This window comes from Strigops habroptila, chromosome 8, assembly GCF_004027225.2.
Source record: "Strigops habroptila isolate Jane chromosome 8, bStrHab1.2.pri, whole genome shotgun sequence".
Classification (NCBI taxonomy): Eukaryota; Metazoa; Chordata; class Aves; order Psittaciformes; family Psittacidae; genus Strigops; species Strigops habroptila.
The window spans coordinates 37,196,670-37,307,327 of record NC_044284.2 but is presented as its reverse complement, the minus strand read 5'-3'; the positions used below and the strand labels follow the sequence as shown (position 1 = coordinate 37,307,327).

At 45.4% G+C, this 110,658-nt stretch overlaps 1 protein-coding gene across 2 annotated transcripts; it reads right to left on the bottom strand.

Annotated features, from left to right (window-relative positions):
- Positions 1-12,759: 12,759 nt before the first annotated feature.
- TP63 (tumor protein p63) lies at positions 12,760-99,766 on the bottom strand. 2 transcript variants are annotated; one of them, XM_030495820.1, is made up of 13 exons: positions 99,645-99,766; positions 98,789-98,921; positions 64,519-64,773; positions 35,494-35,680; positions 33,660-33,775; positions 33,230-33,339; positions 32,823-32,959; positions 31,691-31,773; positions 30,611-30,747; positions 19,166-19,323; positions 18,095-18,239; positions 17,134-17,227; positions 12,760-15,868 (listed from the first exon to the last, which is right to left on the bottom strand). In XM_030495820.1, exons 1-13 carry the CDS (start codon positions 99,716-99,718, stop codon positions 15,572-15,574), a joined length of 1,926 nt encoding a protein of 641 aa, XP_030351680.1. In that variant the 5' UTR covers positions 99,719-99,766; the 3' UTR covers positions 12,760-15,571. The 2 variants fall into 2 exon arrangements, with proteins under 2 accessions (XP_030351680.1, XP_030351681.1); XM_030495821.1 differs by having other exon boundaries at positions 32,835-32,959.
- Between the last annotated feature and the right edge of the window lie 10,892 nt (positions 99,767-110,658).

The following is a 110,658-nucleotide window of genomic DNA, read 5'->3' as shown; positions in this document are numbered from 1 at the left end:
ATCTGTGCCATAAACATGCATAAATGCAAGTGGCTGCTGAAAGTTTCTCTCCAGCCAGAAGCTCACCCCTGAAACCTCAATTTAAAATAAGACTTGCGGGTATTTACAAATTCCTGACTCCATAGTCAAGTCTGAAATATCTAATGCTCTATGTTATGTCCAGTGGCTACAGAGTCTAATAAAACCTGGGAATGTTCATAGCCTGTGAGACCTTTTGAGGTGTTAATTGTAAGCAACTGAACTCACCAAAATTGCTGTGGAGGCTTAAAGCCATGTGGACAAGTCAGTCTCCATCAACTCCACTGGATGATGACTAATCCCCATTGATTCCAAGCTGGGGCATGACAAGCTTATAAAATATGGTGTACTTGAATTTTTTGACCCCTTTATCTCCAGGATCTAGACTGACAGGCTAAAATACAGCAGCTTTGATCACCTTTGGAGACCCAGCGACAAACCCTGCAACCCACCAGCCTGGCTGAAGACCTTCTTCTGCTGCCACTCCATCTCACCCTGCAGCTGTGTCCCTCCTGCTGTCTCCCTACCCTGCTGCTCGCTGTCTGCCCCAGTGATGGACAATTTGGGTGGCACCATCCCTGCTGGCTGCTGCACGTTAAGATTAGCCAGTCTCTCTGCAAGGGTCTCCCCACCTCGAAGGCACTGTGCTCATGGGTGGGAGCAGAGCCTGGACAGATTTGTCATCTTTGCATTAAAACTGTGGGCTGCCTGTGAGCTGCAGCAACTCAGACAGGAAAAAGCTGTGGGTGAAAGGAGACGGAGGTTGCAGTGAGCACTGCTCATCCCTTCTGATTAAACCTGGGCAGAGCCAGCCTGAGCACTCACAGACAGCTGAACATCTTCCCATGAAAAACTGTCATTAAAAAGAAAGGTTGTTTCCTCCTGTCCACACCCTTGCCCAGCCTCGGGGAAAAAGAACAAAACAGCTGGCAGGGAGATAAAAATGGGCTAGTCCTGCTTTGGGGAAGAACTATATTAAAAAAGGAAAGAGGCATGCATGTGTGTTGTTTCCACAACTGCTCCTATGCCCACACCCCACCAGAAGAGCCACCTTTTCCTGAGGGAAATGTTGCTGCTTGTCTGTGCACCCGGGTATGACCCTGGCCAGGTCCCATGATGCTCTGCTCTTCCCCAGTTGTGGTGGGCATATATATATATACACATACACACACGCGCATATATATATATCTGTGTGTGTGTGTATGTGTTTGTGCGTATATGTGCTTCTCCTCCCACCACACCCTTTCAACAGCATTTCAACTCCGTTTCAACACTACATTTCAACAGCAGGCACTCAGGCTCCATGCATAAGATGCCTTAGTGCATCTTATACCTGACAGCCCTGGCACTCCAGAACCAACAGAGTATAGCTGCATACAAGGCCAGATACTGCACCTTTGCTCACCCCAGGCACAGCCCTGCCTTCACTTTGTTCCTGAGGGGCCCACATGAACAGGTAGAACGGGTGCCACTGAGGACAACAGGGCCCCCCATATCCTCCTGGAGCACAGTGTAGGGTGTGTGTGTCACTCTGTCTCCAGAGCACACACTGCACCAGCAAACTTCTGTCTCCACCGGTCTAGTGGATGGCATGGCCAGCCCAGCATTACATTTATCTTGTTTTAAACACATGGTGAAAGCTGGCACTGAGTTTGTTTCCTTCTCATTTGTCAAAACTTTGTTATGCAAAAGAAAAAAAAAAAAAAATCATAAATGTCAACATGTCCCAACCCCCTGGCCACCACCCAACCCTGCCAAAAATCAGTCCAGCACACTACAGGAACTTAAGAAATCAAAACAAGCAACTCAGGGAGCTGCCTAGCCACCCTCACCTTGTTTCTGGGTGAAAGCACTGGTGAGCTTCAGGGCAGCGGGGCTCAGCCTGGGTCTGGACGGTGGCAGCGGGCAGCATGCGAGGCCATGGAAGGAGAGCTCGGGTGCAGACAACCACAGTGCATGCCGTCGCAGGAGCAGGGAACGCGAGGGCCCTGTGGGCAAACGGAGCCAGGCTGGCGAGTGGACATGCTTGGCAAAGGAGCAAATCGGCTAATGATCATTTCCAGGGGTGGTTTGGATAATAAGAATGGCAGTTTTAGTAGGTATTTCCTGATGTTGAGCAGGGCAGGGCAGGGGGAATTAATATTAGCTCAGTTTAGCTCCTACCCCTCCTTTATTTGTAATGAGATTAACAGCAGAGTTGGTAGCGGCACCATCAGCCTGCTGCCGTGATGGGGTGAGCTGATAGGCAGCTCCCGCAATGCCTTGCATGAAAGCCCTATTGCTCCAACACACAGGGAAAAACACCGGAAAAACCACCCCTTTTATCACACATGGCTTTTTTGCAATGGCCTTAGGATGGCTTAGCTCCCAGGTTCAGGGGAAACACGATGTATTGGACTGGCCTGGCTGCTCCCAGCAGTGTCAGGAACGTGGCTGACCTCCCGGCACAGCTCAGCATCACCAGCCTCTCCTTGCAGTGCTTCTGTACCCAATGCCAGCTGACAGAACCAGGCTAAAAGCTGGTCCTTGCTCTGTCGGTGGGAAATGAAGCCACCGCTTGCCACCAATATGCTTTGGGCAGCTTCAGTGCAATAAATGAAACCAGTTGATTTGACTGCAATGAGGCAGAAGCTGGAAAGAAGTGTGAATGCCCTGCAAGACACCTCCCAACTGCTCATGCTTTAACTGGACTGTAGCAAAGGTGGAGGAGAAACTCTCTTACAATCCCCCTTAAAGAGGAGAGAATGTGGGCCCCTTGGCTAACTTTGCAAAGATCTGTCAGACCTGTGATAAGGTCTGTTCGTGGCAAACCTAGAGCCACCTCTGAGTGTATGTAGCTCTCGTAGGGGAGTTTTGGCTGGAAAATCACCGAAACAAAAGCCTCATATTAGTTGCAGTAACTGGACACACATGGGCCAAGTGCTGTGGGGCACCTTGGCACCAGGCCCTACAGGGGTCTCTGTAGTGGCTGAGCACAGCCAAGATGATGCCTGAGCCTGACGTCCCCTTCATCACATTGTTAGTCACTGGCCACATTGCCCCACGTCAGGATGCCCACGAAACCCAGCTGTGGTGACATGCATTTCTGCACAAAGGCATTCTTGTGGAGCCCCATCAACATGCGCTTATGGCCCAGGGGTGGCCAAATGCTGTGAGGGGCAGCTGCCCAGTGCCAGGGGGATTGCGGGAGGCGGCTCCTACCACCACACAGGAAACAAACAACCCACCAGCATCTTAAAACCAGTTTGCTGCCCCTGGGCACCTGTGGGTTGTTTGTTCATCTCTTTTCGTTTCGACACCTCATGTGAGAGGCTGGGAGCTGGCATTCGCTGCTCCTGTGGTGCCAGCTCGAGATTGTTTTATTTGATTTGCCGTCCAATTTGGGTGGATGGGTGGATGGGTGGAGGCTGAATTTTCCCCTTTATTTTTGTTTTCAAAAAAACCCTTCTGGCCCTGGGTGAGGCAGAAGGAGCTAAGTAGTTTCACGTCTATCTTCTCTGTGACAGTTACCTGCTTACAGCAGTGGGGCCACAGCCTGGCTCCTCTGAGCAAAGGAACTGTTTTTCACTGGGGAAAGCCCTCAGCCTCACCTTGCACAGCAGGTTTTATGTCCCCCACCAAGGACACTGGAAAAAGCTCTAGTGTGAGTCCATCCTTCCTTGCTCTGCCCAACGGGTCAAAGGGAAAACAAAGCCTTTAACATGGGCAGTCCATGGCTCTGGGAGAGGATAGGGCAGGCTGTGAGCTCCTCATCAGCAGTGGGGTGACTGCTAAAAGTCCTGGCCTTGTAGCCTAGACTTATTTTGTACAGCTGCAGGGAAGGGGTTTGTCGCCAAAGGTCCCCAGGGAAAGCCCTGAGCCATGTGCAGTTGACACCCTGAGGCGCTCTGATCAAACACTTTCAGAATAACTGTCCCCACATCAAAACATGGCCCTGACAGCGACTTAGGGATGGGACAAAGTACACATGGACTTTCTCCCCAGCCTGGCTGTGCCCTGTGCTTCCCCAGGTGACTCACCCGGCCCTCGTAGCAAGCAAGGCAGCCCAGGAGGGTTTTCCCCATCTCGCTTGTGGTTGGGACTGATGACGCTGACTGGAGCTGCTAGCATCGCTACCTGGGGCCAAATCTACAAACTGTGTTTGCTCTGGGAGCAAAACGAATCTTTAACAGTTCTCCTTGAGGTGGAAGATGCCACATCCTTTCTCTCCTTTCAGACTAACTACACTGAAACAAAAGGTGAGATGCACCATACCAGGAATGTTACCAAGCCTGTGAGTCCTCCACCCAGCAGGATTAGGTAGGAGCTCCAGATGGCACGAATAAGATGCCGGCAGCTGGCCTCCTGCTCCGCTTGCTCAACCGCTGGCGCCACCAGACAAAAGATAACAAACATCTCTCCTGCTCTCATGATGGGCCTAGCAGCAAAAGAAAATTTCCAGGTCAGAAGCTGCTGCTGGGTAGCCCATGCTCCAGGCCATGCAGAAGGGTTTCCATCCCTCAGCACCTCTTTGCCTTAGCTGTGAACACTGTATACTACTGGCAAGGAGGTGAAACCCAAATGGTGCATACCCCAGGCACTGACTTGGATTCTCCCCTGCTGCCTTCAAACTGCATCTCATTTCCAGCACTTACAATCTTCCCAAGGGATGACATGGCTGCTGCTGATTCCTCCTAAATACCTTGAAGTTTTCAGAGAAACCGCAACAGAACTGTTTGCTTTACCCTCCCTTGGCAGCTCTGCAATTGTTAGTCGCCTTGCTGCCAGGCCATGGAAATCTGAAGGCTTGCAGACACACTCGATATAAACAGAGATAAATGCACCAGAGGGATCATCCTGTTTTAATTTAGAAGGAGGAAAAGGGCAGATTGATGCCTGGAAACCCAGGCCAGCTCTGGAAGCATCACTTAGAACTTCTTTCTCCCTACCATGCCTGGACACCTCAGTAAGCATTGCTCTTCTTCCACTTGCAATAGGGATGCTCACGACCAGCTAAAGCAGCATGAATAGGAAGAAAATCAGGCTTAAGAAATTTACCTGTATTAGTATAGATGTCTCTATTGGGCACACTTTTCTGCAGCCTCACTGGGTTTGATTTGGCTGCCCAATAGCTGAGAGCCTTCTCAAAGGTATTCCAGATGCCCTGGCCTAACCACGCATGCAAGGGTTAACCAAGGTGCTGTTTGGGCCCAGCTTCACCTCAGTTCAAATGGAGCAGAAGGAAGGCTCTACTCATTTGCCTTGAAGATGTGTAAAAGATTCAAGTGCTGCAGTTTGTGGTCCATATCTTCCCAAGTCAGACTCTCTTGCTAGGCTTCACCTCCTGTGAAATGCTGCAGTAACTCTGTGCTGCTTCCTGGCCATTGGGGCACCACTGAAAAAAACAACAGGAAAAAAGTAAAACTGATGAAATTTCAGTCAGTGCTCTCTGCTCCTGAGACCTCTCCAGGCAGCAGCTGGTCACAGTGGGCATGGGATGCAGAGTGCCTTTGCCTTCACCTCCTCTCCTGCCCTGCATCTAGCTGCTGGCATCTCTGGCAGAGCTTTCCATCTTGTCCAATTTCCTCACCTTCCAGGCAAGGCTGAAACAACCTGCGGGAGCTGCTGCCCATGGCCTGACTATAATGCACTTACCTTAATGGTTACTTGCTAATATTCTACTCTTGGGTGAAATTATAAGGTTCAGGGCCAGGTGGAACATGTTCAGCCATCGCTTTTTTGGGGCGGGCTGAGTCACTACTGTTAAAGATGTGCAAATCGAGTTTGTGTGTGGTTTTGATACATGTGTTTTTACCGTAAGCCCTTAACCTCCAATGCACAGCACAATCCCGCCTGCTGTTAGCTCCTAAACACTGATTCCTTCTGTTCAAGTCACTAGTTAAGTGGCAGTAAAGGCCAGAATATAAACTTTAATAGAAGTAACTGTCTTGCTACCCACAGCACTTCAAGATGGAAGAAAACTTTTCTATAGGGAGAGCTAACAGTGAGGTCTGTGTCCTCCAGCTCTCAACCTCAGTGGCAGGCAGGTGCTGCCACGGGCTGCTCCTCTGGAGAATTGAAGCCCTGCTCAGGCCTTTCAGTGGGTGTTGTGGGTTTGAGGCTCCAGCCACAGCCTAAATACCTTAAGAGAGGGACCAGCTCACACATGCCAATGCTCAGGGCTGGGTATTTGCTCAGCATGCAGGAGCTCTGCATCAGCCTTTCAGAGGGCCAAATCCTGCCCTGGAGGAGGGGTGCTGGACACTGCTCTAGGGCCAGGCTTTGTACACATAGGCGTTGCAGCACCTTCTAGGCACATCGTGCTGGAGGTGACCCCTTACCTCTTGTTTCTGTGAAAAACATCTCCATGAAAACACTCATGTTCACCTTCAGGTTGGCAACTGTGTCCATGTTCAACAAGGGCTGCTTGATAGTGTCCTTGGAGTAAGAAATCAATACATTTATCTCACATTTCGCCATGGCGTGTGGATAATTTGATGCAGTTGTTCAGCCACCCACGCCCTTAATTAGTCAAAGAGTTTTTCATGCAGCACTGTGCAGTATTTTATTTCCTAATATCCCTGCCACAGAGCACTAGGATCTGTTGTAACATTTATTACCCAATTCCAGCACTTCTTGTAGCCAGGAAGAAGATGGATCACATGTGCAGAGATGTTCAGCATTGCCTCCAGAGGCGATTTCCAATGAATCAAAAGCTGAATTAATCAGAGGCTCACAGAAGGATTTGGGAAAACAAAACTAAACTGAAAAAGAACCATCCAAAACCCAAAAACAACCTCAGGAAGACAACTGGAAAAAGTCAGCAGATTCCCTGTGGTGCTATTTAGGAAACTTAGAAATAACTGAAGGAAATCAAAGGCTCTCCTAGAAAACATCTTGCCAAAGTTTACTTCTCTAGGACAGAGCAGAAAATCCCTTCCAAGGGACCAAGGGGCCACCCCAACATAGCCCCCTTCAGACTTGCTCCCGCTCAGCTTCATGTTGCATTTGCTGATGAAGGAAAGGGAAGTGCAGGTAAAGACTGGGTATGGTCAAGTTGGAGAGTGCTTGGAAATGTTTGGGCTGAATGCTAAATAGCTGAAAAGAAATGCCTGGCAAACACTTGTCCACCCCTGAGAACCAAACACCCAGCTCACTTTGTTGTGTGCAAATGAGTGGTGTGGGCACTTTTCCCTCTCGGCTCCTTGAAGACCAGGGCGACCCAAGCCAGGAAAGCTAGGTTGGGACCTAGAGGCCAGGGCAGGGGTGGGCAGAGCACAGCCGTGGAGCCCAAATCCCACACAAGCACTGCCCATGGCTGCCAGCACTGCACCAGTGGTGTGCCATCCTCTCCGGTTCCCCAGCTTCTCCTTGAGAGCTGCAAACTGTCTCCACAGCACAGCCCGGAACTGCAGTGGGTGCCTGCCCAGTGTTGGGGCCGCTCTCATGTTTGGCCTCCCATGGGGCAGAACCGCTAAAAGAGCAGGGTGACCTTTTAAAGCATGCACCACCAAACTGAGCTGGAGCCAGCCCACGGCCTCCGAGCCAGCAGCCCCTGGGGAGCACATCCCTCTGCGTGCAGCACCCGTGCAGGTGCAAGTGGGGAGCTGGGTGCCGCAGGCGGGTTGGCGCTGGCAGGGTGCTGGGCTCCCCACCCAGACTGGCTGAGCTGGCTGCTGCGGCGGCGGCGTGGGAGCCTGGACCCCCTGCCAGCGCTCCAGCCAGGTGCTGCTGTGGGAGTTCCTGGCTGCACTGTGTGCTCCCTGCAACATACCTGGTGGTATTTTCTCAGCTGGAAGAAGAGATGTGTATCGCTTTGGCAGGGAGGACTTCTGCAGCCAAGGCTCTGCGTGTGTGTGTGGAGGGAAGGTGGAGCACCTCTCTTGCCCTTGGGCAGGGCATGCACGGTGCTGGGAGCCTGGGGTGCTGCTGCATGGTGGCTGTGGCTGCAGGGTGTTGCAGCGCCAGGTAACCATGCAGGGCTGCTTGCCCCAGTGCACCTCCAACCAGCCTCCTGGCTCTGGAGACATCTCTGGGCAGAGGTTCACCAACCGAGGGCACAGCTTCAGGCTTTTTGCAGCCAAGAGCTGCCTGGGATGAGAGCAGCAGTCTGCTGGTTTGGCAGGTGATGGTTTTTGGTCTTCCTCTTCTGAATTTCTCATTTGTGCTGGTGTTGGTTGGCATGGGCACAACACTGGGGATTCCCTGGATGCACAGCAAAGAGCAAGAGAGCAGCAGCGTTCCTCGAGAAGCAGCTACAGTAAAACTTGTTCTGAAACACCAAAAGGTCACTTGCTTACCCTACCCATGTAAAATAAACAAACAAGAGTTGCTGCTGCAGCTCTTGCATGTGGGATGAGAGGGGAAAGGTGTTGAAAAAGGCAGCTTTATAAAACTGATGCCCAGGGGCTGTCTGAGGGGCTGAGAGGGGGCACAGGCTCGGTGATTCGGGTTGCACCCACACGGGACCACGACGGCGGCAGGAGGAGGAGGGCTGGCATCATGAGCCGCCAACCACAGCCACCCCCAAGCTGCGGTGAGTGCCTGCACCCCTCTTCGAGACTGCGGGCGGCAGAGCAGGAGCGGTGCTCGGAGCCGGTGCCGGAGCGGGTCCCACTAGAGGGCAGTGGCTCCCCGGGCAGCGCGGCCACCGCCCGCCCGGCTTCGCTCCGCTGGTCCCAGGCTGCGCATCACCGCGGCCCTCCGAGCTGCTGTGCTCTTGTCTGTATGATGAAGATAGCATTACAAATCCCCTTCACAGAGGAACCAGCGCGGGTTGGAGATGATGTACTCGGAAGCGCAGCCAGATCTCCCGTTGTCTCAATTTTTATTTTTTTTTAATGCCTGCTTTGATTCTTTCCTGCTTCTCTTCCTTCTCTCCTCCTTTCTTTTCCTACCTTCATCCCTTTCCTCACCATCCTCTCCCTCTTTTTCCTTGCTACTAGGAAGGAAAATGCTACTACTCATTTTGAGGGTGCTGTCAATTAAAACACAGGAGGAAAAGGACTATCTCTTCCCCAGTCTGCCTGGGGAAGAGATGTTTCAGTGTTTCTCTATTTCTCTTCAGACCCTGCACCAGTTTCTTTGCTTCATACAGAGCCCTGCATCCAGTTACTCGCTGCTGGATTGTACATGGCTGTGCCATGAGAGTGTCTCTCACAGTGCAGCCACAAGCCTTAGGAACTTGGCAAAACTGATTGCACGGACAGAGCCATCCCACTTAATATCAACAAACAGGGTTAGTCTTCCCTTGGCCTCGATACAGGCAATAATGAGACCACATCTTCCAGGGCATGATTCAGAGTGGGAAGCTAATATGCTCTGAATGGCTCCCCAGGGACTTTCTTGCCACTGATGATGCAGGGAACCTAATCTCCTACCCTAGGCAGTTGGGAGAGACAATGTAAGCATCTCCCTTGCATGCTGTAATGGTTGATATCAGCCAATCTGCCTGTGAGTAATTGCTGAGCATGCCAGAAGGCACTCACCTCCTGTTGGAGCATGTTTCCTCATCGTCTGGGGAAGTGGCTCAGCCAAAAAAGCCTCTGGCTGCCGTGCTCACGTTATCACTGCATGCAAGGAGAGTGCACTGCAGGAGCAGTGAGAAAATCAGCTGAATGATGCATGGAGACCCTCACCAAACATTGAATCTTAGAGCTATCAAGTTGAAATCCAGTTGCCCATGGGCCTGTGTCGGATGTTGCTGTGGGAACAGAGCAAGGTGTGGTACTGCTGTGACTGCAGCCACCAAGGCAGAAACACAGTGGGGACAAGCAACATACTCAGGTGCAATCAGGACCCTTCAGCCCCTGGCTTCGATGCTATAGGCACACAGTTAGTGTGCACCAGCCCCAGAGATACCCCTTGGTGCTTGCCCATATGCTGAAGCTGCAGCTGTGGCTCCCCTGTCCCACCCCAAATCCTGCATCTTCTGCCCCCCAATCTCACATAGCTTTTCCTTTACCCACCAGTGGTCCCAGGCATCTGGCTCACTTCCTGAAGGCAGAGCTGCTATTTCCTAAGAACAAAACTTATGACACGGTAGGAATTTTTACAAGGAAGTCAAGTAATTTTAACAAAAGCGACTGATCACCTCCCCAGAAAAGGACTTTGACCAGTTTGAGCTAAGGAAGAACGCAGCCACACTCACCTAACAGCAGGGCATGACTGCAATGGGCAGCCCTGCAACATCCACAGGCAGACAGAGGGGGTTGCAGAGGGGCTCCAACTCCTCACTGAACGAAAGGCATCTGCTAACAGAAATATACATACACATAAAATAAACCAGCTGGTTCCACAGTGCTGATGTTAAGGCCTTGTGCAAAGGGATGGTAGAAACAGTTGGGAGAGGCTGGGCATAAAGAAAAGGGATCAGCCCATGGGCCAAGATCGGGAGAGCAAAGGTGTAGCAAAGAGTGACTGCCATATATCTCTGTGCTAAATTTTGGCTCCTTGATCTTAGGGAAGCAAGCTGGGAGAAAGCTGCAGCCAGTCCTTTCCAACAGAGCATAAAGATCATTTTCCTCCCAGTTTATTTGATGTTCATGGCCAGTGTATCCAAATATCAACAATAAGGCTCCAGACCTCCAACCTCCGCCCTTTGCTATAGGCTCAGGAAGACAATTTGCTGCTGTCATGGGTCACAGAGAGCCAAAATATCTCAGGACCCAGAAACCACTAGCTTGAGCCTGGCAGTCAGGTGAGACTGTTTGTCAAACCTGCCTGGCGAAGGCTCAGCACGAGCACAGCCCATGCTCAGGTGGCCACACTCCATATCTCAGTAGTGACTGTGCACTGCTGCCCCACAGAGCAGACCACGCAGGAGAGCTCTGCAGGGCCTGGAGTTGCTGCTCACTAACCTTCACACAGCGGCTGATATAAGCTGCACATTTTATACCTCAGTAAATCAGAAGGCCAAGTAGCCCAAGCTTCCACTTGGTGCTAGGGCTGGGCTGCCCACACAGTTTTCCTGCTGAGAAACTACTTGCAAAGAGACAGAGTGGGAGGCCAGGTCCTGTACTCCTCTCTCCATAGCACAGGCAGGCTCTTTGCTGTCAGGAAGGGGTTTCTGTTAAGCCATGCAGGGCAGGAAGAATGTGATGAGCAAGACACCCTTTAGAGGCTCCACTCAGAGGTTTGCCAAGGTTTGTTGTGTCCGGATAAGTTTCATTCCAGGGGACTGCTAGCTTGAGCACGCTTACAACTAGCAGCATAAAGGGGTATGCACGTCTTCAGAGGTCCACCCAGGCCTGCAAAACACAGCTGGAAGCTTGTAATGGATCCCTGTCCCGAAAACTTCATGCCTGTATAGAAAGCATCCCGATATCCAAAGACAAAATTCCAATGAGTATGGGTGGAGGGCAAAAGGGAGAGCACCAGTTTGGGATTCCTCAGCACTGAAACCCTTGCAGTAACATAAGGAATGCAGAAGTTTCCTACTCCGGCAGTGGATCACAGCAGGTAGCAATTACAACTATTGGCAAACATATTTCAAGCTTACCTGGTTAATGGAGTATAAAGTCCTATTTTACCTCATGCAATTTGCTCATCTAGAGGCAGAGTCTATCAGCTGAAACAGCAAGTTCTTGCAGCCATTGTAGTAGCACTTTTCTGTTTGAGGGCAACATATTAGTCTTTAACACCACATTCAAGCAATCCGACTGCCAGAGTGCAAACAGGAGACTCGTGCCTCTGGATATTGATATCCAGAGATAACTGCTTTCACCAGAATCTAAATCTTTTGCCAAAAGGGAAAAGAAACAGTGATCAGAACCAAAGAAATCAGGCAGGCATTCCCTACCCTAATGGTAAATGTGAAACTAACTCCCAAGGGAAGCCATGGACTTTCATTTTTCTGACATCTTTGTGGAGTTTTTTTTGGTTTGTTGGTTTTTTGGGTTTTTTTTGACTCATAATCAAGCAAATCTGTAAGAGACAGACATGGTCCCCCATACAGAAAAAACTGATGAAGCTGGGCTGACAGAGGCCACTCCATCACTTTCAGGACAGCCACCCCACTGGCTCTGAGCTGCTCTTCTTTCAAATCTTTGGAAGAATTATTGAGATGCCAAAGAAAACAAAATGGCTTTGGCAGGAGAGAGGATTCTCAGGGTGATGTACAAAGCCTTTGGTGTAAGTTAGATATGGAGGACAATCCTCCCCAAGCTCCAAGGGGGATGGTGGAGATGGCTGTGCAAGGCTATTTCACAAGCGTGGAAGTAAGAAAGGGCAGCACTGACCCTGCCTGCTCCAAGCACACCTTCCCTCCTCCCAGCCCAGGCACACAGCAGCCACATCTCCATTGTGTTTGAGCAGAACATTGAACACAGGGCACTTCCCAGTACCCTGCTCAAAACCAGAAAGAAACCTGATGAAAAGGTAAAAAACCAAACCAAACCGAACCAAGCAAACAAACAAACAAACAAAAAAAACCCCATCGAAAACAAACAAACGAAAAAAAACGCAACCAAGAAAACAGAGCCACGGCCCCGCAAACAATGCAAAAACCCAGAAGACTTCACAGTTCATCACAAGGCTTACAGGGGCTGACCCACTCAACGTGCCAGAAAGAAGGCAGATGGGTGTGTGATGGCACCTTATGACACACCCTTGCGAAATGGGTGGTGTGGTGATGAGAAAACTATACAGGTGGGCAAAAGCAACACTGAGCCCTGACTGCTCACAGGAGAAAGCAGCAGCAAAGACTCCTGCTCATTTCCAAGGCGGCGCACAGGCAACAAAAGAAATTGTTTGGGAACTCAGTGTCATTTTCAGTTTGGCTTTTATTTTCATTGACTTCAACAACAAGGTGTTCCAAAGCACACACAGGTCTTGGTGCAGGCAACACTGTCATTGCTACAAGCATTGGCAGATTCTCAGCTCAATTAACCCATATGCTTTGATGTATCAAAACAAAACAAAACCAAAAAAAAAAAAAAAAATCACAGCTCTACAGAGGAGGGTAAAAGCTACAGCAGTTCAAACTCACTTGAAGATTCCAGTTATACAGAAGTGGGCTCCATAGTGGTATACAGTAGAAAGGTTTTCACAGCATATACTTTAATCATTAGTGATGCAGCAGAAAAGCAGACCGCTGACCATCTCACTGCTGAGTTGAAAAGCAGATACTGAAGTTCTTGTACCCAAACTCTGGGCACAGCCTTAACTGCATTAACCTTTATAGTCAGAAGCTTCCTAGTTCCTAAAATGATGGTAGTTTTGCATCAATATTGGTACAATACTGAAGCAGCTCAAAAGGATTACACAATGGTGATGCAAAACCTGGGAAGTGAGAAAGGCACAGCCCAATTCACCTCCAGGAATTTGCAAAGTATCCACACTAACACTTTTCCCACACTAACACTGCCCCACTGAATGAACCCTTGCACCAAGTCAAGAGCAGGATGACTCGCTTCTTTTGTAGCATATAGGAAAACAACAACAAAAAAAGACATAGTAAGTTTTCACACTGAGCATGTTAAATACTTTGAAATCTAGGACACTGCTCTTTGAAGTGTTACAAAATAAAAGATAAAACAGGCTTCCAGTACCTGCTCCCCTCCCCCTCAACTGCAAAGTAACAGAGGAATCTCAGTATGAAAAATACAAATATATTTGTCCAGTGACAAGTCATTTGTTACAAGGTATACTGTAAGCGTTCTGCATAAAAATAACAATTAAAAAACAAAAACAGAAAAACAAACAACATTTTATTGTGGTTCTGTCAGACCCGGTAGCCCAAGAAGAAATAAAAAATGGCACGTTATGCTGTAGGAAACAAAAATTACACATACAAAAAATATTTATATACACACTTTACAGAGTAACAATCTTGCATTACCATTTAGAGCTATCCAAAATAGGCTTGCACAGTTACTGAAAGGCAGTCTTTGAATGCAACACAGAGCTGGCACAACAGACAGATGGAGTAGGATGCTAACAATATCAGGCTAAATGAAATACATGGAACACAGCAGGGCCCAGAAAAAAGCCACTGCATTGAAACGAGATGATTTGGTTATAGCAAGGTAGGATGACAAGTCATTTAAGCTGCTTTTTTCATCTTTCCTCAGCGAAAAAACAACCAAACAAAAAGTCAGGCTTACTGTTGAAAAGAGCAGGCCAACTTGAAAGCAGCTGTGCTGTGCTGAGCTGAGCTCCTCCAGTTAGGTTTGTTTTGTATATGCTAGAGTCTCACTATGTTGGCCAATATGAACGTGAAAACACGCACTCTGTTCAGTTACTTGTCCACAGGATCACTGGCAGTCAGAGGAAATGCTTCAGAGCACAGCTGCTGTAGAACCAATAAAGAAAAAACAAAAAACAAATCCAAAAAGAAAAAAAAACAAAAACAAACCAAAACCAACAACCACAGAGAAGAATCAATTTCTCATGTAAACATGACTTTCTGCAGTAGCAACACTCATATTACCAGGAACTCGTCCTTGTTCCAAGGCAGTTGGAAATATCTTTCTTTTTTTACTCTCCACTTCTAGTTGCTCATCACTTAGTCTATAGTCACCAGCAACAAATCACAACAGGCTCCAGCCTATTACAGATATATCTAAAGATGGTTCTACTTTACTTGGCATGAAACCAATCTAGCATGGTCCAAGTAAAAGACTGTCTGGGTTTAGGATAGCTGAAGCCCTACGAATCAGTGTGCAGCTCTCAGTTGGTTCTCTGTTCAACTGGAGGCTAGGCAGGCAAATCCTTATGCTAAACTAACCAGGCTGCATATGTGGCAAAGCCTAATTCTCTAGCTTAAATGTCAGTAGTAGTACAGAATGGCTAAAGGTTGGGTCGAGGGCAGAATTCAAGAGTGACCAATGGCTGTAACTGCATTTATATCCTGAAACAAACCAGGACACAGACATGAATGTAAATTCAAAACAAGAAGAGACAGAAGGTTTGTTTCTTTTCCCAGAGAAGGTGAGGGAAAATGAAAAAGTGGGTTGCAGGTGGCTATAAGCACTGGCCTGCCCAGCAAAGTGCATGTGCTATCTCCGCTGGAGAATATTACACATGAACAGAGCACTCAGCTCTGTGGGAAGAGGCCGGTTAAGTGCAACGTTCAGCAGACTGATTCCCATGTATTTTTCAGATGAACTGCCAGTTCAGAGTTTGGTGGCTTTGGGTTTTCTGCATTTGGTTTTGGGGTTGAGGTGGGGTTTTTTTTGGCTTTTAAGAAAATTATTTTTACCTTCCTGCTTTTCAAAGCGAGATTGCTGGATGAGAGAGACAAGTTTGCAGGTCAGGATGCCCACAAGGTGTGTGAGGATTTAAAAGTCAAGAAAAGAAGCCCTCTCCCCAAAGGAAAACACAAAACAAGAACAACACCTTCTCAAGAAGGTCAACGGCTTTCAAGGAAATACCACCCGCTCTTCCCCTTGCAAGAGCTGGGGTGGAGGTTGTGGTCCAGGAGTATGACCTAGACAGCATCAAGGGCATAACCCAGCATGAGTGAGCAAGAAGGTTCCCTCCGCCCTTCGTCCAGGGGTGCAGTACCAAGCAGAAGGAAGACAAGGGCTGAGCAGTTTGTGGCCGAGGCAGAGTGGTGCAGGGTCCGTGATGCTCACTCCCCTTCCTCCTTGATGCGTTGCTGTTTGTTGCGCCTGGCATCCATGTCAAAGTTGAAGTCATTCCACTCGTCACGGGGAGGGAAGGAAATGGTCTGCCGGAGTGTGAAGCGGACTGCGTCGATGACCCGCTCCCCCCGCGTCTCACTGGAGCCCACGCTGACCGTGGAGGCGCCGCTGGGGGTGCGCAGGAGGTGGGGAGGGGAGGAGAAGTCATGGAGCTGCCGGTGGTCCAGGATGCCCTTCCAGATGGCATGGCGGAACTGCTCCGGGATCTTGAGGCTCACCAGATCCTGAAAGGCAAGGTGGAAGGCTTAATGGGTCAATCCCTGGGCAAGCTGGGCTCTGGGAACAGAAGCAGCCCCTGGGCCACTCTGCAAATGCCTGCTAACCAACAGTGCTGCTAAAATTGGCCTGATGCACTGAGGGAGACAAACCACTGCTCCTGAAGGTGGTGGTCCACTTCTTAACAAGTGTGCGCAGCCAAGAAGCAGCAAGGACTAATGACACAAGGTCTGTTCTGAAGTTACACAAAACACACGTTCATGCACGAGATATCATGACCTAAAGCTAGATGATTAACTGGACTGCAAGGCCTCCAAGACGACCTCTGGGAGATCCACCGGTTGTCTATGGCAGGGGATGCTGGGCTGCAAAAATTCAACGGCTTTGAAAACTGCTGTGTTTATTTCAAAGCCTGCAAAAGGATTTTAGAACTTAAGTCTGAGCTCCAGTATTCAAAACTCTGGGTCTGACTCTATAGCAACTGCCTTACTTACTTGAACATGACTAAAACTTAAGAACAGACATATAACCTTACAAAACTTTGAGGCCTCGTCATCTCTGGTGCAGTACCTGAGGGTAGCATTACCTAGACTCTGGGAAATGTGATATCAGCTTCTGAAAAAATTAGCAACCAGCTTTGGTTAATTTGGGTCAGCTTTTCTAATTATAGCAGCAGTGGAAGGAAGGCAGCCCATGCGAGGAAGCAAAAGCACCACAGCTTTGCAAAATCTTGGGGCAAAAAACCGGGACAGCCAGCTCGGAGGAGAGCAATGGCACAGGAAAGGAAGCAGCAACCCTGCAGCAAGCGCCATGCAAGAGAAAAAAAAAAAAAAAAAAAAAAAAATCAAAACCAAAACAGGGCTGAGATGCCAGTGGCAAGGGAAGATCAAGGTAAGGCCAGAAAACAGAAGCAGGGAGGGAAAAACACAGACCACTTCTGGACAGCCTATTTGTCTGCAGGCGAGTGAGGTGTTTCAGAGCAGTGTAAACTGAAACCAAGCCTTGCAGAATTAACAGGCATGTGGGCTGGGGCCACTTTTGGGGCTAAAACAGAGTGGTGGGGAGGGGGAGACACTCTGTGTGCCAGGCAAGGCAGTCACAATGCTGGCCCTAAGTCCAGCCGCTTTTCACCTCACAATATGTTTTCTCTTTGTGCAGCAGTCTTAAACCAAATTAATCATATAAAATAAAAATATACTGAGTCTGGATTTCTGACCTGTTCCTAAAGCAGGGCCAAGAGTGCAAACAAAGGAAATGGTGAGGAGTTACTTACATCCATGGAGTAATGCTCAATCTGATAGATGGTGGTCAGCCCCTGCGTCGTGAAATAATCCACACAGGATGAGCAGCCCAACCTCGCTAAGAAGCTGCAGAGGAGGAAGGAAGGAAGGAGAGAGAAAAAGGATCACCCTGGCTGCAACAGCCCAAACCACAGAAAAACCAACCACTCAGCCAACCTGCAGCAACAGGAAACAAAGCTTTCACCCTTGGCTTGACCTTCTCCAAGACATCCCAGGCCAGCAAGCCACATTGCTGCCACATCAAACAAATGAGGGAGTCCTTCAGCTCAGCACCTAGCAAACAACCCTTGTGGCAGCACCTTGCCTTATTCAAAAGCCAGTGCTGCACAGCCTGGATCTTGGGGCAGGAAGGCTCACATGGACCATCCTGCCAGGCCACTTCACCCAGAAGGCAGCTGAGCCCATGGCAGCCGGCTGCATGGATAGAGGGCTTCAGCAAGGCAGTGGGTCTGGGGCTCAGGCATACCATGCGCACAAAGTACTTCAAGTCAGCACATTCCTCCCTAAGCTTAAAGGATTCCTCCTTTATGGGCAGCATCTTTCAACCTGTTTGATCTCATGGAGGGCAAAGGAGCTTCTGAACCCAGCCATGGCTTGTCTCAGGTGGCCAAAGGGGGAAAAAAAGATTTAAAAAAAAAAAGAAAAAAGAAAAAAGAAATGTTTGCAAAGACTGCCTGGCACCCTCAGCTCCACCAGTCCAACAGATGCTGCATCCCTTGGCTTCTTGCAGTCCTAACATCCCTGTTTCTCTCAGCTGCTCAGACGTGGGGGTTAGAGGCTTGGTGCCAGCCCCAGGACTGCCAAGACCCACTGGGATCCAGTACTCCAGGAGAACGGGTCAAGGAACCTGGCAGGAACCTTCAAGACCCCTGACATGAGGCCTCCGCTCCCTGTGGGTGGGAAATGTGCGCTGGGCAGCCTGCTCCCTCTCACCTGACGATGCTGCAGTCTGTGGGGTACGGAGGAGGGGGGGTGCAGTGGGACGTTGAAGGCATGGAGAGGGGAGGAGGCAGCGCCTGCGTGGGGCTGAGGCCATTCATGTCACCGGTCATGGCCATGTGGGTGCCCATCATGGGAACTGGAGGAGAGAAGGAGGAGCACATTGTTACCCAGGCATCCCTGGAACCCCGCTTCACCCCCAGCACAGCACCAGAGGACAGCACCCACTGACAAAGCAGCTTTAAATCCCCTGCAAAGCCCTGTGTGGAGCAAGCTCACAGGGAATTTCAGGCAGGGCTGCAATCTGCACAAGGACCAGATGACAGTCAGTCCTTCAGGAGCTTTCCCCTTCGTGGAACAACTGTCGGCGGCAGCAGTGCCGCATCACCTTCCCTTACAAACAGGCTCAGTAGAAACCTAAGCAACTAAGCAAGCCTCATCTCAGCTTTCCCTGCCGCAGGAGGGGAGCAGGACAGAGCCAGCAGAGTAATCCAATACAGAAGCCAAACAGCTTTGTTTTCAGAGACACTGAGAGCAGCCGAAGGGGATCAGCAACAGGTGTGGGCAAGGGTCCAGTGCTTTTGAAAGTAAAAAAAAGGGGCAACAAAACTCAGCCCCCAGAACCATGTCTGTCATCCCGGATTTACAGGGCTGCTGGGCACTCTTCAGCAGCCAGGAGGAAGCGGGTTACAGAGCTGCGAGATGCAGATATTTCCTTTGAAACTAAGACGTATCTTAATTGAACCGAGGGAAAAAAATGTTTGCTAACATTTGCATCTTCTCTGCTGGGAAAGGAAGAAGAAACAAGTCTTGAAAGACAGATGACAGTGAAGGCAGCCAGATGTGCAGCAAGAAGTAGCTCTGTTCACCTCTGTGAGGTTTAGAGCAGGATGCTGAAGCCTTGCCCTGTGGCACAGCAATGAGCAGTATTTGGCTCTGCAGGTTTCCAGCAATTACTCCAGGCTCCCCAGCCTAACACTATCAGCTTGGAGATGCCAAGTCTTCTCACCCAGACTAAGGGGGAGCACACATAGAACAGGAGAAGAAGAAGTGAGGGTTTCTTACTGTTGGTTCCCATGCCGTCAGGGATGGTGGTTGGGGTCAGGGCATTGCGCTGCTGGGGGTTAATTAGCTGGCTGACCGAGGGCAGCTTGTTCATGCTGTTCATTTTGCTCAGTGGTGGAGAGTTGGAGCCATAGGATGGCTGCGACTGCATGGAGGTCCTGCAAACCAAGGAGATGTTAGGACAGGCATCACAGCAATTGGTTATTAAGAGTACGCATCCAATGGTCTACGTTTGCTGTTTGTGGCAGCAGTGACCTGCTAGTGAAATCACTGACATCATAGGAGCATTGCAAATAAAGATCATTGGAGAGAGAGTCAACAGTACATAAGAAGTTTCCCATATATGCTGGACATTTATGAAACAAATAGTGAAACAGTGGCAAAGGGAAGCTTCACTTTCAGTTCAAATTTTTTATTCAAGGAAAGGTTTCTAAGTTTTTCAGTTGAAAACAACGTAAGCAAAGCCAGCAAACAGCTGCCAAAACTCAAAATGAGTATTTTTAAGTTAAGCTTGCTGGTGGTCAAAGACTTTTTTGCAAGAACAAGAACTGAGGAAGCCATCGCAAACCACTGTAACTACCCCTATAACCTGACTGCAGAAACAATTTTCAGATCGAGTCACATTTATTTCCTTGGTTCCTCCAAAATTCCTAGTTATTCATATAATCAGATTGTTATCAGGCATACGTATAACTGCCAGAGGCTCTTTGCTCAAGACAGACTCCATACACCTTAGGGACCACTGCTGAGATGGTCAGAGCTGCCTGAGACACTAACATACAGCTTTTGCTGTATTAAGGAGAACCTGGTAACCAAACCCCACGGGCTGCTTGCAAACAGTATCAGATTCCAACCACTTGACAACAGCACTAGCCTTCCTCAAGTCCAGACAGCCCCAAACTCCATCCAGCATATCTGTGAACCGGGCCAGAGAGGCTTGCTGGTGAGCTCCTCCCTACCCAGCCCCAAGGGTCCCAGCTGCAATCCTTCCTTGCAAGCAATCCAGAGCATGAAGACCAGACCACTTCTGAACGGCAGCCCGGTTCCCAGATCAAGTTACGGCTGCGGTATCCCGTCTGGAGTGGGGTCTTACTTGGGATATGCAGAAAATTATCATTAAAACGGGTCCAATTGGCAGAGAGCCACCATGCCACGAGAGAGCAGGTTTTTCTCTCTCTGACACCAGGGGCATCTGCAAGACTGGGCAGAGGTGCTGGGGAAGCAGGCATGCTTCCCACACACAACATACCCACACAATCTGTGCTTGTCCAGCAGAGCAGAGGTCGCCCAGCTCGCCGCAGAGCCTGACACTTGTTCAGCCGTACTACCGTGACCCCTCAGAGAATGTGCAAGGGTGCATTCCCATCTTATTTCCCATTGGGAAACTTGTTTGTCTGGGTATAACTGGTTAGACCAATTCCTGAGAACTGGCTTTCCTTGTATGCAAAGAGAATAGTTATTACTTCAAATAAGCAAAGTGTAAAAGGAAAGAAAAGGCTTATACCTAGATAATTTACTAAAACCTGCAGCACTCGAGGTCAAGTTTCATACAATTACATTGTCTCCAGCTTCCTGCACTTTTAAGACTTGCAGTGTTGGGTGGAGAAAACGTATGCTAACAGGCTAGAGTATCTAAGGCCCTGAAGAAATGTTACCTAATTACACAATTACAGGAGGTACAGAAGGGTGTGAACTGTCCTTTGGCAGTGAAGATGCAGGACAAGATCCAGCAAACTTCATAGACTCAAGGAAGTGGAAAGCACAAGAAGCTTCACAAATTAATATTAATGATGGCAGCAACTCCCAAGGGGAAGTGAAACTGAGCCATGAAGTTCAGACCCAACTTTTCAGGGTGAAGAGAATGATTCAGATCTGAGGTTTCAATTCACCAATTATGAAAGTTGAGGCCAGCCATGAAATTCAAGTCAGGTTTGACACCACCCTTAACCTAAGAGGCTTCTGGATTTAGGACCAGAACTGACATTTCTACTTTACAGGTTCAGGCACCTATCTTAACTGAGCTTCAGCTGAAATTAATACACACCTAAGCAGTCTCTTACAGCAAAATCTGCATGATATGCAAGTGAGGAGGTCACCATGTACACAGTGAAATTCCAAATCAAAGACTTCCCAAAAAAGATTTAGTTGCATTGTTTAAGCTCAGGGCAGATTTAATTTAGAGAGCTCCTGACTAGAAATATTTGTTTTTTTGCCAAGGATGCCTGTTGCTGAAACAAGATTCTCCAAGGAGGTCAGTAGTGGCCCTAACTCTGCCATCTCCACCAACACTGATCTCAGCAAAGCTAGTTAGGAGACTAGAAAACACTTTGGGGATTTAAAATAAAAATAAAAAGATGGGTGAACACAAGCCAACCCAAAGCAATCTACACTATACAAAACAAATGCATACTCTAACATACAGCTTAAGGACTCCATTCTTATCTCATTTGTACTCATAAGAATCAAGATAAAGACAATCAAGCTCAAGTGAATAAAACGGGAAACAAAAGCATTTCTTTTCATACCCATACTCATTTCAACTCAACTATTCTGTTACATGAGCAGACATGTAAAAGGTCTGGACAAAGCCATCTAGTCAAAGAGAAGTCCCAAGATAAACCAAGATGCAAAATTTTATTGAAAATGAATGTCACACATCAATATAGCAACAGCCTCAGAAACGCAAGAAAATGGTTTGGTATTGAACACACAGACTACATGGTGTTTGAGGATTCATTTAAAATATTTTTTTTTTTTCCTTTTTTTAAAAAAACCCAGGTATTATAAGAATATCATGCACAGTGATTTTCATTAAAGTTATACTTACTATGTCTTCAGAAAGATTAGAAGTAGGAGCATTAACATTTCTTTGATATCATTGCCAATGAAATGCATTTTAATATCAAGGTATAAGGACTTCAATTAAGAGACTATTATACTTCTTGGAACAGTCTGATATGAAAGGCACTGAGTCACATTCTGCAACTGATATTTCTCCCTTCAAGAGGCTATGTAATTATTTAGCCAATAACATTTGTAGTTATGCAAGCTCATATGAGGGTGATCGCCTGTCATGCTTCAAGGCATATAGTGATCATCTCAAGAGGTCAGGAAGGAAATTCCTTTTCCCACATAAGAAGCACAGTTCAGTTCACAAGTTACCTTATATAATTCTGCACTTTCCCAGTTCACTGGATATCAGCTCTTCACCAGAGGTAGGAAACTACTTGGATAGACCAATTACCTGATTCAGTAGACAAGTCCCAGAGTTCTCATTCACATTAGATGAGCACACCATCACGTAAGCAGCCTTAATGCAAATGACATCAAAGGTTCATTTAGAATAGGACAGCTCAGGCTCAGAGCATTTAAGATTTCACCCAAGCCCTTGTGCTTACAGTTTTCTATCCCTGAAGACCTAGAGCTAGTCACAATGCAGAGAGATCCAAGTAGATTCAAAGCTGTCCAGTTCTGGGCCTGCCTTTCCTTACACTAGCCATAGCAAGAACAGCAAGGATTACATGCCAAACTCATACATCATCAATGTGACCATCAGCAAAATTTTTTTGAAGTAAGGTTGCGCACTGGGCTGTCACTGATGTGGCCTAGTAATGGCATACAAGTGACACAGATGATGCTCAGTTGCACTCTCCACTTTGAAGGCCCATGAAGTGAGGCACTAAAGAGCAGAGCAATGCCCTTGCTCTCCACATCTCTAACAGCTGTTATTCTAAAGCAAGCAATAGTGCATCTTTTCAAGCACGCAAGTGGTTTGTAGACTTAGGACAAGCTATTGTGTAAATGGGAGCATGGAAAGGAGGAGCCCTGATGGTCACTAGGAAGACAGAAACTACAGCAGAGGGGCAAGGGTGGTAATAGCGACTCCTCTTAGATTTCGGGTATGGGAATTTCCCATGGCAGGCAGCAGATGCGATCTGCTCTCCAGGAAATGGAGCTATAATGCAGGGAGTGGATATACATCAACAATGTGATATGATATAACCTGACTGACTGATAAGGCCCTATTATTCCACTCTGTTATTCCTTGAAAGGAAAAGGCTTTTCCAAAGCCCCAGAGACAACAAAGAAGCAATCAAAAGGCAGCTGGGGAAAAGTTTTCATCTTTTACCTGTGGAGGACAGACTATGAAGCAACTCCAATCACTTCCAGCTTTAGGTTATTTGATTAAAAAAAAAAACCAAAACACTTTCTAAGATAATGTCCTTGTAAGCTGGAGAGCACATCAAGTCACCATTAAGACCAGCTTCACTATCATCATCCTCTTACAGGTAAGGAGGACAAATTGGAAAGCCCTTTCAGAGAGTAGTAGGATTCAAATAATCTAGATTCTTATTTGGAGGAAGTCTCGGGTGCTCTATTGCCCATCAGGGTACAAAAGATTTCCTAGAGGTCAGATCAGACAATGAACTGGAGCATGAGCTGGAATCTCCCGGTGTGGGCTGTGGATATCTTGTACATTTTGGTGGGCTGCCTCCTCAAACTTGCTGGTGGACAGGCTCTGGAGCAGAGCTCTAGATACAGATTTGTGCATGTTTGTCCCAGTATTTCAGTATTGCCATCCATGCGCAGACAAGACAAAGATCCAGGAACAAGCCTTCATTGGAAGGACGGATTGACAATGCCATAATCCTGCATCTGGGCTGCATTTGCAGTTCAGATTCCCACCTCTCACAGAAGAAGGAATAGACTTTCTTCTCAGAAATAAAAAGGCACAGAGCAATAGTTACCTGCTTTGTAATCTTGAAGTCCTTCCTGGGGTTTCCAGGCAAAGTAGGGAGGTGCTTTATTTGGTTAGCTTTACACAAGGAACAATGGTAGAGCTGCAGCTATGTGAAAAGAATCACTGCTAGTGCTTAATTAGTTATTACTTATACTAAATCACAATTTTGGGGGCTATTCTCCATCAGCCCTCCCCCACACTACTATGGTAGAACAAGTCTTGCTAAGACTACGAAGCAGATATCCAGAGGTGGGGTACGGCTCCCAAAGGAGATGTTAGCACGAGTCATCACCTGCTCAGATCACAGCTCTGCTGCCTGGAAGCAGATGACGTGATGTTCAGAGATAAAAGTCTTCTCCCATTGCATCAGGTTTTTTTCCTTGGTGGGTGTCCAGGAGGCCTGCTCTGCATTTGGGAGGCACCTTCTCTTCAGGCTGTACCTAACCACAAGTGTATCAGAGCTGGGTACGCACCTGCCCCAAATAAATCCATCATCAATTGCACTGCAGGCACACAGGTTCCCATCAGTATCGACCCAGCCCCCTGTATTTCTTAGGGGCTACTGATCACTGATGTTTGTGACCAAGCTCTGCTCCTCAGCCATTGCTGATCTCGGTAGACACGAGCTAGTGGGGGGCATCATTCCTAGTGTACCTTCAGTAAGTTCTTCACATTACTGCTTCCTGCAGCCACAAATGTGAGGGTTCCTCAGGAGAGACGTCACTGTCTGAAAATGTGGGTTGAAAGACACTTCTCTACCAGCATTAAGGGCTATTGTTCATGTAAGGATGTTTGAGCACCTCTCAGTGGGGAAAGCCACGGCAGGCATCATTGCCAGTCTCAAATAGCTCCTCCCCCATCACTAGTATCCACACCTACTGCCACAGTCAGCAATGCCAGGTTAATTCCATGGCATGTTACTTGCCTGTTGATCATTTCTCCTTTGTGCTGGCCTTAGCTGGACACTGAGAACTGAAGTTCCCAAATGATTCAAATCCTCCTTGTTAATCTCCACACAAATGGCTTTCAGAGGTAAAGTTTGATACAAGCAGTACGAGGATTTACAAGTGCTGAAAAAGTCTTCTGTGCAGGAATTGCTAAGCCAGGATGCACTTCATGTACACAATAAGCAAAAGCCACTGGTTGCAGGATTAATGGACAAGGTGGGCATGGCCTGAGGCATATGCTGGACTGCTTTCCCTTTGAACTATGAGGTTTGTAGTGATGGAGTAAAACGCAGTATGGTTGATGAAAACTCTAAGGCAACATCAAATAACTGCTGAACATCTGCAAGGAAAGGGTCAAGCTCAAACTTCTTTTTACAGGTAGGGCAATGAGCAGCGCTGGATACTCCACCCTTTACATCCTCAGCTGCAAAGGGACAGGGACGCATGGATGTCATAACATGGAAAGACTTCAACCTCACATTCAACTTCTGCAGCTCAGCCCACTTGGATTGAGCCCACAGAGTCAGGACGGACCTTCCTAAACTCAGCAAAGCTGGATTAATGCCAGGGGTGCTGGCACAAAGTCGAAGTCACCCAGTCTTCCCTATAATTTTCATGTCAGAGTCAGACCCCTTAAGATTAGAAATAAGGGGAAACGATTCATGAAGCCAAATTAGCAGGCATTTCTACAGAGAATAAAAAAAAAAATTCTTACCAATGCCAATTCATATAATTGTTACCTCCTCTCCAGCAGTACAAATACTTCAGATACTTGTACTATTACTGCATGACCGGCATTAAAACAGGCCAAATTGACTATCACAGACTGTTTAAAACAACACCCCTCTTCTACCCCACCCTCCAGCCCATGAACACATTTTTAAAGTTAAACAAGACAAGAGGCATTTTAAAATTGAGACCTGCTCAGAGAAACCCTGATGAGTTTCACAAATACAGAAGAGGAAAGAGTATCAACACATTACAAAAACAGGAAGAAAACGTTACATCAAGACAGATGACAACACCGTGGTTCCTGACCTCCCAATGCTATGGGCTACAGCTAAGAGGTCTGTACAAATGTCTGTTGTTTTTGCAAAGTTTGAGTCCCTTCAGAATATTACTCTATTTACTCTGTTGCTGTCAGGTTGTGTATTTGCCCCACTGTTCCTAGTCCTGCCAGCTGGGCAAAGTGACCCCACCAGCTCAGTTTATGGATATACTGATGGGTTTGGGGGGCTGGAATGTTTTAGGATGGCATCAGTCTGTTTGGGAGGGTCTCTCCTTGAGTCCATCAGTTCACTCCTGAAGCAGGCCGAAAGGAGACTGTAGAGAAGGAACCAGAGAAAAGAAAAAGATGAATGTACAGGACCTTTCACCAGCCAGCAAGAGAGAAACAGTCAGTTTCGACCTTCATGATCACAGTATGGGCTTTGAAGGAAAGGAAAAGCAGATGCCTTAGCACATGCAGTGAGAATATGTGACAGGGAGATTTAGAAAGCTGGAAAGCCCGAGGTACAAGTGAGTGCTTGGCAAGGAAAAGAACTAGTTGATAGAGAAATCTGATTTCTGTGTCCCAGTCTCATGGTGCCTAATGGTGTCCTGATACAGTTCCCAGCAAAAAATACAAGAGGTAAAAAAGCACTCAGCCGAAGGGGAAAAGGAGAGAAGCAGCTTTCATTGAGCCCACTTCAAACTTCAATTACTTAAAACCCAGAAGCTGGTGCTAGGGAGAGAGGATGGTGCCTTCTGTTAAAGGGCCATATAGATTACATCTCAAATATTCCCTTTTTCAAAGCTGAGGTACCCTCTGCACTAAAGCCAAGGGGTCCCTGAGGCTGCCAGCTGATGCAGAAGGCACTGCACCCTCAGAGCCAGCAAAGCAAATGCAGCATGTCTTCACATATCAAATCCCTCACTTTTTCTTGCTTACTTTCATCTTGGCAACTCCCTAGTGAGAACATTGGGTGCCTGCAGTTCACAACGCAGTTCACAACCATCTCACTGGAGCACTCCAGGCACTGAATAGCTCAGCTATGTCATACCTCATTCACGAGGTTAATTCCTTCTCGTTGGATAATGAACTGTGCTACTCACTAGATTGAAAGGCAGCCGGTGGGCTGATAGCTGCTGATAGAAGAGAAACATTTGCTGGGATATAAGAACCTACTTGGGCATAAGAGCCCTCTTCTTGGTAGCCATTGGAAGACTTTGTAAAAACCCTTCAACCATGGGAGTTGGACTTGATGATCCTTATGCATACCTTACAACATGAAATGTTTTATGATTCTATGCTACGACAAAGAATTAAAATAAAGACTGTTCTGGCAACAGTGCTCAGTAGTATGAAACCCACCAAGGAAATTTTGCTGTATATGAAAAAGTGTTTTCCAGTAAAACCCTTAAAGGCTGTGCAGATACTCCCTGGGAATATTGATGGTAATTGTATTTCACAGCAGACTATCAAAGAAATCTTTCCTGCACAAGCCACCTCTGGTATCTCTGGCAGCAGGGATCTTCTGGCAAATAGGTGTTTAAAACAAATGGAGGTAGACCATGAAAAGGAAGTCTAAATAAATGTGTGTGCTGTTGTTCAAATATGGGCCCCAGGATTTGAAAAACGAAGAATAGAAACTGCAGGGAAAAAAAAAACCAAACCCCACAAACAAACCCAAAACTTCCCACCTATGATCATGAAGGTATTTGGCATAACAGTAAATACAAGAAAACCGTGCACAAAGGAGCAAACAGAGAGAGGAGATGAGACAGAGAAAGATTGTGGTCTGGCACAGCATGGAGCATTGCAATATTTTGGTCATTTTGTGGGACTCAAAGTTTTTTGATTGTTGCTAGGTTTGTCCTTTTTAGTCCAGAATAGTAAGACAGTTGCATCTGCTGGCCTGCTAAATGCAATGCTGGTCTGTATATGCATGAGAGCAATTACACAGTTGTTCTCCAAATGACAGATTTATCCTTTTAAAACTACTTTTCACCATCATAATCTCATCCTTGCTTTTCCTACTTTTCAAAGAAGATATAGCTTTCCATGTTGTAGGAATAAAAGGGAAACTTCTTCCCACACACCTAGATAGCTATTCTATGTTAACCATTGCTCGGAAAAGTAAACTGAAAAATCAAGGAATTCCTTCATCAAGGCTTGACTGTGGAGCTCTGTGCATGCAGCTCCATTTTGAGAAGAAAGAGACAAAGGCAACTCGCAAACATCCCAGCCCCACAGAACCCTACTAGTACCTACAGCTTCCTACACGTCCAAACTTGGACATTGCGTATGCACTTTCCTAGCTCCCAATTTTAACATACACTTTGAATGAAAGCAAACTGAGACTGAGTTTTGAAAGTACATCCCAACTTACAAAGTGAAAGTCATTTTCTTTTAAAGCCAGAACAGATTCGTAAAGGTGTCACTGTGCTGCTGAGCTTTACCAGCCTGACAAGGAAGCCGTGACAGGACATCTCCCAGCAACCTGCTTGCATTCAAGGTTGCTCTTACCCAAACCAGTTGCTACAAAATGTCTTCTTTCCCCACTCTCACATCAAGACCTGAAGCTCCTTTACGATTCATTTCTGGGATGGAATTCTGTCTATGAGTCTTTTCAGCCTAAATGCCCCTTCTCCCTGAACACATTCCTTCAGAATTTAAGTCAAACCATGGATTATGAAGGAAAAAGCACCAGAACCCAACTGCAGCTACGCAGCTATTGCCTGAACATGCATTGATGCTTGATGGCAGGCTGTCGGCAGTAACAACTGCAGCAGCTCTAGACAAACGCTCAAAGTTATTTTTCTCCCCACTTCTGTTATCTTTAAGAGCTCTTAATCTTTCTCCCCAGTATCTGAGCACACTCAGCAGCTGAGAAAAATGAGTATATAACTGGACAAGTGCCAGGAGACATACCAAAAGAAGTTTCATTAAATTAAATGGCTGGACTTACACATGCTGGTCTTAAAGGTAACGCAAATACCAACCTCAGTTGCCAGGAACCCATCCTATTGATATAGGAAGAATGAAAACAGAAATTACGGCAAAGCAACTGTCAGCACCAAGTGAAAGCAGTCATCTGCTGCCATCCATTTCTGCTTATAAAACCATTTCTCAACTGAAATGGCTGTAGTTCAGGTGGAGCTTTGAAGACACACAGCTGAGTGCACAAAGACTGCAATGCCTAGGAGCTAGTAAATACAAGCTATAGTATAAACAAACAGGGCAGATGACTGACAAAAATAATGATAATTTTAAGTGCCCCGAAAAATTGTCCAGAGCCCCTGGATGCTCCAGCCATTTTGGCACAAGGCTGTTTTCACACCTCCACAAGACTCCAGCTGACACTAAATACACACAGGTTGAAATGTGAACACATGCAGAGATCTGGCAGAAAGCCATGGCATTGCAGTAGTCCTGAGACAAGGCCAAGGCACCAAAATAAATCCCTACAGGCTCAAGTGGGACTTACGTGGTGGCTTGGCCTCCTGCTAACCTCTGCAGAGAATGAGTTCTACCCACAGCCTCCTGACGCGTGAGCTTACCAGCAGGAACGTGTGAGATCCTAAGCACTACCACTGGCGGCTACCTACAGCCCGGGTGGCTATTTTCTGTCACCCGATATGGCAGGTGAAGCAATGCCCACAAACGACTCCACTTACGGTCTGTCTGGGAAGTCATTCTCTGACCCACTCTCTGCAACTGCAAAGCTTTGGGAACAGAGGGGAAAATGGAAACCACTTATTTGGCTCTTCTTCTTCTCCCCATCCTCCTGGCACTTACACCACCCAAAGTAATCCTGGTGCAACCCTACCAGCTGAGTTCAGATAGGGCCTATGTCCGCCTGGATGGAAAGTTTCTTATGTGCAATGTGGAGAGTCAGTGACAAAGTACAATTTATAAAAACACTATAAAACTGTACATGTAGAATCTTTCTTTGAAGTGCCCACTGGTCACAAATGATTTATGTGTTTCACCCTTGCTCCCAACTTTCAGCTTCCTGTTTTATAGCTGAGGAACCTACAGCATTTATACACCACCGAGACACCAGACTTCCGACAGCACCAGAGACACACAGCAGCAGGGGCCAAGCACTTGGCCGAGCTGGTGCTCACACTCCCAGCTCCACGTGCTCCTGGCAAGGTGCTCAGATGGACACCCTGCAGAAGGCATGGGGATGCCTCCATGTTTGCTGCCATTCCCATGGAGCAGATGAGAGAAGATCACACCCACCCCGTGCTCCCCAGCTCAGGTGTGCACAGGCGGCTGGTTTCTGCATGCAGGCTGTTCAGTGGCACTGCCTCGTTGCGCTGCACCATGGGCTCTGACTGGAAGTCAAGATCGAGGCACTAACTCGTCGTTAACCCTCCAAAGCCAAAAGGTGAATCGTTTAGGACAAGAGACTAGAAGGGGACCTTGAAAGCAGTCAGGACATGCGCCTGGGGAATGAGGACTGCTTTGTCTCATTTCATGGGTCATGAAATCTGGATCTCAAACTCAGAGTCTTCCAAGTTCTGTACAGAAATTTGGCTTTGGCCAAACTTCTGGCATCGATTTCTAGCAGCTCTGACCGCAGAATTAACAAACAGCTATGCTGTTGGAAAGGATTTTGCCAGTGCAGTACTCTGTAAGTGCGAGGCTCTCAGTTGAGCGCCACATCCCTATGAGCAAGTGTGCAGAAGCCTTCTGTGTCTCTCTCCTCTCTCCCTCCTCCCCACTATCCTCACTGCACAGGTCACTGCAAGCACACTCATACTCACTGCTTCTGGAGCAAGTGCTGGTGCTGCTGCTGCTGTTGTTGCCGGTAGGTCTCAATCGTGTGCTGCGGAAGGTACTGCATAAGTTCCAGGGACTCTTTGATCTTTAGCAGCATTTCATAGGTCTCACGTCCCCTCACCTGGATCATGGGAAAAGGAAACGGGGTGGGGGGAAGAAAGCCTTAAAGGACTGCATCTATAGTCCTTAGTGACAACCACCTTAGTGAGTTTTAGGTGCAGTCAAGTAAACAACCATTGCAGGATGAAAACACTCTGTTTATACAAAATGATATGTAACAAAACCACTAAACCTTGTGCTAGAGGAACAGCAGATAATGTTGAAGAGTGATAATCTGACACTGAAGGCTAGTGAGTATCTTGGGTTTGTCATCTGGGTCAATGTAAATCTATGCCAACCAAAAGCAATATTCTGATCCAATCAGTTAGACAGAAAACATCTTTAGCTGTCTCAGATGTAAGCAGCTCTGTTGCTGAATCTTATATGCATTGAGGAAAAAAGAGTACTTGAATTTGGGTGCTGGGTTTGGACCTCCCTTCTCCTCTAAGCACACCGTGGTTTGTGATTTATCCAACTAAACGTGGCTCATGGAGAAGCAGCTAAATGGCCAATTACAGACATTTCTTGTCCTTTCTGATCCTACGCAATATAGCATATTTCACTTCTATCACTACATTACAATGATAATACATATAAAAGCCACAGAAGCATCCACCTTTGTCAGTAAAACAACACCCATGATCTCTAGAGGAAGCTCAAGTGCCACATGTCTAGAAATGACAGAGGAGGAAACCCAGTTAGGTCTCCAAGACATTTTTTCCACGAGGACAGACAGATCCCTTGCGGTATTCTCATATGCCTTGCACAAGCCACTCTCAGTCAGCAGCTACTGGAATTTGTTGTTTGGAATATGTGTTTAAAATTGCTCAGGGGATTGAAAAAAATAATAAAAAATTCCACATCCCATCCTCAGTTCTCTTTGAGGTCTAGGTGAGCCATTGACTTGCCTCAAGTCACTAAGGAAGATACTAAACAAAGTAAATGCAAAGATAGAGTGAACTCACTGGCAAGTATAAGAGCTCATCATCTGGGGAACGTCTTTTTTTGATAGATGTCATCTGTATGCCATGAGTTCCTTGTCGAAAAGCTGGAAGAGAAACCCCAAAAGCATCCCATTAAAAAAAGGGGGAAGAAAAGAAAAGAAAAAAAAGGGTGTGTGTGTAGAAATAAAAATTTAAAAAGAAAAAAAAAAGAAAAAAAAAAAAAAAAAAGGAGGGAGATACAAGAGAGACATGAGAGTGCATGACCAGCTCAGATCTGCAGTGCTCTGGAAAGATCTCTGCCTAAGACACTCCAGAACTCTTCTTGCAGCTCCTGGCTCCATAAGGCAGACATGACTTTGTGGATGTTGGGTGGCCATAACGCTTGGGGGAACATCAGCCAAGAAGCACTGGATATATGGCAAAACCCCAGTAAGCCGTACCTAGAACAAGCCCTGGCTCGTTGCAGGAAAGACTGTGAGCTTTGGCATTAGAGTGCTCAGGAGCTGTTAGGTGGATCCGTGATCCATGGAGGCAAGACAACAGGCAGGGAGCATACAGAATTCACTGCAAAAACAAAGCCTCCTCTCCAATCTGCCTCCTGTTCAGCCTAGTACGTCACTGAGCATACGTGGGAAACCAAAGTTGGTTTTCCACACTGTGCCTGTCTGATGAGTACATTGCACTCTTTAGAGCACAGAGAGAGGCCACTTGCTAGAGCACCTCTGATGCACAGCAGGGTTTACATGCAGTCTTAATCTGGATCCCTGTGGCTGGAAGACACATGCCACAGCACACGACACTGGCTAGAAGGAGCAGAGAATGACAGCGCAGTCCCAAACAAGCAGTAAAGGTTCAAAAAGTGATTACAGAATCCCAGCCATGAAACTTAAGGGTGGCAAATAAACACCTTGTCCGTCCACTGCTGGCAGGTCTAATCTAAAACAGGCAGTGCTGCAAGGGCGCCCACAAACCCATGCTGTGGACACCAACTCATTTTTAAGGTTGATTGACTCTGGGAGAACAGATGTCTAATGCCCTCCTGCCTCCAAGCCCATGCACAGCACTGCTCATCCCCGCAGCACAAGAGCCGAGGTCGCACCTGCACCCAGTGACAGCATGACTTGCAATCTGCCCAGCTCTGCCAGCTACTTACGGCGCTTCGTACCATCACCATTCTTTGTGCTGTCGGAGACTTGCTGCTTGCGGATGCTGTCCTCGTCTGCTTTGCGATCTCTGCCTGGGCAAGCGCAAATGCGAGCTTCAAAACATCGGCGGCCCAAGACTTGCCCACTGGGAAGAGAGGTGAGAGGAAACGTCAGCTGGCAGCTTAGATGCAGGCCAGCAGCATCCCTCAACTTCACACCAGACTATGCACAGACAGACCCAAACCTCCTATTTCCCCGTCAGGACATCCCAGGTGCTGAGCAACTCCCACCTGCAGAGAGTTGAAAACTGTCCTACGGCGTTTTACATCAAGCTGTCACTAAGGATATACAATGCTACCCCAAATAGAAGAGGAGCCAGAAGGCCGCCTGCAAGCAAAGGTGATGCACTACTTACTCTCTGGTTTCCAGTGTCACAATGATGAGGATCGGGCGCCGGTTCATCCCTCCCACGCAGCTACTGTTACACATGAAGTTGTACAAGACTGTTGTGAACTCTGTACCAACCTGGATGAGACAAAGCGGATGAGCAGAAGAAATGGTGTATAGAAAGCTCTACTTTTTCCAGGCTCTCCTCTTGTAATTCCACAGCTGTGTTGCAGGCTAGCATGAAATAGACCCCACCACAAGGATTCCTTAGAAGAAATTAAGAACTCCTGCTCTCAAGGGATAGAGAGGGTGTTTGAAAACTCATTTTTGATAAAGAGGAAGAAGAGATTCGTTGTGATGAGGATGGGGAAAGCACAAGATCCTGACTCCTTTTACTACGGTTACAACCCCCATCCCTTCATATGCGGGGATGCCACCACCCAGAGCTCGCAACATACCTGGGGCGGTTCATAGGGGACCAGCACGCTCTGCCTCCCAGTGATGGGGTCTTCTACATACTGGGCATGGCTGTTCCCTTCCACCCTGATCAGGTGGCTGGGAGGCGCAATCTGCCCTGCAAAGACAAGGAGGCAAAAAAACCGAGACACCATTTAGTGAAGCAAGGTCACACACAGCGCAGCAAGATCTTCCACCAAAGGAAACCACCCATCTATCACACATGCCTCCCAGCCCTTGAAGCATCCCTTCCCAAGGTCCCTGCTGCCAGACATCAAAAGCAACAGACTTTCCTAAGCTCATGCTGGATACTTGTGAGTAAACCTGAACATGGGCTTCCCAAGATCCCAGACTAAGCAAGCCCAAATGTCAACTGAATGGCAGCTCACAGCAACTCTTCCAGCAGATCACTCCATGTGGATTTTCACACCAGCTGAAAGCCTTTCTTTTCTTCCCCCAAATGCATACACAAAGCAAATTCCTGCAAGACTCAATTCCTACTCTTATCCTATCAATTGCTAGCCCTATTCTGTTGTCTCCTATCAGTCTTGATCCTAAGGAGCTAAAAAAGATTCGAACAGCAAGAGAAACATGCATTTAACTAATGGTCAACTTGAAAAATCCTGCTTGCTTACAGCAGTGGCAGAAGGGAACATAATCTTCTTTGTTTATAGGCCCCTTTCAAATAATTAAAAAAGTTTCCTTCCTGCAAATTTTCTTCAGTTTTTCTACACCATATGACTAAATTCTGAGGAGAGAAGCCTATTACGGGTTTATCTCAAGAATTTGTTTTATGTTTGCTTCAACTGTTTTTTGTTCATTTCTTAATCTAAATACAGCATATTTCTACAGAAATAATTATTTCAGAATAAAAATTTATAATTTTTTTTTTCTTCCTAAAAGCTATTACTGATCCAGGTATCAACCCTCAAAAAATCCAGTTCTGTTAGAAAAGCGCTTTCTAATATGAAAAACTATTTTGAAGACCTGTCCACTTCACTCTGATTTTGTACTCCCAAGTCCTTGCTTATTTTTGTGCTTGTCTAGCTGGCTGCTTTGCAACCAGCAAAGGGATCTGGGCTCCTAAGACATCCTGCTAACTGACACCAGCAAAGGGTTTTTTTACAGCAGGAGATAAATAATGCATGTAGAATAAAACAGATGCTCATCTGAAGTTATGTGAACTTAAATGACCAAGGCAAAACAGACCCCAGCCTATGAGTTTGCAGAAAACCCCAGGACATTTTTAAAACTGCTGCTCCTTCACTAACACTTGCTGCTCCTTTCTAAGAAGGAGCAAGCAAAAGATTAAAACATTAACACTGAACTGATAGTGTTAAATGTACAGGAAGGTTGCCTACAGTTGATGCTGGCACTTAGTGTTATTCTGCTAGAGATAAACAGCCCCTCCGTCTTTGAGGCGCGGATTAAGGGCTGGAGATGATATTGCATCCTGTTACTAGATCCTTGTCCCAGCGACGTGGAAGCTCATTCCTGAACACAAGAACAGCTGCTTCTCATCGCAGGAGCAAAAGCAGAGCAGAGAAAGGCTGCCAGAAGGGCATTGCCTGTCATGAGGACAGACATCCATCCAACCTGGGCAGGCATGAGATTTATTTCAGTGCTTTCTTCCCAAGGACGTGCTTGCACAGGGACAGCTAAAGTATAGTATGAAGCTTACTGTTAAGCATGGGAATTAAAAAGCTGCACAAGGTGTTGCAGGGAGGTCTGCTTCCAGCAGGTTTGCTGTGAAGCTGCCACCAAATCCCCGCACCAGTCACTCATCAGACAAGCAGCTCTGGAGAGGGACTGCCAGCAATGCACTGCCTTCCTTACCTTCATTGAACTCCCGGCTCAGCTCATGGTTTGGGCAGCGTTTGACCACTTCAGTGACATGTTCAGCTTTCTTGTAGACTGGCATAGCCCTGATGACAGCTCCCTGAGGCGGCGGGGTCATCACTTTGATCTGGATGGGACATGTCTTCGCGATCTGGCAGTACAGCTTTTTCAGTTCAGTGGAATACTGGATGAGGAAACAGAGCAAGAGAGAGTCAGGATGTTCAGCTAGGGATGAATGCATGCCAGAAGGATTAGATGGGTTTGCATATGTCACTGAATGCACCAGCTACTGCATGTGCATTGTATTTGTACACACAAAAGCCACATTTCCAGACAAGTGACAAAAGCCCTAGACATTTACCTGTTTTAGAATAGCAGAACATAAACCTACATCTTAGTTTTCCTAAAGTCAAAATTCTTCAACTAAGAAGCACCACTTTTACATGAACAAATACAGTCTTTATTTCTCTTGGGTACACACTCCCTTCCCGGGGACACACATTACCTCCCTAACAAAATTGATGCTATTATTTTCACAGCACCCTATAATCCTAGAAGCACTAAAAACCACACAGAGTGTTGCATCTTGTCTTATAAGAAGCCTTCCTACATTTGCAGAGGGTTGAAATAAAAACATCAACCTTGGAGTTGAACAGCACTTGAAAGCAAGACCCTGACCAATCTGGGAGTTGTACCAAATCTGACATTTCAGTCATCTTTCAAAAACATCTCACACCTCTGCTGACTACTTCTGTAGCAATCTCCACAGTTTTAAACTCAAAACATTATGTCCACAAAAGAGGTAAAAAAATACCTTTTTTTTTTTTTTTTAAATAATCAAAGATCAGAGGAGTTGAACATTCCAAAGACCATATCCATGGTGAGACCTAGAGCACAACCCAGGAGCTGACTCCAAAAAGGAAGTTGTGACCGTGCAATGAACACCTGGAGCAGAACAAGATGCTCTTATTCACTGTGCTAATTTGAAGCATATTAGATTACCTCTTTTAAGATGTTCCCCACTAAAGCAGTAACACTGGTGCAGCATTTTCCCGAAGTGTGTTCACATCTGGAAACCTTTACTCAGCAAAACGTCAAGGCATGGGCTGAAGTCACTGGTTTCTGTTCAAAAACCCTCACTGAAATAAGGGCGTGTGCTTAGCAGGAATGGTTGCAAGGCAACTCTTATGTGGTTCAGTAATCCAAACCCATTTTTCTGGATGTCCCCCATGAAGGAGAGTCTCCAGTCTCCTCTGATGTTCCAGAATACAGTATTTTTCATCACTGCCCCACTTCAGAGGCATTCAGTTTTCTCCAGGTGCTCCGACATTTTCAAGGACAGAGCTCTTCCAGTGATTCTAACCACGTAACCCACAGGAATTGCTGGTATTTCCCCACTTCCATCTCTTTGGTTCTGGCACAGAAAAAAAAGTGAAAGCCCCAAGGTGGTTGTTTTCTCAAAAAACAACTCTAGCAGCCATGGCTGATACAGCCCCAGTCCCAACTGTTCAAACACGGCACTGGCAGGTTCATACTGGTTGAGAGCACGACATGGCCATCACCCTGTCGGGATGGGAAGAGCCAGCGCATGCATGGGTGGGTGGCGGGTGATGTGGCAGCAGGATTAGCTAGCAATATTCACGGATTATTTGCATTTCAAAGCGTACACGTTGCTAACATAGGAAAAACCAAAATTGGGAGAGACACCGGGGAGGAGAGGGGGATTAAAAATAAGCCAAGCCGATCCCTTCCCTCCTCACTCAATGCCACCCATCCGTACGGCAGAGAAGATGCTACAGGTATTTGAGCTAAGGAAAAAAATTCTTTAAAAATGCAAAGGCCAAATTGTGCAATGTATTTTATGTGCCTGCAGGCTAGAGATTAAACCCACAAAGGATTTACCCAGCCCGCGGAAATGGGGAACATGCCAAACAATTACAAAAAAAAGTTGCGAAACAGATCTGGATGGTGATTTATATCATACATCTTTTTACCTGAAATTCCTTATTGTTTTTTAATTAAAAAGCAATTCCTTACTGAAGGTAAGAGTGAGCTCACTATATTGTCTTTTCATCTCAAGAGGTAGGAAAAGAATCACTTAGATTTAAAAGAAGAAGAAAATTTAGAAAGTATTGTTTCCCTCAACACATCAGCTTGCTAATAGCATCGTGAATGTTTCAAGGAAAGAAAGCCTCAAAAATCTCAAAAAGCCAACTAATCGCTTGGATGCCTTGATATCATTGAAGTGTAAAGATACTGGGCACCCAAATGCCATGGGCTGAAAGGAAAGCATAAATATGGAAGCGTGATGGCGCAGGGAGGGCACAGCACACGCCAGGAGCCGAAGTGTCCGGTGTCTGCAGGCATTCAGAGAATTGAACAAATGGAAGGAGATACACACCCTTTTGTCACAGATCAGGGGTGTTGGTGTTGACTGTAATTTTATGTATAACATCTTCAAAGACAAAAGCTGGAGTTACAAGTTGGGGGAAGTGGAGTGTTAAAACAAAAAACAAACCCCAAAATCACTACTTTCAGAAAGACAGCAGCCCAACAGCAGCATGAATACAGAAAGTCCAGATCAAACAGTGTGGCCCCTCTGCCAGCAAAGGAAGGGATCTGCTCCTCATTCACTTTTTGGCACCCCGACTGTCAGAGTCCTTTGGCTGCAATCACCTTGGAAGGCATCAGACCTGCAGCTTAAATTCACAGAAAGCAAGCAGCAAGGGGCTAATGGGTTATGATGAACAAGCCTATCCAACAAAGAAATATCCACATATATGTCTCCAAAACACAGGGAAGACTGAAGAGCTCCAGGCTCTGGCCAACACACCTTGGACTTGACATGTCGGAAAAGGAGGGTGACCAGGAGCCCACCTCTGCTTCGGAACATGGTCAGGGCACAGGGAGGTAAGCAGCAGCACCCAGCACTGAGACACACAAGACAGAAGGACGGCTTTGCTGCCTTTTTGTCACCAGATTTCAAGAGGAGTTCAAGCCTCATGGGCCCTACACGGGCCTCGGGGACATGGCATACAGCCATGATTTCACATCTACCCCAAGCACAGCCGCCCGCAAGCGTGTAATCACTGAGCAGCCGGTCATTTAACACCCGTGTAAATCTGTCCATGGTGTACCTGCTGTCAGACAGCAAGGGTCTTGAGTTTCCCACCCTGCCAACTTCGCTGCAACCGTGGGTAACCTGACGCCCAGCCATTTATTGGCATAAATAGATGCCAACAACTAGGTCATAGTGACTTCGTACTGGATCAGTGATAATCACTATATCCACAGAGCAAGACAGGATATTGTATATAGATTTCAAAGCAAATAAGCTTTAGAAAAAAAAAACCAAAGCCCAAACCCAAGGCAGGAACAGTCTGTGCATTCAGAGAGTGCCTGCAAGCAAAGGTCGCCTCTCTTGGCACAGGTGCCTCTCCCCAGTGGTCCCCAAACTGCCCCACCTTGCAGGAGGTGACAGTCCCCCTGCCCACTATTTTGCTATGGGAACTGACAGATGCTCACTGTATAAGGGGCAAAACCATGAGATGAGCAATTCCCAGAAAACCAGAACATGACTATTAATCAATGCACTTCTGTTACTTGCTTGAATAGGAAAACAAATTAATTGGGAACAAAAATACCAAAAATGAGCTTGACCCAATCAACAAGCCTATCATTTAGCAAGATGACAATAGTCATCATCGGGCAGCAGGAATAAAAGTTCTGCCAACAGCCTGAGGAGTGCAAACACCACTTCTACCAGATATAAAGACCAGAAAGCTATTTAAAACAATAGAGTGGAGACTGGCAATGCGTAACCATTTGAGAAGGAGAGGAAAGAGCTTTGGCTCAGACTTCTCTTTGGTGTTCAAGTACTGCATGTCATGCCCAAATAAGCAGACTTCAAGAGATTGCTAAGAACAACAGTGAATTTAGCTTTTTGCTTAATAGTATGTTTTAAAAGGAAAGAAGAAAACATTCCAGTGCCTGCAGCTTTGCCCTCCCCACCTGCCTGTGCAGACATACTGTATTACCCACTCTTGGCACTCAGGCTGGTAATTCAGTATCACAATGCACACACGCCAGCTACCATCATGCAACACCTGTCTGATTTCTCAGCAAGCCCCTTCTCCGGAAGGTGTGTCAACAAGGGGCTTAAAGGAGAAAGCAAACCACTGTTCACCTCTCAAATGGAGAATTTTTGCTAGAAAGGACTGAAGTCTCCTGAAAGCAAGTGCATGGTTCAATATAAGCTGCAATGGCTTTTCACTGAGTATTCAATTTACCTGCAAAACTTTGATGCAGCAAAATCCCCCAAACTCTACTTGGGACGTCTACTTCTAATATCTGTTTTGCCATCTGATCTAGCTGAGGGATTACAGCCCATAAGTCTTTAAAAGGAGTGGGGTTCAGTCAGCTCTACGGATACTGATGAATGTCAACTTAAAGGTGATCCCAGAGGTTGGCTTATGGTATGACAGCTCCCTGAGCCCCTTCTGCTTAGATCAACAGGTCTTTCAAATCTTTTGCAAACTTCTTTCAAGTAGCCACGTTTTAGTTCAACTCAGTTAAACACTAGATTCATTTTACTTGATGTTTTTAAAGCTATTGGTCAGTTATGCTTTCTCCCCTATCAACAAACTCCAAGGAGGGGAAAAAGAACCAGTAAGAAGAGTGGGAAAACAACATTTACTTGCACCAAAATGGTCACAGATGAGAACAAGGAAAGTCACAAAGAAATAGAAAATTACCTTTTTAAGGTTTATTCATTTAGGAGAAAAGAGGTAGTGGGGAAAAAAGGAAGCTACTTACTAAGAATAAAACCCTGACACATTTACATATGCACCTTAAATATTTTTGCTTTGATGAGCAGTGATTTACCTTTTCATTCACAAAAAAACTGTGGAGGGTATGGGAGGACACCAGATACCCGTGTGTGCACGTACACCCACAGGCTTAGGAACTGACTTGTACAGAAAGGAAGTTCAGCAGGGAAGCCCAAGAGCAGGTCTACCAGGAGTGCTGCAGACATGGATGTCTCATGCCAGATTTAACCTTTTGCTCTGCACAACCCACCACTTATTAGCCGATTTATTCCAGCTCCAGCTTGAGGTGCTCTATCTCATCAGGCTTCAGAAAAAAGCAATCAGCTTGCTGCTAGTGGACGTAGCAGTCATTCAAACCATAGGCATGACCGACAGGTTCAGTGATCATCAACCCCAACGTGCCTACAGATCCACTGCGTGTGACAACAACCCCCAGACTCACACACAGTCCACTGCACCAGCGGGATATGCCTCTGAGCATTCCCTGCCTGCGGGGAAACCTCCGTGGCACGACCGGGAGGATGGGAGCGGGATGGGATGCTGATGCAGCCCCACCAGTGCTTTGCAGGCATTTACTAAACTTTTCTATCCCGGGGCAAAGGAAAAAAACCCCATGTCATCCTTTTATCCCTTCGTGAGGAAGGGCAGCGATTCACCCAACGGCGTCCGCCTTTGGAGAGACTTAAACTTCATTTTCCCGTTGAGCTCCTCTGCCCCCTCGCCGCCCCTGCCGCCGCGCACGACCGGTGCTGAGGAGCTGTTAAAATCCTTCCTCCGAGCGCTTTTCCCCAGGAGCCGCAGCCAAAGGCCGCCTGTTGCCACCTGTCAGTCGCAGGGATTAATTACCTGCGCCGGGCTGGGAGCGGCACATTCCTGCCCGGCCTCACCCTCCGAGATGTTGACATCAGGCAGGTGGGCCCCGCATCCCCCCGGCTGGCAGCGCGGATGGGGGGACGCGACCCACGAGCGGCGTGGGGACGGGCAGCGCCGCGGAAGCCGCGGGGAAACGGAGGAAGCGGGGAGGAGCGGGCCGGACGAGGTGCGGCACCTCGGAAACCTTCGTGAAAAAAATAAATAATAAAATACATAGATGTATGTGTGTGTGTGTGTGTTGACCTGCTTAGGTAAACGGGGAAGGGGAGGGGTGGCTGGGAGGAGAACGGAGAAACGTAGCCTGCGGATAAGGATTCAGCAAGACGGCGGCTGGTGCGCCGGATCCCCCCTGGCCTCCTGCCGCGGGGGTCGGGTACGCCTGCGCTAGGATGGGCTGCCGCGGCTCACTGCGCGATGCGAAGGGAGGGAAAGACAGTTTTTTTCCCCCTCTGGCAGATGCGGAGCAGCGTGCACAGGCACCTGCTCGCCCTGGCAGAGAGTGCCAGCTCCGTGCTCCCCCCACCACGTACAACCACCTGCGAGTTCCTCTGCATCCCGTTTGGACCCCCATCACCGCCCCACAAACACCCAACCCCAGCCCTGTGCTCTGCCTTAGAGGAAGGGGCTGAAGCAGGCCAAGAAGAGTGTGCACAGGGACATGCAAAAGTAGTCATGCTATAGGAGACCCCCTGAAATTCCCCCAAATACTGAATTCAGAGCATCCGCTAGATTCTCCCTTCTTTAGGAAAATGAGATAATTCCTTCATGCAACCATATTTTGGTATCTTGCTTGAGAGGCCCCAGAGATTTGAATCCAAAACTAGCTAGATGTAGTATCTGCTTTAGGAATATTCCTGCCTAATGTTGCCTGTATAGCCACACTGCTAAATAGAAATAACACTGTTATTTTGTCATACTAGTTTTGCACTGTGAAACAGTTTAAATCTGAAAACCTTACATTCGAGGGCATTTACGTTTCAGTTTCCAATCTACAGACTTATTTCATCAACAAATTAAGATATCCTGAGGTCTGGCTCAAAAATATTCTTAAACGAACAAAACAAAAAAAGAATTAACTGAAAAGTATCCTGTTTCAAGAGAAAAAACCCAGAACAAAACAACAAATTCTGGAAAAGTTTGATTTTGTTAGTTAAGTTCTCTTCCTTTGCTAGCCTTAGTTTTTTTAAATCTTTCTGAAATTATTTTTTTTAAAAACCAAAACCATAAGACTCCTGCAGTTGAATGACCTCACCTTGCGCACCCAACTCACACTCTGCTTGTGTATCGTATCCAGTTTCCAAACTGAAATTCTAGCAGTACCAAATGAGTTTCAGATGCTGACAACGTCTAGTCATTTGCACTTCTGATAGGCTACTTCGCACTGGAAATTTTGCAAGTGAGGTGAAGGGATGAAACAAGAGTGAATGTGCTGAAAGCCAAAGCTGAGCCAATGCTGAACAACGTCTTCCCTTTTGGGCTCCAATAAGTACCCACTGACAGCGGGATCCCACATTACAAAACGATGTGGGAATTTTCACTGGATGAAGTAGCTTCCACAGGGAGCATGTATTTTATGTTATTATTCAGAGTCTGAGGTACACTTTCAGATAGCTTCTCACAGACACAAGTTACACACATACACGAAACACCCAAGAATTATCCCAGCTGCAGCATGGTCCCCTCTGATGCAATGTAACTGGCCAAAGCACATGTGCTTTGCAAGCGTCCCAGGCTCTGGACGCTGTGCTGATTTCCACAGGATCAGCGTGTGTCCCAGCTCATGACTCTGCATATCCTTGTGATGTTATTTTCATAGACTCTGTTGATTAACTGACATGAACATGACCAATTTACAGACGATAAATAAAACACTGTGTGGTATCTCCTTCCTCAAAGGACTTTTCTTTAGGACAACTTTGCAAATAAAGCTTCTCATGGATGGGGGCCCTAATGCTGCATTGTTATACTTCAGGCATTAGGGATGTTTTTTGCATTTTGTTTTTGCTTTTGTGTGTGTGGAGAAGGACTGGGCACAGGCTCTTTTTATCCTGTTCAACTCAGTCTCTCGAGCTGTATCTAGGGCTCCCAGTGACTTCTGTGTTACAAATGCACAACATAAGCATCCAGTTTGACTACCAAAGAAGATACAAGACCAGAAAGCATATGCTGTAGGAAGTCCACTTTCATGCTACCCAAATTCACCTAAAGGCTATGAAGTGTTAAAATTTGGCAGAAGAGTGAGGAGTGAAACAAGATAGGCTAAAACATTAGCTAAAATTGGATTTGAGAAACATCTGCTTCAATTACTGAGCATTAATAAAGGAGTCAAAAAACTTTGAGAGCAAGAGTTTTAGTCCTTACAGTGACTGTAGAAGAAGCTCCAAGAATAACTCCATTGCATTTCTTCCCTCCTTTCCCAGCAGCACTATCCTCAAAGACATTCAGCTTTTTCACATCCTCCTAGCAGGAGGGGAATCCAGTGTAAACGAAGTGCTACGCTGAAGTTACAAGTATTTGCACCTATATAAAATACACATACCTGCTTGCAGGTAATGCAGGGAAGTATATGGTTTATATAATTTCATATAAGCAAACATGTGGGGTAAATAACTTGATTAGTATGACCCCAAAGCCAAACCTGGACTGAAGAAAGGTCTGATTCAACTTGTATTTTAGATGCAACCAGAATTTTCTTATAAAGGACTCCAGAAATGAAGTGGAAAGAACATATTCAGGCTCCTGACAGCAAATGTACCCCACCACATATTACTTCTGACTCACGTGCCTCAGCCTCAGATGTTGAGCACCAGAACCTGTTATGCTCATAGACTGCTTTAAGTGAAGCCCAGGTTGGCCACTTCAAACCTCCTCTTAGCTTGGCGTGAGGGATTAAACCTTCTTACAATCATGTGTCTCAGGTTCAGCCAAAGAGGAAGGCTGCTGTTTGTTTCCGATTAGCCTCCCAGATCTCATTTGTTTTAAGTCCACATGTTCCAGCATGCTCTATCCTACCAGCCAAACTCCAAAAAACTCTAACCAGCCAGAGGAAACATTGTCTGGAGTAACCAGACACCAAGTTCTAGTGCATCTCCCAGACACTTTTGTCCCCTGCTGAAAGTCAAAGGGTGATGAACTCGACCATAAGGAGGGAAGAATGACAGCAGCACATAAAGGTTGTAGCTATTGATCATTTCTGTGCATGCTCAATTAAGATAAGCAAATGGCAAAGCAAAAATCTTAAAGCTCTCCAAAATAAGCCTGCTCACACCAAATCTAACCTGGTTTCATCAACATGAGTCAGCTGTAAGAGTCCCAGACAAGCAGGTCAAGCCTTGCAGCCCCCCACAGAGCAGACACAGGCTTTGGCTCAGCAATTTGGGATACAGTCATAGGTTCAGACAGCTCCACACCAGCTGAAAATCAAGGGAAGGAAGAGGATACAAGGAAATGCCAGAGGTAAGACCTAACTCCAAAACTCTTTTTAGTTCCCTCATTTGCAAATAAGGGGATTTCATTAATATCTTAGACAAAAGTAAAGTCATTAGTACAGTATCTGTTACAGCAGAGGGAAGCCAAGCTATGAAAGAAAACCCAACAAAATGCCAACGAACAAAAAAAAAAAAAAAAACAAAACCCAACAAAGAACGAAACAAAACAAAAACCACACAAAAAATCCCAAAAAACACCTCCCACCCCACCCACCCCCCAAAAAAAAGAAAAAACCCCAAAAAACCAAAACCCACACAATGAAATTGTTCTGCCAACATAGTCCTTTCTATCACCAACATACCTTCCAAGCCTGCAATTTAGGGGCAAAGTCAGACCCAGAGGTATCAGGCACCCTGCCACAGACTGCACCAGCCATTCAACACTCTAGAAAGCAGGACATTTCGCTAGATGGTGACAGATTTACACCAAAACTCTGGCTCACGCCAAAGAGCTGACTTACTTGCAAAATGCCACAGGGTCAGCATATTGCAAAGGTAAGAATCATAGAATCATAGAATAGTAAGGGTTGGAAAGGACCTTAAGATCATCTAGTTCCAACCCCTCTGCCATGGGCAGGGACACCTTACGCTAAACCATGTGGCCCAAGGCTCTGTCCAATCTGGCCTTGAACACCACCAGGGATGGAGCATCCACAACCTCCCTGGGCAACCCATTCCAGTGCTTCACCACCTTCACTGTAAAGAACTTCTTCCTTATATCTAATCTAAACTTCCCCTGTTTAAGTTTTAAGCCATTACCCCTTGTCCTACCACTACAGTCCCTAAGGAAGAGTCCTTCCCCAGCATCCTTGTAGGCCCCCTTCAGATACTGGAAGGCTGCTATGAGGTAAGAGTATGTGTCAAATACGGGCCCTTCTTCCTAGCTGGGTCATTGACAAGCTCAGAGGAGAAGCAGGCTGGTCAGCTTTGCACACTCTCATTCTGATAGGCAGCTACAGGAGAGAAAATTCAAGGTATTCGAAGCTAAAACCAGGTTTAATGTCTTCTGACCTCTCATACTTAACACCTTCATGCAGATACATTTTCTCTCCTGTTCACTCTTTCTTGACTTAGGGTTTAGATTCAACAGAATCTACTTAAAGGACAAACAATCCCTGAAGATCATGTAGGAGGGATTGTTTTTCTTGCCTTTCCAAAACACTACTGAAGTTGTAGTTGGACTTCTGTTACGTACTGATCCTTGTGCACATGGCCATAAGAGATCCCTCTCTTGTTCCCCCATAAACCATGAGGATCACCTTTTCTACTCATTCCAGACAGCCCATGCTTAAGCAGTTTGAGCAGGCTGATGACTCTGTGGATATTTTCTTGGCTAGGCATGCCTATTTCAATGTTGTGCTGTGACTAAGTATGGGACTACTCCCTGGCTGTCTCTTGGGTGGGAACCAGCCACTGCACCCCATGTAGCAGGGCTAGTAGCTAACCAGGAGGCCAAGGGGCTCAGCTGTGAACTTGAACATTCTGATAATATAAGGGACCACCAACCAAGTCAGTCAACGAGCACTTCTCCATATGTGTACTCTCAACAAAGACTAAGTGGCCCCAATGGAAAAAGGTGATCCCCTTTCTCTCCTACTTGTCTTTTTCCCCCCCTGTTTATTTCACCTGAGGGAAAGTACAGATACCTCTCCACTTCATCCTTCTAATAAAGTATTAATCACACCTATGGGAGGCAATGGAAGGAAAGACAGAAAGTATTAAATCTGACAGGCTCTCAAAGCGGCAGTGCCAGTGAAATGCATCATTAAGGTGAGTAATTTTCCTGTTTACTTCATAGGCTATGAGCCCTCCCCCCCCCCCACCTTCCTCCCCACCTAAGATGTGGGCAGGACCCATCAAGGCAGAGCTTTGGAAGCAAGCAGCAGCGTCCCCAATTTCTACATAAATGCTGCAGGCCAAAGAGCAAAGGCAAGTTCCAACTGAGCCCTTGACAGTAATCAAGCAGTGCGGCGCCTCTGGTCTTGTCTTGTGCATACCTTGCAAGTAGCATCATGTCTTCCCGCTGAGATTTCACTGGCAGCGCACACAAGTGCCTTGTTCCTTGGCTTCTATCTCAGAAAAAGAAAGTCCTGAGCACACACATACACACACACCCCTGCCTTTCTGCTCCAAAGGAGACCATTTCCCTCTAAATCATCGGCATACTGTTAGCAGTCCATTCAGAACAGATTTATGAATTCACAAGAAACCTCTTGTTCCCGTTCATAAAGGTTAGCACCAGTCCCTTGCCAAAAGGGCATTGAGCTTTCTCTATTAACGTCCAGGAAACTTTCCTGAGTCAGACCTTATTACATTTGAAACAAAGTGCAGGTAGAAGCAAGTCTCTTCCATGATAACAGCCAGGGCCTGTCCCATTTCCTGATCACATTACACTCAATTTCCAGAATTACATCTATGCAAATATTTTTCTCCTACTTGTAGAGCATTTAATTGATAATTAAAGTGAAAAGCCAGCAAAGCTTTTCTGGCTAGGGTGGTGAGCAAGGCAACAAACATGCAGACACTGAGCAAAGACAAATTTTCTTCCTTTGTATGAAGACCATCTGCTAAGGGCCCTCTCCTCCTTCTAGAAGATAGAGGATCCAAACTGAACCAAACCATTTCTGCAAATGTTAGCGACCCAATAGGGCACACTCTAGTTCTGAGTCACAGAGAAAACAAGATTAGGAAAGACAAAAATAACACCTAACTGAGCAAGTTATAGTTTTACTGAAACAAAAATGTAGTAATTTGAATCTAAGTTAGATCAGTAAAGCATGACAGCAGCTCCAGAGTGATTAGGATGAATGGTGACTAAGTCAAACCTTTAAACCTTTTATTCATACAATTAAGCTTTGGGGATGAATTAAGCTTTTGGGTGAGAAAGGCAACAACAGTCACTAGCTATTACTGGCATTTGCAAGGTTCTGGGAATCTATATTTCACCCAGATCCTCCTCTCTCCCAACCCTCTCCTTCCATTCTCAATGACCTGGCTAAGCACAGTCCTTGAGCCAACTCATGTGGTTTCTCCTGAGCCTACTTTCAAAGTCAAGACATGATTCAGCAAGGTGTTTAAGCAGATGCCTACCTTTAAGGATGGGAGCAGCCTTGCTGACTCCAACAGAACCCAATAGATTTCACAGGGAATATTCACGTGCCAGAGGTTATGCACTCACTTGAGTGCCTTACTGAACTGAGACCTTGATTTTCCTACGTACCGTGGGAAACAGCTTGTCAAGAACCACACTGAAGAACATAGCAGTGTCACCGCTGCAGCCATCAGGCCATTGAGATGTCTTCAACTCTAGAATGCAGCACCTCATGCCTAGGCAGCTAGTGAGGTCAATGCTGTGGCACCTTCTCTGCTAGGAAGGGCAACAAGCCCATCCCAGGCTTAGGATATTCCTCCAATTTTTCTCATGCTCTCCAGCAGCCCTGAAGCTATGCAACTGCAGCAGGTAAAGGAAGACAGACATTCGGCAGATCAACACTTAGAAAGGGAGGAAGGCTTGCAGTGAGCTTGGGAAATGTTAAAAGCAATCCTACCTATCATTGTTATAGAAATCACAATGTTCAGTTTTGCATCTCCTGTCCTTCAAGAGGAGAATGGAAAGCCACATCCCAGTTGACATGCAAGCCAAAGAAAGATGTGCAGTAACATATCGCATGAAAAATGGAAGGCTTGAACACAGCATAGTCCATACCTGCTTTGGCTAATTCTTAGGTTGTTTTGTAATGTCAGCAGGAATGCACAAGTGCATAAAGCAAACTTTCATGGACCTGGATGCACTTTACAAGCAAATCTTCAAGCCTGCTAGGTAAACTCACCAGGAATAATTGCCCAAATGCTCCATGACATAGTTACAGGTCTCTAAATTACTGGAAACAGAATACAGCAAGTAATCAATACCTAGCAATTGATGTATTTCACTTACTAACTGAAAGATAATCATGTCAACTGCATGACCTAACTAGGAATATAGCAAGAATGAATATGGATTTAGATGCAAATCCTCATGACCACAATCTGAAGACGGCTCAGCACTGCTCCGTTTGCAAACTGCAAGTTCTGAAGACCCCAAGCCATGGATGCTTTGTGAGAAGACCTATCCCATTCAAAGCAAGACTACTTTCCCAAACAAAAAGCACTCTGTTGCTGTATAACAATGAGAACAGGAATAGTTCCCTGGGAAACATAATTTTAAAGTCAGATTTCCCAACTAACCACACCCAATTAGTAAGTAATGCTATGTTTTTGAGTGATTATGGAATCCCAGCAGATTTTTCAGTTTCAATTTTGTGATTTCCTCCATATTCCCAAAAACAAGGGGTGGGGGGGGGTGGTGTTAAAAAAAAAAAAAAATCATCAAACAAAACCCCCTCACAATCTTACTTGGGCTGAAGGCAACTGAAGGCAAGCTTCTTCCTCCATAAAAAGAAATAAAACAAAATGGAGCAAAACAAGACAGAGTTGCAACATCAGAAGAAGTTATTGGCTCACGCTGTCCGGCACTCCCGTTTTCCTTACAGCTCATACATGATGCATCAGAGAAAGGTGCGGAACCTCCATGGACAAAATGTACTGTTTTCCTGCATGATGCTGTGTAGATGAATTCCTGCCCTTGCAGGATGCAAGCTTTGTCCTGAGATAGCTACTATGAATCTCATAAGCTTGCACCACTGCAAGTGTTACTAAGGGTAAGACTTTGAATTTAATGCTACCCAAACAAAAAGGTGGGATGAGGGTTGGGACCAACTCTGGCAAGCCATTTGCAAGTGTAGCCTATTGAAGACAACCAACTGGTACTGAAGAAAACAAGGACTTTAAACTTGCAGAAGCTAACTACCCCTCCAGAATTTCATCTGCCACCACTACGTAGGGAAGACACCATTAAACTACTGGCATAACCCAATAGACTTTTTCCATCAACCAGCTTCACAACAGAAAAGAGTCCACAAGAAAACAAGTGTTTCCAGCTGCAGACAGCAAAGCACCAGGATGCAAAAAAAAAAAAAAAAACCCAAACCAAAACAAAAAACCCCCGACTAAATAGGATCAGAGATATGACAACACACACCACAAAGATGTGACCATTCTACTGCTATGATGGGCAGCAGGATCATAATCAGGTAAGGTAGTGTACAAGGCTCCTCTGCACAAAGTACTGGGTGAGAAGTAAGCCCACTTTTGCAAAGCATGGGGGCAACAGATTGAAACAATATAGAGGGAAACACTTGGAAAGAAGCAAGCTGGTGAGGAAGGAGAAGCCCTACTCACAGCATACCAGCTACCTGACCCTGGAGGACAGCAAGTGATAGAGGCCCAGCTAGACCATAACTGTTGCCACATATTTCTTATTTAAATGCAATTTGTTTAATCTCAAGTTGGATTCAACCATCAAAGGCTCTCTTCTGTAGCACACTGACAGTTCACTCTAAATCTCACCACCTTTAATTCTTTAATTAGCCAAGAAAAATGTGATCTCAACTCTTCCACCAACCTAAGCTAATTTTCTGCATGAAGCTTCCAACTCCTGTAGATTACAGGTTTTAGCTGCTCATGTAGCCAAAGGGAAAAAAACAAAATACACCCCCCAACACCTCATTCCCACACAGGCTGATGTATACTTCTCCATGTGCTGCCTCTCCAAAGAGCAAGTTCCTTGAAAAGTCCTTGCAAAAGCAAGAGGGACCCATTTTCATATTGCAGTAGTGGGCTAGGAGGCATAAATACATCATGCAATTCAGAGAAAGAGTGAACAGAGATTTCTACGTATGGTACAGGGGTGGCTGGAGGAATCTGGGGACAGGGTAATGTTTGGAGATGGGAGAGGGAAAAAAACAGAGAGTTAAGCCAATGCTTGACTAAGACAGTGTCCTTCCTACAACGTGGCTTTGGCTACCATTCTTGGTGATTTTGGGATGGGACCTCCAAAGCAAGCAAACAAAACACAACCATTTTGGAAACTCTCTCCAAAAGAAGATATCTCCAGAGATGAGCTCTGCTGTTGCTCAAGAGTGTCATGGCAACACAGCTCTGAAGGCGGAAAAGGAAGATTGCATGAGTCACCAGTGCATCAGGACAGAGACCATTCAAGCAGCTTGAATTACCATTAGGCTTTTCATGCAGCCCAGCAGAACAAACTTAAGGAAAGACAAGAGGGCCATCTAAAGCCTTCATCTGAAGCCCTAAGCATGGGGAGTGAGGTACAATCTGCACCTGAACACAGCCCTGACTATCTCTCTAGGTCAGGATGCTCTTTGAAGGGCAAGGCAAAAGCAACCAGTGCTCTTGCCTAAGGCCTCTTAAAGGCAGCCTGCGGGCACTGCTGGCTTGTCACAAGCTAACCCAGTGTGTGACATGTGGGGGAAAGGAGTTCAGACACCGCCAAGCCATCTCTGCATAGACCCCAGACTATCACACTCAAGTTGCAACGTGCTAGAGCTAACGAATGCAACCGGTTGCTGCAGCACCACATAGACACAGCAGTTCTCTTTCTAGGCACAGCCCAACAAGTCCATGCAGCATGGGATGGAGCCTTAGGCTACCCCTAGTGTGGGTGTCTGCTGCCAAGCATGGACAAGCTGTAGGAGGCCTTCCTGGTAGCCAGCCAGTGAGCACAGGTGAACAGCAGCACTGAGAGTCACTAGGGACTTGACAAATGCATGAAAACACAGGAGTAAGAGTAACCTCATTCTGATGAGCAAGTGCACAATGGAAGAGCTCTGTCTACATCAAAGGCAGAGGACAGGCATTTCTGCATCTTGCAGTTCCTTAATTCGCTTGTGTGTTGGGGCCTTGAAGAATATTGGCACATGGCCAGGACTGCCTCGCTTAAGCAAGCACTTCTGGTGAAGAAGTCACAGCAGGATCTGGTGCGAGGCAAGGGGAAATAAAAAAAAGAAGTTGTAGCCTGTTGGTTTTAAGCACTGGCAAAATACTACCCATCTACATAGAACAGAGCACTTTGGATGTATGCCACTTTCCTCTGGTAGGATTTTAGATGCACTATGTTCACATTCTCCACCTTATTCAGCCAGAATCAGTTCTCCCCAGATCCCCAGCAAGGAATCCAGCCCATAAGACAAGGAAAGACAAGGAAAAAGATCTCATCAACAGTTGCTACACTCCACTGACAACAGATCCTAGTCACACGCAGTCTGCACATTCAAAACTCACATTAGTTATATGTGCAAACTAGAAATACAGCTGTATGTGCATCCTGGGGCTTGGCTTAAAAAAAAAAAAAAAAAAAAAAAAAGCCAAAACCCAAACAAAACCCCAAAAATGTAGAGCTCAGTATGATGATGAGAACTATCAGTATGATGATATGAGAACCTCAATATGAGAGCCTCTATTACCAACCTCACCACTTTAGCTGCTCCTGAGTCATATAACTGTTCTACGCTGCCACAGGCCTTGAGAAAGAAGCATTTCAAGTGCACGATTAAAGGCAGGCAAATGAACTCTGCAAACTGCAGTTACTAGATGTTCACTCTACATTCAGTTCTTACAGAACAAAGAGGATGGGAGTAGGAGGCAAGGAACACTTGACTGGGAAGCTGCATTTCTGTGTCCAGGCAGTCAGCCTGGTAACTGAACCTCTGCACACTCTTCGATCAATGTATTACAGAACACCCTTCCACCAATAGTCCTCAGGGTGGGTATGTAAAGGTAGCAAACGGTTACCAGCCAGAACGCAAGCTCATTTAGCAGCACAAAGATCAGTAGGGGTTTTTCCTCTCTTTTAAGAAAGAAAGAAAGAAAGAAAGAAAAAACCACACAAAAAGGAACTCAAACCCCTGATTCTACAGTGCTCTGAAAGTAGCTAATGAAATTATTAAAGTGCTTAAAAGTTTAATGAAGAAATCAAAGCTATTAAGCAAACATTTAGCTTAATGTCTCTTTCCCTTCTTACCCACCCTTCCTCAATGCATTCAAAATGTCTTTTTGCTGTGCAACATGTTTGAACAGGCAGTGAGATACAAACAAGTCTTGGCCCCATCTCATACAGAATGGATTGGTTGCAGATGTTCTCCTGCAAGCTACATCTTGCCTCCTGCAAGAGCATTCATCTCCAAAACACATCATTTCACCTACTTTGCCTGAAGCCAAAACTCAAAGGTTATTTAATTTTTAATTTTTTTTTTTTTTATTAACTCTAACATACCTACAGCTGTGCAAGCAAAACCCCATCTGGTTTTTCAAGGCACAAAGCAGCAAGCAACTAAGCTTAGATAAATGTAACCAAGTTGGGGCAGTCATCTTTCTGTTCACCTCCGCGGCAGCCAACAGCAATGTCAGGGGTGCAGTAAAACAAAAACCTGCTATATTTCAGAGGGGCCTGACGTATTTCACTATCTTCCTAGGACAAGTCAGACATGAGCTCATACAGTGGCAGGTGAGTCAGTGACGAGTCAGACAAAAGCTCCTTAATTAAGCTTTAGGGGCAGATGATCCCTCGAAGGTGTAATCAGATTGGTATGGCCAGTGGAAAAATAATAATAAAAAAAGAATAAAATAATAATTAAAAAAAAAAGCTTAGTGAACTGTTACACCCTTGCTGAGCCATGCCAGGCTGGCTGAAGGCAGCACGCTGCACAGAGATGGAGAGCCCCCAGCACGCAGGACTACCTGACCATCCTGCACCACTCCCTGGCAGTCAGTGCCTGCCTACGTGCTCAGCCCTGCTTCTCTGGGGAACAGAGAAATGCTGACTTCCCCAGTGAGCAGGTTATGCTGGGGTCACACTGCAGATGTGGCATGATCTGGGGGGTTCAGGATACGCTGCACCCCAGGACTTCGGCTTTCAGAGGCAAAGGGTGGTTGGCAGCAGCTCAGACTTGCGTGTGGAGAGGGAAGGGGTCATGAGTGAGTTATTCCTTATCATTAACCAAGCCACATACTTTATCAGCCCTTAAAATACTACCAAGCCACCCCACTTAAGAAAAAGACCTCAGGAGTTCTGTGTTTAGGAAGCTTTGCAAAACAAGTTGCAAAACATGAATCAGAATATTAGTGTACTGAAACAAAATATCCACATTAAGTGCATTGCGATGAGTAGAGTGACTAACAGCATCAGAGCATTTTTGCGCTCGCAACATCAGGCATGCAGCACAGAAATGGTTTTCTTCCAGTGCGTGCCCCTGAAAATTCAACCTGGAACACAGCTCACCTATGGAGCTGCTCTCCCTCTGAATGACAGCAGCAACAGTGTGGCCCAGGTCTACTCATCTTTATCTCGCACAGATCAGCCTGCTGAGAAACAAACCCAGAAAGGAAGACTCCAACCTCTGTTGCCCCTTTGAAGGGCATGGCAAAGGAAATGAGCAAAAATGACTCATCCAAGAAGTCAGCACACAGAGGGGATGCCACATAAAGGTCAAATTTATTAATTCCTTATAGAAACTGTAAAGTGATCGGTCCTCATGCTTTGTGTTTGTTAAACCTTACAGGACTAACAATGACTCCTCTGAAGCTTTTTCTGGGGTTCTCACCTCTTCCCTCATGAGTGCCAGTACAGTGAGATTTTAGTAGGATACCAAGAAATGCACAGACTGTTTTTTGGTGGGGTCCCCTTTGCTCATACGCCTACAAGAACATACCAAGGACAGGTCAAAAAAAAATGACTAAGAATGAGTAATATGAGCAGTTTGCAGCAAAAGAGATGGGAGACAAGGAACTCATCGCAAAACCAGCCACCACCTAACTGATTAATGAACAGGCGTCATTCAGTGCTCAGCCACCCAACAAACATCTCACAGGAAGACTTCTTCTCTCCCACCCATGGCGATGCTGACGCTTAAATGCAAACGGAGCGGGCGTGCTGCCTGCCCTGCACAGGCTCTGTGAACACGCTTCAGGCTGGGCACTGACCCAGCGGCACCGCTCCCATCCTTTCCCCATAGAAATACCTTCCAGCCCAGTATATTATGGGAGGTCCAAGGAGCACTGGCTGCAGGTTTGATAGCAAATCTGGGCTCACTCTGCTCCTGTTGCAAGGTTAGGAGCAAGTCAGCTCCCAGCCACAGCTCGTGTTTTTGAGCGAAGAAGCCCCGACAAGTGGCAGGGTGAGTTTGCCGAGGCTCTGCACCGCAGCTAAAATAGCAGTGCTGGGATAGCATCATGCTCTGGCTACATAACAGGAAGAGGCTTCCCTTCATGCCGTAGCCCTCCTCTCCACCAGATTTTCACATCTGGTGGGCCTGATGCTGGTAAAGCTTGAGATCTCAAGCAGGAGACACAATAACCCAACTGACACATGGGCAGTTTCAAGCTGTCACCTGGAGATGTCTTGGTTCCTTCAAAAGTTAGTTTGTAAAAACTGTCCTGTCAATAAATCAAAATAAGAGGCCTGAAAGCTAAGGCTAGTGACATGAGTTGCACAGCAAGCTGCCATCCCCAGCTGTTCCTCCTCCAGGCATTTCACATGAGGGGTCTAAGTGCTTTACAACATGGGATCTCGGTAACACAGTCCCAAAGTGGAGGGTGACTGTGTGGAAAGGGGGAAGAGGAGGAATGGAGGCAGAGGGAATGACTTGCACAACATTACCCAGATTACATCTAAATCACAGGGCAGGAGCAGCTCTGAGGCTGGGCTCAGAGCCAAATCCGCTGCTCACCAGTGCTGCTCCCTAGCAGGACATCTCCAGGCAGCATGGCTTTTCTCCCCAGGAGGAAAGCATGGTGCACCCCGGGACACACAACAGCTTGGGAGGAGAGCTCCAAGGCAGCATGGCCATCAACAGGGAAAACAGAGCCAGGAAATTTAGACCCAAGCCCTGCCTCATTTGTTCAGGTCAGCCTTCAAGTGCTGCTTTCTCTAGCACATTTTTCGACTTTTTATAAGCTGAATTTAGACGAATTTCAGCAGATAACATGTATCAGCAGATCATAAAATACTCCTTTTTCATCCTTTTCTATCTCTCTCCTTAAAAACCCCACTCTTCTAGAAAACATCTGAAAAAATGAGCGAAAAGTAGCACATTCTTCCTGTGGATCCACTAAGTTTTGTTCCAAAGTTTAAGTGTTATCTGTAACAACTGGAAATGATGAAGTTTGTATCAATACTCAGGTCGATTTGCAAGAGGATCTAAGCTCTTATTTGGGTAGCTATCCTACTATGTTTACATTAATAAAATCTGACACACCTGCACATAGCAAAACCTCACGAAAAGATTTCCATTGCATAATAAAGTTCATGCTCTTTCTACGCAGAAGCCATCCCTACCCAGGACGCTTCTTTTTTTAAAGTAGGAATTTCTTCATAGTGCATGGTCTGCCAAGCACTGGAGCTGAACCCTCACCACACAGAGTGCCACCAATGCAACGCACACAAAATTAAGCTTGCTTCAGCACACCACCAAACTGCTGCTGGTTCTGTATCTAGTTGGCAGGGAAATAATATCTATGACAACTGCGCTATTTCAGCTTACCTAAGGGAAGGAATGATCATCTCCAAGGGCGGTCTTTGCAAGGTGAGCAAACCCTCTTGTGCCAGCCTACCTGAAAACCTTTACCCTAAAGTAACTTATTAAAAAGACATTGAAATGTTTTTTGCACAACCTTTTCTTGTACGGTTGAAATATCTTCTAACAGTGCTCAGGTGATGCAGTTTAAATTATACAGCTCAATGGTATGGGGGAAACCGGCAACTTTTTAGGAAACCCTCCTTGCCCTGGAGCAGGCTGCCTCCCTTCTGGCCCAGCCTGCCATGACCTTTGGAAAGGTAAGGAGGCGACTATGCCGATGCCTCATTTGAGCTCTGCCGGGCTGCTTTGCATGCTTAGCACTTGTGAAATGCAGGAGAGCTCAGCAGCTTTTACAAGCCAGCCCACAGGCAGTCCCCATGCTGAACATTATAAAAACCCAAAGTATAAAAAAAAAAAAAAACCAAAAAAAAACAAAAAACAAAAAACAAAAAAACCCCAACCACCAAAAACCAAAAAAACCCCAACAAAAAACAACCCTAAACAAAAACTAAAACAACAAAACCCACCCCACCAATCCCCCCAAAAAACAAAGCATTTAAACAAAAAAAACCAACCAACCAAACACCACAACTCCTAAAAACTACTAGTCCAGAAATTCTGTCTCCTCTTCCGGTGCTTTGGTTTCCCTTCTCTAAAATGGCGACTACTCTACTGATTTGCCTACCAAGCAAAGGTGTTTGCTGATTAGGGAAGTAATGTTTGTGCAGCACTTTGAAGATTTAAAGTACTACATTAATCCTACATGTTGTTCTTAGAAGAAGCCAATTTTTAACTAAGTGAAGAGAAAACAAAACAAAAAAAAAAAAAAAAAAGTGATTTAAATAGGGACCCTCCCCTACTTCAAGACATTCACTCATCTCCCAACATCAGCTATTCTTATCTGTAAATGTTTTTTTAACCCTTCCTTCTCATAGTTCTCTGAAACCACAACTCTCATTCAGCTTTTATTTGAAAAATGGCTTCTTTCCAGGCTGTGGCTGCTTCTTGTAAAGTTAATTCCTTTGGTAATACTCCTGGAGGCGCATTGGTATGTTTAGTGTGTGTGTACATACACATATATCTTTTCCCCCTTTTCACACGGTGTTGTTTTTATATATGCGCAGTGAAAGATACCTAATCCAGGATTATGATTCTCTTTATTGCTTTCTCATGAAAGTAGGTGGGGCTTTTTTGTTCAAGTTGCATTGATGAAAATTATGTTTAATTAACACTTTTTCCTCTCCACATAGCCAAAAAAAATTCTCATTGAGAAACAATAAAAAAAGTTTCTTGCACTTAATTCTCTCCCTCTGAATTTTTCTTCAAAAAATAACTAAAGCCTTAAACCCAGTTTTCCGAAGGGGGCAGGGGGAGCAATGCCAGTACAGCTAGAAATTGCTTGTGCAAAACAGCAGAGATCTTCTGCCCCTGAGGGACACACAACCGCTTTCCCATGTCTTCTTTCTCCATCCTCCTATGTCTCACCCTAATGTCTCAGTGTTTTTCACTTGCAGATCCTGGGAGACCTGTTGCAAGCTCTGACTGCTCTCCTGTTACACTGGAAGAGAATCAACCACAAACATAGCAACCAAGAGGCTAAATCCTAGTTGAAAGAGAAAGATGTTCACACCATCTGAAGCCTGCTTTGTCTCAGTGAGTCAGGCATGCTGGGTGCCCAACACCAACTGTGCTGTTTGAAAAGCAGAGCACATGCCATCGCAAAGCAGGAGACTCATATTTTTTGTTCCCAGTGCTGGCAAATACTAACTCATATAATACGTGAATAACTTCCCATATCACCCTTCCTGTGTGGGGTACAGACTACAGCATGGTCTTACACCACAGCACAGCTCTGCCATTACAGAGGACACTGGTCTAATAAAGAGCATATAGCAAAACTCCAGGCCACACAGGGAGTTCATATGGGGAGTGCCTTGATAGGATTTAAAAAGCAATCAGGGATACAAAAAGGAAAAGGAAAAAAAAAAAAGAAAACAAAAACAGGACAGCTCATATCATAGGACATTTAGGACATTTTCTGGAAACTATTACATGGATCTGTACAGCTGCTTATAAGGAGTAGCAGAAGAAGATAAGTGCTAATAAAAACAAAATATACATGACAAAGAAATTAGGGGGGAAAAAAGCACAATTACATTCTAATGGGAACCGAATTCACTCAAGGTCTCCTTTTACTCAAGCATAAAACCCAAACAGAAGCCAGCAGGCCCCTCCTGGCTGGTTCTCACAGGTGAGTTGGTTCTTCCCAGCTTTGCTAGCTTGAAAACACCTCCCTGCCGTGAGAAAGGCACCTCCTTCAAAGACAACAAGTCCAGCTCTTTCCAGGTAGGTGACCTAGGCCAAGTTACATATGCCTCAGTAGCCTTAGTGTTAGGCCCTGTAATATCACACTGAGGGAAACACTTCACAAGATCTTCAAGCAGGAAAGCGGGATCACCACCTCTCCCTGCACGAGACCAATGGTGGCAGTCCACACCCGCCCTGCCTGCTCCGTGGGTGCTGGAAACAGTCTCTTCAGGTGGGTACAGCTGCAGAGAGCTTGAGGAAGCCAAATCTTTACCACTTCTCATCCGAGACAAATGCCCACATATGGAAATGCTCCTGCTTCGCTGGGATCAGTGAAGAGCCAAGGCCTTAGCTCACATCATTGCATCAGCTCTCACAGCCTATGGCGTATGTGTCCAATCCAACACCATCTCCTCCTCTGCCACCTTCTCCTTCTAGATCAATTCTCTACCTTTGGATTACAGGCATCGTTTCCCTTCCTCATTCCTGCTGTAACAAGGGGGTTATCATCAGCAAAATGGGCTTTGCTGGGCAACCAGAGAAAGCCTACATTTAAAGGCTTGAAAGGATTAGCAGTGGCTAGCAGGTGATCAGTTTCAGTGCTTGGTGAGGTCTGCAGACCCTCTGTGCAAATGAGTCTCTTACAAGGACCCTTCTCAGCCACCCTGTGCAAATAGCTAAAGCCTACACCATTGCTGACTAGGAGCCTCTGAGGACAGAGAAATTCCAAATCCTGTAACAAGACCACTTCCACTCCCTTTCTCCTGACAGCTTTAAAAATAACATTAAAGGGTGAAATTGGAAAGCTCAAATTGCACTGACCAGCATACCACCAAGGAATAACAAAGCTAAGATTTCACATGAACACTTAGCATGGCCCCACATGTATGTTCACTGGGAGAGTCACCAGCCTTAAAAAAAAAAAAAACAAACAAACAAAAACCAAAACAACAACAGAAAACAAAGGTTTAATGCATGATGCAGAGAGATAATCAGCAGCCATGACAGTACTGGACATTACCACTGTTACTGAAACAGTGCAGTATTTGAACAGATTATGTAGGGAACACTGAACACATAATTAAGTACTGTTGAGTCAAGGTGATGTGCACATCTAATTGCCCTCTCACTGCTTCACTATGCTAGTGCACAGTCCTCTAATTTCATTTATAGAGATGGGAGGGTGGGGGGAAATCAGTTTTACCAGGTGGTTCAGGACACAGAATATATTTAAAATTAAAATGGAATGGAACAATCTGAAATAAAAAGACTGAGATAGCCCAGCCAAGGAATCTGTACTCTCAACCACAGAAACCTGTTATTGCTCGTGTGGACTAATTTAAGTACATTCCTTTCAGCTTCCTTAAAATGCAGCTTTTCCAAATCCACTAACCCCAGCCAGCACAATCTATTTACTTGCTTTCATGCATGTTACACAGGCTATTATCCGGCTTTGCTAGCAAAGAATGTCCAAAATCTGAGCATTTTCTTACAGCTGCAGGTACAATTGAGTTTACTGAGAACAGGAGAAGTGATCCTGACTGGAACACAGATTGCAGCTTTGCAGAGTTCTGCATTTCATAACAAAGCCCTGCAAGGACCAACCCAGATCAGCTCCAACCTACTGCAGGGCATGAGAATAAACTGCTAAACTCAGGTATTGCCAACACTTGAATTACGCAAGTCTTGCAGGGCTGGGTGTCTGTCTTCAGCAGAATCAAAAATTTGCAAACACATTTCACTTTCCATTTAAAAACTTAAAGCAATTTTTGCCTTCTTTTTCCTTAAGCCTCATGACAACCAAAAAAAGTTTCAAAAAATTTAGTAGATGCACCCTAAAGGCTCAAAAACCTGGCGGAGAATACAAACCTGTTTGTCTTTTAAAAAGTGTCTCATGACTTATAAGGTGGTATCTTGCTTATGGGGATGGGTGGATCCGATTCATTTTTTGATAGCTCGTGTTTGGCAGTAATGCTAACTTTTACTTACCTTGACATACAACTTTAATTTTTACTTTCCTGCTGCAATCGTGTTCTTCCCCATGTAACAGGTTCTGCTAGCGGCAGGTGATTGCCAAATCTCTTTTTAGGGGGAAAAGCCAGTGCAGTTGTTTGTTTATTTATTTGCACTCAGAGTGGGTGGGGAAGATCAGCACAAAACTTACTTGCACAAAGAAAAGAAATCTGAGGAGCAAACTTTTGAAATGCTTTGGTTTTCTTCTGCTGCAGAAACAAGAAAAGATATTGCGAGGCATGGGAATATGGGTATCCACAGAGGAAATATCCCACAATAAATGAAACACAGTTCTGTTTAAGTTCTTACTTCACCCAATTCATAGAGCTTCTCACTCAACCCCAACAATCTACTCTCTATCTCAGTATTACAAATGATAAATGCTGTTTCATTCATAGCATGATTTTCAAGAAGGTTTTATTATACAATGAAAGAAACTTGTGAGAAACTTCGTTCAATTTAGCCTATTAAGGCTTTTGTTTTTAAACACTTCAGTAAAGTTTCAATTGTTTAAGATTTTCCTTCTGAAAAGACTGATTAACCTGCTTATATTCTTACTTGTGTTCTCAGGTCATTAATTAAAAAAAGAAATAATCAAGGATGCTTATAAAGTCCTCTGCAATCCAATCTCAATTTGTCATCATTAATTAGTTCAACATTGCATACAAATGAAGACCTAACCTGATTAGACAGCATGTTTTACTGGAATTCCTACTTAAGGTCATGAAAGACTTCAGAGAGAAAATTTGTAATATTTTCAAAGTGAGTTGCTCATACATATGAAATTGCCCTCTCACCTAACTGCAGCTAGTGTTTCTCTCTGCAGTTTTCGGCCCTTTCCCCCCCACTAATCCCCAACTAGGAGGCCATCACAAACCTGAGCAGAGAAGCAATCCTGATGTTACACTCATCTCCCTCTCAGCCTATCCTATGCAAATAATGCTGACTTAGCAAAGGGTGCCTGCTGTCCTAGGACAATAAACCTGCCCCATAGAAAGAGTCTGCAGAACTTAGAGGGGAGTTAGGGGAAGAAAATATTTCAGGGCTATTTTCAGAGACGTAGCATGTAATCAGTGAGTACCCTGTCTGTTTTCCCCCACCTCCAAAAGAGGTAACCTTGGGATCTACACGCAATTCCAGATTATTACCTCCAAAGCATGCAGACTGGGAGCTAAATGCGCAAAGTAGCTGAGAAATCTGAAGCATCTTCACAGGTCTCTAATCCTCCCATGAAAGCACTCTTGCTTTTTAGAGAAATAAACCAGTCCTTTTACCAAGCCCACAACCTTCACTCCCATGACCTAATCTGACATGACTCAGCCTAGAGGCTCAGAGGAGCTCCAGCAAAGTATGCTGTCAGCCAGGGCAGTAGATCCCCTGCCAGTCACCACCAAAGCTTCCCAGCATGACAAGGTCGGTCAGCCTGGCTCATCCTTTCCCAAACAGGGGAAAGTGCGATATAATGGATTCCTTTACTTAATACTGTTACCTAGCGAATGGCAAGAGAGATAAAAAAAAAAAAAAAAGAACTAAGAAACAAAGCTTTCAAATTTTGGACTCTTAATAAGGGTGGGGCCATCAAGTAATTAAACTTTTAATAGGTCACTGCAGTGGAAGAAACTCTTCCAGTTGGGTAAGTTCCTAATCCATCATTAAAAAAAAGACGACAGGCATTAATCAAAGCATATGAAGTCACATATGGGGGGGGATGAGCAACTCTGAGAACTTGCTCTTGCTGAGACGATGGGGCAATCACTCCTCCTTTCATCAACATTTCATGCATGTTTCCACATTTCTCAGGACAGCAGCGGGAAAGAGAGCCTTCACGTCATTCCCCACCCACCCCTCTGATAAAGCTGTCGAACCCATATTACCAACTGCTCAAGAGCCCATGTGAAATGAGTTGGTGGATTAATTAGCAGAAGGGCAGAGCTCTGAAGATGGAAAGATGCTCTACTGTGAAAGACAAATTGATTGAAGGTCCCCAGCTGCCACTATAAGACTGTCATCATCCACTGCCAACATACAGCACACTGCCAGCTCCTGCATGAGCAGCTAAATCTAGGTCACTTAGCATAGGGACACCTGGACCACACTCACTCATCCCTGATCAGAGAGCTGTTTGGGAGCCAATTCCTTTAGTAAAATACACAAATTTAAACCCAGACAGACTCCAACAGGTACAGGAAGCACACTATCTGCTGGTAGCATGGTCCACATCAGAAAAGCAGGGGAAACTAAATGTGCTTTCCCCCGGGCTGCACATGTTTGGTGACTGTAGTCACCAAGCAGTAATTTTATTTATTTTTCAAAGACAGCATGTAATCTGATCTTTGACTACTACCTCTACCCCAGAAAGCCATTATCACTACAGTGAAACATCTTAAACACTTGCTTAACTTTAAGCCTGTGAGTAGCTCACTTGCCTTCAGCTTTGCTGGAACAGCCTACTACATACTTTCAAACCTCATTTCAAAAGACCTCTTTTGGTAGTTGAAAGGACAGCATCAAAAGCTCTGGTTCCCTGCAGCTGCGTTAGATAATTCTTTGTACCACATGTATCAAAAGAGAACAACTTTTCATATTTCCTTCAAAGGGCCTTCAGAACAGCCTTCAAAAATCCAAGGGCAGCATTTTCTTGCTCTCAGAAACAGAAAGTAGAGCTGACCACCAATTTCCTTACTTAAAGATAAGTGAAAATACAGCATACAGTGTAAGGGAAGAAACTTGGACATGAAGTGTAAACTATAGCGGAATATCACTCCCAGTACAGATAAGTAAAACATATAATTTCAACCTCGCTTAAAAATCCTCCACCATTTTATGTGTAAATAAATGAAAAACTAGGTCTTGAGCAGACCTATCACATTTTAACCCCATTTACCACAATTTTCTGAACAAAGTTATTGTTACCAGTTTTAGACAAATTTTACCAGAAAAGGCTTTTAAAATATGCATAACTTGGTGATTTATTATTATGTGGCATATTGGAGCACATGGGCTAGCTTGTTTGCTAGTTACAATACCAGCTAGATTGTATTTAAGTTTGAGCTAAAAGTAGTTCCTCAGATTAAAAAAAAGAAAGAAAGAAAGAAATGTAATGCTCTTAGCTTTTGGTAGAAAGTATATCTTTTCTACTTAAGGAGAAAAATCCCCGAGTCCCTGCTTTTATTCAGGTAGCACAGGGTAAGACATTATTCAGTGTACCTACTTCAAGTGCCTGAAGGAGAGGAAGGCAAATATTGAATGTTTTAAAGACAGCAATATTCTCCACTGCAAACATCTCTAGTCTAGAGCCATGAACTGCAAGAGGATGTTTGGCTCCAGACGCACTGTGTCCTGGGCTGTAGTTTCTAGAGCTTGAACAACCAAGCCGGCTCCACCAAAAATCAGGAGCTGGGCTTCAAGTTTCAAGCTCCATACTTTTCTTTTTTTCATATGAAAGGTACTATTCTGACAGCAAGAGCAAAGCATTAAGAAAGAAATAAACATATATACAAATAACCCAAATACCACAAGGCCGAGCAAAGCTGGTGACACTGGGGTTCCCACACCAGCTGCAAGAGGGGAAGGATATGGAGAAAAAGCCCTGCACTCCATAGGTCGGAGTAAGGACCACCACCCCCATCCTGCTGGCACAGCCCCTCACTTCAAACCTCATGCAAACCCATGGATGCTGAAGAAAGCCAAGGCAAATGCTGAAGCCATGCTTATGCCTGCCCCATGTTTTACTCTGGCATACCTGCTAGACCCAAAAGGAGAGCCACTGTTTCATCACACATGGTCTTTATGTGACTGTCATTTTGCAAGGCATTTTATTCACCTGGGATTTAGTGATATTATTGAGGGTTAAATTCCCACCACACCCTCCCAGAGCAGCCAAGATAAATCTCTCCCTTGTGTGTGACATGTCATGCACTGAACAGGACACGGGTCACTCTGTTCTTGCACAAGCCTGGATAGGTATCATATTAATAATGTCACCACTGGCATCGGGACTGAAGCCAGATAAGGAGCAAAGCAATGCTGTGTCCTTACCGTCCATGTTGCTGACTTTGCTGTGCTAGACTGTTGAAATGATACATCAAAGCTGTGAGGTCCTGGGTAGTCTGTGTTGGAAGGGATGGCTGGGGAGGGTGAGAGGGCATCAAAAGTCGAGCTGGGCTGGGCATAAGGTGAGGGGGCTGTGACACTGTTCTGTGCGTGCTCCGTGTTGTAGGGACTGGTGGAGGAAGAGCCGTTCTGGATCTGCTGGTCCATGCTGTTCAGGAGCCCCAGGTTCGTGTACTGCGGCTAGAGGCAAAGAGATACACAGGAATGTTACAGAAGAAACATTAGCACAGGCTGGCAAGCTACAGCATGGCCTTCACGATGGAGGATGCATAATCTTAGCACCACCGTACATGTATCACACCAGGTGTAAGGAGATTTGCAAAAGATACACCCCTTTTTGACTGAAACAGAAAAGTACAGCTTCTCACAGTCACAGAGTAGATCAACAGCCAAGCTAGGAAAAGAGCTTGCACATAACAAGGATGTGATTCGCAGGGCAGCAAGCCATCAGGAGGGGATAGACTCCCTATATCTGGGAACACCCAGACCGAGACCTTTTTGGAGGGACCTGATAAAAATCACTGGGTTCCTTACAGTGCAATTAGAATCATAGAATCATAGAATCGTAAGGGTTGGAAAGGACCTTAAGATCATCTAGTTCCAACCCCCCTGCCATGGGCAGGGACACCTTGCCCTAAACCACATGGCTCAAGGCTCTATCCAACCTGGCCTTGAACACCGCCAGGGATGGAGCATCCACAACCTCCCTGGGCAACCCATTCCAGTGCTTCACCACCCTCACTGTAAAGAACTTATTCCTTATATCTAATCTAAACTTCCTCTGTTTAAGTTTGAACCCATTACCCCTTGTCCTACCGCTACAGTCCCTTGGCTCTAACTTGTACAAGGCTACGTTGTCTCTGACGATCTTGCACTCTACACACAGATTGCTCCTCTTCTTGTGGATCCGATCCCTCTATGCACATAGACATTTAGGACCTCTAACTCAAGTACTAACTGCACTGAAGTGTAGCTCACTAGAGAAAAGGTTCATAACACTTAACTAGATTGCACCATGCACTCAATTCCCAGTGACGGGTCATAGACAGTAGTAGAGAGGAATTAAAGGTCTCATCAAGTAGCATGGAAGCCCACAGCATGGAATGCTTCCTCACATACTTCAGTAGTAGCAGTTCCACTGTGCATAGCACTTAAATGAGCAGACATGGTTGTGCCCCAAAACTAGCCCCCAGGTACAAAGAACATATGAAACAACTGAAGACATCAAAAACAATGGCTAGAGAATGAAGTACAGAAAAGCAAAGGACAGATTAGGGAGAGGTTAGCAGAAAAACAACATGCTTAATGCCCTCAGTTCTATATGTAGCCCTGGTCCCCGACCTCAAAGAGGTGAGAGGGGAACAAAGTTCAGGAAAAGGTGACAAGAATCAGCAAACCCTTTCAATGCTTTCCTGTAACACAGCAGTAGATGATGACTTTTCAGCCTGGAAAAGACAATGAGATGAGAGGTGGAACTCAATATGACAGAAGTGAATAAATTTCTAAATGATATGGAAAAAAGCCAATAGGAAATTAATTTTCATGATCTTTTAATAGAGTAGTTGGAGAACAGGGAGACATCTTGAGCAGGATTTTGGTTAAAACACACACAGAGTTGCTCTTCACAAAGCCCACAAATAAACACGAATTTTCTGCCACAAAATGCTGTGGATACTAAAAGTCTGCATATGTTCAAAAAGGCATCGGACAAGTTTTGCTTCAGAAAAATCCATCAAGGCAAGCATATCTGATTTTAAAAATTCTGAACCACAGAAAGTTGGAAGCTGGGAAAGCTCTCTGAGGAAAGAGAGTTACACAACTACCCTGCTTTTAGACCTCCTAAGTACCCGGCACTGGCCACGAAGACAGGGCAGTAGGCGAGCAGTATACATGGGGTTCAGCCAGGTACACTAGTCTCATCCTTGTGTGTGCCCAGCTCAGGGAGAACAGTGCCCAAAAGTCTGTGGTACCCATCCCCAACAGCTCTGGGATCAACCAGGAACACACAGCAGTAAAACACACCTGGTTCCGCTATTGGCTGCTGACATGGCTGAAGGGACCCTTGCCCAAACAGCTCATTTCCCTCTACATCCTACAGCTTCTATCCCACCCAGAGCCAACAAGCTCATGTGTATCTCAGTATTTCAGCCGGTTTCTCCTGACTTCCCTCTTCTTTCCCACAGTTGCTTCTTCTCCAGAGACAACTTGGTATTATCAGCCAAGCAGCAAAAGTTCCTTGAGTCAGACCACCAACTGCAAGACCGATAACAAAGAGCTTTCTCAATACTGGGAATCCCACCAGCCTTGTGGAAGCTTTGTGGAGCACACCATCACTCTTCCAAAGACCTGAAAAGGAATGGCAGAAGCTACCTTCTGAGCTCCCCAGGGACTTTGGACAAGCCATTTAACACCCAGCTTTGCCAATCGTTTCAGCCATGTAGGAAAACAAGCCAATCCCTTTGCAAGGATGAAGTGCCCTCACTATGTCCAAACACTTTATGATCTCAGCTGTCCTTCCAGAAAAGGAGGAAGTAGAGAAATCTAAACCCCCAACTAGAGCTCTTCCTTAGGTTACTGTTTCACTGGTAGAGGCTGGTATTTTATGGAGTTTTAATTAAAAACTCAGGGTGAGGCTGGTGCTCTGTGGTCTTCAGTGAAGCACACAGGACCTTCCAGAGATGGATCAGCTTGGTCCTATAAGCTGTGCTGGGTAGGAGGAGGTCTGGTGGAGAACAACACAGGGGACTTCATTTTGGGAGCTGGGATGGTCTGCAGAGAGAAGGAAGAGCTGGTTCCCTCCTTTGATCTGCCAGCAACGGGCTGTGTCCTTGGGCAAGCTACCTCACCTCCCCTCCACCCTCAGCCTACTTCAGGCAGCAAAGTCTGCAGGGCAAGGATTGCTCCTTACTATGTAAAAAGCGCCCTGCTTAATGGGCCTCTGTTTTGTCTGAGGCCTTCAGGCAGCAGAGTAATAAAAGCAATTACATATTGAGTCCTAATCCTGGGTGAACCAGTGACTCTCCATGTTGCCTCAGGTTAGCCATTTGTCCTCCCTGCCTCAGTTTCCCCATCTATAGCAGCGGGGATGTTATAGATGCCCAGCACCCCTGTTAGGTGGGCAAGCAAGTATCTGCAATTGGACTCAAAGCATGATAAATAGTTGACACAAGAGAAAGCAATCCAGACTGGTGGTTCTTCTTCAAAAGAAGACTGCAGCTTTGGCAATGGAGATGACAGTTATGTCTCATCTCCTGTGGGCTATTCAGCCAACCAAGACCTATTTAACGGACTTCTGGTATGTGTCTTTCCTTGAGGCTAATTCTATACAGGAGACAGAATGCTGATGTACTGCATGAGGAACAGTCTTTTTCCAGCTCAATAATTTTGTATTTAATAAAACCCCAAATCTCCCTGCCCTCCTGCTCCAGAATACTCTAATAAGACCTGAAGACTTCTCAAAAATGTAAAAGTATCACTCTGTTGTTTCATTTCTCATGGAGATTACCATCAGACACACTCCCTAACCAGCAAATGATGAAAAGGCATCTGTGATGAAAACAGTCTCCTAAACCAGCTCAGACATACAGACAACAAAACAATATTGTTTCAGCTTTCACTTAAAAACTATTTCTTCTAATCCCAGTCTACTAAAGATGATGGAGAAAGATCATCAAATGGGCAGCTGGCGTTAACAAGACTGAACAGCCTGGAAATGCTGAAGGTGCTGCCTGGAAGTCAAAGAAAGAAAAAAAAAAAAAATAAATTGCCCCATTAAAATTTAAGATATCCCTAAGAGAATCAAAGATCCTTTTCATTCCTTTCAGTCCAGGGACCATCTGTCTAAATGTTACCAGTGGAGCAGCCATTCCACCACATTTAATACACTCACACGCCACAGCTGAATGCCATGTCCCCATTTACACTTTAAATAACTATTAATCTCCTTGCACTTATCCTCATGCTGACATAAGCAGCTGTTGGACTCCCCTTATCCCCCTCTGAGTCCCACCAGCCTGCCACCTTCCCTGGCCCCTCGCTCCCCTCCCCAGGCAGGTGCTCTGTCCCAGTGACAGAGCCAGCCGCAGGGTTTGCACACACACGAGCACTAACCCTCATCTCGAAGCTATGCCCCAAGGCAGGCGGAGAGTTGTTTGCGCTCAAGGGGTCAACATCTGAGTTGCTTGCAAGGCTTTTGGAGGAATCAGATAAGGCTTTTGGAGGCACACGCCTTCTGACAACACAACAATTAGAGGGGCAGCAGGCCTGGTGAAGGCGTGCGCAGGAATTTGCCGGCTGCAATAAAACCCCTTCGCCCCAGCCACACTGTGGATGGCAGGAACAAAGAGAATAAGGAGCTGCGGGCACGTCTGCAAGGCACTGCTCTCCAAGAGGGGTCTGCAGGGTGTGTGTGTGCACACAGAGCCTCCTTTCACCATTTATATAGAAAGAAACACAACAGCATTTGATTCAGAAGTTAATTCTCAACAGGTTGGTAGCCCAGAATTTAGCAGATGCTCATGTTTTGCTGCAGTGTTGTTTAAACGACTGCAGGATGTAGTTGCACCACCAAATTCTGGCAAAAGGAGAACGCTATTTGGTGAAGAGAAATGCACACAAATCTGAAAGAACAGACTACCTAATTTTCAGTGCCTTTTTTCTCACCATCAAGTTTCTGCAACTATTAATATCACTGAGGCATTATGGAAATCTTCAGGCAAGTTTAACTGCAAATTGTTAGAGAGCTACAATTAGATCTAAGACTATGTATTTTGGAACATTGTTTCAATAATGTATCTTGAACTATCAATTTCTCTTCCTACATCCCATTAGCTTCTCTTTCAGGTTTTCATGCTAATTCACATTTCTAGATTGGGAAAGTCATGATTTCACTAGAGAGCCTGCTGAATAAAAACCCAGGCTGAAAACTGCACAATTGTTTAATCATGGTTCTGCTGCTAGGAGGACAGATCTCCCTAACGAATGTGGTGGACAAGAAGAAACCCTCCTGACCCCAGCGGCACTGGGGCGCTTGCCACAAGAGGGCAATGCAAATGTTCCACCATGCACGTCAGTTCTGATGTGCCGTGGAAGATTCCCCAACCCACTCAAGTTGGAGTCCTTCTTGTACTGCCCTTTAGCAGGAACCCACCCCAGTTCTTTGGTCACAGCCCACTTTTAAGCCTATCATGTCAACTGATAAGTGATCTGCAATGAAAACACTCCCGCCCCCCCAGTATGAAAGCACAAGGGAAGTAACACAAGTGAAGAATAGTTCTCAAGGGGACTTTCATGCTAAAAATCCCCTAAAATACACAGGTCCCACTTTTAGCCACCCAGTTATCAACCTTTCAGAGAAAGTTTTGAGAGTTTCTCCACTTGAGAAAATAAAGGAAAAGTTACCATCTTCAGGTGTAGAACACTTAGATGCCTCCACCCCTAACAAAACCCTTCATATCAACAAAAGAACGTGCATCTGTGTCGTGCACACGAACCAGCAAAATCTTAGTTTTCACTGCTGGATCTATGTGGCCAAAAGCATTGTCCAGCTACATAAAAAAACCTAGCAAAACGTCACCACTGGTGCTTATTCTCTGAAGATATGAGGTGATGAAACTAATACACTACCAAGGTTGTTAGAAACAAGAAAAGTTTGCAAGGCACTTTGCTAATTCTGTGATTTGTCCTTAACTGCACCACAGCTGATGTACCAGGACTAACAGTTGTATGACTGTAGGCCTGGTGCATCAGTAAGAGCAGCTTACAGCATTATTTCAGTGCTGAACCAGGTAGAGATTCGGATTCCTGTTGGAGAACATCTCTCAAGAGCAGCAGGATGAATGTTTTCCAGAGTGCTCAATGCCTATCAAAATCACAAGATAGACACCACAAATACATCAAGAAAAACTTAAATCAACCTAGTTTTTCTTAGCAAAGGATTTTAGTGGGTGGAAATAAAGCACTTAAACTTGACAGAAGTGCTTCTATCATAATTAACCAAGATATTGCTGACTGCAAGACTATGCATCTTTGCCAGTTGCTCAGAAGGCAGATGATAGAATACCTGATGTAGGCGCACTGCTTGTGCCATTACAAAGAAGTGCCAAGAAATAAAGGCTTCACCCATGCCCTTCAGCTAAGATCAGGGCTGAAGCCGAAAGAGATATCTAACTCACTCATCGCAATGAAAGGTGTGATTTGGTTTGCATCTCTAGCCTTTTTTCTCATCAAAAAAGTGAGACTGAAGAACTTTATGCATCAGACTTTCCACTCAGCTCACATACACCTGGACTTCACTCCTTTCAGGAGGAATAAGCTCAGTTTGGACATTTCTCCAAGCCATGAGGGGAAGACGTGCACAGATATTTCAACACCAGCTCAAGCCTAGATCCCCATAGAGAGCCAACAACAGGTCTCTTGGCCTCTGTAATTTCCACAGCTCCATTTCTAAAATAGAAACAAATCCTGTAGATGTGTTTTGAAGAGGTTTTTCCCCAGAGGTACTGTGCAGCTAAATACATCAAACATCTGGAAGCCCACAGGTAAAATAATGTGAACTGTGCACTCAATGTGAAGAGCGAGGGAACAAATTACTTTAGTTATTAACCAAAGTTATTAACAATTACCAAGATAGGTCCACAGGCACTATAGCTCCTAAGCTTTAATTACCATGTCTTATGACTTTTAGCACTGTAACAGATCAGTTTGATTTGAGTAATCTCACTGTTGTGTCATTGATTTTTCCAGGAAAAAAATGAGACTATTTCACATCCCAGCAGCATTACAGGTTCCCAGCATTATGGAGTGCATTGGACTATAAGAGGTCTTGGAGCCAGTAACTCTTATCCTGGCTTTAGACCTGCTGCAGCACAACTGAACATTTAACATCTCCTCAGCTTAATCCCACCTGGGAGCACAAATATTTCTGCATACTGTCTCCTATATTATTTAGGAGGGGATCTATTTGAGATCTACAAAGCTGTGCAATAAGCATAACCACAATAATTTTAAGACATTAAATTCAAGAATAATAAAGTAAAAATATTCTTCTTCCAAAGGTGGCAAGTCTCCTGGGGGAGGGGGGAAAAAAAAAAAAAAAAAAAGGAAAAAGAAAAAAAAAAAGAAAAAAAAATTAAGAGACTGTGTGTATCTCTCTCCACAATGGTCCTGCACAGGTATTTCATGTTAAGTAGTTAGATAACCCCAGCAGGTTGCCTGGACAGCTTCCAACACCACCTAAACACATAAAGCATAAAGTAAAGAAAAGAGAGTCCTCCATTTCACCCAGCTGGGGAGAAGGGGGGGGAGGGGAGAAGGAGGGGGGAAAGAGAGAAAATCAGAACAAAATCTTTCCTCCCCACCTCACCAACCCTTCTTCTCCACCCCCCAACCTTAAGTGACCAACTGAAATCATGGCGCGATGTTTAAAGTTCAGACATGCAAGTTTAAAAAAAGATCTCCTGCTCTGCCTCCCTAACAGAACATCCCTTCCCTTCCAGCAGTTGCCAACCAGCCTTTTGGCCAAGGCTAGCTTGGTAGACAACACACTACATAAGCTAAACAGGAGAAATCAGTGCACATCAGTAATTTGCAAACACACCCCATCACACCTGAGAAATGCTATGGCTTGCATACTGGGGTGAGGGAGGAAAGTCTGAGCAATATTTACTGGGATTAGCTATTCCAGTCTGCACACCATACCACATCTACACCCTTAAATTTACAAAAGCAGCACAATTGTAAGAGCCATACTCAGTAAGGCTGCAACCCATTTGTTTTGACTGAGACACTGTTCTATTGAACTCAGCAGAACATCCTGTTCAAGTTAAAGTCCACATATGCAGGTATTCGTAGGGTTGGAGAAGACGACAAATTAATGGAAAGCAAAATGAAGACAAGTTTCTGTCCACCCACAAGGGCTGGAAGCTTTGGAGTTGTCTTGTTCCCCTCCAGCTGTAATTGTTCTCCTTTTTAGCTAAAGCTTTGAGTTTTGCCCCTTGGTTAATTCATTTAACTCAGCAAGAAGTGTTTTTCAGGCAGAAGCAGGGTTCCTTTTAAAACAAGCACAGCCCAAAGCAGGAATGCCTGTAATTCTTGACTTCTACCACCTGCCACAGGTTCATGTAAAAGAGCTTGTCTAATTCGAGGATTATCAGAATGACAGTGCTTTCCACTTCACACAAATACTAAATCTGGACATCCTACACTGAGTAAATATTTCTACATATTTTCCAATTAATAGAAAACCAGTATCACTGACTTCCCTAGAACTGTGGTTTAAGCTTTTGTTTTTTAAAAAAAAAAAAAAAAAAAAAAAAAAAACCAACAAAAAAACCCCCAAAAAACCAAAAAAACACAAACCAAAAAACCTAACCCAAACCAACAACAAAACCAAACCAAAACAAAAACAACCCCCCCCAAAAATCTGAATTGGGTTCTTGAAAGAAAAGATCTCCTTCCATAGAAAATAATTTCATTTCTGAAAGTCAGACCTTTTATTAGACTATCTAGGCTATGCTTAGTTATTTTGAAAATTCAGAGTGTTCAAAACAGGACAAAGTCCAAGATTCAGCCCCCCACACACGGACAAACATTTCTTTACTCTAAGCTTGTGCACAGTAATTTATTTGACATGTAATTGGAAAACATATAAACAAAAAGAGGACGAAAAAAGAAAAATCATATATCATCTCGATGAAATGCAAGAAATCACGAGACATCAGAACTTCACGATCTTAAAGCAAATTGATTAAACAAACCAAACACTCAGCTTCCTAAAACTAAACCAGAGGCTGAGTTTCCTACGTTCTCCTGTTACCAGCTGGACAACACAATGTCAACAAAGATCTGAAGAGCCATAAGTACAGACGATTTGGAAAGGCACCCCCTCATGCTTCCAAGAGATGTAAACATAACCGAAGACAAAGACCTACATCAGGAAAACCAGAGACAGACTGCAAGATTTCAGCAAGGCTTTTTTTTGCCCGATTTCAGCGGCTGAGAAGAATTGTGGGATCACAGCTTGGCCATGTGCCCAGAAATCCTCCTATGTGCTGAGTTTGTATGGAAATGCTGAAAAGTTAGGGGGAAAGAAAAAAAAAAAATCTTTAAATATAAGAGGAACCAATTAAAATACAAAGGGGAAGGTGGGGTGGAGAAGCAGGGACTGGACAGGAAGACTACAGTAGTTGATTAAAGCTGCCTTGTTTCTTGACCTCTTTACTGGACAGTAACCATCGATGGTTATCAGTCATTTCAGACATGCAGCATTTTATTGTGTTGAGAGGGCAGCATTAGGCTGGACAGGATATCTGTGTGTCACATGCAATGAAAGGCTGCAGACACTGTAACCACAAAAATATGGCCATAGGGCACAAGGACAATGAATAATCGGGGTCAGAATAGCACCTGGTGTTGAAGTTAGTTGGTTAGTTACTTTTACCAAGGTAAAAAACTCCAGTTAAGCAGCATGTTAGTCAGAACAAGAAATTCAGATCATCTGCAATTTAAATAAGTCAAGCAGTTAAGGACACACCAAAAGAAGAAAAAAAAGAAAAAAAAAGCCACACACATAAACCCCCCACACCCACTCTTTGAAGCGTAGTGCAACTACGGAATATAAGAATTCGTAAGAAGAATTATAGGAGGGCAAAGGGCAAATTAAAACAAGTTAGAGCAAGCAAAAGAAAAGGGTTACACTGCAGCATGAGAGTCCCCATAGATTAAAAGGAAGATCTACTGAATCATCTATTGTATTTGGCCATTCCATCTGTCCAAACCAGGTGAGAAAACTTCTGGATGATGTTCTCGAAAGCCTGAGACACCAAACAGCAGACTGAGGAGCTTTCAAGATTGAGTGGGGAGTCAAAAGGACTGGCTGCCAAACTGATTATGCCCCAAATGCAGAGAACAAAAGGAGGCAGGGCTTTGCCTTCCAACACTTTATTTTGTATTAAAATGGCTCCTGACCTGCACCAAGCTGGTGTTGCCTGCACCCAAGTATCTGTTGGGGTTCAGTACAGCAGGATGCACAAAGTGGGGAGACCACCTAAACTACCCACCCTCTGCGGTACGTCAGAAACACAGCTTCACATCACTGCTGCAACCTACTTCTAAGACATGAGGAGGAGTTATATAGCATTTTCCAAAAAATGCCAGGCTGTGCACACACCAGATCCAAAAGCTGATATTTAGAGAGAGGAGGGTGCATGTTAGACAGACACAATGTACATGTGAAAACAGTGCTTCCTCCACAGTGACTTCACTCCATCAGCCTTACAACCATCAAGAATACTTTCCCCAACCATTTATGTCACATTACCACACCCAGGATTTCCACAGGGTTCTCTGGTATGGGCCCTCTGGTGTGTAACAGCACAACCAAATCCACTTTTCAATACCTCCCTGTCCAGTACTGCTGACTTCAGCAAACACTAAAGCACATGTCACTTACACGGTCACTTACACAGGACACAGCTTCAGAGAACTACATTTGAGGTACTTGGCAGGACAGCGCTTTTGCTATCCAAACTAAGAAGTTGACAGATTCATAGTTTGGTATGGAATCACTCACATGAACAGAAGGACAGGAACATTTTCTGGTCTTTCCATAATTTTAGTGGTGGCTAATTGCAATAAGCAAGTTAGCTAAGCTAACTGCAAGGAATTTTTAGTCATTTTTCCCCACAGTTAACCTGACTGGATGTGATTTCAATAGCCAAAGACAGGAGGGGCTCTTCCAGATTATTTTTGTGAGTAATGACGTACTTGAGCATTCGTAGTTCCTTTCAGACACACAGCACTGCGGACTGACAAAGGCTCATCTCAACTGCTTTCCCACCTTAATATTCAAGTAGTAGTTTCCTGTTGCAAAAGTATTAGATCACACCCAGCCAGTGTATGTTCTAGTTTCATTTTTAAGTACTTCTTGCACACTTATCTGCTGCTGAAAGAGGGTGGAAGGAAATTCACTCATCTATTAAGTTCTAGTCAGTCACCACCAGTGCTCCTGAGTGTGTCAAGTCTTATGCTACAGATAAAATGCAGAGTGAAACTGCAGCAGCAAGAAATCACAGTAAAAGCTTGTAGAGGCTATTGAGGATCTCAGAGATACAACTTAAACCTGCAGAATCCAAATTTTACAGAGAAGTCAGTCAAAATTTTATTCTTTTCTTTGAGCAATCACCTCCCCAAAAAGGATTCTGTCATGAACAGAAATGTCATGACATTACCTAAAACACAACCCACTCTCCCCAAAACCAAGCAAAATTATTAAATACTATAAGCCATTTCCCATGCAGCAGAGAGATCCACTTGCTGACTTGACAATTTTGCTGGCAACATCCTTAAGTCCTATAAAGTTACAGGCTGAGAGAGCGCATCCACCTATTCCTATTGTTCTGTTCACCTCCACCCCCAAGGCATCGTGCACCAGGCCTATGCATCAGGTCCCTTACGCACAGGGATTTCTGCCTCAGCAGCACAGTCAAAAAGCGCAGAGCTGCACCTCCTCACCTCTCCCCCTTCCCAGAAGTCGGCAAGATTCTTTGTATTTACTTCCTAGATGTGGATTAAAACAGAAAGATTCATATCTGCCGAGACACAATTCATCCCTTTCATTCCCAGACACTACCCCACCATAAAATATTTCCCCTTCCCTCCCTAAACTGGGCGTTTCCTCCCACTCTCTTGCCCATGGTAAAAACATTCATCTTCTTGCCATCTTGAGGAAGTTGGACTCATCTCAAATTTCACCAAGTCCCCTTGTATACCACTTCCCAAAGTCCTTAGGGGGAATTTTAATCCGGATCCAAACTCTGGAATCAATCCCAGGAGGCTACTGGGCTTCCATCAATGCATTAATTTTCAAGCATGCTCAGCCTTGCCACTTGGGTCCACTTCCAAACACAGAGGACAACTGAGCACAAGCCCAGAAATACATCACACCTTGAGCCATCTATTCTAGATACCAACACACACATCCTGGTTAAAACACTGCTCCTTTAGTTGTACCATGCAGACTCCAGGTGAAACAGCAGTGTTGGGGGATTTGCGAAAATAAAAGATGTCATTGACTGTTCTTGGATCGATTCCCAAATTGCTCAAAGATAGTACAAATAAAATAAAAAACAAACAAACAAAAAAAGAAAACCACAACCACAAAAAAAAACCCAACAGCCCATCACCAAAAAACACATATTCCATGTTTTTGTTGCTTGCTTGTGCAAGGAGCTCGTAACAGTGGTCAATAATTTCAAACAAAATCATCAAATTTAGGTTCAAATTCCCAAAGAGGATTCAAGTTTGCTTCACCAATGCCAAGAAACTAAAGCTTTCACGTGCCTTGTCTAAAACTTTCTGAACAGTCATTTCTTACTGATTTTGCTCCTTGTGTTAGAAGCCCTACAGATATAAAACACCAATTACCTTAAATCTCATCCTGCTCTATTTTCTCCTTGCTCAAGATAACTGCAAGCAGCTAAGCTAAACCTGGAAAGCCTCTAATAGTTTCTTCTTTAGAAAAGAGTTGAGACTCTCCAATAGCAGCCAGTCTGTTTCTAAGAAATAACTTCACCCCTATGTTTCACAGCACTTCCTTTTTAGCAGCTCAGCCAAATCACAAGCTGCAAACTATTGTTTGGTCTGGGCTGCTCTACTAAGGCTTTAATTTATCCCATGGCTTGCCCCTACTGGAAAGCAGCTCTTTAATCCCTCCAACAGCTACAGCATCTTCTCACAGCACAGTAAGGCTTGGATGGGAAGCTCTGTTTGGGAGACTAAAGACTGGAATATTTCTCATAAATAATTTAAAACTATAACTGAAAAAAAAAAAACCCAAAACCAAAAAAAAACCCCCCAAAACCCCATGAAGTTTTTGAAGAACAGCAAGTTTATTCACTTGGAGAGACCCACCCACATGCCTAACCATGGCTAAGCTCACATAGCGCTCTAAAGATCATGGCTTTGGTTAGTTGTAAAGGTACTCCAAGGGGATCATGGCACCAACACAGCAGAGAGTCTAGAAAACACGTGCAAGTAAAAAACCAAACACATAAACCAAGTTTGAGGTTCAACACCCTTGGAGAGAAATAATTTTCCTCTTAATTCCAGTTGATACCAAAAGTGACTTGACACTAATCCAGGCCAAGGGGCACAAACAAAGAGCCTGAGCTCATTTCTCCACTGAAGAGGATAGATGGAGTGTTGCTGTTGGTATACGAGAAGCTCCTCTCCTTTCTGATGATTTATGCAACCTTGCTTTAAAAGAGTTGCATTCATTTTATTGCCTACTCTGCACATTCTCAAGAGGCGTTGGAGGCAGTGCCAGAAAAATAACAGGGCTTAATAGTGTCTAGCGCAAATCCATCGGTGCAAGAGCTCCTTTCTGAAGCGTTTCCAGATTATTTCTTTTTTTAGTGGGAACATTTTGTAAATAGAATTTAAAATTTGCCTTGAGCCAGGCAACACCCACTTTTATTCAGCCCTTCATGATAATGAAATAAGTAGTTTCTCCACTAGTTATGGCCAACATCTTCTAGAGGAAAGAAAGTGCAAAGCGCATGCATTATACCCTCTCGCATCCCACATCCACAGTTTTCATATTGCAGATGCCATGTCTTCCTCATGGAGCTAGCAAAGTTCGTTTCTCACAGAAAAAAGAACTGCAATTGGAAATAAACCCTTCCACTAGGCATAGCCTGGCAGACAAAACCCAAAAGGTTGCCACCAGATGGGCTGAAACACACAAGGCAGACAAACCTTCTTTCTGTTTTTTCTCTATGCTCAGGAAGAAAAGAAAAGCAATTTCACTTGACTTAAAACCATTACTTCGTTATTAAAAAAGGCAAAGTAAAAAGAAAGAATAACAGCTTCTGAGGGAGCTATGATAATATAACTGGGCTTGTGTCAGAAGAAATCAGAGAATTCAGGTGTTGGTGACATTGTGGAAGATTCAAACCATCAGACTGATAAAAATAACCACTCAAAACAGCAGCTCTTGTATTCCACAAGGGATAATCCTGAACAGAAAGTGTATGGATAATTTCATCCTGTCTCAACTGAGACCATTCTACAGCAAACAAAAATGGATCCGTTACAACCACCAGTTCAAAATGTAAAACATCCTCGCTGCACTGCAATGGCAGCTCTTTTCCATCTCTCACAGTGAAAACATTTTCATTCTAGAAAATATCTAGCACTAGTTTCTTGCCAAATGAGGCAAGCTAACAATTTGCCAGCAACTGAGAAGATCCCCTGTCCCTAATTTCATACTGCTTATTAACCCTTATTCCAAGTATAGAAAATTGTAAAACGGAGATGCAATTTCCAATGTTGTCAGTGTAATTGCACTACTGCACAAACTGCAAAAACATATATTACTGAGCAGTTACGACATTTTACACATGGCCAAACTATCCCAATTTCTGCAGAAGTGTCTCACGCCACACACTGAGAAGTTAAAGCTGTGCAGAAGGACAGAACCTCATCGGATTTCATTTTTGTCTATTAAAGGACACATTCATTCTTTCCACTCACATGCAGGTTACAATCACCTATTTCTGAGCTACACCCGCACCCTTAGACTGCCAAGGTCCAGTTCCTCCATCTAAAACAGGGAGAGGATTTCTCCAGGTGACATCCTCAATTCACTGCTCAACATGGGGGGACACATTACCACTACTGTCAAGACTGACATGAACAAAATTTTCGGTAACCTATTATGAAACAACAGATGACCATCCATGGCATGACAAACCCGCTCCAATAAGTGGTTGGACCCTTATCCAAAACACACTCAACTCTTACCCTTCCCTGTGTTTTTCCCCCAGAGCAGTCCTCTTACTTCAGCTGGGAGGGAGACAGGAGCACATGGCAAGAGGCAGGTCTCAGCTTTCCACTGCTTATCTCTCTAGGCTACTTCAGTCTCTTCCTTGGCAGACCCAAAAGGGCAGTAGCACCCCCTGAGTCTTTCCAAACAACAGATACAGGCATATCTAACCTTAGGCTTTTCTATCTCAGGTTAAACCTTCGCAACTGAACTGCAGTTTTAAAACACCTCAGAGGAAAAGGTACTTGGTTATACAGGGCCTCTACATCCTTGCACAAGACTGTTGCTGCCCAAGAATAAGACACATGCCTCGCAAGCCTGCACGGAAGATGTCACATGACAAAAACTTTAGCCCCTTAAGTACAATTACAGCAAAAGCAAAGGATGGATACACATAAGTGTAGTTGGAATTGCAGCTGAACACTGTCAAGGAGCACTACCCTGAATGTATCTTCCTATTTCTTGCTCCTAATAAGAGACTGTGCCCGAATGTGCAGGGTGTTGATACCATTTCAATCAACAGAGCCCATTGAAAGGCACAGCACTCATACCTCAACCCTGTACAGCTCAGGGAAAGTTTTCCTCATGGGGATAAGGAGTTATCTGCGTACTCGGAGCCAGCAGAATCCTGAGACATTGCCACAAACAGAAGGAAAAACCACCAGGAGAGAGGGTCAGGTTTAGCCAAAACCTACCTTGATAAACCCATAGATGCTTTACACAGCATCTATCCAAGTGCTTTCAGCGTGGAATAGGATGAGATTTGGGATGTAGAGAGTATGGCACAGATAAGCCTTTCTCCCTGGTATGTCCAAACTGGAGGAAAGGAGCTGCTGGGCTGCTTTCCTGGGCAGTAGCCAGGCAGTGTCCCTCAGAGATCACTTCCTTTGCCCCAGGTTTGGCCAAGGGCCACAGAAAAGGGATGGCATGAGGAGAAGAGCCTTTGCCAAATGCAGTTGGGGTGACCATTGCCATGGGCCAAAACCAGCCAAGGAAAGCAGCAGTAGGGAGGCCACGGCTTTGCCCTCTTTGGTGTTTCACAGCCAAATCCAGGCTGACAGCAATGATAATAAACCCCAGTCACACTTTTACTATATACTAATGAAGCTGATGCTCAAAAATAAGCTACAGCTCAATTCCCAGATTCCTTACATTAATGTTTGCTGAACCAACGTGCAAGACAGCTGCAAGAAATTTTCCTCTTACTGAGGAGGCCCAGCTCCCTCAGGACATCCTTTCAGGCCACCCCCAGAGACACACATGCCTGCTCCTGCAAAGAGGAAGGACTCACATCCAGGGCACTACAGCTCAAATACACACTTGGATTATTTTTTTTAAAAGCTAAGAGGGAAAAGAAAAACAACCAAAAATGCACGCTTCTAAACAGGCTATCCTAACCCTGAAAGATATTTGCAGCAATCTGTATACGTTTTTTCTTAATTTCCAGTGTGAAGGAATGCTGCTGATAGGCCATAAAGCAAAGCACAAGATGTTTTAGTCCAAAAGAAGTTTTCCCCCACTCCCCTCCCCAAATTGTGATAAACATCTTAACGGAAAGAGATTCTTTAATTTGTCTCTCTCCTACAAAGAGCAGGAAGATATTTAGGAAGGTTGAAGGATATAATCAAAGTCATGGCACACATTTCTTATCAGTGTTTGAACAAGACGTGTTTATTCTTCTGGCACTGCTTTAATTTGATTTCAGCAAACACTCCAAACTCTACATCATCATCTCAGCCAAACTGCAGAAGAATCCAAAGTCTGCAAATAGAATCTATCACTCTCATCCTCCCCTCCTAGCACACAGGAAACTTGGACAAGACTGGACAAACTTGCAGGTACCCACTTCACACCCAATTTTGTGCATGCTCCCCCGCAAACATTTGTGCACAACACCTAAAATTCCAGGTATGGAGATGAGGTAGGAAGACACAACGAGATCCAAAGGGTTCTGTTCATCAGCACCTCGTCACCCCATTATAACCACCCCAGCGTCTCTCTCCTTTTCACATCTCCAACTCATAAACACACAGGAATGGATCTCCAGGGTCATCAAGTCCAGTGTTCTGCCAACAAAGAGCTTAATCGTTCTTATAGTCACCCCAGATCAAATGCAGGGTTAGATCAAGCTGGAAAAGTGGTTGGGGCAGGTTCCACCTCCAGCCTTTCAGGGCCGTGATTCACTTCAACACCCTTCTCCCCTCTCACAGCTTTTTCTCAACCAGATTCTGCCCATTTGGGAAGAACTTGTCATCTCACCATGGCAGCTGGCACCGTGCTTGCGGGCATGGGCGCTGTAGGCGATGGTGCAAGCTCACCACCCTGACCCTGCAGCCCGTGCAGGGGCTTGCACAAGGGCTGGTTCCCAGACTGCAGGGTGGAACACGCTGCACCACCAGTGGGTGCGAAGGGCAGAACTCAGCATTTGTAAGCAGGCAGTGAGCATCTTGGGGCACCTGGGCAAAGCACCCAAGAAATGGGCTTCAGGTGGGAGGGGACTCCCTGCTCTCAATATTAAAACTTGATTCCAGAAACTTAAAAAGCACTTAAGTTATTTTGTCTCTTTTAAAACCCAAACTACAATCTACACCAAGTTTTTCATGATTTGGTATGGGTCCCTTCTGCCCAGTCCAGTAACAGCTCCAAAATCTAAACTCCAGCAAGCACCAGATGCAACGAATTGCTACTTCTGTTTCCACACTGAGCACTTTGTTTTTTTTTTTTATTTTTTAAGGAAACAATGCCAAAGCCTACATCTTGTTTTCAGGCTTAGGATGAGCGAGGTTCATCATCACTAATATATTTTAATTGAGCATTAACAACATTCTCTCTTTCGAGACGAATCATTAGAACGGCTGCTCTTTGTCAGAAATAAAGCCAAGTCAATGTTAATTGAGTTTTCCTTCCCCAGTGTACAACAAACACTTCGTTGGGTGAACAAAGTTGGTGCACCATGTTCAAATCCAAGGTGGGAAAACAGGGTCGGGGAGGGGGAAGGAGGGCAAAATCAGAGCTAAAGCCTTTTAAAAACTCTCCTCTGACAGCAACAGTGATGAGCGGCATTTAAGTGGAGCGAGAACGCTCCTGAACGTATCGCTTCTGACAGATGAGCCCAGCAAGTCAACCATAGGGACTACACAGCCCCACCGCTGCTATTCAGCGAAAGTTGATCAGATAGCAGCAGACAAGTAATGCCAAGCAAACACTCCAAGAAGTGCTCTCTCCACATTTAAGAGTTTATAATTAACCAAGAGGAAAAAAAAGAGAAAAAAAGAGCAGCCAATTCGGGTCTTCCGTGCAGCAGAAGCAGCGAGGGACCACGTATACGATGGGTGTTTGCACTCTCTGCAGAAGGGGACAGGGAAAGCACGATGGTTTCAGTTTACCCCTTGCTCTCCCCGAATTGCAAACCTGCAATCCCAGGCATGCAAGCCCCAACTGTACTTGTAACAGGCTTTTCCTCACTAGCTATCACATCTCCTAACTGTGCTCTTGGCCCTGCAATACCTATTTTGTTTTCTTTTCCATATGGCTGAGTTTCTGTCTGCTTTGGGTATCACACCCAGTGCCCCCCACTTGAAGCATTCTGAGCGGGAGTACACACACACGCGTACACTCGCACTCACACAGAGGAGCTTTTTCTGCATTGCCATTCTGACGAGTGTCAACACAGCTGCTGTCTCCACTGGAATGTAAACCAATATTGTCGTTAGATCTCTCTCAACCCCAGGTAACTTCCTCAAAGATTTGCACAGTGTGTGGCAATTCTCTCCACTGTCACCTTACAAAGCATCAACCCAGCAGGTTAAAGACAATTAAACAACAACAACAAAAAGAACCCCAAACCCTCACACAGAAAAAATAAGAGAAAATCAAAGCTGCAACTGAAGTTTGCGTTCCACTCGTGCTCATGCAGTGCAAAGAGCAGTGGAGACCAAAACGCATCCATTGTACACACATCCATCCTCATATAATATATTTAGACAAAACCCTATATAAAATCTCACTGCTGCTGTAAGACATGAGACAAGGTACTAACAACACTGAGTAAAACAGTTATTGGTGTAGACACTAATGCAACATTTGCAGCAGACAACCTTGGTTTGCATATTATTTTACTTAAAAAGATAATCTAAGAAGGGATCTATAATGCATTTTTGGTTATTTCCTATGTACTATCCACTTTTAACCATGAGCAGCAATTTTAGCAATAAAAGACTAGTAAATGAGTTATAATGCTGTCATCACAGATACTGTTCAGAATGCTACAGGAACACAATCTGTATGCATCGCCCATAAGCGACTGTTTTGCCTTGCTTCTCCAATGAATAAAACGGTTTGGCTCATAAAGCTTCTGAAAGCAAATTCACTGTCCCAAATGTGCAGACTCAAAGATCACTCTCATTCAGGTATTTAGCACAGCAAACTCCACTTCCCACTGTAAAGCGCAAAAGTTTCAGAAAAACAAGTGTGTATTCCACACCTAACTTCAGGACTACAGGGGTGAAGAAATCTCATGCATTCACTAAACACAAAAATATATTAAAGATATCATAGCGCAAACCTAGAATCCTTACCTCGCTATACTGGGACTGGGCATTGTTTTCCAGGTACAACATGTTAGCAGTCAAATTGATCAATGCTGCTGTTCTTTCTTCTGGCTCCAGGATTTTGACAAACACCTCCCACCCCCTAGAAGACCCTAAAAATATGTGATGCTACTTGGAAGATAACAGGACTCAGAGTGTGCCTCTCCGCATAATTGAAGTTTCCCTTATATACCTAACTATAGGCAAGGAGGAGGAGGTGGGGCTCTCCTGCTTTACCTGTCCAATCTGTCAAAGTGCCACCTGGAGTCCTCCACTCCAATGGAGAGAGGCCTCTCCCAGCTCATTAAGTAGTTAGAATTCCTTATCACCAATCTCTAAAAAGCGAAGGGAAGGGAAGGGGGGGGAAGGACACACAAAAAAAAAAAAAAAGAAAAAGAAAAAAAAAAAGAGAGAAAAAAGAAAGGAAACTATAACTTTCCCTTGTCACTTTTCTACAAATTTGGGAACTCAAAAGAGCCATGGAGTTGCTCCAAAGGAGTTGCTCCAAGAAACTTCTCCTACTTACTTATTTTCGGAGAAGACTCCAGGGTTTGGTTTGTTTTTTTTTTCATGCATGGACTTTGCTGCTACCAAAGCCCGAAGTGTTTGGCATGGGAGTGAGATGCAATGCTTGAGACGGGCAGCGCAGTAACACAGCCAAGCCTCTGGCTGCTGCAGCATGCAAAAAAAAAAAAAAAAAAAAAAAAAAAAAAAAAAAAAAGACAACTCATCCAAATGGACTCACAATTTTTAATTAATATATGGGAGAAGTTGTTCAGTATTGCTCAGTAAAAACTACCTGGACTCTGTGCCCGCAGCAAACTAAAAGAAAGATAGGAGAAGGACTTATCCGAGACTCGACCTGTGGCAGAATAGAGTGAGCAGACAGGCAGATCAGAATGGCCTCACTGTGATTTTACTCTCAACGAGCAGGCAAGATCTTCCACACTGTCCCGGCAGAGATGCCCGGAGCGTGCCGGCAGTGCAAGGTCTGGGCTGCGCCAGCACTGGCCGCCCTCCCAGAGCAGAGCTGGCTCACCACGAGCCGCTCTGAACCGCCCCACTGGAAAGGGTCCACCGTCATCCCACCTTGCGAGCGGGATGCACGGCGAGAACAAAAGCCGTCTCGTTTTGCCTGCTCCCAAAGAGCAGGGTAAGCGCCATCAAGCAAGGGGAAACAAAACACCTTTTAAGGGGTGGGGAGGGGGGAAGAGAGGAAACCAAACATCCAGATCAGAGCACAGCCGCCTGCCCTCCCAGCCTAATGACAACGCTTCAGACTTTCATTTGAGGACCTGTCGTCAAGCAGACCAGTGCCTAATTGCTGAGTACCCACATGAACTGCAAGCGCTCACAGTCAACACCAAACCTCCCGTCCCGGGTGGTGAACAACTGACCCACAGGCACTTTGCACGGGGAAGAGGGGTTCTGGTCAGGGCTGAAACCCACCCGTGGCTTCAACACCTATGTGCAACTGAGCCTCTGCCCCGGAGCTGCTACTGCTCCTGCCACACCGACTCCCTTGCCCTTGGGCATCATTTAACTCCAACTTTCTGTGCACACAAGGGAGGGGACTCCAGGTTCACAGGAAGATGAAGGTAAGCAGGCAGCGCTGCTTGAAGGGCTAACGGCTCTCTAGGCTGCCTTCTCGCGCACAGCAGCAGAAGGAGCCATCACTGACTTCCTGCCGATCTTGAATTAAAGAACACTGCAAGCTCACACCAGCATCTCTCCAGGCTAGAAACAGGCAAAAGACTGCCTCTAATAAAATGGGGCAAAACCATCTTCAGGCAGGAACCAACACAAGCACAAACACAGAGCAGTGCAACTGCAATGCCCTCTCTACCCTGCAACAGCTCCTTGCATTGAGAAGCATGGTAGATATCTCATCTAGCTCTAACACTGCGAGCACAGATCAACAGAGCACTACTGGGCACAAGAGTGAAAGGTTGCTAGCATTTCCAGTGCACCTTCCTGATGGCTTCTCACTGAGGACTATGCAAGGAGGTGCTTCAAAGAAATGGCTGCAGAAAGGAATGCTGAGCCCTCCCCAGCCCAGGTAGAACCCTACCTACCACCGCCAGCAACATCCCAGCTTGGGCTGGGACCACACACACCTCCATCATTCCTGAACCACCAGCAAAAGCCTGCTGAGCACACAGCAGGTTTCCTACATCACAGCAACAACTCAGTAGACCACTGCTGCAGCCCCTTCCCCTCCTCTCTATCTTCCGTGGCACCACCTAGCACCGGAGGCTATGCTTTGGGTGAAATCAGGTAAGGCTGCACGCTTACCTGATCTCACCCAAGATGGGTACAAGCCAAAAAGCCACACAAGTGTTAATCGGGAGATACAGGCAAGGTTTACTGGGAGCAGCCACAGTACCAACAGCCAAACTTTGCAGCACCACTGAAAAGTTTGCACGGAGCTGGAAATCACCTGCAGATTTTCTGTTATCTAATAGTGAGGAAAAGGTATTGTGGCTCAGAGGACCCCTTTGACTCCTGACTTCTGTCAGGTTTTTGATACTGGCCCATGAGATCAAAAGCTATGGAGGGGAAGGAATGAGGAGGGGAAGGTACATACATAGATGCCCCAACCTCAGCAAGTCATTGCAAAAACCTCTTTCACTAGCTGTGCTGTGAAGCTCGGAAGATTATCCTTTTCCAAGTCATTTATACAGCACTGTTGTGCTAGGTATCTGCTATCTTCTGTCCCACAGGTGGCTGGAGGTGGTTGTGGGTGAAGCAACACCCAAATACACAGAGATATGTGGAAGTTTATCCAAAAAGATCTGCATGTCAAACATGAGGAGAAGTGTATATAGCACGAATAAATTGACACGTCAGCACAAATCTCTGCCCTCTGTACACATGGCCCTGACCTGGCTCAGTGTTTTAGAGGCATTAGCCTGTGCGGTCACCTTGAAGTGGATGTTGGACAAGTGGCTTTTTTGCAAATCAGTCATTCACAAGTGACACAAAGGAGCCACCACCACCCTAACAGGGCTGACAGGAGGTAACAGAGCACATACCAGACACCGCACCCACCAATGCTGCTGCAGCCCAGGCACAAGTGTACCCCTCTCATCATGCCAGGGTTGTAAAATTTCTTTCACTGGCTTCAGACCTAAATACACCTCCCTCACAAGATGCTTCCACCTGCCCCATGGGGTGGTGTCATGCCCTGAATTTTCATGCTGGCACTGATGGTGGAAGAAAAGAGTAAGAGGCTTGATCACTCGCCTTTCTGCTTTACCATAAGAAAGAAAAGCTCCTGGAGTCTCATTTGATTCTCTCCTTTTGCAGATGCCAAAAATTTCCCACATATGAGTGTCCAACAACCTAATAGCAGTGAGACAGCATCATTAGAGGCTCTCAAATGAAAACTTGACTCCCTGAAATAACGCATGCTTAAATGGCTGAGTCACAAAACCAAAGGGACCCCCACCTCCTCAAACTGCACATCCACTTCTCAGCAATGAGACAGGGACAGTTATTATTCATCTGAGCCTTCTGGACAGGTCTCCAAGGGAAACACCAGCATCAGTCCTGTTGCAACTGTGATGGCTGAAAGTCATGGCAAACAATCTTTGCAGATAGAGATTATACCTTGTTATACCAATTAGCCTAGTCAGAAAAAGTAAACAGATTCAGGCAAAGGCCCTCTCGCATGTTAAAATGAATTACTTTATATTGAGGCCAGATGAACAAGTTTAACTCTCTTCTAGTCCAACAAGCTCTCCCCTACTCTGAACAGGAAAAGAACAAACTAGAAAATAAAGACATCAACCCAAAGCATCAGGTGCTGTGCAAAACCTGGCACTTCACGCTTCGGATGCTTGGTTGGATTGAATTGAAGCAGAGCAGCTCAGCCTCAGGAAAGGAAACCTCTTTAAAGCAATTTACCTCCAATACTGTAGTAAAGTAAAAATAATAATTGCCAGTTAGATTTGAAAGTTCCAGCAGCAACCCTCCCAGGTCTGACTCGGGTATTCTAGAAAGCTTCTGGCAACACTTTGTGACTCCTGCCGGTATGCTGAAGAACACACTAATACACAAACAAGACCCCTAGGTTTCCAAAATAAGGCATCAGCCAAGTCAAACTGCTGATTCAGGTTCTTTCTTTGAATGCACTTTCCCCATGCTGTGCTATAGCTCATACCAGCCTCTCTCACTGGTACCTCTCACAAGTTCTCAATAACCCCTCCTGGACGCATGGCAAGTGCGCTAAATCACGATGATTAAAAATGTCATTTCCCCAGTTGTAGTGTTAATTGGGCATTGTGTAAGTTCTTGTAGAAGGGGTGTGCGCACGCACCCGCCTGCTTGTTGGGCAGCTCATGCAGAATTTCCTGCAGATCAAAGGAAAAAAAATCATCTGCTCAGACCTCTCCACTCTTACAAAAATAGCATCTGGATCAACCACATCACCACGTACTGTGACATTCACTCAGCTCAGACATGTTTACGAATTAGGACTGAGATAACAGAAGGAGGAGGGAAAAAATAGAATGTGGGGCTTGGTTTGGGGTTTTGGTTTTTTTTTTGTTACATCTGAATAACTGCTGAATGCTCAAAAAACAAGCCTCTGCCAATTGGCTTTGGGAGTCTTTCCAGTGAAGACTTTACAGGGACAGATGTGATAGACTACAATAGCAGGCAGCCAGGTTCGAAAGCAAGTAGAAAATACTTTCAAAAATGTAAGTCACCCTCCCTTCTTGAAAACTCAGGCAAAGCTGGTCTTCATTGCTCAAACCATAAGGAAGAGGGGAAGAAGAACCCGGCTCATACTGAAACAGGGACTTCCCCCTTAAAAAAGATCATCTATGGCAAGACATAACAAATTAAAAAAGAGATGCTGCTGGAAGACAGCATCCTGCCTGCTGCTGACTGGATACAGCCTTCTGTGCACCCTGGGCAGGCTGCTCCACGCACTGCATGGGAAATGCAGATCATCCCTATGCAAGAAAGGGAAGGGCACCCCCTGCTCTCACAGAGTTAACTGCTCCGCTGCAGCCAAGAGCGCAGATTCAATGCCCTCCTGGCTTCACCACTGGCTCAGGGGCATGTGTGATGCCCAGTACTTCCTTTGGAAAGCACTCAAGTGTCTGAACCCTCAAGACAGAAACATGCCCTTGCTGCAATTGCTTAATACTGAGGATCAATCCCTTCTTCCAGGGAATTCAAATTACATTACTCGCAGGCTCCCCTCCCCATTTTGAAAGTGCAGGGTAAAGAGATGGATTCGCCAAGGGCAGGAGGAGGGCCCAGCTCTACCCACTGCGCAGGTCGGCTTCTCCTTCCCCCAGGGAGCATGCTCTCCCCAAGGCAATCGTCTGTCACAACAGCCCTGCCCTCCGACCCTGGGTAAACATCTGCGCACGCTGCTTATTTGAGCTCTTACAGCCTCGTTATCTCCCCCAGAACACCCCTAGGGCTAATTAGAGAGTTAATGGCATCATGTCAGGAGATAACGCTACAAGGGGGGGACAGGGAGAGGGAAGGTGGAAAGGAATTGTGAAAGAAAACCAGTTCCCTTCACAACCACAGTGCAATATTGGTTTAGGAAGGGCACACACAGGCCCTGCGGACTCTGCCCTCCAGCTGCCGAGTTCCATTTAATAAGAGAGCAAAACACTCCTCTGAAGAGATCCAGCTCTCCAGCCAAGATGATGCAAGGTCCCCAAGCCTTCCCTGCCATCTTCACAACCAAACTCCCTCCAACCCCATCAAGGAGGTCATTCCCACCCAAGTGGCAGCAGGGACTCACTTCCCACACTTAGCATATGACAGGATGGGCACCGGGCATACAGATGATTTATCAGAAAGTGTTGTCTGTCTATTCCTGGTGCTCATTTTACCTAATTTTTCCACTTTTATGTACACTGGTGACTCTTAGAATAGTTGCTTTTACTGAAAAAGCTTAGAGATAAAAGGAACCAACTGTCTGGACACAGAGATTTTTGCAAGGCAACTGGTAAGCCTGCAAAACCGCTGGCCAGCAGACACTTCTGCGCGGATGAGTGCAAAACCATGGGTCAGCAGACACTGGCACATGGAGACATGACCAGGGGACCTTAGCGGTTAAAGCCTCTGCTATCAGCAGCTCTTTTGTTGGAGTAACAACCCTCAACATTCAAACTGAGTTTTTGCCTGATGAGGATCTTTGGATGCTCAGCACAGCATGCTCGACCTGTGCCACTGCTGTCCCCACTCCATCTCTCTCCCCCCCCACAATACTTGCAAAAGTGAGAGAGAAGAAATTACAAAAGAAAAATCACGAAAATTGCTCCTGAGCAGCATGAACAGCCTCATCCCTCCAGCTAGAGGTGGGACAGGGTCATGGCACACACCTGCATCCCAGAGACAGATTGCTCCAGCCAGGGAAAGGAAAAAGCAGGAGATAGCGACAGATTAGAGTCTTTTTAATTATGAAAGAGGAGCAACTGTTGACAGACCAGGATTGTTCTTGCATAAGCAGTTGAGGGGAAAGTGTTGTTCTTCCCTTATCTTGTATAAACTACAGATTGCTCTCAGGAAACGCACAACTGCTCATAAACGCACAATCACAGCAGCTCTTTCTAGCCAGTCTCTGCTATGCTGCCGACCGCTCCCACCTTGTACAATAATCCAATATTTAAAAAAAAAAAAAAAAAGTTATCCATTTGCAATAATTTGGGAACAGTCTCTCAAACCTCTGGTTAAACCCTGACCCTGCAACTGATGGCTTCTCACGTGAGCACGTCGCTGTTATCCTATTTTGCCCTGGTGTGCTGGGTCACAACATCTAACCCGATACCACCAGGGAGCCTCTTTGTTCCTTGTTTCCTACGCAGAATTGTCGTATTTTGCAATGCTGGTCTTCATCTGGGTGCCCTCAGCCTGTTCCCTCCACCAATATGACAACAACCACGGGATGAACAGCCATAGGGTTCAGTTATTTGGCCAGAGACATTCCCCAGAAGACCAATCACTTTAGTTTCTGACTTATTTATTTTTAATCCAGTCTAGACATCACCATGAGGTCCACTGTACCCATCCATGCCCCCAAAGAGAAGAGTGCTTTAAGGTATCTTTTTCTTTTCTTTCTGTTTAAGCAGTCTGGAGAAACACTGCTTTTAGAGTGACATGCTTTTAGAGCGACAGTTACATTCATTACTGAAAACTCCTTTGATCTTTCATTAATCTCTGAAAATTCAGACACTGATTAGCAAAGAGTTCATTCAGCAGTAAGCAAACTAACCTAGGCCACAAACCACTCCTTAATCTACACTTCACAGAGATTGATTTAATTTTCTTTGACTGCCTAGATGATTCACAACCTCATTAATTTCAATGCTATCAAATCAGCAACAGTGACATGGAAAGCACATAGTAGAGACATTCAGAAGAAAATATTAGTTAAAAGTCTCCTCATGAAATACTGGAGGGAAAAATAATAGTCATTAGTAGGACTGTGGGCAGAACCACAAAGCAACATATATAGTGAGACTTTGGATGCATAAGACTTTTTCCAAAGCAAGAATTCCAATTAATGCAAGAGAGGACTTTAAAAACAAAAGCTACACCACACAGCTCACTGCAGCACAGACACTTTGGCCGTGTTGGACAAGGAAGGGGAGCGGGATGCTCCCAGGGCTGTGCTCCAGGTTTGTCTTGGCACAAAAGGAGTGTCCCGTGAGCCTGGCCGCTCTTCCAGGCATGGTCAGCACTGCAGCTTGCAACAGCGCTGTGAGATGCTCTCTATCCATCTCACTCCACAAAGTGGGGTGCCACAAAGCTCAGCAGAGGTTTCATTTGGCTGGATATGGGCAGGTCAATTCATCACCCTACTTCCAGCTAACAAGAGAAAAGGGCCTCATCTTCCTTCTTCCAGCAATTTGCTTAATAAAAAAACCCAAACAAAATCCCATACACATACAAAATAATGAAGTACACAAAGTCCAGAGGAAAGTGAATTTTGGGATGGCCACTCCACTTCTGTTGGTGTTCAAGCTGTGGTTTCGTGGCTTGCTGAAACACCAGCTGCCCAAAGGATTTACCACTTATGGGCTCTAACCCAATCAAAGTGTTCCCACCAAATATGGGAATTATGTTGATAGTTTAAGAAGGGGGGGGGGGGGGGGGAGCGTGGGGATAAAAAAAAGGAAAGAAAAGAAGGGGCTCCTATCTACGAGATAGAAACATACGGTGAAGTTCCCATCAAGACAGCATAAACTTGCTCCTGAGGCAAAAGTGCCTACAATCTGTTGCTGCAAGATCAAGATGCCTTTTAATTAAGTGTTTGTGCAGACCTTTTAAAGATGTAAAATAAGTGCTAATGCATTATTGCTCCATACTTAAGCAAGGAGCACGTGCAGCACCATGGAAACCCAGGCCTAGCTGCTTGGGGAAGATGTTTTCTGAAGTGAATGCTTCCTTTGTTTGGAAGCATTTGCATGTAGGCAGATGACAGGTCTTGCAATTGCAACACTCTTCCACCTCAAGTGCTCAGAACAATATGAGTCGGGGAGTTAAAGCCAGCCCTCCAGAGGAGCCAGGCCAGAATGAACACAAACCACCCCATCTCACACATGGCTCTCTTTCAGAAGGTTTGTGATTTTCGGCTTAAAATTAGTTTATTCCTTGCAAGCTGAATGTAAAGCAAGATACTTGAAAGGGCAGAAATATTTAAAGAATTTTATACACGCTGATATAGCATAGCAGACAGATCACCCATTGGGTTTCTTCAATACCATTGAGAATTTAGGGAATTGGCATTAAAAACAAAACACTTGGTATAACCATACTCATCAAGTGGCTGCATTCCTACAAAAAGAAATGCAGCCAGCCCTGGTCTGCAGCCACAACTGGGGCAAAACAGCACAGAAAAGGGAGCTAGTGAAAAATTACTGTAAAGAAACATAAATATGTCTTTAGAGCCCTACTACACACAGAATGAGAGAAGTCTTCAGGTTTTGGCCAAACTGAACGTACGAACACATTCTCTAAGTGCACCTTTATCTGAAAGAACTGACCATTTCTGGATGTAGATCTGCAAGCCTAAATGAGATGATTAGATCATTTGGAGGGACCTACACTGCAGAAAATTAAACATTCAGCAGGATTACAAAGCCAAGTCTAAATTAGGAGAGCTTATGAGTTCAACTGCAAACAAGAGAGGCGCTGGAGGGAAACTTCCAACAGAATAATGCATTTGCTCATTATGGAAATGCCTTTGCATAATCTCAACTTTCTTTGCGCACTATGGAATGAACAAATACCCACAAAGAAGAGAAACTTGGCAAGCTTCAAACTCTCTCAAGCACAAACCAGACAGTAATAAAAGCTTTGATCACATCCCTGTGCTGTACAGAGCGCTTCCTTCCTTTCTACAGTCAAGCTGGGAATACTTAGGCATGGAAACAGACGCCATACAACCCACTTTGCCATATCTACTTATCAAATCGGCCTTATCCTCCAGGTGCAAAACCATTTCCCAACAAAACGCAGGGCTGTAGCATCTGCCAGAGACCTGGGAAACACACCAGGCGTTAATCAGCCTCTGCACCTAGACACTCTTTCTGCACTGCTCAACCACACTGCACATCCCACACCAGCTCCCTGCTCTGCTGTCAGTACACAGGGATGTCCTCCCTGCCCAGCAGTCCCACCACCTCTTAATCAGCTGCCATTGGTTTCCTCAGCCATTACCTTGCAGCAAGTGGAGTTCTCTTCTCCTGACCCAGAAAAACACTTAAAAGTAAGCAATTAAAATTAATATTGAAGTGCAGGCTCTGATCTCTGTTAAAGTGTTGAATTGGACTCAGTAGGCATCCTTTTGGACAGCGGGTTGGGTTGTCTTATGTCTGTCCATCATATTCTTGCACACCTGATATTGACCACACCTGATATTGACCACAATCCCTAGGTGATGGGCTCCCAGAGACCCAGGAATTCAGTGTATGACCACCAAATGAGTTACTGAACTGATTTACATGATGTGAAGGCTGTGAGTATTCAGAATCAGCAGCCACCTTGGGCCAAGGTAGCTCTGTGGGGTCCTCAGTCCCTCTCTAGCTCACTGTACTGTGGCATGGGAAGGTATTCTGTGCAAGGCAGCTGGGGTAGCTCTTCCATGAGCCTATAACAAGTTAAACCTGGGAAAGGTTTCTTCTTTCCATTTGGAAGTATCAAATACCAACTCGTCATTAGAGCAAGGGCTGACGCCGAGAGCCTCAACACCTCCATGTCCTACAAGGGCCACATCCAGTCTCTCCTTACAGCCTGGTTTTATCTCCATCTTTGTGTATAAAGGAGAACAGCAAAGTTACAGAGCTGAAGCTCTCACTTTTGAAAATATGAAATACATGTTGCACCTCCAGAATTTCTGTAGCCACCAGGGTTGGGACACCCACAGCTCAAGAAGCTGAGGACTCAAACCCAAAAGGATGCAGCCCTGTCTGAAGCACCTGGGGTTTCATCCCCAGGGCAGAAACCCACCCCATGGGGAGGTCAGTGATGCCTAACCAAGCCACACACAGTAAATCCCCACGATATTTGCAGAAGATGAGGAAGGACAAATAAAGTAAAAAAAATAAAAAGGGCAAGGAATTCTCTTTCCCTTTTATGGGGAGGGAAGGATCCAGGTTAAGAAAACTCTGACCACAGCGACTGTCTGGGGAAAAGGCATTCCACTGAACTGGTTAGGCAAGGGGCTGTGGGAGGACGGCTTGCTCAGGGGCATGAAAGGAAGGTATGTACAGGGGGAGGGGGATGAGCTGCTCCATCACTGGGGACAGCACTCCTGCTCCCACCAGCAAGGTCCCCAGGGCCCTGGACACGCTGCCGGGATGGTGGCAGAAGATTTCTAGACTCTGCAAGCCTCTCAAATAACACTTTTATCAGTATGCTGCCTGCTGAAGTCCTTAGCCCAAACAAGCTTTGTTTGGGTCCAGACTAGCCTCTCTTAGCATTGGTGAGCAGTTTGAAGGACTTCTGGGAGATGGTGAAGGAGAGCAGTTTTGCACCTGGTATGACAGGCTGGCAGCACACAGTGAGGGCTCCACGGCAATGCAGCGGTTATTGCACCAGCATACAGCTCATTTCTAGAGACATCTCCAGACCCCTCCTCCCTGTAGTTCCAGGGTATTTAGTCAGAAAAAATAAAAAAAACCCAAACAGAACGAAGAAAATCCTATAACCCCCATGGTTGCTGGCTACATCCTTGGTCAGGGAATAGGCTGGGGACCACCTTTTTTGGTTGGTCTAGCAAATAGATGATGGCCCACAAGAATAGACATTCAACTTACCTTCCTGGCCATCTGCAGCTCCTTCGCACGCCAGGGCCATGGCAGAGACTAAACGTTCTCTGCACCCACAAAGACCACCAGCCCCTCACTCTGGTTATGCAAAAAGGCAGATCTATGCTGGGATTTCCCAGCCTGCCTGTGGTCAACACCATGGGAGAGGAAGGGGCACAGCCAGCAGCCTCACATATGTCCCAGGACATTGTGAAAGAGCCAGTCACAAGGCACACAGCTGGAGAAGGCTGCTGACTGTCTAATGTTACACCAGACCCACAAACCCTCTTCCTGTCCCCTCCAGCTCTTTTCATCCCAAGGTAGAAAATGGTGATCAGCATTCTTACTAGTTTTTCATATGGGGCACAGGAAGAATATTTCTTCCTTATAAACAAGAGTGTGAGAACTGCAAGGTCTTGGCTCAGCACGAGCCAGAGCTGTAGCTCAGATGAGGGATTTCCTTGTCACCCAACCTTCTTCTCCAGCTCTTTCCCCAGACAGTTGCATTTTCAAGGCAACAAACACAACTGATGGGTTCAGCAAGGCTGGACTTATGTTCAGTTTCCAGCCCACCAGTGGGACAGACCCTCCAGGTACTGCTCTGAACACTGTAGCTCCTTCCCCACTGCCAGCTCTGTTGCGAACAAACAGCTGTACTCCTAAAAATTAAATAATAAAAAAAATCATAGCTCTCACCAACACAAGTCTTGGAATCAAGGATGGACATCTTTCAAGTCTAAAGCTTCATTTTTCAGCCATAAGTTGCAAGAAGGTGCAAAGCTTATTTTAAAGGCTGATTGGGATTGCCTTGAAGTCCTTGTAAGGACAATTGCTTTAAATAAACCAGTCCTAATTGCTTTGCACCTATTTAAGTCTCACATGGTGGTACCTTTTGGAGAAAAGCTGGCCTTGCTCTTTTCCTAAGACAAATCTAATAATAAAAAGCTCTCTGCCTTGATCTCACTGTTCATCTCCCAGGGCCCCTCTGTTTCTGCTGCATTCCTTTGTGTTTATCTGCCCTCTTCAACTCTTAGCTGCGATCAGCTGCGTGCAGCACCTCGTGCTTAGAAGTGACATGGCTGGGGTTACAGGAGAGACAGGTGGAAAGGGAGCTCTTGCCCTGAAGCTATCCAAAGGAAAAGAGAAGCTGCAGGGGAAGAGGGTTGTAAGGTATTTCAGATTAAAGCAAACACCTTGCCCCAGGCTATACATTCTCTGCCAATGCAAGCTGCAGCGGCTGTGAGCCCCAGAAACAGCAAAGCAAACACGGACTTCTCTGCAAGGGGGAGTTGTCACCTGTCAGGGATGTTTGCAAATTTATGGGGAGGTGGTGGTGGTGGTAAGGGGAGTAAAAAGAGCTTTCCTCATTTTAAAAGACAGGCTGTTTGCACAGGTTTGCAATGCATATTTTGCTTTGTAAAGGCTTTTGTCCAGCATTCAACTGAGTGAAGGTGCTGTCTTCCACCGAAGACAAACTGGAACATTTATTAATGTACATGCTTTAATGTACTCTGAGCCGCTGCCTTACAGTAAGGGTGAGGATGCGATGGAATTTCCCCGCTCCCCCTTCAGCTTGTCATGTCAGTGAAAAACCCTTTTTAAAGAAGTCACTGTGCAGCTCAGCCTTTCCAGAAATACCTCCTGCAAGGCTGGGATCAAACCCATCATAAGCAAGATGTAATTGCATAGCAAAAGCTGCCTGTCCTCCTCTCCTAGCCCCAGGGCTCACTTCAGCCATGCTCAGAGAGGACAAGAGGAAGGGATTTTCCATTCATGTTTCACTGCACCACAGATGGGAAAGGGAGACTCTGAACAACAGCTTTGAGTGAGCCCATCAGCTACCAGTGCTCTGCAGACATTTCAGAGGAGCTGGGGATGGGGAGGTTTTGCTCATACTCAACGTAGCTAGTGTGGGTTTGAGCATGGAAGGAGAAAGATTTCTGCTGACAACCTTTAAAATGTCACAGATTGTTTTTTAGAGGACATAGTTCAAACAGAACATTACCACACACTTTGAAAATTAGGAGTCCCTCTAAACATAAAGACTAGCTACTGAAAAGACACCGTTTTGCTGGGGTTGTGCCATGGTGTTGGAAAAAGCTGAGATCCAGATGCTGACTGAAGGCTTGTACACCACCCTCCTGTGCCCAACCTGAATGCAGAATCAAAATATAACCTGACTTGTCAGTCACCTCTCCTTGTGCACTTCGATTAGCTTCCACCACCTTAGCCAAGCACATACCCAACCTCAAAGTGGCCTTTTTACCCTTTGTGGTGTCGCAAGTAAACAGAATAGCACTGCAGTCTCCCTGGCAGTCACACCAGAGCAGCAGTAACAGGTCAGACCTTCTGTCACTGGGGACTGCAATCAGCATGACCTGGGAGCTCTTTCTTTGCAGATGTGATCCTCCAGGTTACTAACACTGCCAGGATGCACACTGCCAACAAGCCATTTTTGGCCACATTAAAAATAGTGGTTGATTAGCCAGGGAATTAATTGATGCAGTTTCTCAGGATGGAAACACAGAGGAACAAGAAAATTTACAGACATCAACACAAATTTCAAACCAGACATGATTTTTACCCCAACGTATACAAAACCCAGGAAGAAGAAAAAGAGGACATGAACAGCTCAAACTCCTGAAATACCTCCTGCTCCAGCCTGCAAGAACAGCACCTGGCTTCTTCAAAGCTATTGCTAAGAAAGAGTGGGTCAGTTTGTGCCAAAGGCAACGAACCAGCAATGAACCACCAGTGCCTCATCTACATTCCAGTCTTGAGCCATACTGGTGAGACACCCACAGCTAAGGCTGGCTACAAACACTCTCTAGCTTCACCTATCTGGAGACACAGGGTGGGGAAAAAAAACCAACAAAAACCCCACCAAAAAAACCTCAACTATGGTCTGAAACCAAGTTTGCATTCATATCTGACCTTCAAGAGAAGAAAAACCCATTAATAACCCCTGCCCTTGATCAGCAAAATTGCAGCTGTGCCCAGAATACCAATTATCTTAGCTGCTGTGGTCACATAAACTAGCTCTAAGCAGGGAAAGAGCGATGACAGTTGAGCATCCAGGCAAGTGCAAGAGACTCTTCAGCTTTTCTGCCTGTTTAGCTGCCTCATCCCTCTCTCCCACCGATGCTGAAGCAGGAGAGGAGGAGCAGGTAAGGACCCAGCCTGCTCTCCCTTGCAGCACTTGGGAGACATAGAGGAGTGAAGCTTTTCCAGGGGTCACACACCATCCAGCTTAGCCACATGTACAGAACCTCTGTTCACCACCACCAGAGTCACTTGGCAAAGCCATTGTGACTCCCAACCAGCCTCTGTGAGTGGGACACAACAGACAAAGCAAGGAGGAACTTCCTTGGTCAGAGGCAGTGGCCACAGCTCCTCCACCAAGAGATGAAAGCTGACCCCAGGGCAATGCAGCAAGAATAGCTCCTGCAAACACTCCTCATCTGTCCCCAAAGGTTAAGGAAGTTCTCACTACTCACCCACATTGGGTCATTCAACTCTGTGTCCTGCACCCGGACACAGTCCATGCTGATCTCTATTTTGTTAGTAGGGCCATTTTCAGATGGGCTGTCGATGAAGTTTAAATCGATCGGCTGAACCGAGCATATTGGCCTAGAAAGAACAGAGTAACACAGTTAAAATTGGCCAAATTCCATTTCCCATTCCCCTCCTTTTCCTCCATGCTAGGGTGTCACCCAGGACTCAGGCATGACCACAAACCAGTCTCAGGACAAAGTAAGTAATTACTAACAGAGAACTACCTCATCACCTGCTATGCTAACAGCAGGCCTTGAACAGGACAGGGCCTGGAGGGACATTTCACTTGTCTGACCAGAAAAATGAGGTAGGAGCACAGGAGTTAAATCACTGAAAGACAGAACTTGTAGAGGATTTATAGCAGTAACTGTCTCAGCATCAGTCATGGCAAGTCAGGAATAGGAACGAAGTCGTTTTTATTTCATTCAATGGACCTGATTGAGTGAACTCTGCACCATCTCCACCTCCTGTCCCTCAGTGGCATCAGCAAAAGAGGAAAACATGCAGCCTGGACATAGAGCAATGAATCCATTTCCTTAGGGGAAAATGCCAACCACCAGAGGTCTTCAAGAGAGCCACTGTCACTGCTGATCTCTGCATCTGTTTCCCGTAGCCTGGATGTAGAACCTCTTGAGAGCTCAAGAGTTGTCAGTCATCACAGACTCTCATCCACATCTTCTAATCAGCAGGTACAGAAGACTCCAAATACCCCAGCATCAGTCCTCTGAGCAGCCTAATTATAGGGGTATCCTGTCCCAAAACACTTTCTTGTACAGGTTACGTGTCAGGGCTACTTACTGTTCGAGGAAGTCCCAGATATGCTGGAGCACCTCTGGGCTGAGGAATTCCCTGGGTTGTGAGCTCTGGGACATGGCTGATCGGTAATAGCTCTCCTTCCAGGAGAAGTGGCTCGGAGTTTCTACAAACCATAAAAAACAAAAGCAAAAAAAAAAAAAAAAAAAAAAAAAAATGAAAGAGAGAAAAAAAGAAAGAAAGAAAAAAAAAGCACACACACAAAGATATGTTGAATGCATAAGCCCAAATCAATGAAAACCCATAAATAGAAGCTATTGTGTGAAAGAGACACCACACTGAATGCCTAGAACATTCACAGCTGTACACCACACATTCCACACTGCTGCAGATGCTGTATTTAGACGGGAGAAAATTCAGCCACACTTCCCAGTAAGTTAAATACCCCTTAGATTTCACTGGGATGCTGTGTCATAAGAATCCCATGGTGCGGGGTGGGGGGGGAGGGAAGCCATCTTCTGTTTTACCCCCAAATAACCAACTTCCCATATAAAGCAGTCAGTCTTTGCAGCAGGTGGAGCACCTCCATGCAGTTCCACTGTCCCTGGCTGGTTGCCTCTCTAGATTGCATGCTCTTGGATGATTTAGCTGACTTTTCCTACGCCCAGCCACTGCAGATGAGGTATTGGACTAAAATAAGAAGGGGGGTGTGTATTTTTGAATAAATGAATAATAGTTACAACAACAACAACATCCCCATTTTTGCTTTATTTTCTATAGAAATAAGTTCCACCACATCAGATTATTTCTGATGGCTTTTCTACTGCCTTCTCACATCCAATAATTTGTGAGTCCAGCTGGCTGATTTCTGCCAGATCTGCTAATTACCTTAGCCATTTTTATCCCCTTAAGCTCCCACAAGCCTCACAGAAATAGGTGGGCCCAAGAGGAGCAGTGACGAAGCTGGAGCACTCACGCTTTCCACAGCTGCACATTCTCATCCCACTGGCAAATTTCTAAATTCAAATGCAGCAGCTTTTACACCCATGTCAAAATACTCAATGGCTGCAGGGATGTAAGGGGTGGGGGGCGGGAGGAATTTCTCGAGTGTATTTGCAGTTGACAAAATCTCTGGATTCAACTTAATTGGAGTACGAGGCAGGTGACTGCCTTTCCTATTACAAGGCCGGAGGCACCCTGCAAACCATTCAAACAAAAGAGTTGTTTTGGTGAACGGCCATGTTCCCTGCTGGGGCAATGGCTGTGGCAGGAGCCAGGGCTATAAATGGATTCCAAAGAGAACTGGACTAACATTTGATTTGGGTCACTTTGGTGCTGTTCAGCACAATGGTCTAAGCAACTGCACAGAAGACCCTAAATTATTAAGCTGCCAAAATTAAGAAAGAGTGTTTCAGAGAGAAGGTCATACTGCAGTTGTTCCTTTCCTCTACTTTTTCCTGCAGCATCTATTTCTGGCTGCTGTCAGAGAGGAATCTAGCTCTCTTTACTGAATTTGTATGGCCCCTTCTGTTTTGAGGATGTGTCTGGTCTGCAAAAAGCAAAAAGCCTCACCTATGCTGCCCATAGAACTGCAAGCTCTTTAAAAAGAGCAGTTTTCCTAAGCTATCAAAAATCAAAGCTATTTCAGCCCCCAGAGCCATAGATGGTCATGCCTCAAAATAGGTGAGAGTATCACTTCGGTTGCTCATCCTTTTTGCGATTAACAAAAAAACCCCCAACATCCTTTAAAAGTTCACGAACAGCCAGAGATAAAAATAAAATTCAGAAGTGTCATAGCTAATAGCTCTGCCTCACAGATGTGAGCACATACCCACACTACATTTGAATAAATAATCACAAATCCTCTGAGAACAGCAGTTATCCCACAAAGTACCAGAAATTACTACTTTCAAGCTTTCAGTCTGGTAAGGCACTTTCAAGAGTGCCATATTGAAACCCAGGAGAGCAGAGCTCACCTAAAGCCTGCAAATCAACGTTAGCACAAGCTCCAAGGAATGCGCAGAGAAGCCACCAAAGTGCTCATTATTTACCACTTATAACAGCTGCCCATGACTTGAACACTAAAATCACATTTTCTGAATTCATTGCCAAGGTAGCAACAACAACTATCCACACAAGGCTCATTACTATGTACACGGGAATCAACTTCACCAAAATGAGTTATTACAAAACCGACCTTCCCTCAGAGACCTTTCTTTCAAAAAGTCTCAGTGCCATGACATGCCCAGCTTTGGTTCACAGCTGCACAAAATCCTAGGTCTCAAGAAGGCAAAGCTACCCAGCGTGGTCCTACTCAGCAGCAAAGCAGAAGTTGCTTTTCATAAGCCTACCCCAACCAAGCACTCCTCACAGTGCCCACAGCCTGCAGCACAGGAGAGGAAGGAGGTATTAGCTGCATAGACTGATATAGCCAGATTTGTTATTCTATGCCTCTGAAGCTAACAGAACTATTGGAAAGAGTCACACCAGTTAAGGACACAACCAGTGCATGCCCCAGATTTCTCCAGAGAAAGGCATTTTCCAGCTGTGTCATCTTTATCCCTACACTCAACCAAGCTCCTGGCTTACCAAGAAAAGCATTACCAGATCCTGCCTCATAGCCAAAAAGGCGTGTTTTCCTATACTAGGCAAAAGAAGTTCCCCAATTAATACTTTCACAGAAGCAAAATTTGAGAGACTCCTTCAACACTCTCTTCAACTACCATACAGCTCTACTTTTTACTATCCATACAGCTCTATTTTCAAAGGAGGCTGCAGGATTAGGTGGCCAGATTTGCCAAGGCACCTGTGAGAAGGCTACAGTATTACAGAGGTAGTGAGCATGGCTTTTTACTCACTTTGGTGCATCTTTCTCTCAGGTGGGAAAGAACTGCTAAGCCGCAAGAAAACCAACTTTAGTTCAGCACAAAGCCTCACACAAGCTGAATTGTCTCCTTCCCTGTGATCTTAAATTCTAAACCTAGTGCCATTTTTCTTAATAGCCTTCAACATAGAGTAGCCTCTGTCTACTCCTCTGCAGCATACCTAAGTGCCCAAATTTGCTCTTCCACAAGAAAATAACAACTAACGCCTAAGCAAGATCTATGCATGCATTTCACTACTTTAGTTATTTGTCTTTTCCTACATCAGCAAATGCTCTAGCTTCAGTAAAATAATCCATGAGTGACTAAAGTTAATCACAAGATAGCAGGAGTTCGCATTGTTAAAATTGCTCCTACCAGCTGTTTTGTTAACAGACATTTAAACATCACTTTTACTCACAACAACTCATCACAAAGCATATTGTGGGAGGCACTACCAAACACAGCCTGTTACACTAACTACTGACTATGACAGAACAAAGCATGTAGTGAGTATTGTCTAGCTTGCCCTTTGCTTTAAGTCTACAAGCTAATTCCCTGCATTAACTGCCGAAATAGTTAGCAAGCAGCTTGCCACAAGCAGAGAGCACTAACTGTACCAGATTGGAACTACAGGGGGATTTACAGTCCCCTTGAAACTCCAAGCTGAATAGAACATTGCACCCACAATCCCTTCCTTCAAAAAGCACTAGCAGATTATTAATTAACAGAAATTGGAGGTTAAATCTTCTCTGAGAAGTAGCACCTCACCAAAAACACAATGTTTCCCTGAGCAGTGCCAGGATACTGCTCCTGAACAACTGAACACCAGGCCAAGTTTCAGCCAGCCATGCACCCCCACCAAGGTCTAGCTCAGCTCCATCCTATTTATTTTGCTGAAACGAGAGCAGCCCAGACTCCAGGTGAAAGCACTTTTTAGATTCACTTGGTGAGCTGAAGCCTTGGGCACGCTGGTTGTTTCCCCGCCTCTTGATCGTTTCCCCAGAAGAGCTGTGTTACAGCCCACTGGAATAGGACTGCATCCCAGCTGATTCAGTTTGTCATCATACTGCTGAGTGAGATCTTTGCAAAAAAAGGGGCAATGAGAGCAACATGCCCCTGTAGCTGTGCCTACACAGCACTCAACATCAAAGTCTCCTAGAAGGTTGGGAATGTTAAACTTCACCAAATAAAACCAAACCAAAACCCAAACAAAAAACCTGAACCAAAGGCCACCCCAACAAAAGCCAACAACCAAACAAAAAACCCCTAGCAAGCACATCATTTGCCTTTCAGGAGCCTTAGCCCATCTGCACTGCTATTGCCTTTCCCTGGAGCCAAATGTCCCAAACGCATGTGGAAACAAAGCCCTGACTGCTTGGCCCAGCATGACATAAACTGGTGGCAAACCAGAGAGAAAACAAGACATTTCTGCTCCCACTATCTCACTCTAAGCAGATGCTTCCACTCTTCACCACATTTTTCCCCTTCCTACCTTCACATCAAAGACATTAAAGAAAAGCAAACAAACAAGAAAAAAAATCCAAACCACTTTCCACACCAAAAAACAGTGATAGAAAATTATTAAACTCAACTATTGCAATGCAGCAACACTTCTCACCCCAAAAGCCACCTTTCACTGCAACCAGCCATTCTTAGAAAGGCTTAGAAACCCAAAACACCAAGGCTTGACTTACCACTGGGGGAAAGATACAAGCTCCTGGGGAAAGCAAGACTTTGGTTTGATACTGAGCATGCACAGCCCCTCCTCTGTAGCTTTAACCTTAAAGGCAGATGCCACCTGCTTTCACTGATACGGGGTTGGATCTGAGATAGGGTGCAACTCCAGCACCACTGAGGTGCATGTGTGAGTCCAGCAGACTTCTTTCAGAAACACGAAAGACTGTCTCAACCAAGATACAGTATAGTTTTCTTTGGTTTTTCATCCAAAACAGGCTTGGAGCTTCAACACTCTGATCTGTCCCTGGGTTAATAGTAGAGTTTGTGATGAAACCAGAAATAAGGTATCTCAGTAAAGCTTTTGTGTTGGATTTTGAGAGATCCAAGCATCTCCAGTTCTTCTTAGCTTCCCTCAGAAGCTGGAGCTCTGGGGTGGTTTGTGTTTCTCCCTCGTGGTGTGCAAACTCTTGGAAACTATCAGTGTGTAGATGCCAAACTTCACAGCTTGGTGTAAAGCCACAGTGTAAAATCTTGTGAGAAGAAATCTTTCACAGTAGGGACAAGCAAAATGATTTGGAGCTTTTTTTCTGCTTGTTCCCAAAGTTACAGAATTTTGCTTTCTGCTTTTCCCCAGCAAATGGCTACCAATGGTGTACAATTTTCTGTCACTGGGTCTGTAGTCCTTAGTCAGTGGACAAGCAGATGGGGTCAAAGAAGCCCTTCTTTGTAAACTACAGATTTTATGGGTGGTTTGGGGTTTTTTTTCCTTATTTTTTTTCTCTTTTCTTTTTTTTTTCACAAGATATATTCCTCTAAAAGATCTTCTCATGAAGTATTTAGGAAACCATCATGCAAAAAGAAGAACTCTACTCTTATGAAGAAAGCACTTCCACATTATACAAATGTACCCAAAGAATAATTCATAATGTCTAAATAATGATATCTAATATGGCTCTTTTTATTCATAGCTCTCAAAGTGCTCTAACAAAGGAAGACATGTAATTTACCTGTGGGAAAACTAAGGTACCAGGAGGTCACAGGATTACTCATCGCTACTCAGTAAGCCAGTTGTGTAGCCAGAAATACAACCTTGGTCACTTGAGTCCCAGTCTGATGCTGCTTTAAAAGGAATTTGTGCTTGTCTAGATAGAGGAATTCAGAAAGGCCTTAATTTCTTCTGGTAAGAGTATACACTGCACTTCTTGGAGCAAGAAACCCCCAAACCTAATTTATCTGCAGGGACCAAAATGCTGATGTCTAGGAATGAAAATCAAGGCTGCAGAAATGCTGTGACCAGCTTTAAGCCACACTCAGAGTTCAGGGTGGAAGTAGAATTCAAACCCATATACCCAGACTAAAAACTAATCTTTCTTCCTGAATGCTTACAGCAGTTAACCCCTTAGTAGACCTTAATTCATGCACAGATTAATGTATTAGCCCTCAAACATCACGAGGTGCGGGCTGGATAGAGAAGTCACAGAGCAGAGAAGTTGGCAGCCTCGGCTCTAGCAATTCGAATACATGTGCTAGTCCATGCCATCTCCAGTTAGACCTTGAAGTTCATCAGAACCAATGGTAAACAAATGGTTTAAAGTTCATGACCATTACACTTAATTGCCTGAATCTTGGTGTTAGTTGTATTTTTAGCTCTTGAGTGGGGAGGGGGCTCCTTTTTGGACCGCACCTCGAGGAACTTGGCAGCCCTTATCCTGCTGGAATTCCCCCCGCTCTGCATTTTAACACTGCAGTGATCTGTAGACATCGCTACCTAATGAAGCTCACAGCTGTGCAAGAAGAGAAGGAAGTGGGGTCTGGCAGCACAGGACAAGTGTGCGCCTGGCAGGCAGTGTCATCTGGAATTCCCCAACATGTGGAGCACGCTTGTCCCCCACTGCTGCATCAGCCACCCTAAGCTGGCAAGGCACGCCCTGGAAGCACCCATTAGAGACCTTCGGTAATCAAACAAGTTTATAGCTGTAAAGCAGGAAGCTGAAATGAAAGCCAAATGGTGGTCAGGCAGGCTCTCAACCCTCTCAGAGAGGAGATTGCTGTTGGATTTCAGGGATCTGTATTGCACCCCAATCTATTGCTCTGTCTGTGTCTACTTCATCAACAAACAGTCCCCTTCCCAGCAGGAACTGCACTGTACTGCGTGTTTTCCTGTTTCTCTGCCTGATGCCATATTCACAGGTCTTGGCTCATGTGAACCCAAAAAAGACTAACTCCCATCCTGGCCCCAGCAGGTCCTGCTGAACTGCACTCACAAGTATTTATTATAATCCTTTAGATTTCTAGCCCAGCTTCCAGATTTAGCTTTTTAAAATTAGACTTCCAGCAACGTCTTTAAATTCTTCAGATTTTCCTTCTGTATAACATTGTTTCATGTGTTGGTCCTAGAAAATATCTCTGGAAGAAGACTGATGGATGCATGGGTTTGGAAGGGCGAATGTAAAGAATAGCAAACATCAACAGGATTTTTTGGAGACAGAACATAACTTCCACCTGTGGTTCAAATGCCCATTCTTTTTTACCAGATCTGTCATTTTCAGATGTTTCCCAGATCTCATATCTCCCTAAAAAGGATATGAAGAGCAGCCTGGGTTATGGGGAGAGGCAGCTGAGAGAAAAGTGATCCAGTGGCACAGAGATGTGCATTAGAAAATGAAAGAAGCTAACTCCCCGAAGGGTGAACCCTAATCTAAGAAGCAGCCACCAACCAAGGAGATACGGAGAACACAAGAAGGAACTGGGAGTGAGAGTGGCAAAGGGTTGTGACATTGATGGTGTCCTACAGCATCTGTTGAGGACAGCCTAAGGACGACTTTCAGCTTCTTCCTCTTCTCTAGCCGAATGACACTTATATTGAGTATGTCCTGTTTCAGCTGTGAGATATATGATATTTAGATGAATTACATCAATTTTATCTCAGAGAAATGCTGACTGTGTTGCTTACAAAATCTCTGTATTCTGCAATAGTCTACTGTAAGAGTGCATCCTGATCTCCCTGTGACTTAGATTTCCCTTTTGGAAACATATGTGTGTGAGCTGAATGGAAAGAGGTAGGAAGGGATGGTTCAGCTTTCTGGTTCCTCTTTATTCAAGCCTTCAGTGCATGGGCAAGACTGACCTGTATCAAATAAAGTGAAACTGGCTGCACAGAATGATCCTTCCGATTCACTATGCTGCAAAACACGATGGGGATTTTCTTCCATTCATCACTTTCTTTCAGTTAGAGTCATCTTCAGTAAGACTATGCATCCGCCTAAGTGGATGCAGCATTTGCAGCTTTGTGGCGGCCCCTCAAAGCACATTATATCACTTCAGCCTTGGGCCCCACGCCAATGCCCTGCTCTAGTGCTGGCAGCAAAGCTCCTTTGGGAGAAAGAGGCTCCCTCTGCATTCCCTTTGCTACCACACTGAGGGGTCCTCAGCTTGGCCACTGCATGGCCTGCTCTCTGCAAACTGCTGGAGTGGCTTCTGGAAGCAGAATGAGTTCAGAGTACCACCAGAAACCCCTACAGCCCAGGAACCCACCATATCTCCTATCTATACCTCATCACATCTGCTATCTACATGTCATCTTTATCAACCCGACAACATGACAGAGGCATTTCTTTGTCCTCAGGGCTTCAGAGGCACCATCCCCTAACTGTTGGATCAAGTCACCCTTAATTCTCTTTTTTTTCCCTCCAAGGATTCCTTCAGCATCTTGTGAACTTTCCCAGACCTCTCTTATCTCCTACTCAAACTTGGACACCTCCTTCTCACCCATCCTTGGAAACTACCTCTTCACCCAGATGGGAACATCCCCTCCCCTTCTTCTCAGCCCTGACACCCACTCCCTTTCTCAGCAGGGGCTGAGAGAGATAGAGCTTTGGCCAAGGTGAAAGCACTGACACAGCAATTCCTCCACCTGCCCACTGCAATTGGTGCTTTCTAGTCTGGGGTACAGAGCCCTCTCAACCTCCAGAAGACCACCCAGGAGCCTGAGCAACCTGTGTTGGGAAGCCCAGAGTTAGAGCGCAAGCCTGGAGATCAGGACACCCAGTTCTGCCCCTGGCCCTTGGGTGATCTGTTCATCTTTGCCTTTCTCTTCCTGGCATACAGCAGTGCTACCACCTTTGTAAAGCACACGGAGACCATCACCATTCCACCTTCAGGGAAACATGGTCGTGAGACTTTTCAAACTTAAATAATAAAAGAAAATTTAAACCTCCATCCATTCTTATAAAACATTAAACCCAAAATCAGTTATAAAGCAGTTCCAGTTTTATTATTTTGTAACTCCCTTTTCCAGTCAATCCCTTCCCTGAAGCTATTTGCAGTGATGGTTAAAAGCAGTGCCCATCTGGAGAGGGAGGAGTCAGAGCTGCTGCGCAGAGGTGAGAGCTTTCACTGAAGTGAGAAAGGCTTCTCAAAAGCAACACAGCGGAAAATCCAGGCCCAGCCCTCAAAGTTCTGAGGTATTTTTAAGTCCAAAAATAAGTACTGCAAGATAAACTTTACAGGCAGACTATTCAGAAGCCACAAAACATTTTCAAGTCCACTAAAAAAAATAAAAAATCCCTTTAGTCTACATAATAGACATAATTTACTCAGTTTTAGACACCCAGCTGAGAACATGCATTTAGGTCTACCTTTCAAAGTTTGTACAAGACTTTTTGCAGCCAGCCAGCCAGCCCTGATAGTTCTATGGCAGGACAAATGGAATGATACTTTCTCCCCTCTGCGCAGGAGAGGATGAGCACGAGATCTCTGCTGAGAGGTCTCCTGCCGGGTCAGTGCTGCCACCAGCCCTGCTGTCACATGCCAGCATCTGCTGTCCAGCTGCAGCTACAATCAAAGACAACAGAGACCATCTTTTCTGCCTCCCAAGGGGACTGCCTATCCCAAAATCATCCCATGACCCACTCATCCACCATGAGTAATGGCTTACAGCAGATGCCTTAGTGCACTTCCACCAGCTGCCTGGGAAGAAGGAGACTCAGAGATCTCTTCTGTTGCATTCCGCTGCACAGTATGGGGAGACCTCTCATCCTTTCTGGGGGAGGAGGGGGAAAAGGCAGGTGTTAAATACCCAAAGCAGCCTAAAACAGCTAACTGCATCCTTTCCAGTTATCCAGATCTTTGAAACATCGGTGAGTATTAAAAGAAAAGAAAGCAACAGCCCCGGAAATGAAAACAGGTGAGATCATTTTCAAGAGATGACAGTCATGACAGAAGACAGCTATTACAGGCCTTCGTTGCTACTCTTCTGTAGTAATTTTAAGTATGTAATAAGGAAAATTGAGAAGTTCTGAAGACGCAGTGGCCAGAAATATGACCTTCCTGAGGCTTGGTGAATCAAATTCCCCCATTTGAGCTTTGCTCATCAGTTATTTTTCCTGTGAGCACAGCATTTACCTAATAACAGTATCTACAACAGTTCACTGCTGTCTATTTTTTACAAGGAACTTGCTTTTAGTATTTCCCACAGGAAATGAGGCTTTTAACTGTTGTCTGCTGAAATTTTTCAGTTTTGAGTGCAACCAGCATCTCTCAAGTTTCACTAGTCTACCTCCATCACGCTAATACAGAGACCACAACACAGAATGAGAAATTACTTTATTACAGATGATAAAACAATTCAGCCAAGCGCATCAGAGCTTCAGAAAAGCAGTTGGGATGTCAGGAACTGGCTCTCATTAGATACTACAAGGCTCAGAAAGAGGCCAGAGATAGTGGGAAAGAAAAGAACCAAACCCAGCAGAAAATTTCCACTTGCAGCCAGGGTATAGTAGCAAGGAAAGCCCTCGGCTACATTCGCATCGCCAGTCTGGCCCAGGTTCAAGGTCTGGTTTGTGTATTATCCCTTATCTACATGTAAGCACATTTTTCAGACATGAGCTCTGAAATCCTGAGCTCTGGATTGCCCTGAGATGAAATGACTATGAGCACTCTTGAGCCCGACCTCTCGTTTTATGTATCATGGACAAGTTAGGCATGATCCAGTTAGGCATGGTCTAGGCTGAGCTTTCTACAGTCCAGTCCACCACCAAATATTCTGAGCTCATCTCTTCCTGAGAACTGTATGCCATCAGAGCAAGCACCAGCTACAGGCAGCACATTGCCAAGCAAACCTGAGAGAAACTCCCAGATCAAGGGTTTGCCATGAGCACGGCCAGTCCCCCGCCCAACAAGGACATGCACTGTTATGGGTAGCTACCAGGGAGATCTCTTCGGGTTCCTGACTGGCTTGCTTCTTAACACAACAAAAATGAGATTATGTAGTGCAAAAAGCAGCTGTTACAGGCTAGGAACCAAAACCAGAGCAGCATTTCTCCCAGACAGTAACAAGGTTAACCCAGAAAAAAAACACAAACCAAAGATCAGTTTGTACCTCTTTTAAAACACACAGTCATAACCCAACAACATCTCACATGCAATGCTCATGCCTGCAGAGATAAAATCAGGCTTGGTGCTGCTCCCAGGGAGTGCAAGGATGAAGCATCATCTGAGGAACTCTCACACTGCTGATT

Bases quoted from the DNA above. Each gene is read 5' to 3' on its own strand.
- TP63 (XM_030495820.1), bottom strand. From the start codon at position 99,718: ATGTCCCAGAGCTCACAACCCAGGGAATTCCTCAGCCCAGAGGTGCTC. The intron at 31,774-32,822 runs GTAAGTAGCTGG...TTTCTCTTCCAG, and splicing joins TGGTGATGGTACGAAGCGCC to CTTTTCGACAAGGAACTCAT. The intron at 17,228-18,094 runs GTGAGAGGGAGC...CCTCCTCTGCAG, and splicing joins ACAGACTGCAGCATCGTCAG to CTTCTTAGCGAGGTTGGGCT.